The 144179-nt window shown below is 40.0% G+C and overlaps 2 protein-coding genes across 3 annotated transcripts; one reads left to right on the top strand and one right to left on the bottom strand.

Annotated features, from left to right (window-relative positions):
• The first annotated feature begins 34774 nt into the window (after positions 1 to 34774).
• LRRK2 (leucine rich repeat kinase 2) lies at positions 34775 to 111460 on the top strand. Of its 2 annotated transcripts, none has more exons than XM_054813956.1 (51): positions 34775 to 35185; positions 35283 to 35368; positions 39680 to 39786; positions 45379 to 45467; positions 47376 to 47510; positions 49190 to 49324; positions 51979 to 52110; positions 54990 to 55109; positions 56245 to 56369; positions 56923 to 57002; positions 57788 to 57894; positions 60651 to 60780; positions 61950 to 62074; positions 63729 to 63859; positions 65507 to 65651; positions 65956 to 66095; positions 67455 to 67583; positions 67670 to 67840; positions 69550 to 69805; positions 70032 to 70220; positions 72262 to 72383; positions 73154 to 73223; positions 73687 to 73907; positions 74419 to 74669; positions 75982 to 76130; positions 77817 to 77907; positions 79568 to 79754; positions 80140 to 80321; positions 81429 to 81658; positions 82674 to 82801; positions 84032 to 84250; positions 86353 to 86554; positions 87140 to 87228; positions 88207 to 88394; positions 89315 to 89469; positions 90464 to 90610; positions 90764 to 90955; positions 91716 to 91862; positions 92194 to 92294; positions 92481 to 92671; positions 93339 to 93499; positions 94312 to 94482; positions 96300 to 96400; positions 97067 to 97261; positions 98273 to 98466; positions 98760 to 98832; positions 99660 to 99844; positions 101272 to 101424; positions 102182 to 102390; positions 105634 to 105708; positions 107749 to 111460. In XM_054813956.1, the coding sequence occupies exons 1-51, from the start codon at positions 35026 to 35028 to the stop codon at positions 107868 to 107870; spliced, it is 7593 nt and encodes a 2530-aa protein (XP_054669931.1). In that variant the 5' UTR covers positions 34775 to 35025; the 3' UTR covers positions 107871 to 111460. The 2 variants fall into 2 exon arrangements, with proteins under 2 accessions (XP_054669931.1, XP_054669930.1); XM_054813955.1 differs by having other exon boundaries at positions 77814 to 77907.
• Positions 111461 to 111485: 25 nt separating this feature from the next.
• ERGIC2 (ERGIC and golgi 2) lies at positions 111486 to 143972 on the bottom strand. The gene is made up of 16 exons (XM_054813957.1): positions 143670 to 143972; positions 141475 to 141620; positions 138429 to 138537; positions 136410 to 136456; positions 135167 to 135237; positions 133523 to 133563; positions 132684 to 132785; positions 131124 to 131219; positions 129410 to 129465; positions 128326 to 128424; positions 127022 to 127119; positions 123258 to 123420; positions 122413 to 122492; positions 114290 to 121660; positions 112558 to 112671; positions 111486 to 111934 (listed from the first exon to the last, which is right to left on the bottom strand). The coding sequence occupies exons 2-14, from the start codon at positions 141578 to 141580 to the stop codon at positions 121595 to 121597; spliced, it is 1134 nt and encodes a 377-aa protein (XP_054669932.1). The 5' UTR covers positions 141581 to 141620; positions 143670 to 143972; the 3' UTR covers positions 111486 to 111934; positions 112558 to 112671; positions 114290 to 121594.
• Positions 143973 to 144179: the final 207 nt, after the last annotated feature.

The raw sequence follows: 144179 nt of genomic DNA, 5'->3' as shown, positions 1-144179 counted from the left end.
CATTATATTGCCACTAGTTAAGATATCAAAAGCCACATAATCACTGAATGGAGAAAGCTGTAATTTTCTAGCTTTATGGAAGCATTAGGAATCACATCCATTCAGCTGATTGTCATCCTTAACCAGCTATTAGCTCTGGAGAAAGTGCAATAAGCAGAACATATCCACATGAAGCCATTAGCAAACTGCAAAGCTACCACGTACCATTTATACTGTTCTTGCATAGGCAGGAAACTGGACACGCTAGGAGAAACTTTGAAAGTTTTCTATAAAAAACACTGATTCTCCTGGAAGCAAGGATCAAAAAAAGGCTGTGAGTGCTGAAATGCCCATTCTGAATTCAACCACAAATACGTTTCACTTTGTCAGAGATGGAAGCCTTGTACTGCTAGTACAAACATCAACCTTTTGTATTGATACACTTTTACACTTCTAACCCAGTGCATAGGTATCATTGATATTATTGGCATTTCCGATCAAAAAGGTGGTTTAGGCTTAGTCAGCTATGCTCTAAATATCTCCTCACTCCCTCAGATGAGTACAAGAGTGGGGAGTGACAGAGTCAATAAGCAAATGGCATGGGGTGATGTGAAAGGAAGGGACCACAAAATCAACAATATGGGACTTAAGCTGGGGGGATGACCTCCAGCATTTGTAGGTAAAGCAAGGAAATGCCTGCAAGGAACCATTATGGAGAAATTCCCAAAACTCTTTTTAGTAAGTCAACATGCTGGAATGCCTCACTGAAGTGCCTCTATGCTAATGCACAGAGCATGGGGAATAAATGTGATGAGTTCTAGATCTGTGTGCAGTTGCAGGGCTATGATCTTGTTGCAATCACAGCGATGTAGTGGGATGGCTCCCATAGTTGGAGCACTGCAATGGAGGGATGCAGGCTCTTCAGGAAGGACAGGCTGGGAAGACGAGGAGGGAGAGTTGCCCTTTATGTGAGAGAGTAGTCAGAGTGCATGGAGATAGATGATGAACCAATTGAGAGCTTATGGGTGAAGATTAAAGAGAAGACAGGTAAGGGTGGCATTGTAGCGGGTGTCTGCTATAGGCCACCCAACAAGGAAGAACAAGTGGACGAGGTCCTCAACAGACAGATAGGAGAAGCCTCAGATTCACAGGCCCTGGTCCTCATGGGAGACTTCAAGCACCTCCTGAAAGGACAACGCAGCAGGACATAAGCAATCCAGGAGGCTCGAGAGTGTATCAATGACTAATTCCTCACCCAAGTGATAGAGAAGTCAGTGAGGAGAGGTGGTCTCTCATAGTCACCAACAAAGAGGAGCTTGTTGAGGATGTTAAGGTCAAAGGCAGTCTTAGCTGTAGTGACTATGAGATGGTGGAGTTCAGTAACCTGAGGGCAGGGAGGAGGGTGAAAGGCAAGCTCACAGCCCTGGACTTCAGGAGAGCAGACTTTGGCCTCTTCAAAGATCTTCTAGGAAAAGTCCCCAGAGGGAAGAGGAGCTCAGGAAAGATGATTAAGAGCAGTTCATCCCAACAAATAGGAAGTAAGGCAAAAATGCCAGGAGGCCTGTGTGGAGCTTGTAGCCAAATTCGAACACAAAAAGGACACATACAGAGGGTGGAAGCAAGGATAGGTAACCTGGGAGAAATACAGAAACATTGTCTGAGCATGCAGGGATGTGGATATAAAAGGTAAAACCCAGCTGGAATTGAATCTGGCCATGTCAAAGATAAGAAGAAAGGCTTCTATAAGTACATAGGTGACAAAATGAGAGGGACTGTGACAGGCTGAAGAAATGGCCTGACAGAAACCTCATGAAGTTCCACAAAGAGAAGTGCAAAGTCTTGCAGGCCAAGCTTCAGCACTGCTTCCAGGAATTATCATCTCAGGGACTTCCTGAGCCAGAAGTGAATTTTTGTATTTAATAGTCATTGACATATTTTTCTTCTATGAATTAATCCAATCATTTTGGAACCCATGTAAATCTTTAGCATCCACAATGTCCTGTGATGAGCAGTTCCCACAGCTAAATAGCATGTTATGATGAATTATATTTTGCATTTGTTTTGAACCTACCACAGGCTAGGTGGTTTTGACACCCACATATTCTTGCACAGAAAGAGGACAGAAGTTTCCTATAGAGTTTGTGCCATTCACAGCTATATACGAGCATAACGCAGATCAGTTCTCTCTTTGAGACCAAAGAGTCCAGATGAGGATTCAGCAAACTGTTCCCCATACAGGAATCATTCCATTCCTTGATCAGAAAATCAGCCATTAGATAGAACATTTCCTGTGTTACTATATTCTTCTTGAGATGAGACGACCAATTAGAAAATGTTCAAGATGTCAGTATACCATAGATTTATACAGTAACATATCCATTCAGTGATGAACAGTTCAAGAAAGAAAAGAGCACAAGCAAAGGATGTTGCTGAGAGAGGATGATGTTAATTGCATCTACTGAGCTTCACAATGGAGCATGATGGCTTTAGAGCTGTGAATAAGCCTGGGAAATGCAACATTTCTACACAAGGCAGTGAAAAGGACTCTTGTGACAGAAACAGCAGCTGCAAAGAGAGGAACAAGTAGCATCCACAGAATTTGTTTTAACTGTTCGTGATAAGTCATGAGTGCTGATGTGCAAGACCATAGAAATAAAACTTACAGCTGCAATATTCAATGACTTTTCCACTGTGTGTACAATGAAATGTGAACATCGGAAGGCTGAACTAATTTTTGGTCCTCTATGCAGAAAAACCTGTACTATAGTCCTTTTTCATCAGCAGGTATATCAAACGAGATGAAGAAACTTTGTTTCTCAGTTACTTATTTTCATAAACAAGAAGGCAAAAAGCCTCCAGATTTTTAGGAAGACATTCATAAAGCCTCTTTGACTATACCACAGCACACAGACGTATGGCTTTTACAAAAATGCTGGCTACTCTGGTCTATAGCGTTATTAGGTTTACTGAAAATTTGACAATCACTCAAAATTTGCTTATCCTGACTTCACAAGAACGGCTCTTCTTATAAAATTTCCACATTTCTTGTATTTTCAGACTGCTACCTTCATCAGTTCTATGCTTTCTCTGTTAGCCAAAGCATCTGAAGCCTGAAAAATAGCATGGTAGCACGGAATAGCAGCAGTCACGAGATATTCATGGTAACTATCTCCAAAACAAGTTCATATTATTCAAAGATGTATTCATCAGCAGGAAATGCAGACCTGACAGCAAATATATGGTGCATGAAGCTCTTCCAAATAAACAATGATTTTAATTTGCTAAAGATAGCTCAATATATTATGGCAATATCAGGAAGAAATACCCACCCTGATTATTTTCAGCAACATCTGTAAGCAATGTGCATACTGAGCATTTTTGCCCTAATGAACACTTTCAGGTCTATATACAAGAAGCAGAATAGAAAATGAACTTCTCAAAACAGAATCATGCTTAAAACAAAACCTCAAGTTCACCTCTGATGTTTACAGAGGAAGTGAAAAACCAATGCAAGATTGAACAATAAATATAAGACTAAATGCAGTGATTATTGCAAGGAGTGTAGTAAGGCTGATGAATGAAAATTAATTGCATCAACTTTTTTGTTAGCCATCTGCACTAACAGGATAATGTGGATATGCTAACATGGAACATTTAAGTCTCACCTGGGAATTTTTCAATTAGCAAATAAAAAAGAAGGAACAATAATAATTTTGTCATCAAAAGCAGACTTCAGATATTTTTTAAATTCCTAAAGAGAAGGAATCTGACAGAAACAATGATAATGGCAAATTACTGTCATCATAAATATTCTATTAAACTCTTCTTGCAGCCCTAGCCTTTTAAAACCTTATACTTGATTTCTGAGCTTATTTTTTTTTGCATATGACTGAATTCACTAAGTATATGATTTATATATAGATTTAGACAACCTAGAGTGTTAGCCCACAGTCCACCAGTTGTGCACACAACTGGTGCTCTGCTAACTAGGTTTCATTTGCAGCAACAAAGAGATCTGTCATACATTGATTTAACCTTTACAAGTTAGGGTATATTTGTTTTCTGAGATTTCTGGCTTCACAAAGGGCAAATTGTGCCTGACTAAGCTGGTGGCCTTCTATGATGGAGTGACTAGATCAGTGGATAAGGGAAGAACAACTTATGTATCTGCCTTGACTTCTGTAAGGCCTTTGACACAGTCCCACACAAGATCCTTATCTCTAAATTTGAGATACAGACTCTTCTATGGATAAGGAATTGGCTGGATGGCCATGTCCAAAGAGTTGCAGTCAACAGCTCAATGTCCCAATGGAGATCAGTAAGCAGTGGTGTCCCTCAGGGGTCTGTGTCAGGACCAGTAGTGTTGAATACCTTCATTAATGACATAGACGTCATTAATTGGGATTGAGTGCACCCCCAGAAAGTCTGCAGATGACACTACGCTGAGTGGTGCAGTCAACACGCTGGAGGGAAGGGATGCCATCCAGAGGGACCTTGACAGGCTTGAGAGGTGGGCCCGTGTGAACCACATGAAGTTCAACAAGGCCAAGTGCAAAGTCCTGCACATGGGTCAGGGCCATCACCAGTATCAGTACAGGCTGGGGAATGAATGAATTGAGAGCAGCCCTGAGGAGAAGGAGGTGGGGCTACTGGTGGAGGAAAAGTTAAATATGACCTGGCAATGTGCGCTTGCAGCCCAGAAAGCCAACTGTATCCTGGGCTGCATCAAAAGAGGTGTGACCAGCAGGTCAAGGGAGGTGATCCTGCCCCTCTACTCCACTCTGGTGAGACCCCACCTGGAGTACTGCATCCAGCTCTGGGGGCCCCAGTACAAGAAAGACATGGAGCTGTTGGAGCAAGTCCAGAGGAGGCCACGAAGCTGATCAGAGGGCTGGAGCACCTCTCCTATTGAAGACAGTCTGAGAGAGTTGGGGTTGTTCAGCCTGAAGAAGAGAAGTCTTCAGGGAGACCTTATTGTAGCCTTGCAATAAATAAAGGGAGCTTATAGGAAAGATGAAGAGTCCCTTTTTACCAGGGCCTGTAGTGACAGTTCTAAACTAAAAGGTGGTAGATTTAGATTAGATATAAGGAATATATCTTTATATACTTTTACTTTGAGAGCAGCGAGACACCGGAACAGGTTTCCCAGAGAAGCTGTGGATGTCCCATCCCTGGAAGTGTTGAAGGCCAGGTTGGATGGGGCATTGGGCAACCTGGTCTAGTGGAGGGTGTCCCTGCCGACAGCAGGGGGGGTTGCACTAGATGATCTTTAGTGTCCAACCCAAACCATTCTATGATTCTAAGATAGAAGCAAATACTGAAGGACTGAAACAAGGACAGACTTCATGAGGCAATGAACATCTCACTGCTGCAGAATCTGTATCCTCTGGGCACAGAGCAACCAATAGGGTTAGATCTTTCTATGGGTCTGTGCAGAAGGTCACTTCTTGACTAGAGAGTATAAAAATCAGCATTCAGTCATGGGCTGGCCAAGCACAGAGATACCTGAAAGGGAGGCTCTGCTGTGCATATCATACCTAGTGGCAGCGTCATGTGCTTGTCCTCAGAGCAGAGCTGATAACAACTGAACCTCCAGCTCTTTTCAAGCTAAATCTGGGCTGGCCTTTGAAAACTTGAGCTTTGGGACAAAGAAGGGTAAACTCAATCCTGCAAGAGAAACTCTCCTTCCTTTTACCTAAGTGGTCCCTAACTGACCAAATAATTTTGGAATCGCTGTTCCCAGGGTCACAGGTCAGAACTCACACATCCACCACTGGCCACAATTCATCTCAGGATGTGTAGCTATGTGTGCATACAATGTTGCTATAAATATCTATACAATTACAAGTCACCACCCGCTATTCATATCCAGTTACTTCAGTGTTTTTGTCATCCTTTGGCCAGTGTCAAAGCAAATCACAGCCTGCAGTTAGTTTTGGATTATGAGGTACCTGAAATGAAGTACACTTCATCCAGCAGTGTTTGTGAGTAGTTTATCTAAGTCCTGTAAAATCAAGTTAGAATTCTAAGAAGTTACTGAAAACTTTGACAGGAAAATGGGCAAGATTTGCATGTTCTGTGATCCAGATCTGGATCTGTCTGTAGTCTATGTTCCACTACAAATATTCTGCAGTATATACTTAATTTTCAAAAAATTCCATTTGTGCCGGAACGATTAAAAAGATAGCTAATTACAGTTTCTTAAATTAAACTAGCTCCAAAACAGATATTTTGGAGGAGTTGGCTTTGTTACAAAATGCTTCACAGTCTCCCCTTATGACTCTGCCCGAAGCCAAAATCTGATAATTTGCACAGTAAAAACGTTGAACAATCTCCAGACAAACAGAAAATAGGATATGCCAAAATTGGTTGAATCCAAAATCGTCCAGTGCACACATTTCAAAATAGCTCAAAGCACAATTTTTTACCAATAAAAAGACTAAATCAAAGCATAATTGATGAAATAAGAACAAGACTTATCTACAGCCATTTCCAACCAATGTGATTAAAGGCAGAAAAGGAAAGCTATAATAGCAATAGGAAGAATTTTAACTTCAGTTCAGCGGGGCAAGCAATACAGTCACATGAAGAAATATTTTTCTAATAAAATAGGAGTGAAATAATTTCAGCTAGTGAGTATTAAAATTAACTTTCAGCTTCAAAGACTTCTTAGTCATGGCCAATCCATTGACATACAAAATTCTATCCACTATTTTGTGGGAAAAGATTATCAAAATACAACTGCAAGAAGCTGTACAAAAACTGCATAAAACAAGGTTTTAATTTGACACATGACAAAAAAATGAGCAAAACTGTCTTCTCACCAAAAATGACTAACCTAAAGACTGTGCAATATATTTGGAATCCTATAACAGATTGAAAAGCAATGCCATTCAGCAAGACCGGACCAAGAAATTGTTGCCTGGCTGCTGACTCCAAAATTCAGATGACTAGCACAAAACAACACCGAATTGAGATGCAATACTAAAACTTTGAGTATAACACAAGCAGCGATTAAGACTTACTGAAGTTTGTCAGCCACTAACACACACTAAGACTGTGTTAAAAGGGCGGGTTTTTTGTTAGGTGATTTTCATAAATATTTAATAGCTTATTAAACTTCAACTATTTTTGCTTCACTGATATTTTAAAAAGAGTTCTGACAATAATAATTTCTACTAATCACGTAGGTTCAAAAACTTTGCTCATGCTCATTTTGTCCCAGTTTTTGTCATGAAACAAGAGAATCCAAAAGCACATGGGCTGGGCATGAGCCCTACTGCGCATGAATGCTGAGAGATTGAAATGAAATGCAAATAATTACTGAAAGCCCAAGAATTTTTAATCTACAATTAAGGGATGAGATTATCCAACTGTGAGGTTAGGACTGACTTGCTTTAATAGAATAGATATATTTGAGATGTGGGCTTTGTAAATGAGCCATAACTGAGGAAAGGAAATTTTGGCTGAGAGAGGAATGTGGTGATGTGGCTGCTGTTCATGGGATGCTCTCCAGCACTGGACAAATTTTGTGGGGACTAAATTACTCTGGGAGGGAAAAATTAGGTATTATCTGAGAGTATCTATGAAGGTTTATCTCAAAGAAAGTACAACTGCTGACCAACATATTGACAACACAGGAACTTCTGGAATACTCTTGCAGTCCCACTTATTCAGTCCTCACTATACCCCAACTCATGCATCTAAATATGGACTAATTTTAGCTTGATAATAGACATGTGGGGACAGTATTCATTGAGAAGCTGAGGCCATACATCAACACCAATACGTCACACTTTACTGATTACAAAAAGCTAAAAAAGAAATTAAAAGTCTTATTATAGAGTATATTTGTATATTTTTTAGGAATCAAATCTCACTTTTGACCATGGAGGAAGGAGGATGTCAAACCTCCTGAAAGTGTTAAATGCAAGGTATCAGATACCCATCTACAAACTCTTCAGGGAAATCACCATGCTCTGAATAGTAACAGAAGTCTGTGAGTCTTTCATATAAGATTTTCTTACACTTGCGCAGCAGACAAAAACAGCTAATACTGTTAAACAGTACTTGTGACTGAGAAATTAAGTGCTACAATTTGTGTTGTGTGTGACTGCTGGCTGACCATCCAAGAGAGAGCAATGAAGCATTCTTGTATACCAACATGTGCCTTCTATAACCAGTGGTGTTTAAAGACACTGGCTGCATGTAAAGGGATGGCTGATTATTCAAGCAAGTTCAAAGAAACTTGCCAGGCAGCTTATAAATGGATTTCACAACCTAGATTTGTGCAGTAGAAAAGGAAGGAAAAAAAGGAAAAAAAAAATATCCCTGTTTCGGCAGGGGCGGGGGAATATCTCTGCTTTCCTCCTACTCTTTAGGGGGAGAAAAGAAAAATAAGTGCAAGGTGCTTTGTCACTCATAGCCTCATTCATGATGAGTCAGACACATGAAATTCTCACATGAACAGTTGCAAACTTTCTGACCCAGCAGCACTGAGCATAGCTTTGCATACAATTGCAAGACTCTGTATGTACTGCCAACTGATTAAAGCATTCTCACATAGGAAACAGAAAAATGTCACAGGCTGTGTCCATGTTACAAAACAGCCCTAAGAAGCAAGCCTGGGAGTAGCTAGCCTCCTCGTCTACATAATAATACTCCAGTGATTCAAGAGGCTCAGTCTAGACTGAAACCTTGGAGTGCCTGGGGTAAGATGATAGCAGGGATTGCTGTTCAGAGGTTGTATGCACCAGACTTTGCTAATATCACACCACCAAGCTTGCCCTGTCCCAATAGACTTCAGGCTTCCTAAGATCAGACACATCTCAACACCATACCCTAGGGCATTGATCCTTTCCATCTTGCCATATAAACACTAACCTAGCAAACTCCAAAATGGCTTTACCCATTATTTTGGGGCAGATCCTGTCTCTGCAAGCACAGTAGGGGAATACTAGAGCCCAGTGATACGGTCTGTACCTGCAGTGTACACTGGCATCACACAGAAGAAAATGCAAAGTGAGCTACTAACACACCAAGGAGGATTGTCGGATGCCTTTCCCTGCCATGATGAGCTGCTTCTACTGCAAGCACATGCAGCAGCACTTGATTGTGCCTGATCACTTGTCTAAGACCAAGTCTCTACTACTACCAAAGCTCAGGACAGGGAAGGATGACATGACCTTTGTGTCAGGCCCTCACTTGACCATGCTCCAGCCCTGTGAAAGGAATCCCATCTTCCCAGGCAAGCTGGCCTCCTGCTCTTCTGTGCAAACCATCTCAGCTTCCACAGTGCCAAACTTGTTTGATCCTCACATCTCCTTGCTGGCCAACCCCATATCATGTGGGCCAGGACTTGAGCAGTGGCTTGAGGACACTCAGTCCTGAGGCATCACAATGCTCAAGCACACAGGGCAATGACCAACCCATCTGAAGGCCTCCTTTTCCTTTCTGCTTAAGAACTCAGCTGAGACAAAGCTTATTTAAATTAATGTTTTTCCATAGTAAACATCTGGCTAAGAATTTTTTTCCTCTCCTTTAAAGACATGGCTACAAAAGGGCCACATGTGTATTCAAAATAAATATTTTCTTGCAGAGCCCATTGTGCACTCCTCCTTCAAGCAGGTCCTGCTGTGAGTCAGTGGACAGGTCCACTACTGCTGTAGGTAACCAGCTCTTGATATGACATAGAGCATTATTCAGTGACTGAAATGAATTCCAAGTCAATTCTGAGAGGCTTAATTACACTGGTAACACCAAGTAAAACAATAAGGACCTTGTACACAGTAGTCCTGTTAACAGGGTGCAAGGAAAAGAAGTAAAATTGTACCCTTTCATTTCCAGAGTTGGAATATCACCCACTGATGTGGTAGGAAGCCTGCCAGAAAGCCAACCACTGCCAGTATTGATCACACCAAGATAAATGCACATTACAGCAAGCAGCTGTGCTACTGGGAAGCACTCAATGTTGCACCCTTGGTGCCAAAGGCTCTGTTGTCTTTCTCCTGAGCACTTTGATACACATACCCTCTTTGGAAAGGGGCAAGAGCATGGAGCACTTGGCGCGCTCGGCGCACTCGCAGCGAACATTAACTGAGCTATTTGACTGACCTTCTTGTGGCTCGTGGTTTTTATCTTACTGCTAAGATAAGATCGGCCAGTGTAAATAGACTACAAAGTCTTCCATATCACCACCACAAGCAGTATAGGAACTGCATAAGCATGCTATGTTACATACTCAGTTTCAGTGACAGCACATTGAGTGTCACTGTATATTGCTCACAAAGCAATATAATACTGAAATGATTTAAGCAGTTTTCTGGTAACTGCAATGTAATTTCCACACTATCATCAGTTATACACAGTAGCTAGAAGTGTACCATAAGGAAGTTTATATACCATAACCCTTTTCAAATCAGTTTAATAATGCTCTATCACGGTACTTGACAGTGCCATTATAATTTTTTGTGTCAGTATTATGGAATATCCAAGACAATCACTACTGGGAGCAGCAACAGGGCCAAGCTGAAAGAAGGAGTGATGCTGCAGCAAGACATGACAGCAGGGCATGACCCTCTTGCCACATGGGCTCCCAGCACAAGTCCTGTCTTGGGGCAGGCACCACTCGTGCCTCTCCAGCAGTCTAGTGAAGAGCACAGAAAACAAACATGCCAAATTCAAGCCAGAGATGTCTTGGGGACTAAGAGTTCTCTGAGGGACAAGAGACAGGAGTAGGGAACATACCAACAAATTTCTGGTCTAATCCAAATTACACAGTGTGCAGAGTTGGAATCCTCTGGACTTGTTGCAGCACAACCCTCACTTATCTCCAGCAACTTTTGCAACATATCGAGCATCAGCTCACCTTGGAGTCAGCACAGATACAATACATATGACAGACTGCACAGGCCTTGAAGATGTTTAATTCACTAATGACAAAAAAATTAGCTTTTGCTATTGATAGATAAGGACTACTTCCAGAAGTTCCCACTGACTGGAAGAGGAGAAACATAACCTTCATTTTTAAAGAGAGGAAAAAAGGAAGACCCAAGGAATTACAGGCTGGTCAGTCTAACTTCTATGCCCAGCAAGATCATGGAGCAGATCCTCCTAGAGACTATGCTCAGGCACATGGAAAACAAGGAGATGACTGGTGACAGCCAACATGACTTCACTAAAGGCAAATTGTGCCTGACAAATTTGGTGGCCTTCTATGATGGGGTTACAGCCTTGGTGGATAAGGGAAGGGCAACTGATGTCATCTGCCTGGACTTGTGCAAAGCATTTCACACTGTCCCACATGACATCCTTGTCTCTAAATTGGAGACACATGGATTTGATGGATGGACCACTCGGTGGATAAGAAATTGGCTGGAGACCTTGACTCTGTGTAAGCACTGCTCAGCAGTAATGAAAACTTCTGTGTTATCCACACTGTTTTCAGCACAAATCCAAAACGCAGCCCCACTCTAGCTACTATGAAGAAAATTAACTCTATCCCAGCCAAAACCAGCACAATAAGCAACTAATCTTGGTAAACACAATGGGAAGTTTTATACTATTTCAGTGGTAAGCTAGGACCTGCTACATGATAGCTTAGCTACCTTTCAGTAACTTGAGATAGCTGCAGAATGCTTGGAAAGACATAGGAATCCTGATTATCTAATTGTCAATCATTTTAGCCACTTGCAAATCTGGTAAGTGCTTCTTAAGAGAATTTTTATATTTGTCCTGGTTTTGGCTGAAATAGAGTTAATTGTCTTTCTAGTAGCTGGTATAGTGCTGTGTTTTGGATTTAGTATGAGAATAATGTTGATATCACACTGATGTTTTTAGTTGTTACTAGGTAGCTGTAGTGTCTACACTAAGTCAAGGACTTTTCAGCTTCCCATGTCCTGCCAGGTGCACAAGAAGGTGGGAGAGCACAGCCAGGAGAGCTGACCCAAACTGGCCAAAGGGATATTCCCGACCACATAACACCATGCTCCGGATATAACTGGGGAGGCTAGCCGGGAGGCAGATTCACTGCTTGGAAACAGATTGGGCATTGGGTTGGACTTTTTTCTGCATGCAGTGAGCAGTTGCATTTGTGCATCACTTGTATTATTGCTATTACTATTATTTGCTTCTTTTGTTATCCTATTAAATTGTCTTTATCTCAACCCACAAGTTTTTTTTTTTCCATTCTCCTCCCCATCCCCTTGCAGGGGAGGAGTGAGCGAGCAGCTGCATGGTGCTGGGGTTAAACCACAACAATATTTTAACTAATGAAATAGGCTCTTGTAAAGAAAATGCTTTTGATTTATAACTAGTGGAAAAACATGTGTTGGACAGTGATGCATGCTCTGGAAGAACTAAAACCAGACCTACTGACACTAAAAAAAGATTTGTAAAAAGTGGAAAGTTTATATTTTATAATCATTGGCAAACACAATAAGATATTTTTTTCTATTAACTGCCAAATATATCTAGCATAAATACTGAACCCACATGAATAACTGCCTATGTAAGAGCCAAGAACCTTTTTCCTTACTAAAACCAGTGTATTCACCAATAAATGAAGAGGCAGAGAGGGGAAAAATTATGTTGCTGGATTATGACTTACCTTGGTGCTGCATTCTTAAATTATTCTTCTTCAGGGATTTACACTCATTTGCATCCCTGTCTTTATTTGTGCTCTTTATAAAAAGTCGATGACAGATAGACATTAAAGTACAATTAAAGAGACCCATAAAATTTAAATTGGAAAAGACAAAGCTCTAGACAGACAAAATGCATCATACCTGGCTCCGTAAACCCACTGGTGCTGTACAGTATTAGCTCCAGTTAAGAAAATACTTAAAAATTAAATAAGTGAAATAATCCCAAGATGAGCAGTGCTACCCACGTCAGAGTGCTGGCCTCTAGCTGGTGAGCAAAGCCATTTCTGTATGCATTGTAGTGTAGCTGGGATGGTCTAAGTGACAGGAAAGTAGCATAAGGAGAGGTAGTACTAGACATAGTACCTTCTAGTAGACCAAACATGAAGTAGACCATATTAAGTAAAACAATGTCCCACGTTTCCTATTATATCCAGGGTCGATATATTTCAGCCACTCTGAAAGTGTTAATTTTTCCTGGCTCTTGTTTTCATGCACTCAGTGCTGTTTGATCCTCACCCATCGGGACCTCCTTTTTAAACCTACATCCCCTTGCAAGTCCATCACAACTAAGTGCTACAAGGGCACAGATCAGCTGCTCCCTCTGGATCAGCTGGTCCTTAACCCTCCTCCTCCCAGCCCTCTTCAAGATAACCTTGAAGCCAGCACCCAGGAATTTAGGCTTTATGCTGCACCTCCTTAGAAACCAGCCACAAGTCCCACTTATTAATTGTTCAGTTGGGTTTCTTTCCTTAAAGGTCTGATCAAGTGAAAGCTTCACCTCTTACAGAAGCTGTTCAATCAGCTGGATACTGGCAGAAAACATCCTGAACGTCTCCTTTGTTTTCTAATTTAGGCACACAAAGTGCATCATCAGCTATTCAGGAGGAAAGAGCAGGAAAAAAATATTTGGGCTTTGAAGTACTACAGTAATCTTATCTGCTATGTTAAGATATAGACCTAGCTGTATATAGGAAAGGAGTGCACCCCAAAGGATGATGAGAGGGAAGAGCAGGCAGGAGGAAGACAGGAATTTCAGGAGAAGTGGAGGGCAGGAACTCCAGGGACAGCCCTTCTTGTGAGCAAATCCAGGTCTTCTCTGGCCTCTCCTGAGAAAAGCATAGTTTCAAGAAGCCTTAGTTCAACTTAAGGACACACAGGACCAAAGGATCCATAGACTGTATATTACTGTACTATAAGTATACCCACCACTAGGTGTCATCCCAATTTATTATATATACACATTTCTTTAAATAAAAATCTCACTCTCATTATATTTTAATCTTCTAACTATACTATAGAAATATTCATACATACCTATATGACATATACATACATAACACTCAAGCTGACTTTAAGGAACACATCTAATGACATTTGCAGAAAAGCATACTGTCAAATACCTAGCACCTTTTTGAAACTCAGGTAGGGCACCTGCTTTCACAAAGGTACATTTGAAGGCTGTGGATGATACCTCTTCATGTACAGAGAGCAGAGAACAAGCTCAGACCCATGGACAGTACTTTATCTTTTTGAAGTCCAAAGCCCTGACAGCTAAAACGAGAGCTGAAAAGCCCATCTCTTAGGTCGAGGTAGAATACCTGCCCTGGCACTCTTTTCTGAAGCAATGGATCCATTAACAGCAGAGAGCCCCTGCCAGCTATGAGATAAAAGCAGATGGACCATTTATCAGCATTTTGTCCAGAAGAGAATCAAGTAACTGTCATATCACTTCTGAACAGGCCCTGTCTGAGCACTTTCTGTCATTCAAATTAACACCATCCCCTTCCAATCACAGGGCTTAAAACACACAGAAGAGGAATATAACACAGGGAAAAAATATTTATTCAGAGTATTATGCCTTCAGTCATAAATATGCATGGGGCCTTCAAAGTAGGCTTCAGAAACAAAAAAGATGGTTATGAAGTCTCCTGTAATTAAATTTTCATTTCCCTCTCTAGGGGAACTATGATGAGACAAAACTGAGTATGGAAAAATGGACCCGATTGACATTGCACTCAGTCAGAAAGAGCTTGCAGAGGAGAGTCCTCAGGCAATACCTAACACAGCCTCTGCAGGACTACCAGTGATGTAAAGCACTGCAAATAAAATAACAGGAGCACAGGAAGGGGGAGGGAAAGACAGAAAGCAAAACAAACCAGAACTAGCCAAGGTCCAGGGAAAAGAACTGTTCCAGGAGACCACTTTCCTTTCCAGCAATGCAGAAAAACCAGCCTACAGTGTTTCCTTGCACACAGCCTCCCTCTTCTGTCAAAAAGATGAAGCTTCAGTTCTGGAATATGCGCATATTACACTGCAACATACAGTCCTTTCACAACTGACCCAGAGCCTCTCTGTGTTTCCTGATCTCTCACTGTCCTGGTTTCAGCTGGGATAGAGTCAAATTTTCTTCCTAGCAGCTGGTATAGTGCTGTTTTGGATTTAAGATGAGAATAACGTTGATAACACACTGATGTTTTTAGTTGTTGCCAAGCAGTTAAGGACTTTTCAGCTTCTCATACTGCCCTGTCAATGAGAAGGCAGGGGGTGCACAAGAAGCTGGGAGGGGACACAGCCAGGACAGCTGACCCAAACTGGCCAAAGGGCTATTCCATACCATATGACATAATGCTCTGCATATAACTGGGGGAGCTGGCCAGGAGGGGGGGCAGCTCAGGAACTAGCTGAGCATTGCTTCCAGGTGGTGAGCAGTTGTGTTGTGCATCCCCTGTTTTGTATATTCTTTTATCATTATTATTCTCTTCCTTTTCTGTCCTATTAAACTGTCTTTATCTCAATCCATGAGTTTTACCTTTTTCTTTTCAATTCTCTCCCCCCATCCCTCCACATGGAGTAAACAGCTGTGTGGTCGTTTCAGCTGCCTGCTGGGTTAAACCACAACACTCACACTATAAGCATCATAGAACACCCAAATCAGTGTCAACACCAAAGCTGAGAAGCATGGAGAAATGAGGGAACTACTACACAACCAATGGCAATAGCCAATAGAGATGGCTGATATCAAGGACAGACTGAATTCAAACACAAAGTGGGAAATTTTAATCCAAACGTGATAATGAACATAGCCAAGAGGGGGAAAAGGGCTCAAGATGGCAAAATGGTTATCAGAAGAGACATCAGAGATGACTGATAACAGAAGGCAAAAGTGGCCCCTTTACAAGCCAAATCAACCTGGAGCTGCAAGCTGGATTTCACTTCTAAACCTAATCCTAGAAATGGGATGAGCCTCAGATCCAGACCCTAGCCATAACCCAGACAAACAAGTTCTTGGAGGGGCATCTGGCATGTCTTCCAGCAGCCTGCCCCTTCCCTTGGAGTCCCCTTTGCAACCCTACTCTAACAGAAGGTCTAGGATTTACCTCTCTCCTAAGCCTAAGGATGGGCAAAGCCAGAGCATTAAGCCAAGAATCCCAGCAACAGCCTAAAACCAATGTTCTCTGGAGGAGATCTTTTGGCAGCCCAACCCTTCCCTTGGCAGCTCCCTTCAGCCCACACCAAGAAGAACTCAAGGCTTCACTCCTAACCCTTCTCTCAGCCCTCAGACTCCAGCCCTGACTTAGACCAAACAGGTATCAGGGGAGAGGTCTTTTGGCAGTCTAAACCTTCTCTTAGTTGTCCCCTTGCATTCATACTCTAAATGGAGTCCTAGACTTTGTCCCTCTCTTAATCCTGTGATGTGAGCAGCCATAAAGGTGGCCAGGTTAGAAGAAAAAAAATAATTACTGAATAAAAGAAAATGTCTGCTGAAAAATACTGACACAGAAATGCCAGCCAGCCTGGGAATGAGAAGTGTCCTTCCAAAGTGCACCTGGCCTCTGAAGTAGACAGCTGGGTACCTGGAAACACCCTAAGATACCATTGATAAGTTCAAACCCCAAGAAACTGTAACAGCAACTTATCTGAAAAAGTGCAAACAGTCTGGGAAAATAAAAATTGCTCTGAATGAACAAAGTCCATCATCTATTGACTGTTACAGGTGAAAAATAGAAGTTAACAGAATCTATTGGCTGCTCAAAGCAGTGGTGTCCTACACCCTCTTATGTCTCTATGATGCAAGGAAGACTTAATTTTTATCCAAAGTAGAGTTTTTCTGAGAACTTCCAGTGCCACATGTACTTTTTTTCTTAGACAGGTTGAACTCTCCACAAAAACTTTCAGTGAGATCTTGGACCACCACTAGGGACACCTGATTCCAAACTCCATGACACAGATCAGCTTTGCAGTGAGATTTATTTTATTGGTCCCCCTTTGGGATCAGTTCTGAGATGGTTGGGTGCCCTCTAGATCAACTTGTCTTCCCCTCTCAGATGGTTTGGCACCTTCTGGACTCTCTTTAACACACTGGGTACCATGTGCATACATAAACAATCTAGCATAAGTATATCTGCTGCTGTAGTGTTAGTAAGTTTTCTTGACTAGTGATAAGTTTATAGTAACCTGTAATAGTACATACCTATTTGGTTGTTGCTATTATGTTGATTGTTGCTATGCAATTGATTTCTGCCATACCACTGACTGTTGGTATATTATTGATTACTGATAGTAATTTGCAATGGCTTGATATTTATATTCAATTTATTAATCATAGGTATACTTGCTAGTGATGCTTTTTGCAGTATTTGTAATAATCTGTAATAAAGTTGAGAAATTCAGAGGATAAATGCCTCCATGCCCTCATGCATTACAGAATCCTACTAACCCACAGTCATGATCTCTGCACACCTGCAGGCCAGGTAACCCTTCAGGTTGTGATATGCAGTCATGAAGTAGCAAGAACCCGCTGCTCTGTAGGGAGAGCTATGTGTGAAGGCAGGCAGCAGTGACCTCCCCAGCACAGGCAAGGCAAGTCTGTGCCAGAATTGCATCCAGAGACATGGATCTGGGCAGATACTGTCCAGAGATCACCCAGCAAGTCCACAGTGATGAGGCAGATCCAAGGCTAAGCCAGGATGACAAGCCACAGGTCCAGGTCAGGATCAAGGAAGTTTGAGACTGGAAGCAGGCATAGCTGCTACACAGCCGTAACCTAGAAGATGCAGGGGCCAGCAGTAAAGCCTCAGCTTAAAAGCAGCTCCCAAGGGAAAGCTTCAAAGTGCTTTTCTGAGGGGGCACTGCAGATCTCAGATGCAGAACAGCTGGGCAGAACAAAATTGCTATCTGACAAATTGGGGTGGTCAGGAAAATAACAGTAAGTACTGCCTTCTTAGATAAGGGGCAGTCACATGTTAATACACACATACTCCTCCTGAGTAGAAAGGAGGCTGGGTGATTTTAAAGCCAAATATATATATATATATATATATATATATATAAAACCCAAGTCCCAATTCCTCCTTTTACATTATGAACATTACTACAGTGTTAAAGATGTCTGGAAGTTATGAGGCATAAACTTGTGAGCATTGTTTATATGTTGTACAGTCACATCCGCAGAATTATCGCCTGCTCTGCCTGTTGCAAGACTGCACAGTTAACACAGGCACATGGATGTGTGGTCTGGGCAATATTTAGAGGCACAAGGCTTTGGCCATTAGAAAACTGGGGCTTCTTCCACTACCATCAGTGCAAGGCCTATGTAGAAAAGCATCACAGGTTTAAAGGGTGTTAGTCTTGCCTATTATTCACACCTTCTAAACTACTATTGGTTAACTTTTTGCTCACTTCAATTTAAAGACACAGAACCTTCTAAATTCACTACACATGTTCAGTGAGTAGGGGTCTTTATCTGGGGAGGGGGTGTTTTTAACACTAGAGGTGTGGTTTTCATATTACAGTGAGAGAGTTCACTAAGGACACCAGTTAGAGGAATTTCGCTGACTTTTTACTTTTAAGGATGTACATCTTGTTAACAAGTGTTCCTCTGTCCAAGATTCCTTTGCTGCATCTTATCTAAGGATACCTCATTCTAATTACACTTGAAGGTTCCAAGGACAGTCCTCCTGTTCTCAAATCCCTAGTTACCTTATTCTCAAGCAATAAGCAATAATGAATACACAGCTCAGAATACACAGTCTAATTGTTAACTCCTTTCCTATTTCAGACAACAATTAGAACCCTATAAATTATCATACTATTTAAGAAAGTGGTTGCAATCACATTTGCTCCTAGAATTCATTGATTAACTCCTATTTTTTCCCTGCTCAGGAGGAATGAAAACAGAGATACCTCAGATATTTAAATGGAAATATTGAAACTGAAAGTAGAATCACCAAATTAAAAGTGGCTAAGACTGGAACAAGGTGTGAAAGGGGGAAGAGATGCATGCAAAAATATTACGAACTGTGCTGAGAAACCTCAAGATGAGAAGGCTCGGGGGAATCCTATCAATGATAGATAATATCTGATAGGGGACAGTAAAGAGAGTAAGGCTCTGCTCAATGGTGCCCAGTGACAGGATGAGCAGCAGTGCCAAACTAAAATACAGGAAATAACATTTAAGCACAAAAAAATTTACTGAGAGGTAGTCAAACACAGCAATAGGCTGCCCAGAAAGTCCTGGGTTTTGAACATCTCCGTGGACTGAGTTGGCATGGAGAGCAACCTGACCAAAGTGACCCTGCTCTGAGCAGGAGCTGGACTAGACAGTCTCCAGAACTCTCTGCCAACGTTAGCTCTTCTGTGATTCTGAGATTACTGTTGAATATTGACTTGGCAATGAAATAATAATGCTAAAGCCTGAAGTAAGCGCACAAAACTCAAAGGTCAAAAAGCAGCAGCTTCCAGGTCCATTTTACATACAGATAAAACTTAAGCTTAGTGAAAAAAACCAGCTGAAGTCACAATGCCATGTTGTCTGGTTAGATGTATGGGAATTAGTTGTCACAACTGGACAAATATCAATACAGTATCAGAGAAAGGTTAGTAAAAACACAACCTTCATAACAATTTCCTTCACCCTCCCCCATGTATGAAAGGTCAGGATCAGGTTATGTAAACTTAAAAAACAGAAGTAAAAGTAACAGTTCAACTGTCACAAAGAGGTCGGTCACAATATTCATAGTTCTGATAAATAAAACATGCCTTTACTTTGCCGGCTGCCCCACAAATTTCACAAAACCAAATTTAAAGTGAAGATTAGCAAGAGAGGCAGTCTACTCCTTCCCTCCCCACCTCCTAGCCCTGTCTGGACAAACAGAAAAGCAACCTGTGCTGACAACTGCATACAGGAGAAGTTCTGCTCTGTGTATTCCAAAATGACATGAAACAAGAGATGGAAATCTTGTCATTACAAGCTGGTTTCAGAAAGATAATCTAACTGGGAATTTTGCCCAGCCACTAGTCAGAGTCACATGCATTGTAGGTTTTTACTACCATTTATTCATGAGAAAAGCAAAACTGCCTATGATTAAATATTCTATTAGCTGTTCAGAAGCTCTGTGCCATCTAACATAACCACACTGACAGATGTCTGGAATCTCAGCACATTTAATTAAGACTTCCAACTTCAACAAAGCAACAGCTTATCATCTATGGTCTGCCACTGAACAGAAGGGGAAACATAGCATCATAGCATAACTCAGATTGGAAGGTATGTCTAAGTCTACACACCAAGCTCCTGCTCCAAGCAGTCAGCTCTGAGGTTAGGTCAGGTTGGTCAGGGCTTTATCCAGTCAAGTTTTCAAAGCATCCAAACATGCAGACCTAACAACCGCTCCAGGCAACCTGATGCCATGCCACTTGACCTGTCTCCTGGTGAAACAGTTTTTCCTTATATCCAGTCTGAACTTCCCATTTCAGTTTATGCCTGTTATCCCTCATCCTCCCACCATGCACCACCAAAGAGCCTGGCTCCATCTCCTCAAAAGTATTGGCTATTAGGTCCCCCCACAGCTGTCTTCTCTGGGCTGACAACATTCCTCCAGCCTGTCCTCACCGAGCAGGTCCTCCTAGTCCTTGACCACGTTGATGGCCAAATGCTGAAAAGAGATTCCACTTACATAGACATGCTCAGTAAGTTTCTATGTGTTCATAGACCTAGCTGTAAGACAAACTGAGAGAACTACTTCATACAGTGAAGTATAAGATAACCAAATAAGAGGATCCAAGCAAACATCACAATTTCTACTCCAGATGTTAAAGGCAGAGGAGAAATAGGTATGGGAGAACAGGTATATGCAATCAGCAGAAAATAAAGAATAGCTCATTTAGCCACATTTGTAAGGAGCAGGAGTAAAAATATCAAATTAGTCATATTATGCAGACAATAGCTTTTTGGCCTTATGTGCTTTTAAATCTTTGCTTCTGGACATCACAAAATAGGAGTTGAGGTTTTGGGGCTGCATTTTGCCATTTGGGACTTCTGGGGGTTATAGGTTAGGAATAATTACCCTGAATCTTCCTGAAGAGGGCATTTTGCCATGCTTCAACCAATTGTGTTGGTCACAAACAGTATATAATAGGAATTTTCTTTAGTACAAGTGTAGCCAAAAAGATAGGCCTGTAAGGAAGGCCTACTTGTATGTCATAAGAAATTATTCATTGTTACTTTAGGTAGAAGGCTAACGATTCTTAGAATGAGCACCTGTTACACATCATGATAAAAAGGAGGAGCTACAAGACACTTCAAGGCCCTTATGTATGTACTTTTCAGAAAGGGAGGACACTAATTGCCTCCAGCAGCATCCTTATCTTCCTGAGGCATATAGTGAACAATTACCAGGACCAAAACACTGAGAAACTAGGGAAAAGGTAACTTCCGCTAGGGTCCCCACGACCACCGACCCATAAGCCCCCTACCCAAATTATACCACCTACTCAAAAGATAGAGGCAGAAAAAGGAACTAAGCATGTGTTCTAGTTTGCATACTAGGCAAAGAAATATGAACCAATTATTGTAACGGGGAGTCTGCCACTTTGTAATCTTTGTAATATTTGTGTATAAATATGACAAGAGAACCAGCATTAGGTGTGCCTGATTAGAGGAACTATCCTCCTGACACCCAGCACTGCAATAAAAGGAAATGCCTGCTTCTTAATGCTAAATTGGTGTTAAGGAGTTTTCTTTTATTCCTGAATTTTGGTGACACAAGCAAGCCACCAGCTGAGAATGAGATTGAAACCATTGACTGCTTTGGTTGGATCTACCAGCCTGGTGTATGCATCATTTTCAAGAGGAAAACCAAGATTAGTCTAGGAAAAATTCCTCATGAATGTTAAGTGTATATATAAAGCTCAGTGGACACCTAGTGGTAATCTCCAGTAAGATTTTTAAAACAATGCTGCATTCTCGGTAGTTAAACCCAGGTATCAGCCTCATAAGAAATGTTATAGACAGTTAAAGTTATTGCCTCTTCGCAGAAGGTAAAATGAAAGAAAATCAAAGCTCAAGGAAGAATGGAATTGGCAGTAAGGCTCTGCTTGGTGAAATGGGAGAGGTCACTGGGAATAAAATAGCACAGCTTCCAGAAGGCTTAAGAGCAGCTCATCATGGCAATCTTCTATAGAAGAAAAGGAAGACACAGTACCACTTAGATTAAAATTTCTTGAGACTCCCACTTGCATAGGTACAGTCAGAATCAGAAGTGCTAGACCAAGTCCATATCATATGAATCAGCTTCATACAGGTCAAGTCACAATATAGGCAGGTTATTGAAGATTTCCAGCTACTCTACTACCGTAAGTGTACAGGTTAGCTCATGCAGACAGTTTAGTCAACGCTACTTCTCCTCTCCCAAAGAGGAATACAATAGGAAAACATGGGAACTATTACCACCACCCGTTCCCTCTAGGTCTGATAGCAAAGGACCAAGACCATATACAACTCTCCTGAAAATGCTAAGCCAAGGTAAAACAGTGGTCAAGGTCAATTCTATGAACTTGTTTGCACGATTATTAGGCTGGTTTTTATGAATATGCTGAGCAGATCCCATTGTTCCTGTCAGCACCTACATGTGAGGACAGTAAGAAGGCACAGTTCAGACCAGAAATCAGACAGTCTCATGATCTGCACTCCCTCATCCCACAGTCCATATATTGCCTCACTTCACCCCATGCTCTCATGTGCAGGCAGCACTGATGAACTTTTTTTACATGTTTCTGAATTCCTATCCCAATCAACTACTACATGGAGTTAAAACAAAATTCAGTTGCAGTAGACTCAAATCATTGCATTCACTTAGGAAGCTTCTATATGGTTCAATGCATCCTTAATTCATGCATAACATTACACTAATTCCAAGAAAGCATAACAACATTCATTATACACTGGATGAGGCTATGGAAATAGTTACATTAGATCAGAAGACCAGCTGATCTGGAGTTACAGCCTGTAGCCAACAAGAAATGCTTCAGAGAAAAGAGCAAAAAGCCTTGAGTGAGACTTAAGATTTATTCCACAAATCTTTAGACTCCAAAAGAAGCATAACTACTTTAGCTCTGGGAATTCTGAGGAGTATCCTGTGCTCCTTTAACTCTGCTACACATTTGCACTGTAAGGCAATGAGTCCTATAGCCCCACCAGGATATGGTGAAGTCATTTCCTTTTCATTCATGTCACATATCCTGCCTTTCAGTGTAGGGCTATAGTAATGGCTGTGCTTAAGCAAATGAAAATAGGTCACATGCAGAGAAACAGGAGAGTGTCCTGCAGGAGCCGTTGTGTGGAAACAGCACAGGCCACACTGTCGGAAAAAGTGACAGGAGATCAGAAAGACTCAGAGGACTTCTGAGTCACTGTGTGGGTAAGTACTGAGTTACAGAAACTTATGCAAAGAAAATAATTGTTCAATGTTCTGAATCAGGTAACAGTGGATACTATTACAATCTGGAGGAATAGACACATTTTTGCTTAGTAGATTCAAGATTGATTGCAAAAGTCTTTGTGTATCTTCATCTTTGCTAGCACTCATGGAGGTTTTTTTGCTCTACATTTTGACCACTCTGTGACAAGATTGCCCAAAAGTATGAGTCCAGTAAACATACCATCATGGTAAGAAGATTCCTTGCTGCTTTGCTGAGGCAGATGCTATGTTACTGCTTATGACACTGCTGCCATCAGTGCCTAAGCCACACCCCAGGCCACACTGACTCAGTGAACAAAATACACTGAAGATTCTGGCCACCATTTTAGCTTCAATTTAGATGTTTACATTATTATTCAGGTATCAGACTGCCCTTGGGAAATATGTTGTCCACTTCAGGGAGCCTCACCTCCAATTTCTTGGTTCTCCACCAGGTCACTGCAAAGTGCACATAAGTTTCCCAGAGTGCCTACTTGGGGCACTTTTATCAGCCCTCACTGAAAGGAAACAGCTCTGAGGATGAGATCATGCACACAGGTCACAGCCCCGACAAGCACTTTGCATGCAACCACATCAGAGGTGCAGCCACACTACGGCTTGCTCCAGACCTCCAAAGGGATCTTGGACTGCCTCAAGTCTCACCACACCTTCCTGACACATCACTGTGGCTAGGCACCACAGTTTTGCCACACAATTGCAAAACATCAATGACAATCCAGATGAAACAGCAACCAGAAATTATCTGCAGGAACCATAACTTCACATTGCTCTGTAGCAAGTGACCCATATAGACCTCTGCAGATTCATGACTGATGTATAAATAAGAATATTCTTGAAGGTGATTTCAGTGTCGCAGTCCAAAGCCAGTTAGCTGTTTTTCAGAGAAAATTTGTTGGGTTTTTTTTTTTAAATACTCTGCACAAAATTCAGGTCACACCAAAGCATAAGTGCTAAGAGTAACAAAAACCACTGGGATAATTGCTTGAAGCTAGTAAGCCTCACACCAACTATATCACACAAGCTGTAACACAATCCTAAAGCATCAAGCAGCAAAGCACTTCAACTACAGGAGTGCCTAGCTGTATAGTAAAGTATCAGAGCACACTAAACATTTATTCAAGAAAAAGGAGGTTTTAGATTAGACTAAGTCTATACCTAAGTCTGATCTTACACTCAAGTGAAAGCTAGCTTTGCTGGTCTTTAACCAGAGTTCATCTACTGTATTTGTGGTACCACTTCTACAAGCTTTTAACATCAGCCTGATGGTGGAAAAGTACTATTATATTCCAAACCAGACAGACAATTCCCATTTTAGGGAAATAATTATGTGGCCTTAGTGAGGCAATTTTCTTTTAGTCTGCTTTGGATGTCATGTTTTCCTGGTATGCCCTCTACTGACCCTCCCATTTATAGTTTCTGCAAGATGCCTCAAATTCATTCAATTATCAACTCCATCTTTCAAGACTTAGGATACAAAGCTGTTATCTTTGCTTCTGCTGACACCTATGAAATAATATCCAGGAAATCACAAGGTCTTTGAGCAGTTGCAATGAGGTGCAACGACTAGTCAGGCTACAATGAAAACCAATGCGCAGTGTACAGGTTACACAATGCTCTGCCTACACAAGCCCATAGCGTCTGGGAAGCTACATGACAAAGTCAAGAAGTTGCAACCACCACCACACAACGGCAGAAACATTACGCCAAGTACAAATAATACTTCCTGGTACTCCCATTCCCCACAGTCCTCTCTAAAGAGCGAGGAGGGCTAGAAACAAGGAGAGGGGCCACCAAGCCAAATACATATAAAGGATGGCTAAAATCAGCTACTTTAGATGTGTACATGGTGCCTCTCTGTTCAACCGAGGGGACAGAAACTCTTCACTGCTAAGCGTTACAAGCTGCACTGGCTGAGGAAGAAGTGCAGCAGGCTCCCGGAAGGTGTAGGTAAGACCTGGCATGGCATGCAGGTTGGAGTCATGGCCAAAGAACAGGACCAGAGGAACACAGGGAAGGCCCTGCAGAGGGACAAAACTTACCAGAAGTGGGCTGACACATCTTGAGCCTGGCTTAGTGGCTGAGCACTCAGGGGCAAACCTTTCCTGTCGCACAGAATGAGGAAAAAACAGAAACCAGAGTAGTACTTCATGTTATACATGTAACATCTTAAACTTAAGCAGTCCAGGGGTATGGCCCCAACATTAATAGTTACAGTTTGGTCCATGACAGCCCATTTTACAAGAAAAATTAAATTCAAGCTCACACAAAAAAATATCTCCACCAATCTAGGCTTCCCTAACTGTTTCAGTTCTGGCTTCATCTACAAAAATAGGGAAATGACTACTTGCTTCTTACAGGAAATTACCCATCCAAAGAAGAGACGACAAATATTTCTCAGGTTCTTCTGTTATAATTAGAAGCATTTACATCTGCAGTGGTTAAGGTCTTTTCAGCATCTAGCCAGCTGTACCTTAGGCATCCTGTTACACAGCCCCACTTCAAATTCTGGATTAGCCTTTCAGCCACATCCACGCATTCCCAAGAAGAGGAATCTGCCTGACAGACACCTGAATTCCAGCTGAACAAGCTCTCACCAGATGCACTACCAATGTGATTACTCCCACCCCTAAAGAGTTCCAGACTCCCAGAGGCAATCAGTCCAAAAAGGCAGGAGGAGGTCACCAGCCACAATGAAAGCTGTGGTGAGTCAGAGTAGAAAGAGTGGGGTTCAAACACCAGTTGGGAAATGCAGTCCCACAGCCTGAGACAGATTTGCTGAGCATGGCATGTGGTATGAATACAGCTGTCCCTCAGAACTTGACCTGATAACCCAGTCACCTTTCAGGAGGGACTCAACCTGGCAACCCCAGAAGCTACAAAAGGGCAGAGGCCAGAGGAATTTGTCTTGTTGCACATTGAGTCAAAACTTGCAAGATACCTTCAGGAAGCCCCAACTCACCAAGGATCCTTTGGCCCAGCCAGCCAAGCTCCTCAGGCTGGTATAAGAGAGACCACATATGTACATGCATACCTGACCATCTTCCCCTCGAGTACTATATCTTTTTCCCTTCTTCAATCAGCTCAACTGATCAATAAAGCTCAACTGAACATAGATTGTACCTAACTGTTACTACTTTGGGTAAGAATGCTAACAAAAGTCAAAGAGGATACATAACTGCAGCTGACCACTCCAAAAATTGAAAAGCACATCAATTCATAATTCAACATGCCAAAAAGCAGCACAACCCCCTACAGGTAGTGTTCATCAATTTGGTGAAGCCATCAACTCTGTTTCACTTCCTCTGGGTTCTTAGGCAAAAGAGGCTGGTTGACAACTAATTGAACTAATCCTGCATGCAGACAAAACTGTTACTCCTCATCTGGAATTGAGGGAACTCATTGAGTCAATTACTATTAAGATTGGATTTTAAATAAAAAACCAACATCACCACAGACTCATTACTCTGCCAGTTAGAGGCCATCAGCAGTGGATTCCTCCATGGACAAAATAGATCCATAAGCCTAGCATTTGCTGGCAGCCTAGTCTTGAGAAGCAACTCATGGGAACAGAAATGAGGAACATCTTTGATGGAAGTGTCCTGTGAAAATACTGGTTCACAAACCCAGAGGGAGAAATGTCATGAAGTCTTCCATCAAATCCAGCCATAATGCCCACACAGTCAATAACTGCAGTCCTTGGATGGTGTCCAACATACACAGTATAAGCATCCAGGCAACTTTAAAAAATATAACTAAAAATCAATCCGTAAGTAGCAACTGCTAAGCCAGAACTACTGACAGAACTGGAATCTCAACTTTCTAGTATCAGAAAAGCTCTCTTAAAGCCTCTTCAAAAGATCATGGTTTTATACCTCTTCACAATCCCAAGGCTGGTGTAACTAACAGATGTAAGGTCTATACCTTCAAATTCTGAATATTAACATCAAAAGTGCTGTTAAAGTATGGTTATACTTTCTGACCTTTACAGAAAACAGCTTACTTTAACAGCAGCACAAAGGACTGCAACTTAGGAGTTTCCCAGCTTGTAAGTTCACTGTGAATCTACAGGTACGCAGATTACACAGAATTTCATACACACAGGATACCACCATCCTGAGAAATAGTTGTGGAGAGATGCAGAGAAATAGACTGACAGATTACAGAGAGTCATTGGAGTTAGTGAAGACACAAAAATTACCAAAACAACCACCCTAAGAGTGGTAGCTACCATAGGCACTAATGGGATCAAGTGAACAATGTAACAGAAGACAGCCAGCCAAGTTATATTTCCAAATTTCTAGAAGGAGTTTAACAGATGAATCAGTTTGAAAGCTAAGGCTGTAAAGCACTTGAAGACCCTACCAGTAACAACTGACTAAAGAACCATCCATCAAGTCTGCCAGAGATGTCTGTTAACAGCTATTCAGCTTAAGGCAAATGGTTACTCAGAGGATTTGCAGGGAGAGGAAGATACAACACTAAGAACCACATACACCACACAGCCAAGAGACCTGGGCACATGTTGTGGGGACATGCTCTTTTCAAAACATGCATAACAAGCAACTATGGCTGAGAAATGGCAGAAGTGGACGAAACACACTGAGCCCCAACAGAGAGAAAGAGAACAAATTGTTTAAACCAGTTAAAGGTGAGGTGGCCTGTCATGGTTTAACCCCAGCCAGCAACTAAGCACCACACAGCCGCTCACTCACTCCACCCAACAGGATGAATGAAAGAATCTGAAGACTAAAAGTGAGAAAACTCATGGGCTGAGATAAAGACAATTTAACAGGTAAAGCAAAAGCTGTGCATACAAGCGAAGCAAGACAAGGAATTCATTCCCCACTTCCCAAGGGCAGGCAGGTGTTCAGCCATCTCCAGGAAAGCAGGGCTCCATCATGCATAATGGTGACTTGGGAAGACAAACAACATCAGGAACCTACAATTGCTACAAATTATTTACTCAAGGAGCTGCAAATGATCTGGGACAGTGTGCCAGCTGTACACAAGAGGACAGAACATGCAGGGAGACTGCAACTACCCAACATTTACTATAAAGGTGAGTAGAAGATACATACTGAAGATTTCAGACATCTGTGGTTTCAGGCAAGACTAATGTGGCAAGCACCAAAAAGATTGTGGTGGGTTGACCCTGGCTGGAGGCCATGTGTCCACCAAAGCTGCTCCATTACTCCCCTCTCCAGCTGGACAGGGGAGAGAAAATATAATGAAAGGCTCATGGGTCGAGATAAGGACACGGAGAGATCACTCACCAATTACCATCACAGGCAAAACAAACTTGACTTGGGGAAATTAACTTATTGCCATTCAAATCGAGTAATGAGAAAAAACTAAATCTTAAAACATCTTCCCCCCATTCCTCCCTTCTTCCTAGGCTCAACTTCACTCCCAATTTCTCTACCTCTTCCCCCCCCACACACACACAGAAGTGCAGAGGGATGTGGAATGGGGGTTGTGGTCAGGTCATCTGCCACAGAGAGTGATTTAGCATCCTGCTGACTACACCAATTTGTTGCAGATGGAGTCATGCACTTCACTCATAAGAAAAGCAACAATATACTTTATTGATATAAAGCAGTGAGTAAAAGTTCAATAAATGCAACAGTGGTTGAACAAGATTCTATGCCAGGGTACACTTGATTTACTGCATAGAGGACAGGGCCAGACAAAACTGTCAGGGAGACCTCCCTATTGACTCATGAGGTTCAGAAAGGACCCCCGTGCCTTCTAAGATCCTTCCCAGAGAGGAGTCTAGGTGCAGCTGGATCCAATCCTAGTCCCAGACTTGATCAACTGTTTAAGCCTAAAGGATTATATATGTGCAATCAATCCTTTATATCACTTAGATAGGATTTCAAAGTTTACCATGTTATTAGTCACTTACCAAGGATCTGCTGCAGCAAGGAATCTCTCAACCTCAAGAAGTAACACTGAGAGGTGTCCCTACTTCAAGGAGAGATCCCAGCATGCAGCCCATTGATGTGCAGGACATCTCAATGGGCTCTGGGCTGTCCAGTATGATGATTGACTTAGGCATATTTGTATACCAGCAAGACATCTGGGTCACTGTTCCAGACAGCCCTTGGCTACCGTGTTGCCATCCATCCCCCAAAGTCCAGCATAAGCTAGATGCAGCCATCATGACCCCCACAGGTAGTTACGGCTTAAGGGAGGGGGAGGAGCACACCACCACATCATCACACCTTGTCTCTGTCGCTCCTTCCTCCTCAGGGGGAGGACTCCTCACACTCTTCCCCTGCTCCAGCGTGGGGTCCCTCATGGGAGACAATCCTCCACCAACTTCTCCAATGTTAGTCCTTCCCACAGGCTTCAGTTCTTCACCAACTGTGAAGACCCAGTGTGGGTCCCTTCCATGGGGTGCAGCCCTTCAGGAACAGACTGCTCCAACATGGGTCCCCCACAGGGTCACAAGTCCTGCCAGCAAACCTGCTCCAGCATTGGTCCCCCACAGGGCCACAGGTCCTGCCAGGAGCCTGCTCCAGAATGCACTTCCCACAGGGTCACAGCCTCTTTAGCATGTATCCACCTGCTCTGGCATGGGGTCCTCCCACCTTCCAGGTGGTATCTCAACACTCCATCATCCTTCCTCCATGGGCTGCAGGGGGACAGCCTGCCTCACCATGGTCTTCACCACAGGCTGCAGGGGAATCTCTGCTCTGGTGCCCAGAGCATCTCCTCCCCCTCCTTCTGCACTGACCTTGGTGTCTGCAGAGTTGTTCCTCTCACATCTCACTCCTCTCTCTGGCTGTTGTTCCCCAGCAGTACTTTTTTTCCCCTTCTCAACTCTTATCCCAGAGGCACTATCACCATTGCTGATGGGCTCGGCCTTGGCCAGCAGTGGGTCCATCTTGGAGCCGGCTGGCATTAGCTCTGTTGGACATGGGGGAAGCTTCTAGCAGCTTCTCACAGAAGCCACCCCTGTAGCCCCTCCACTACCAAAACCTTGCCACACAAACCCAATACAAATGATCATGGGTTTTTGTTTACAGTACTGTCTAAGCTCATACAGGGACACCTGTTATCCATGTGAAAAACAAAAGATAAGATACCATCTTGGTACTGACTACCAGCCAAAAAAAGTTCAACAACTGAGGAACCTTGAAGTAGTAAATACAGATTTGACTCCTCAATTTTTATATTGCATAATGCTGCCAAAAGTCCTTTACATACATATGTGATAAAACCAGGCATAATGCAGAAGTGATTGCACCAAGTACATGTGGTCAGACATCAACATTCATACAATCACTACAATAAGCCAGTGAATCCTAACGATGTTCTCAACATTAAAATCCTGCTTTAACAAAGTGTGTTAAATAGTAGCCTCATTCCAAGAAAAACGCTCAGTGTGATCAGGCTGCTACTTTTTCACTGAAATTAGATGACAAATAAGTAAGACTTCCTAATGTATATGTGTTAAAATGACAACGATCAAGGTGAAACCCAAACATTCACTTGTTCTTTATTCTCTCTACAAGCCAAATCTCAGTCTTCAAATGATGTTTAATATTCCACATAGCTCCACGTTACCTCAAGGTGTTCATAAGATACAGCAGGAAAGAAAAAGCAGGGTGGCCTAAACCAGTAGGAATCCCATTAATAATGCCACCACCAAGCAGAAAGGACCCAGCTCATTTGAACAAGTATGTCATAACTCCAGGGATCTCTGATGTCATGCAATTTTCCAGTTGTGATACAGGAATGCAAAAGCTGGAGGTAGATATCTGTCATTATACATTACCAGACAGAACAATTAGCCTCTGCTATGTTAGCATGTTATATCTTTATATCTGTCTAGATGGTCACACAGAGATTATATATTACTTAATGAGCACTAGTAGTCCCATCTAAGAGGATAAATACAGAACAGTCCGAACTAGGTAGTTGCTACTGAGCTCATTAAAAATAAAAAGGGGAAATAACTCTTTTACACCCAAAGCACCCAGCCTCAAGAAAGAATCAGCTGCTACATAAAATCTGGCAGATTTCACAAAAACCATGAAAAGGAAACCTCAAGGGAACACAAATGCTTGGAAGTGAAAGTCATCTGAAATTTAAGGAGCAACAAGGGAGGTGGAGTGACAACTAAAGCCCTTGATGCCTAACTAGGACATGCTGAAGAAATTGCAGTTGAGATCTCTTAAGAGACTGAAAAGAAATCTTTTAAAGTATAAATTAAGGTTACATTTTAGCTCTAATCTTTGCTTTCTCTTTCCACTTACCTATCTAATACCCTGGCCTTAAGTTTGCTAAGCAGCTGACAATTGTTTGGGACAGAGCTGACCAGAAAAGAACTAACACAGAAGAGGCTCTAAAAGCAGCAAAACAAACTATCATATACACAGTCTCAATTGGTCTTCATCCATGTCGTGGTTTAGGCCCAGCCGGTAGCTGGGTGCCACACGGCCGCTCACTCACCCCTCCCCCAGCGGGATGGGAGAGGAGAAGTCTAACAAAAGGCTTGGGTCGAGATAAGGACAGGGGGAGATCACTCGCTAATTACCGTCACGAGCAAAACAGACTGAACGTAGAGAGGCGATTCATCTAATTTATTACTAGCCAAAACAGAGTAGAGCAATGAGAAAATACAATCAAGTCTTAAAACACCTCCCCCCACCCCTCCCATCTTCTCGGGCTCAACTTCACTCCCGGCTTCAACCTCCTCCCCCCTCAGCGGCACAAGAGGGCAGGGAATGGGGGTTGCGGTCAGTTCAGCACACATTGTCTCTGCCGCTTCTTTGTCCTCAGGGGGAGGACTCCTCTCAACATTCCCCCGCTCCAACATGGAGTCTCTCCCACGGGCTACAGTCCTTCACGAACCGCTCCAGCGTAGTCTCTCCCACAGGGTGCAGACCTTCAGGAGCAGACTGCTCCAGCGTGGGGTCTCTCCCACAGGGTCACAAGTCCTGCCAGCAAGCCTGCCCTGGCGTGGGCTCCCCTCTTCACGGGTCTACCGGTCCGGCCCGGACTTGCTCCAGCGTGGGCTTCCCACGGGCCACAGCCTCCTTCAGGTGCCTCCACCTGCTCCAGCGTGGGGTCCTCCACGGGCTGCAGGTGGAATCTCTACACCCCCTCATCCTTCCTCCATGGGCTGCAGGGGACAGCCTGCCTCACCATGGTTTTCACCACGGGCTGCAGGGGGATCTTTGCTCCGGCGCCTGGAGCGCCTCCTCCCCCTCCTTCCTCACTGACCTTGGTGTCTGCAGAGCTTCCTACATCTTCTCACTCCTCTCTCCGGTTGCAAAAGCTTTTTTTAACTCTTTTGTTTTCCTTCTTAAATATGTTATCACAGAGGCGCTGATTGGCTTGGCCTTGGCCAGGGGCGGATCCATCTTGGAGCCGGCTGGCATTGGCTCTATCAGGCACAGGGGAAGCTTCTCGCAACTTCTCACAGAAGCCACCCCTGTAGCCCCTCCAGCTACCAAAACCTTGCCACACAAAACCCAACACAATCCAGCACAGTTAGAGAACTCAACATATTTCAGGAGAAAGGCCTGGTCCCCAATTTTCCTTAAAGAAATCCACAACTTTTCCCCACTTACATTCACTGAAACTAATACATAACTCATACTTGTGCATTCTTATACAAACCACAATGCAAGGAAGCCCAGAGCAGCAGTACAGCTGCTCTGCTAAATGCAGAAAATAGCCACAAATTCAGTTTAAGATCAGGATTTGAAAGCTGTATTAATATGACTATCAACATCACTAGTTGTAACTTACAACTGGCATTTCCGATCTGTATAAACTACGAAGATTGACCTTTAAAAGTCTTTTGCTGAAGTCTAGTAACAGCTACAGCTTTGCAGATACTGGAGAACGCTGATTCCTGATATAACCTGAACGACTGTATTTGCATTCATTCCATTTGCAAGATAAAGAATCTCATCAAAACTGCAGGAAGTCAGCAATAAGGCTTTAAATCTAAAAAATAAATCTTTATTTTTTTTCTTTGTGCTTGAATTACTGCTTCTGCAGAAAGGAAAACTATCTTTCAAGTGAAACTACTCCATTTAATTCAACTAATTTTTGTTTCAGTCCAGATGTAATGCATTCCACACATCTCAGACTATGAGTCACTATTTCATAAAGCTATATCGCATTCATATTTGTTTTCCAGTACTTCAGAGAGGGAGAAACTAGCTCACTATTTAACAAGTGCAGTACTAGTTAACAGGCAGTAATTGGGATGCCAAGACAAGTTTCTTTGTGCACAAAAGCCTAAGAAACACTGAATGATGACAAGAGCAACATACAACCTTTAAGATCAATACACCAACAGTCCAGAGACAGTTGATCAGGACCATGTGGCTTCAGAGGCATTACTGAACACTGTTTCTTAAAGCTTATTTTGAGAAATAAACTAGTGACCTGTAAGTCAGCTATGTAATTAACATTATGCATCTTTATCAACCAAACATTGCAATCTAAGCAACAGCTTTGAATGAATCTATACTCCCACCATGATCCTCCAAAAACATATTTGTCTAACAAAAGTCCAGTTCAACTGAAGACTTTACTCCCTTAATATTTCTACATTTAAGAAATATATACAAATTCTTTAGGTATCATTCTACTGACACTACCTTTCTGATCAAGGATTATTTAAAAAGAGATTACTAGGCACCTACCCACACATCACTATCTTGGAATGGCAGCAGAGGTACCAGAAATACTGCCAGACCCCATGAAGATTGCATCAGCCACAAATGAAGCAATGCATGTACATAGCAAGAGAACCTTCTCATGTCCAAACAGCAACCTCTCACTGCCAAGGCTCAGAAGGAAATTTGACTTCTAAGTACAACAATGGTTTGTTTTAAACAGACCCACAGACCTGAACCCACAGGGCCAAAGCACTCAGGAGCACAGAACACATGCCTCCCTCAGGCAAGGCGAGCTACAGCTCCCCCTCCATCTTCCCCAGCCCCACCACATGGGGAAAGGTTGACAACCCCAAATACCACGAGGCAAGGAGGCACCTCACCTGCTCAGGAAGCTACACATTGGCTACAGCTGCTTCCCTTCCCTCCCCCCTTACCCAGTAAGGCACTCTATATGTATGTTTTTTCCCTCAATAACGCCGAAAAGGGAGGGCAGCTAGCCCCGCCCCCCCTTCGCTGCCATACCCCACCACGGTCACCTCAGGCAGCAGTGCTGCCTCCGGACCCTTTTATAGGGTGGAAGAGCTACGATGGGGCGGAACCTAGGCTACAGCTCTGCAAGCTATTGGACAGCTGTGTGGTCAATCACCGGAAACGGGAGAGCTGCCAGCGTGCCTGCCCCTCCGCTAGGCCCTTAAGCGAGTGACGTGGGCGCCCCCTAGGGACAATGGGGAGGGGAGGGCTGCCCGCCCGCGAGGGCCGATCCGTCGCCGCGTCCGTGGCCCGGGAGAGGCGCGTCGGGAGGGGCAGGAGGCAGCGGGAAGGGCGGCTCGAACGAGCCGGGTGACGCTGGCCGGGCGGACGGCACTGCGAGCGAGTCGGCGGCTGTGGTAGCGCAGCGCGGCGGGACGGGCCCGCGCCGCCCAGCCGTCGTCCCCGCGGGCCGCGGTGACCGGCGGATGGGGTGAGGCGGCCGCGGCGGAGGGCAGCGGGTCGGCCATGGCCAGCGCCGGCCCTGAGGAGGGGGAGGCGGCTGCGAGGGAGGAACAAGCCCTGAGGAAGCTGGTCGTCCGGCTCCAAAACGTCCAGGAGAGGAAGCGGCTGGAGACGCTGGTGCAGACCCTGAGCGACCTGCTGGAGCTGGCGGCCCGGCAAAGCGGTAAGGCGCGGGCGGCCCAGCTGCCCTGCCCAGCCCTGCCCTGCCCTTCCCCGCCCGCCGCGGGTCTCTAACGCGGCCTGTCTCTGTACCCCCACAGCTCCCCGGCTCTTCAGCGGCAAAAACGTCCATGTGCCTTTGCTGCTGGTGGTGGACCTGTACCCGGGAGCGGCGGGCGTGCAGCAGGTAAGGGCGGCGCGGCGCTGACGGGCCGGGTGCGGGCAGGGGCCGGGGCCGGGTTCTCGCCGCTCCGGCTTCGCTCCGTAGGATGAGCCGAGCACCGCAGTCCTTTGCCGGAATAAAAATTACCGCTCGGCTTGTTTATTTCTTGCTCTCTGCTGGGCCAATTTATGAAGTACTGTTGATCTGTAAAAGGGCGCTGTATCCGCTTGCTTTTAAATGGACAAGTATGCCAGCTTTTCGCGGATCCCGCTTGTTGCATCTCTATTTAAACGGTGAAAGAAGGTGAAGTAGAAAGTAAAAATCAAGCAATGTGAATACTACATGACAAAGGCTTCTAAATTACCAATAATTTTATGTAATATATTTTCGACATGTCAATATTGAATTTTTCCATGGTTAGACAAACTTCTGAAAAGCAGGATTTTATAATATGAATTCATACATATATAGCCCTATCCTAGAGAGTTGTACTAGCCCAGTTTTTTAAGGGGGGGGGAAACATCTTTTAGCTAAGAGGAGGTTCTGCAATGTAAGGCTCTGCTTGGCTGCTCCTGTAACTTTACATTGGCCCATTTAGATTAGGTGTGGCACTTGAACAATTTGATGCTGTACTTGTGGTACAGCTGCCAGACTTGTCATATGAAACAGCTCCTTCCTGGCAGGCATATATTAAATTTCTGACTGTGTTATGCTTAAAGGATGTTTATAAGATTCTGTGCAACTTGATTTATTTTTTTTTTTAAGCCCATTCGTATGGTTACAATATTTTTGGCATCCTTTTTTCAGTTCAGCTAGAAGGCAAAACATAAATTGTATCACAAATGCCTCTTAAATAATGGTATATTTTAAGGGTTTTTTTTTCTCTAGTAGAGCTTTGCTAGAGGTCAGTTCAGATTAAAATATGAAATTGGGCTTGTGTAGTTATTAATCTGGAATAACAGTGATCTCAGATTTCCTTTGAAGACTAAATATTTCTGCAGAGTCTGAAGTTTAACTTATTTTACTATTCAATTGTCAGGTCATTAAGAAATACAGAAGGATGAATCAGCAGTTATTTTCGGGATAAAGCATGTTATGTATATAACAATTTACAAAACCACTGCCCAGAAGTTTAGACTAGGAAGTAAAAAATAAGAAATCTAACCACAACCAGAAGCAGATCTGAAGTGACAGCACAAGACTCTGAGAAGTGCATAAGGAAGATAGTGATTGTTTAATTTTCATTTTAACCATATTAAGCCTCCCTGATTTCATATAGAATTTTAAAATCAGTTTTAATCTTCTCTCTGCCTACATTTGCAGTCATGCAGTGTTTCAGTTGAGAAGTTTTGGAGCTCCTTTGCATTACTACGTTGTGTTAAAGTGTGAAATTCATAGCCAGTGCAAAGCTCAAATCCTGTTCCTCATAAAATGTCTTAGGCAGTTCTTCCTTCACATTCAGTTATGATATTTACAAACATCCACAATATGTTAGTAGAGCTCTGTCTTCTTGCTTCATTCACTGTGATTCGTTTACAGTCTTTGTGAAAACACAATTCTCACTTTATAGCAGTGATGAAGTAATGTAGTTGTGATTTCAGCACAGTCTCTACACTACTAACAAATTTTCATTTGATAAATGGATTAAACAACCTCTTTTGCTTTTAGCATTGTAATAAAATTGATTCACATAAGAGAATAAACACAGTAAGAGGCATATGTGAAGTGAGGATTTTCTTTCCCTCTTCTCCTTAACTGGTTACAAAGCATCATGTTGTGCTGCTGTTCCATGGGCTTGTACAGAGTAAATTTGCTTAATAGATCAATATTGCAAGTACCAGTGCCTGTCGGACTACAGGTGTAAACTCTGCAAGCTTCTTTAGAAGTAGGAAGGTACTGAGCTGGAAAGTCAATAGTGCGTTAAAGTAACATAGATGTCTTTAAGTAGGCGTCTTTAAGTATGGTAGTTTCTTTCTGCAGTTACTCTGTCAATGATTGGAGCAGCTTAGAAACTCTAGAGCAAAATATGTTTACACTTGAGTAGAGAGCAGTCGGCAGAGCTTTATTGTCTCACGTAGAAGGTGTGACCTAATGTAATATAAATTCATTGCATGCTAGAAATGAAAAGGGTCTGATTTAAAAATAACAGAGTTTCAGTGCTGCCACCAACTGTTGCTGTGTATAGGGACCTGTTTAAGTGTTTATAAGAACATCTTTGTTTACTGGAGGTTTTTTTCTTTCCCTGTAACCTTTAGGATTTCTATTATTTAAAAGATCCTTACTTTCTTACGTAATTATTAAACAGATAATAAGCTTTCTGTCATCTCAGGTTGTGATTTTAATATTTTAATATTGTAAAATAGACCACACGTCAGCAGGTCAGATGTTTTCATTGGTCTTCTCTGGAGCCAGAGTTCTTACAAATGTTTGTTAATACTTGGAGTCATAACAATCCAAATAAAAATGTTTAATGCAAATATAAATTTCATAAGAAACAGTTTTAATACAAAAAGGAATTTTCTAAAGTCATTAAGCTAATTTTCATCAGCTTCTAAATTTTACAAGAACAGTTAGGATGGCATGAGGTGAGACTTTTAAAATAAAATCTTTTCTAAGCAATACACAATTAATTGTCACCTCCACAATGTCTTTGCCTTGGAGATTTGAATTTTGTACCTGATTGACTGTCACTGATAAACTCTGTTTTGCTTGGAATATGGAAAAGTAGGTAATTAAATATCTTCATCTTGGGGAGGACTGATGGTTGCTAAGACTATTCTTTGCACCTATGCCTAGTCAGGACTCAGTTACACAGACCAGCCTAATCTTCCTGAATGCCTGTAAGTAGTTGGTTTGCAGTCTCATGTAGAGCAAGCCAACTTGCTATCCACGCAAGAGAAGAGCATGGAAAATGGCTTGTGGTCAAGCTCAATCTGCAGGCATTAAGGTTGCAATTGGCTTAAAACATTTGGCTCTGCAAATCTGTACTGAAACAGAAACAAAACTACTGCAGATAGTGTGAACGTAGCCCACATAACCAAGTACGTGAAAGATGAAAGCAGAACTCCAGTTCCCAGGGAGCTACATCACCTTTTTCATACTCACCAAAGCTGTCGAGATTCAAGCCTGTGCTGTTCCTATGGGTGTCTGTACACTACGAGACTTGCAATTTCATGTCTCTAGTCTTGCAGACTTCAGGGTTAGAGATCATGAGCACTTCAACTTTCTGGAGGTAGCCATTTCCATTCCTGTTGTTGCCTGTCCTGTCTTGACCCCTTTGCTTTACGTAACTCTTCTGCCAAAAACTGATCCAGTTATGCATATAGTTTTTGAGCCATACTTAGATTATCTTCTGACTTGACCCTATTCTTAAAGCACAGAGGCCTACTTCCATGTTGGTTTTTTTCTTTTTATCTATATGGCCAAGGAAACTTTTATGCCTTGTTTTAATTCCTTTTTGCAAAATCTGCTTCATCTTGACTTTTGACATTTCTGAGTTCACTTCTCTTTCAATACAGTGGTGTTTTCTTGCTCATCGGTTCATCCTTTGTACAGATTTTGCCTACTGCATCCTCAGTAAAGCCCACTCAATCATATCGGCCTGCAGGCATTCTTAAGAGAGCAGATTTCTCCAATACAGAAGACTAAAGAGGAACATTTTGTGGTTTTGGCATTATTTGGATATGTTTGACAGTCAAAGAATTTGCATAGGATAGAGTAGGTAGTTATTAAGAACAAGTATATTGGTTTTAGTTCATCTTTCATTTCTTATGATCTCAAAACTTTCACTGCCTTCATTATGTTTTGAAAGCACACAGTATTGAGGACTGATGGCAAGAATATGAAATATATAGTATTGTTTAGGTATCTCATCCCCATTTAAATCAGTGGACACCCTTAAAAACCTAATGTTTCTCCTTATAATTTGCAATTAAATGGCAAATTCTTATGGAAACACCCATTCTTCAATAAAGCTGGATTACCTCTAATAGTGCAGTGGTCTTCCCTAGCCCATGATAACGTACTATGGATTACACCATATTTTTCTCTCTGTCAGTATCTCTTTTAACTATGTGTCTTTTATCCTCAAGCAGTGCTGAAGCACATTGAGAGTCATGTGTTCCTACAAGAAATGCGATCCAAATGATTAGCATATCTGTTTTACCTCCATCTTTTAACTTTTTATGTCATTTGTCTTGTGTTAATTTTCCCTTATTGATTTAGCTAAATAACTTTTCAGAACATCTGTCTTCCAAAAGCCAAGAATATTAGAAGACAACATTGAAGTTCCAAACCGAGTATCTGTTCTAAAATAGCTGCGTTTTTGTTTTACAGATGGGTTGGTCACTTCTCTGTAAATTAATAGAAATTTGTCCAAGTACTCTACAGAACATAGCTCCTAAGGATGTCGGGAAGGACTGGGAAGTACTGGGTGTTCACCAGTAAGTATTTTGTATGCAAAGAGTCTTCTGGAATGCTTGGTTATCATGGCAGCATATATATGCAATGAAATATATTTATATAAAGTTATTACATCAGCTTCTAAATGGTTGAAGATTTTTGTGGGTTTCTTCAGGCTCTTCTCAGTGGCACCCAGTGACAGGATGAGAAGCAATAGGCACAAATTGAAATATAGGAAATTCCACTTAAATGTTAAAAAAAAAACAAGCAAACTGTTATTGTTGTTCTTGTTGTGAGGTTGATCAAACACTGGAACAAGTTGCCCAGAGAGGTTGTGAAGTCTCAAGCCTTAGAGATATTCAGAACCTGACTGGACATGGCCCTGAGCAATCAGCTGTACTTGACCCTGCTTTGAGCAGGGGAGTTGAAATAGGAGCCCTCCAGAGGTCCCTGCCAATTTCAACGATGCTGGGATTCTGTGGTTATCAAGGTCTTCTATTGTAATAAACAGATGCAGTGTTACCTGGATAGTTGTGTCTGTGTGTTCTTTCCAGATGTGATGAATTATATCCATAAGCCTAAAGTAGTGCAAATCGAGAGGAGGGGTATTTGTCATATCTAATCTTAGTTGTCTAAAAATTCAGTAAACTGATCACTTCAACTACCTGTGAAGTCAGTGGACGCAGCTACTTTCAGAGCAGATGGTTCATTCTATCTTTTTACTAAGTTATCCTGGAGTTATCCTGTGGTTTGGACTTGCTCATGTCCATCCATTAACCATTGAGGGAGCCTAAGAAACTGGTTTCTGGATGTCTGTGGTTAGATGGGATGAAAACCCACGTAGGTTAGCTACATAGTTGTTCCTTACCACAAATGTAGTTGTAGATGTAGTTATAATACAAACAGGGGAGAAGGACTTGGTTTGGTGTTCTCACAGTTGGACAGATTGCCTCATTCAGGGCTGATGACAGCAAGAAGCTCCAGCCTTGCAACTGCCCTAGTGAATCTGTCTCTGCCTTTATAGTCTTCACCATACCCTTCCTTAGAAAGGTTGCTATTGTAAGATCATTTGCATGAAGGTGCAGTTTGGTTTTGTGCGTGTTTGTTTGTTTGTTTGTTTTACAGTGGCTAGAGTAAATGGTCAGTAGGGGAATAAACTCCCTTGAAAGAAGTGCTGCCAATTTTTGTTAGAAAGAGAAAGTGATTTTGATTGCTTTTCACAAGCAAGGAATAACTGAGCAGAAGCTGTACAAGCTAATTACAATTTCTTTGGCAGCTTAAAGTCTTGTTAATTGTCTGAGACTTATTCTGAGAGCTAGAGATACTGCTGTTCATTCTTGAGTCTGAGAAGAAATTATTCTTTTGGGCCTGATCTTTCCCATAGCCGCCTCAGAGGCCATACAGTGTGAGCGGTTGAACAAAGCATCCTTTTCAAACTCAAACTTTACTAAAGGTCTGATGATAACATTGCTGTACACGATTCCTTCCCAGTACCAATATTATAGCCAACTGTGTATCCCTGCCTGACATCTTGACAGTTTTCATTGCTGTGGAGAAACTTGTTAGTGGGAGAGTGGGCTCAGACATTTCTGTCAGTGCCAAAGGCAGAGCAAGCCATCTAAATTATATCTCAGGGTCCTTGTAGGTAGATTGGACTTGTACTGCAGTGCATCAACACCATATTGACTATGTGCTGTTGCAGCAAGGCAGGAAGTCAGTTATGGTAGAAAGAAAAGGTCTTTTTTTTTCCAAGAGATTTTCACTTCTGTGTGTGTAACTATTTTAGGAAAAAATAAATATTAAGCTCAAAAAATAGTTCGTTTCTTGTTTCTCAACCATGAGCCAACTTGACCACATTACGTTCATGTTTACAAACAGTAGTTTGGTATTGATTTAGGTGTTCTTGACAGTGTGATAAATAATTAAATAGGCACTGTCACTGTGAGCAGAAAGGAAAGAAATTCCTTCAATGTATTTGTATCTTTTCTACAAGCTCAAAGAGACTTCATGAGATGTTTTGTAATCTCTTACATTAAACTCTCATATAGTAGATGAGGTTCAGAATATTTTACATCCTCACTCTTGATTATACTTGAAATGGGAAGATAGATGCAGGGTTACAGCGTTGGTGGATAAGGGAAGAGCAGCTGACGTCATCTACCTGGACTTGTGCAAAGCATTTCACACTGTCCCACATGATGTTCTTTGTCTCTAAATTGGAGAGACATGGATTTGACGGGTGGACCACTCGGTGGATAAGGAATTGGCTGGATGGTTGCACTCAAAGAGTTGTGGTCAATGGCTTAATGTCCAAGTGGAAACCAGTGACGAATGGTGTTCCTCAGGGGTTGGTACTGGGACTGGCGCTGTTTAACATCTTTGTCGGCGACATGGACAGTGGGATCGAGTGCACCTGCAGCAAGTTTGCCGATGACACCAAACTGTGTGGTGTGGTCAACACACTGGAGGGAAGGGATGCCATCCAGAGGGGACCTTGACAGGCTTGAGAGGTGGGCCCATGAGAACCTTGTGAAGTTCAACAAGGCCAAGTGCAAGGTCCTGCACGTGGGTCAGGACAGTCCCAAGCACAACTACAGGCTGGGCAGAGAATGGGTTGAGAGCAGCCGTGAGGAGAAGGAGTTCGGGGTGTTGGTGGACAAGAAGCTTAACATGAGCCGGCAATGTGTGCTTGCAGCCCAGAAAGCCAACCATGTCCTGGGCTGCAACAAAAGAAACATGACCAGCAGGTCAAGGGAGGGGATTCTGCCCCTCTACTCCCCACTCTGCCCCACTCTCATGAGACCCCCACCTGGAGTACTGCATCCAGCTCTGGGACCCCCAGTACAAGAAGGACATGGAGCTGTTGGAGTGAGTCCAGAGGAGGGCCATGAAGATGCTCAGAGGGCTGGAGCACCTCTGCTATGAAGACAGGCTGAGAGAGTTGGGGTTGTTCAGCCTGCAGAAGAGCAGGCTCCGGGGGGACCTTATTGCAGCCTTCTGGTACCTAAAGGGGGCATATAAAAATGCTGGAGAGGGACTGTTTACTAGGGCATGCAGTGATAGGACAAGGGGTAATGGCCTTGAGCTGAAGGAGGGTCGATTTAGATTAGATATTAGGAAGAAATTCTTCCCTGTGGGGGTGGTGAGGCACTGGAACAGGTTGCCCAGAGAAGCTGTGGATGCCCCCTCCCTGGAAGTGTTCAAGGCCAGGTTGGACGGGGCTTTGGTCAACCCGGTCTAGTGGAGGGTGTCCCTGCCCATGGCAGGGGTGGTTGGAACTGGATGGTCTTTCAAGGTCCCTTCCAACCCAAACTATTCTGTGATGATTCCATGATTCTATGAATTTTCTCCTTGTATTAGACATGCTTTAGTGTGTGATTATTTTACCTTGCAGCATAATGAGTCAGGTAATGTCTTTATATCTCAGCACTTGCCTGAAAGAGATCACTCTCTATATAATACCCTCTTCCCAAAGCAGATGTCCTTCCTCACAGAAGAAATCATGAGTCATTGGTAGACATGGGAGAGACATTTAATGGCTTCAGAGTGTTTGATAACTCAGTGGGGTTTTTCAGTCCATGCAGAGTGTAAGGAGTAAGAAGGTCTAAGCCACTGTTACTTATGGAGCAAAGAAGTGAAGCAGTCTTCACCCCATGTACAGTTTCTACCCATGTATCCATGTACACGTATACCTGTAGCCACGCAATAAAATACATTAGCAATGTTTCAGATTAGAACGCTTTAATCAGGAGGTTAAAGCAGATTTAAAGGTGTCTGTTTATCTACTCTACCAGCTTAGTTAGAGTGGCTCTTTGTTTGCCTTGATTCATCACCCTACTACATAGTCTGTACATGTGGATTGTATGATGTTGCAAGAATTTGCATCAGGACTGAAAACCCAAATACCACCATCTATCCTTGTCTGTAGAGTTATAAGTCCAAAGTGTGCATACAGAAGTTTCAGTGAGGTGTCTATTCTCAGTTTAAGAAGAAAAAACCCTGCATTTAGCTGGATTTTATTTTCCATTCTTAAGATCATCCCACACAGTATTCTGACTAACCCTAGATTTCAGCAGCGGTTTTCTGAGAGTGTAAGGATGTAAGCAATGTATGGTTTATATGAACAAACAATACATCTTTTATTGGACTGATACTGTCATAATTTCCTGTCTTGCAAAGGGTGAAGGATACTCTCTCATCAGGCTTTGCCTCTTAAGTGTACTTTGATCATCATAGCTATGACACTAGTGCTACAGCAGAGGAGAGAGAAACTAGCAGCACCATAGTATGAAGGGAAAAGAAATAAACCAGTCATACATTCATTCTAACTTATAAAGTTAGACTTTAGCAACACAAACAACATCATTGGTAGAGCTTGTGAATGAAATTTGGATGAAACTTTAAATGCTGCTTTTTGTTTTTCAGGACAGATCAGGAATATCTATTAAAGTATCACAAACTATTAAGCAATCAATTTCTGTTAGATATTATATACAAAGACTCACATTTGAAGATTATTAAGATTGTAGAGTCAAGCTCTCCAAAATCATGAAAATAAAAAAATGAAGGTTTCTTGAGGCTTTTTTGTGTAAGCCTATTCATTTTTATTTAGTTTTTAATTACATAATCGGGGGTTTTTCCCCCCTTTTAAGATATGATTCATTCAATGCAAAATCAATGCTTATTTATTTTCTGTCATCATCATCATTCAATGTGTGGCCCACCACCTTATTTACTGTATATTAGTGATACTTTATGTGAAAACTGGCCTATTCATTTTCTCCTCAGCTTTTCTTAGTGCTCATCAGTATTGTCTAGAGCTTTTAAAATGTTTTTTATTGAGAACATGTTATGGATTTGTGGTCACTGATTTACAGATGGTAGTTTGAGCAAAATATGTTAAAAGTATCAACTGATTTTTGGGTGCCCAGTTTGATACAGGCACTGGATTTTTCAGAGCACTTAGCAGTTTGGCTCTCTCTCTGTTTAAATATTCAACTTTGGTTGACTCTGATGCAGCATTTCAGAGGTTAATATCCTTGGTTCTCAAGTTGGGCCACCCAGAAGGTAAGGAGTATACAACTGGTAGTCTATGAAATGTTTCTTTTTAGTGATTTGTCCAGCATCACATAAATGTTGTATGGTGGAAACTTAGAGTTCTTCTGGAGCTCTTCAAGATGCTGTTCAAGTTCTGTAGCTGGGAAACTGCTGCCTCTCTTCCAGCAAACCCTTGATCTGTAACTTAACTCTTGCAACAAGCAGTGCCATACTGTGCCTCAAACACAACGTACATCCATCTGGATCACTCTGTCTTGCACTGTCCCCTGTAGAATTAATATTTATATAATTAATTTTAAAATAAAGTAAAATTGATAAATTATACATCATTATTTTAACAAAGTATGAAAATAGTTAAAATGCCAACATTATTACTAACTTCAAAAAACATAAACTGAAATAAAAGGGTTTTTGAAAAAATAATCAGGAGCGTTTTAAGCTTTTGCTAATTTCTGTAATTGTTTTTGTTTTTAAAGTAAACATTTGATGAAATTTTGTGTATGTTAATATTTCTTTAGCCATAACTCTTTTTTCCTGGTTTTGTTTGTTTGTTTGTTTGATTTTTTAATTTTTAGGCAGATTCTTAAAATGCTTACAATCCACAAAGGAAATATGAATCTCTCAGTAATAGGACTGAAAGCATTAAATCTACTCCTGATGTCAGGTATTGTGTGTTTGACTTTCCTACTTTGTCTAAGCTTTTAAAACACGGAACTGTGGTAGAAAGTGTGTGACTCTACATGTCAGGCCTGATTTTTCTCTCTGCTTTACTCCATGAAGTCACTTGTCATTTGTACTTGTATACAAAATAAGAAGAGTACTGTTTTGCACCTTTTTACCCAGGTAGAAAGGATTCTCCAAATTGCAAGGCCATGAAGAACATGACTGATTAATTCTGCCAACTTATTATTAGCATAGACACAAATACTTACTGTTAAGTAGTTAAGTAAAATAAGAGCTTATTTTTTCTTACTAAAGTATAAATTTGGTGACATTCTGACTTGCTTTGTTTCGTACTGGTTAGTACTTTTGAAAACAGTAAATCATCTCTGACATTTCTGTTATTCTGCTCTGCAGAGACCAAATCCAGGTACAGAGGACTTTTCTCATGCTGCTGAGATTCTTGATATCATGTTGAAATTCAAGAGAGAACTTAAGGGAGAGATTCTGCTAGTTTTATTTGAACTAACATACAATATTAGCACAATTTATTATTAGAATAGGTATGTTTCCATTGATTTTAACAGCCTTTGGAATCAGCCATATTTACAAACTAAGGATTAGACTTGACTTTAGGTAGTTAAAGTTAATCCAGCTGTCCAAGCTTCTGCTGTAGGCAGTAGAGTGAGACAGGCAATTTCAGAGGATGGTTCATGCTATTCATTTGTCTAACACTAGTTACCCCTTGAACCTGTTTTCCTCTCCCTTTTGACTGTAGAGAGGTCTGGAGGACTAGGTTAGACAGGATGCCTAACTTTTTATCTGCTGAAGTTGGGTAATACAGGTCTCAATATAAGGCATTACACTGTGTGATTAATAATAATATTAATAATAATAATAATAGCAAAATCCGGCTATTAGTAACTGTAACCAACAGCTCCTTTCTTTTAATTGTGAGGTATCATAAAGGGTCCTAAACTGTTGACTATATGTTGCATAACAATTTATTCCTGACTGCTACTCTTTTTAGTGTTTGATTAACCAAATTTAAACTCTCATTTCAACTACCTTACTTCAGAAAAATATTTGAAATTGTACTTTGTCAGAAAAATCTCTTAGTATTCTTTATTTCTATATGTCTGTAAACTTGAATTGCACTATAGTTGGAGCTGACAGGCCAGTGCGAATGACATATAGAAAGATCTTATCTTTAAAAAAAAACAACACAAAAAAATCCAGCTGCAGCTGAAACACTGGAACAGGCATTAAGAATTCTATTGTTACTGCTGTAAGCTTGAAAAATTGTCATGAATAGGAATCTTCTTGCCTACACATGCTGTAGAGAGAGTAATATTTTTCTCAGATTATTTTTAATGTCATAAGAGCAACAGTGAGATTAGCTTTTTAGTTCGGTTTCAGACTGAATGAATGGCTGAGAGAGTGAGAATAGGATTCCATGATACAGATGATCTGATTTCAAATCCCCTCTTGCTTTCCTCAGGCAGTGTAGTCCTGCCTTCTTTCTTCCACCAGCCTTACTTCTTAGTGAAGTCAGCTTGCTGTGACTGCAAAAAAGGTTTTTTCAATGAGTTAATTTTCTCCCAGTTTAGTGAGCTGAACCAGCTCATTGAGAGGTCAGACAATTACCAAAGCAGTGCGAGGTGGGAGCAAGAGTGGAGAGGGGAAACTGTCATTTTTGGCAGTAATGTTTTAGAACATCTCGGTTTTATTTTATAATACTGCCTTAAGAGATAACATCCTCATGTGTTATGCAAAAACCTCAAATTTGAGCTATCAGAGTAAATTTTAAGGACAGTATTAAAGAATTTTGGATTTTAATGGTTAAGTACAGTGCTTCAATAGAAATGTTGAGAACTAACCAGTGCAACATGTAATCTCTTCTGCTCTTCAGACGCAATTACTTTCCTGCTCTTGGAGGAAGAGGTGGATGTCTTTTCCTTGGTATTTAATGCTATGCACACCTTCCCTAAAAATGAAGAGATCCAGCAACATGGATGTAAAGCATTACACAAACTTTTTGAGAAAGGTATTTATTTCTTGCAGTTTATTAGGTTAGAAAAATGCAAAGGTTGGGAGGGGACTGCAGATGTTTATTTAACTGCAATAAATGAATTCTTGCATTCCAAATTCTGTTTTGTGTATTATATGTGTTCTTTGAATGAGTTTGCACAAAACAGGTTTTCCAAGCAATGTCACAAATTTTCTAAATTAGAGCAATGAATATAAATTTTTAAAAAAATCAAAACGTCTCTTCATTTCTGACTCCAGAGTTAACTGAAAAAAATGGGATTCAACATTAGTTAGTAACACTGGAACAGAGACTAGTCACATTTGATTTTTAATTCTCGAAAAACAGGGTTGTTTATTTAAAGACTGGCAAATTTTAGTTACATGTGAACAATTCTAAAATAAAGCGAAATGTTTGCACTTTTGAAAAATATGCGATTCTGGTTTTGATCCTGACAATGCTGAAAGAAGAGTATGTATCTGTATGGTACTCCTGTGTTACTTTTGAGAAATGAAATCACCATGTATTGCATTTCTGCCAAATTTTCAGAAACTGCATGTGTAATGGCCAGAAATCCCATTGTTGTAGCAGCCTTGCTTTGCATTGAGTTTCTTGCTTCAAAATAAATATTGAGAAATAGTAGCACCCCTACCAAGTCTGCTGTACTCCTTTGCTTCAAAGATAGTCTCCAATTATTTAGATTTTTTCTTTCTGGCACCATTTTATATTGCTTTTTCTAAGTCTTCCTCCCTCACATGTGTGCCTGGAATTATCTTTTGTGTTCCTTCCCCTCTTCCACTGTCTCTAAATACTTTTGTCCTACTGTATTTTCTCTTCAGTCTCCACAAAGATCTGAGCTTCTTAGATTTTCTGTGCATGCTTTTTATAAGTTCCCGATTTTTACAGATCTACAGACTGCTCCGAGTACAGACCTGCATACCTTCTTGATGGCAGCGCTGATGTAACAAGTTCCTAGGCTTCCCCTGCCTATTTTTTCCTGCCTCTGAGCCACCTTGTCAGTTGTTGTAATGTGAATGTTTGCCTAGCCTTTAGCTTGAACCAAATTCAGAAAATGATTCTGCTTACAAAATCTAAAATGTGTCATTCTTTCTTGACCGGGATCAGTTTCCTTATCTGGTTCATTGCACAGCCACGCAGTTATGGCAGCACAAATGACAGGGGACAGGGAAGGAAAAACCTTAAGCCATTATTACAGTGAAGGTAAGGTATTATTAAAGCATGGCTGTAGTATTTATGGAAAAAACTCCATTGTCAAAAAAGGTTGAGAAGTGAAATAAAATCATGGGGTATGCAAAATGATATTCCATCAAATTGTTTTCACTGTATGCTTAGCCTTTCCTTCACTTATACACTGTCTTGGTGAGGAATATCTGAAGTTCATTCTGTGAAAAAGTCTGAAAGACTTTTTTTTTTTAAATACTGGTTCACAGGGAAGCATTTCAAAGTGTGAACTCAGTTACATAAAGTGTAGGCTAGACAAAGGTCTTTATAAAGTAGCTCAGTTTATAGTAAAAGGAGTCATAACTGTGGAAGATGATGTAAATGGAGAGTACCTTCTGTGAAACATAGAAACTAAGTATAAAGAAATGTGATTAAAAAATTGTCTTTTCTCATGTTGTACCAGGATATGAATTATTTCCTCAAAACATAGTGTATCTGTCTTACTTTCTATTTAGTTCCAGAAGAGCAGCTGACTGAATTTGTTGAAAGCAAAGATCATATGATCATACTGAAAGTATTTAAAGAGTTTCCAGAGAAAGAAGAGGTGATTCTTCCTGCACTTTATTCATTACATTCCTTAGCTGGTCCATGTAAGTGCATTATTGGAAGTTATTTTCAATTTCTTATCTCCCTTAGTGTGCATCAGCTCACCTCAGTTTGTGGTGGTCTTTCAGTAATTGTAAAAAATCAGTGAGAACTGGTTGAGAGTTGCCAGACAAATCACTTTTCTGTTTTCTTTGGGAAGTACTGATTTGTAATTTTTCATGGGAAATATTCGTATTCAGCCATTCTGATAAAACTGAAATCTCTCATAAAGAACAGAAAGAGACTCTTCTGCTTGGAGTAAGTGGTAACAAAGATGCTCATCATGGCTGTAGAGGTTAAACATCAAGACCCTTCCCTGTCTTTTTTTAATGCTTGAAAAATAAGATACACTTATTGACTAAACAAATCTTCAGTGAGTTTGGGTAGCTGGTAAAAAGCACTGTTGGCAGAGGCTGTTCCACAAGGGGAAAAGCGCCCACACAAATCCAATCACCAGGGCTGAGAAAAGGTCTCTGGGCTCAGACACCCCCCTCTGATCATTCGGTGGTGACCGCAATGAGGAACATTAATAGCACTGTGCACATTATAGAGTCTTACGGTGTCCTCGGTTGTTGTGCAATAAGACTGGAAGAAAATGTCTTTATTATGTCTTGTCTTCTGATAACAGCAGTCCTTGTTGTGGGCAAAATCAAGTCCTGAGAAATGTGCTTGATGATTTGTGTCAATTTGTTGACAGCGGTTTGATCCTGTTGACACAGAGGCGGCTCTGGTCAGCTTCCCGCTGGTAATCACAATTTTAGCAAGCATAGAGCAGGGTCCTGCTCTCCATGTCTTCCATGAGGTAAATGGTTTTGTACTCTTGCAGATGTGATTCCTTCCAAAGGCTTGCTCATACATCCTGTCTGGCTCTATAGGAACCATGCTGGCCTCATGTATGCCAGAAAACAAGAACTAGACTGGAGTGTCCCACATTTCATCAGACTGCAAGCTATTTAGTTTCCGTTTCTCAAACTTCTTGCTGTTCCAGTTTGTGTTTAAAAAATGAAGTATTCCTTGAGCCAGAAATAATTTTACCCTAACCCAGAAGTTACTGCCATTTTCTAAGGAAGAGTATGCCAGATTTTAAGTGCTTTTTAAAATAGTAAATGCTTGTACAAAGCATAACAGAAGGGTGTGACAAAGACCTGCTCTAAAGTTGGTATTTATTTTGGGGTTAGCAATCTCATTTCTGATACAAAAGATTGAAAATAGTCAGAGAAACAGAGATAGCTTGCACACGAATGTGTAAAGCTAGGCTACTTTTGCCAGCATTCATATTCTTGTGCTGTGACATCCCATAATACCTGCAAGAAAATGTATTCCTTTAAGGCCACCATGGAGAAAATCATTCACTCTTAAGTACACACTCTAGCTTATCCAGTAGTAAAATGTTTGTCTCCCCATACCCTGATTTCAAGTCTCTGTTCGATATGGGTTACATCAAGGATTTGTACCTCACTATGCCTTCCTTCACTAGTACCTATGTTGACTTTGTTCCAGCTTATATGTCATGAGAAACTGAAGGGTAAGAGTTTATTCCAATGCAGTACAAGAACTCTTTTAAAAAATCTCAGTAGTTTCAATAGAATGAGAAAATGTTTTGCTGCCAGCTGTCCTCCAAAGTCCATAGGGGGGTGATGGATCACAGCATGTTAGTCATCTAAAGGGTAGTCATAGGCAGCCATCCAGGATTCTCCTCTGTTTAACAGGAAGAAACAGGCACATCAAAAGGAAATTTACCTGACCCTAAGAGAGGTATCTGCTACAGGTGGGATGAATCACCATATGGAGTGCTCAGATCTCTTCAGTAATTGTGAGAACCTAGATGACCAAGTTTTGGTGGTTAAGATTAAATGAGATCCATTCCACCTCCTTTTCTCTAGTTTGTTCTGGGGAATGGTGGCTCCCTGGAAATGTACCTTTGCTTGATTCTTGCAGGACTTAAACATGCAATTAATTATGCTTTCTCTGTAGTAAACTATTTTAGAATCTTCTGAGTATTTTAATATGTTTATAATTGTCACCTATGAAATGATAACTTACTGTGAAGTGATGTGATACTATGTTGTGGAATGTACCTTTAAAAAGATGTTTTCAGTTGAGAATGACATGACTAAAATCACTGTCATCTAAAAGTCTTGTGAAGGGTACCTTCCTTCACTATCAAATGGAATGTTTCAGAAATGCTTCCCACTCGGAGCTTGCTTTTTCAACTTACAGAGTATCATTATTAAATATTCAGAGATATATTATTTTGAAGATCTCCTGCTGCTTTAAAAAGACTAATTATCTTTAATAATACAGTTGAGAATATTTTGAAAGAACGATTAAGAAACTATATAGACCTCAGCAGAGTAATGCTAATCCCCTTGGAGTCAGTGACAAGACTCCCTTTCGTTCACTGGGGCCAGGATTTTACCAAAGATTTTTTGGGTTCATATTCTGTCTCATACTGTGGATAGACATAGTACAAGGATACTTTCATACACTGTGTTTTAACTACCATGATGCTGTTTTGCCTTAAATTACTACAGGTGGGATTGCTTTGTCCTCAGTAGGAAAGGATGCATTCTGTCTTTTTACTCGCTCATGTGAATCCAGTCGACATGTTGGGTTTTTTTCTTAAAAAGCAATTTTTGTTTCTGTTTCTTTCTTTTAGCCAGCAATGTTGAAGTGCTCATGTCTGGAAATGTTCGCTGCTACAATGTTATAGTGGAAATGATGAAAAGTTTCCCCAATAGTGAAACAGTTCAGGAAGTGAGTTGCTGTTTGTTGCATAAGCTTTCATTGGGTAAGTTCACAAGGTTGTTTACAGTCAGCTTACTCTGACTCTGTAAGTTGGAGTTGCTGACAGCCAAGTGTTACATGCAACAGGAGAACTACTGTTCCAGTTAATCTTCAGGGTGGTGGTGTATAGCACCATGTCTCTAATGAAGTAAACCTACTGAGGTAAAACTGACTGCAGTCAATACAGTATCCTTTTGTGTTAAACATTAGTAACAAGGACAGAAGCTGCCATAAAATACTAGAGTGGGGAAAAAAATGACACAAAAGAAGGGAGAAGCACAAGATGAGAATGGGAGATCAATAGATCCCGTTCTACATAAAGTTACTATAGAAAGGAAGAAAATTCCTTTGAGATTTCTTTTTTGAAGTGGTAATGCTGAATGTGTGAGAAACAATTGGTGCTACTGAATTACCTGGGAGGTATTCTCCAAGACTGTTTTTCCTCCTTGCAGCGCATTTACCTTCAGAGACCTATGCTGCATTCCTGCCCGGCTATGGTGCCTGTCTTGGGGCCCTGTATGCTGCAGCAGTGAAAGAACCACTAGTTCCTGGACTTCCCCAAAGTACTTGGGCAAAAGTGCTTTGGTTGTCTGGGCTTACATGAGGTAGCGTCACATCAAGAGAAATGATGGCAAAGTCAAAAAGGGATTTGTTCTGCCTCTTAGCAGCTCTGTGCTCTCTCTTGCCACTATGATAAAGTGATCTGAGCAGTTGCCAGGGACCATGTAATAGGAAGTTCAAATGAAAATAAATATGGTTTTCCCCCTGCTACATACGAAAAGACTGTGAGTAGCTGCCTGAGCAGCCCACACTCCATGATAGGTTCTTCATCAGGGACTCAGCCAAGGTGTTTCGCATCAGTTAGACTTCCCAATTCTTGCAGGTGGTGGCCTGAAGCTACTGCAGATGTTGGTACCAGTGCATGACTCCCCTTAACCAAGTCGGTCCCATCCTTTCACCATGTGTTTCCACTTCTTCATGCAGATATTGTAGAAAATACAGATCAAATTTGCGTGCAACCCAGAGCAACTTCCAGTTCCTCTTCAGAAAGCCAAATAAAAATTTCAAGAAAATGCAGCCGCTGAGGTGATATTTGCAGTTTTTTGGCAAGAGGTGACGTTACCCTTGAGTGGTTTCCTGTGCAAGGCTAAGTGAAGATAGGCAGGGAAACCAAGCACTTGTGGGGACACAGCAACTCTGTTGACATGCATTGATCTTGCCCTAAGCACAACCAGCCTGGTTTCAGTTGCAAGTTTGTCATGCCTGTGTGCTGACCAGCAAGTAATAGTGGCAGTAAAGCAGCCACAAGATCCATTTCTTCTCTCAGTGTAACAGATGCCCTTCATCTTGATAAGGAGCCACTTCAAGAGAGTTATGGGAAGAGGTGTCCACAGCACCACATAGTTAGAGAAACAGATGTGAAATTGCTAGGTGCTCCTGGAAGTATTCTGGAAGATTTCCATATAGCCAGTGTGACTTCCCAAATTATTCTGATGGGCACTGTCTTCCTAAACTCATGTTAACTGGCAGTGAAATCATAAAGTCAGCATCTGCTAGCTTCCAAAATCATGATCATGTATTCTTGCTAATCTGGTAATGACTATCCTAGATTTGACTGTCATCAGAATTTTAACTGACTGATACCTGTTTGGCCAGCCACAAGTCCAACATAATTACTCGCACATAGCCTAAGATTATTAGTTTCTGTGAGGTAGGTAACGTATTCACACAAACATACTATTTCCATTAAAATATGACAAGAAACAGCAATGCTGATAAAACATGACCACACTGCTACAGGGTAAGAAGAAAAATACTGTCTCCAGTTGCACTTGCAATAGGCGTTAAGGCCAGGGTTTTAGAATGATGAATCTGGAAAGGACTTGCCTTCAAGTCTGTTCTTAAGCATTCTGTTAACTTGGTCTAATTGAACTAAATCCTAAAACACTGGGAGAGGTACTTACCTCCTGGTGAAAAATCTAGACATTGATTGGGACCAGAACTAAGGGAAAGAAATGAGGTTAGCTTTTCTTCTGTATGTCGTTATATTTTTGATGTTCAAATATGGGAGACTTATTCATTTCATACCTTATCTTTCATACCTTATCTGAAAGGTTTGAGAAACATTGATACAGATTTTAATTAGACCTTTCAAGTTGCTAGTGTGATTTTCATTTTTACTAATCAAGAATTAAACAAAATTGAATATTAAAATAAAAACCAAAGCTATCAAACTGTATTTTACAAAATGAGCATTGCTGAATTATTTTATACATAATACTTGTTTTTACAACAAACATGAAAGTCATTTTCATTTGCTTGCTTTTTGCAGAATTCCTTTTATTCAACCTATAATATAAAATACTGTACAGCCTATGATAAAAGTTATGCTTTAAATATATTTATCATCAGAGGTAATTCTTTCTGCTATTCCAGAATGTATGTATTCTGTATTTATAATGCTGGCCTTGATATATTTAATGAGGAAGGCAAGAACAGAGGGCAAAACAGGGATAAACCACTTGGTTGATAGGATAAATCAAATCATTGCAGTAATTCAAGGCCAGGACTGCATTTGCTTCCTGGCAGGAAGTCTGCAAGTGATAAACTGACTGTATTTTTTGTATTTTGATGACGATGTGCACTTCATTTTGCATTAAACCTCAGTCTTTTGTGAAAAACACAAAGAACCCAGATCCCAACTGTTTTTTATCCTTGACCTCTTCTTTCCACAAATAAAATTGTTGTGTCATGCCCTATAATAAGAAATCCGAAGTTTGCTACAGACAAAGTTTGTGCGTTGTGTGCTTAGAAATTTATGTTAAATACGTGTAAAGCTATAGATATCTGTTTATATTCATTTAATGCCTTGTTTATTTTCAGGAAATTTTTTCAATATCCTTGTATTACATAAGGTTCCAGAAGTCATTGTGAAGGCTGTTAAAACATATCCTGAAAATGCAAAGTTACAAGCTGCAGCTCTCAGTTGTTTAGCTCTTCTGAGTAAGTAAATTCCTTCCTAAATACGTAAATAAATTACTTCATTTATCTATCCACTTGTTTTTTTTTTTTTATACTGGTTATTTCCTGTAATCATTTCAAACTCCATTTCTTTAACATGAAAGCCTCAGGCAGGATAGCTTTGACAGAGCTAGATTTCCTACATGCTTACAATTTGTTTACTATGACATGGCTGTGTTCATACCATACGCCTAACTTCTTCACAGTGTTCAGAGCTGGTAAGTTATGTTGACAGATCTTAACAAAGCAACCTGTTTGTTCATAAGTGAATATTGGATAATCCCTGCTTAACATAAAACTTCTAGAGATAACACCACTATATTGATTCTGTGTTTGCCATGTATGACAATACTTGTTATATTGTGGCAGTTGATGGCAACACCACATCAGTGCTTGTACTTGAGTTCTGAGATCAATTAAAAGATTTAATCTTTTCCTTGAGTACATTCCAGATATTATTTTGAAACAGAAGTTAGTTAGCTAGTGGCTAAATGCTAAGGATCTGATCTTCTTAGTCTTTGAGTAATTGTTCCATACAAAATTCAGTAGAAATGCTGTTTAAGAGTCCCCAAAATAGCAAAGATTAGAAAACAGTACACACTCCAGTAAGCCTCTGACATTATGGTCAGTGTTGATACTTTTTTTTTCCTTAAATGCTGAAAAATATTTCTCTCTTAGCAACTGCAATTTGCATTTTGTTTTTTAGTGGCGCTGCTTCAGAGTGTAGATGGCCCTGTGATAAGTGGTTACGTGCAAATGAATCACAGTTATATTTTATGTCTGTGGTATTCTGTATGTAATTACACCCCCCAAAAAAAAAAAAAGTATGTGCAGGTCTTTTCAGAGTCTAAGCGTTGACTGATCTGTAGCTACGTACCAAATTTACCACACTATAATGAAGGTTTTTAGTCCCTTTATAACCTTAAAGACATTTTTCAAATCTGTCTTAGAATTTATGTCAAAAGACTTCTCCCTTTTCTCCCTTCCCAGAAAAGGCTAATCCTCTCACTGATTTTCACACATAGGCAGTGTGACAACCTCCATGACTACAGGAAAGTTAAGATATAAGTGTTTGTTTTCACAATAAGAATTTATTGTAAATATTTTATATTTCAAGCTGAAACAATATTCTTAAACCGAGACTTAGAGGAAAGAAAAGAAGAGGAGGAGGAAGAGAAATTATGCTGGTTGGAAGCATGTTACCGAGCATTAGAACTACACCGAAAAAACACAGATGTGCTGGTGAGAATTTTTGGATGATGGGGGTATGGAAAGACTGCATTATGCATTAAATAAAAAGTTCAGCAACATCATTTTCTCCAATATATCCTCGGGCAAATGAGACCTTAAGGACTAGATTAGATTTAGAATAAATCTTACCTTTCTTGCCTTTGTTGTCTTTGTTCACCTCAACTGGTTTCAGTTACTCCTTTGGATCAAATGTGGGTAGTTAAGACGAGACCTGTTACCTGAAACTTTTGCCATCCAAAGATTGTTGTTTACATAGCTCCTCTGTATACACCAGCAAAACACAGGCCCATCAACAGAAGAATTAATCTTGCCCTAAAACAGGTATCAAAATGCAAATCAAATAATGAGAATGTGGCACATGTTTGTAACCTGTCCCAGCTATGAAGAATGTGACAGTCCACACCTTGTTGTATTTCTACATAAAGCACCTTGTACCTTTGTCATGAACTGAGAAACATTCAAACTATTTAATTTCTTTCATATATTTTTATATTCTAAAAGAATATTTTCTTAATCATTTTGTCTCCTCTTGGTTTCTGTTTAGGAGGCTGCATGCTGGGCTTTGAAAAATCTGTTTCTGTATCAATGCAACCTTCATGAGAAGATTGGAGATGGAGATAATCAGTCAGTGTTAATATCTTGAACTGTATTGCTGGAAGTGAAAAAAATGAAAGCCTACTGTTAGGCCATTTGGGGTCTCATGTTTAAATTATTTTTATTTTTCTTTCTTGTTTTCTAATATGTCATGAAATACATGGTGATCAACAACACTTGGGAAAGTTTCTTTCTTGAAAAGTGTGCTAACTTGACTCGGGCAAAATTGTTAGTGTTTTAATAAAGGGTCAGAACACAGCCTAATAGAGCTAATTTCTACAGTTCACAAGGAATTTCTTCTTCAGTTGCAACAAGGATAGGGAGGATTAAAGAATGTAAAGGTAGGGAAAATAGAGAAAATTAAGATACCTAGTACGTAAGTAGTATGGAAAAGCAGTGCTCATTTTCCCATAAATCAGATGAAAGGGCATAGCAGAGGGGCTGCTGCCTCATCAAGAAAAACTTAGGCATGAGTAAGACACAGACTTTCATTTTCCTTAAACTATTTCTCAAAGCTGCTGAAAATTTTAATTATTCAGATTTTACTAAGCCTGTTTTGTACCTCTTTCTGGACCTCAAGCCACTTGGAAAGCATGGTTCCAAGTGAATTCAGTGAGATTCAGAGTAGGCTAATATGCATAGTTTGCAAAGGGCTTTCTGTCAGCTGTTGCTCTGGAAAAAAAATTAGAAGCCAAGTACAATCATCTGAAAGTTTAATTATGTCACTTAATATGTTTTTAGGAAACTGAACTATAGTTATGAAGTAACTGCTGTAATATGGTCAGTGTGCAGTGATTTGTTTCTCTCTGTGAAAGGTTCCCAGTAGACAGAGCAGTGATGCTCTCCATGCTGATGCACTCCTCTTCAAAAGAAGTATTTCAGGCAGCTGCTAGTACCTTGGCAATTTTGTCACAACAAAATGGTAAGGGATTTAATTGTCTTTACTTTCTAATTTGGCAGAAAGTTATGGCTGTAATATTAAAGAATATTTAGTGTGCTGTTGTATGAAGACAATATTCCCTGTGATTACAATATTGTGCAGTTGTATTTAGCAGGAAGTTTATTCCTTGCTTTGAAAAAGCTATTCTTGGCTAGTATCAAAGATAGTATGTGGAAGTAAAGAGCTCTTTGCCAGTTTATGTGTTGCAATTGCTATTTTTTGGTGCAGGAGACATGAATGTGTTCTCATGGTAAGCTTGTTTAAATATTTATCACGTATGAAATTCATCAAGAGCAGCATTTGTTGAAAATCACGTGGGTAAGGATTACAGCCCGACAAATACCATTTTCTTGCTTAACACAGGGGATTTGAGCAGTCCTGTTGACTTCAGTGAATCAAATCAAGTGTAGAAAGTTGAGCATGTGCATAACAGTTTTCAAGATTGCTTTAGTCCTGATTGTGTCCCTAACATGGTTTCCTAACTTTTTCCGATTTGCAGACCCCCTCAAAATTTTTCATTGGAGATGTGGACCCCTGGGTAGAGTATTTAAGCCTACTGACAGTTGGCCTGCTTTTATTAGATATCCTTCCCAGAACCCTTTGAAATGGTTGTGGACCTCAAGTGATTTGTAAACCACACATTGAAAACCACTGACTAGATAGGAAGATAAAGCCTAGCAGTTAATGCCCATTCTGTAGGTGAGAAAGCGTTGTTTTATCACTAGGTTACTGAGCCATCCAAGTAGATAAAACCTAGCAATGAAAAGGTTTTATAATTATTTATGAGATAAATATGTATCTATATCAAGACATAGATCTCATACACGTATGCATACTGTTGTAATATAACAGGTACTTTCATAACATGTTACTGACAAGTGGGCCTCTGATTCCCTTTGGAAATCTAAAGCAAATTTTTGTTTTTCTTCTTTTTTTCCCTCTAAATGAATGTGCTTACAGCAGAAATGATAGAAATAAAGAAGTTTAGTAAGACCCTCTGGCACAATGCAGTATTGCTTGAATTAACCATTTGAAATGTGGGTGTACTGAACTGGGAATTACAAGAATTGGTAGTAGTTACCATGATAAGGTAGAATATTTTTGTAGTATTCTGAGCTGTATTGGTTACAGTCATAGCTACAACATGTGCTTGGGTATTTGGATTTTTAAAAAATGAATTAACAAAGTAAATAGAGTGAATAAATATAGTTTCATTTTTGAAGCCTTATTTTGGAAGTTAGAAGTTTTTGAAAGTTTTAAATTCTAGCTTTCCTTGTCTCTAAATTGGAGAGACATGGATTTGACGGGTGGACCACTCGGTGGATAAGGAATTGGCTGGATGGTTGCACTCAAAGAGTTGTGGTCAATGGCTTAATGTCCAAGTGGAAACCAGTGACGAATGGTGTTCCTCAGGGGTTGGTACTGGGTCTGGCGCTGTTTAACATCTTTGTCGGCGACATGGACAGTGGGATCGAGTGCACCTGCAGCAAGTTTGCCGATGACACCAAACTGTGTGGTGTGGTCAACACACTGGAGGGAGGGGATGCCATCCAGAGGGGACCTTGACAGGCTTGAGAGGTGGGCCCATGAGAACCTTGTGAAGTTCAACAAGGCCAAGTGCAAGGTCCTGCACGTGGGTCAGGACAGTCCCAAGCACACCTACAGGCTGGGCAGAGAATGGGTTGAGAGCAGCCGTGAGGAGAAGGAGTTTGGGGTGTTGGTGGACAAGAAGCTTAACATGAGCCGGCAATGTGTGCTTGCAGCCCAGAAAGCCAACCATGTCCTGGGCTGCAACAAAAGAAACATGACCAGCAGGTCAAGGGAGGGGATTCTGCCCCTCTACTCCCCACTCTGCCCCACTCTCATGAGACCCCCACCTGGAGTACTGCATCCAGCTCTGGGACCCCCAGTACAAGAAGGACATGGAGCTGTTGGAGTGAGTCCAGAGGAGGGCCATGAAGATGCTCAGAGGGCTGGAGCACCTCTGCTATGAAGACAGGCTGAGAGAGTTGGGGTTGTTCAGCCTGCAGAAGAGCAGGCTCCGGGGGGACCTTATTGCAGCCTTCTGGTACCTAAAGGGGGCATATAAAAATGCTGGAGAGGGACTGTTTACTAGGGCATGCAGTGATAGGACAAGGGGTAATGGCCTTGAGCTGAAGGAGGGTCGATTTAGATTAGATATTAGGAAGAAATTCTTCCCTGTGGGGGTGGTGAGGCACTGGAACAGGTTGCCCAGAGAAGCTGTGGATGCCCCCTCCCTGGAAGTGTTGAAGGCCAGGTTGGACGGGGCTTTGGTCAACCCGGTCTAGTGGAGGGTGTCCCTGCCCATGGCAGGGGTGGTTGGAACTGGATGGTCTTTCAAGGTCCCTTCCAACCCAAACCTGATTCTATGATCACTGGATGCAATTAAGAGGAAAAATTGTTTAAGAATAAACATTTTTGAAAATAAAAGCCAAGCTGTACATTCTCCTTCCCTTAAGTTAACTTTATGTAAGTAAAAATAGCAGATGTATTTAAACTTATTATGGATTCAGGAATTATAATGCTGTTGATTAAGCTGTGCAAACAGAGGTCAGCTTCAGCTCAATTTATTTCCCATTCTAATTTATACTTCTATAACATGTGTGTTTGGTGAGGAAAAAGTCAAAAAAGGGGGAAAAAAATTAGCAGTTCTGTTGTATTTGAAAACTATACATAGAGAGATTTACTTATAGGATGCTTGCTATTTTGTCTTGTAGTAAATATCAGGAAGACACTTTTGGCTAAAGGAATACATATGAATGTTTTACATATAATGAGGAAACATCCACATTCTCCTGAAGTGGCTGAAAGTGCCTGCAGAATTCTGAATCATGTTTTCGAAGGAAGGTAATATACTTAGAAATATGAGGCCACTTCCAGAGTGAAGATTTGTGAGCTTCAGTGCTGTGATTGATTACATTTAAATTGTTGACTGTTTTACTGATTTTAAAATTGACCACAGGCTGACAGCGCTGTTCAAGACATTGAATTTTGTAACCCCTGTAGTGAGATGTCCAGGTGGATATATGTAGGGAACTGCACATTCTTCCCTTTGTGGTTCTTGAGCAGTGAGGTTTGAATAGACTATCGCTAGGTGGTGTACCCTGCTGTTAGCCACACCGAATTCCACTGAGAGCTAAGAAATTTTCCACAATATTAACTCTGATTGTTAAAATAACATTATGTTGATATTACTTCTGTGTTAGCTTTTGCAAATGCTCTAGAACGTGACTGGAAAACAAACTTGTGAGTCGTAAATACTGGTATACAGGGTGGGAACATTATTCCAAATGTCTTGCCAAGTTTTTCCAGCCTTCCCTGAAACCTTTATATATGCTAAGCTGTCCATGAAAAAATTACAGACTCAGGATGCAGTCACAGAATTTCTTATTAATAACTTCATTTTATAAAGAAGAAAATCTCAAAACTTCCATAAACATGTTCACGGGAATAAAAAGTATTATAAAATAAAAAAAAAAGAAAATAACTTTGAAAGTGAATTAGTGGCCTTTGGCAACTGCCATTTCCAGGAATGCTAATGACATTGAGATTTATTTTTTTTCTTCAAGATTAAAACCTATCATGAGTGATATTTTTCTGTTTATTCTACAAATATCTGATAATTCATCAGTACTTTAAGACAGTTGTGGAGCATTAAATTCACGAAGATGTATCTTTTCACATATCTGGACTGGAATCAAAGTGAAATATATGAATCCACCACCAACCCTGAATGAAATACTGTACTTTCTGTGTATCACTGTTCTGGACTGGATTGAAAATTACCTCTCGGTAGTCTCGAATGGAATTAGTTACATAGACTGAATTCATGAAATGGCATTAAAATAATATATTTGCTAAGATGAAGAAAAGTACCATAGTTTAATTTATATTTTGTAGTTCCAACCAGATTCACAGTGTTCTAAAGGGTTATTACACAGTGTTAATTAAGGAATAAATACATGTAAAATTTAGAAATGTGTTCCTTTTATTTATTTTATAAACAATATTTTCAGTTTCCCTCATCTGGATACAATGACAGTAGCTGCATCAGAAGTTGTAAAAGCCATGAGGAAACATGAAAAATCACTCTCTGTACAACTGGAAGCACTTCGAGTCCTTTTACACTTTATGATGCCCGGTAAGTCATCCAAAAATATAATTGATGTGGCATCATAAACCAAATTAGAGAACAGTGTTAGATAGCTGGGTTTTAGTCTTTCTTATCTAATGAGACAGCCTTTAATGGGACTTCAAAAAATTTACTGAGTTCTGTACATAGCAGAGAGCAGCTGTAATTCTTTAAGAACATACAAGATGGAGGAAAACTTTTGAGGTATTGAAGGTAACAAACCAATATTATCACTGCTGATTTCCCCTTGATTTTATCGGTGAAGAGTTAGCTCCATTACTTTTAAGGAATTCAGGGAATGAGTGTGGAGCTGTTGCTGTGATTCTGTATTTTCGTAATATATACCCTTTAAGTGAGAGCAAACAGTGATAATGACATCAACGTTGTTGTACCACAAAATGCCATTGTTGTAATAGTATCTCTTGGAAGGAACATAAAAATTGGACCTCTAACACCAAAAAATAAGACAGTGATTTAAAGAGAGGAAGTACATTATTATATACTATTTTCTACAGCAAAGGCGAAGCCAAACTGACCAGCTTAGAAATTCCTTTCCAATAAAAAACTCTTTAAAGGCAATCTATAGTGGGAAAAAAATGTTCTTTGTTAGTTTAGTACCTTTAATAGAATTTGGGGAACATTTTAACTCTTCTTAACTGTCTACTGCTGTATATCCTGGTTTTTTTCTCTGATATTAAGTGTGAGAGTACAAACATGGGGTGCTAATTTTTTTTTTTTGAACTTTTTGCAAGTATCTTTCGGCAGTTTTAGTTGAACATTTATGAAACCAATAACTCTGAAACTAGTAACTTGGCTAAATATGCAGACTGATTGCAGGTTTTTAGTTTCCTTCCATTCTTTGAATTATAATCCTAATACTTTCCCTTTTTTCCAATAAACAGCAGGATTAAGACTTGATATATATATTCTAACATGTAGGCAAGGCACTTTTTTTGCCAGTATCCTGGAAGTGAGGCCCTTCTAAAGCGTAATCAAAAAAAGAGAGTGCCAACTGGATGTTGAAACTTGCAGGTTAATTAGGGAATAAAAAGTAATTCATGGGGAAAATAGTAATCAGAACAAATATGAATGCTTGAAGTGACTTTTAAAGGATTTCCGAGTACTGTCTGTAGTGCCACTTGACTGCAAGTGCCAATAACTATAAGGAAGGTAAACTTTGAAAGACCTTTCTCTGTTCTTTTATTTGTACTCAGCTACCACCTACGTCCTCTGTGGGTAAAATTTGGCCTATGATGTGCTGCCAAACGAGAAAGAGCAACTAGTTTCTAGCTTCTCTACAGTGTCTCCTGTCCAGAAGAAAGAGGCATTCTGAAGTAGTTATCAGGAACACCAAGAAACCCCATGGCTCAAAAAAAGTAATACATTGCAATGTACCTTAGGCAAAATTCTTTGGCATGATTTTGCATTTTCACAGTAAGCAGTGAGCAAACATATGGTGAAATCATTTCAAACACAATGTACTAATGCTACAATATAAATCTGGAGGGACTCCAGCCTCTGTAACTACAGCGTCCTGAAAATGTCATAAGATCTGAGTCAGTTGTTAAAACCCGTGTGTTCAATTTGATTGTTATATTGGGTTATACTGAAGGGGGGATATTAAATCTGTTCTTCTAAGGAAGATTGTTTCCCATTGTTGCAGATACAAAGAATGACCAGAATGGTTCTTCCAGAGATGTGGGAGATGCTGCTTTTGCACTTACAGTAAAAGTCATTAAAAGCCAGTGTCTGTTGGAGGGAACTCATTCATTGGTGCTGAGTGCTTTGAACAAGGTATAGTTAAAGCTTTATTCTAATGAATTTTGTCTCTATCTTACACTTGCAATGGTGAATCATTTGTAAGTTTTAGTTCCACAATGATTTTCCTATTGATTTGATAGAATTAATCTTAATTCCTGCGTTTCATTTATCATTTGGAATTTCTTCTTTCTTTTGTTCTGTAGTGTGTTCAATGATCCTTTATACAGTAACTCTAAGGGATACTTATAAAAACAAGGTTAATTTTTTTTTTCAAGCATACAGTTTATTTGTGATATTGAATGGACTAGTTTATACGTTAAAAGTGTCCTCATACCTACACTTCAACTACACATAGAACTGAGTGGTTCTTTTAATATGGCTTTCATGGATACAGACTCCTCTGCTTTCAACAGAACGGAGTTCCTCAGTTGTGCCCATTCTTTTCACTATTCAATTCTATAACTTTTCCAGCTGCTGGAAAACAGAATGATCCCAGTGCCTTGAAGGGGAAGCTGAAAAGTGAAAGGCTGAAGCAGACCCAGCCTAAACAAAGGAAGAGGCACTGGGCATTTTTCACAGCAAATTAACCTTAAATCCTAGTGATATGAAAGGTTTAACTTCATGGCCTCCAGAAGAATCCCACCTCTACAAGGTTTACAAAGTTCACATGACCATAATCAAAATGGATGTAGCAATTCACAATTCTTTAGAAGTCTCTCACCAATTTTAGGCTTGCTGAACACCTTCAGTCAAGGAAATTTATGTCTCTTACATTTATGATAAAAGTCAGAGCAAATAATGTATCAGCAAAAGACTGTTAGAGTGTCTAAAGGACATTTCTTGACCTGAAGATACAGGATATAGGAGTTAACAAAGGAGGCAAAATGATTTTTACTTCAAAATGTATTACAGTCTCCAGTGCTTTGTGACCATTCTGATCGCTTTTTCTGACCCAGCTGGTTTGTATTTTGGGGTACTGCAATATCAACCAGAAGGGCTAGAAATTAACATATTTTAATGAAAAACTAGAGAAGGAATAAGGAGGAAGATGGGCATGACTCCACTGAAATAATTTTCCAGATTTGCAAGTCAATGTGACAGCTATGCAGACTTTCAGATTTAGGCCTCATCTAGGTTTCCTCCACCTAGAAGTGGGGGAAAATTGGGAAAATAATCAAAAATAACCTATTGAAAGGCTATATAACTAAGCCCAAAACTTTTAAAATCTTCATGGGGTGTAGTAAAAGATATGTTGCTTCACATCTTTTTCTTTTCATTTTTTTTTCAGTTGCCACCATGTTTATCACTTTTGCTGGTTCTCAAAGAACCGCATTTTTGTTCCTTTTTAACCACAAAGGAATTCCATTTTCTCACTCTCCTTGTCTTACAGCAAAATGGTGTGAACTTGTGAATGGTTGTACTGAAACTCTGAGGAAAAAAAAATTCAATTAGAAAAATAGTAGGGAGTATTTTCAGAATCAAAGGTGAACATCTGGGGAGGTTATGAGCAGCTGAAACTGATGGTTGAAAAGGAAACCTTTTTGAAATTGTGATTATTGTTATTTATTGTCACATCAGCCGTAATTTCACATACTTCTTAACTTTAAGAACAAGCAACTCTTCTGTTGCCACTGTAAGCAGAACAAACTTGATCTGATTTTATATTCATTTCTCCGTTAGTTTATTGGAAATCCTAGCATTCAGAAGTGTGGATTAAAACTACTTGCTTCTGTTGCTGAGTGCACTGGTGCACTAGAAATTTTAACCCAGCAAGGAGCTACTGACACTGTGCTTCATACCCTACAGATGTATCCAGACGAACAAGGTAGGGAAGGTATTTTGTTAGTTGAATGTGAATGATGTAGTAGGAGGGGCTGATTAGCCATAGAAGCTGTAACCTACCTATCACACTCTTTAGCAGTGGATGTGATGTAGGTAACGTGGCAAGAAAAGGCTGCTGTACTGCATAGTGCTCGAGTTCGTACACTTCGTAGTTATGCATGGCCCTGTAATAGCTTAGGCAAATAACTTTCTGGAATATTAGTAATATAACACGGGGGAGGTCATGGGGTTGTTCCACTCAGAATGTCTGAATAATCAACATTATTAATCTTTCTTTTTTTTTCTAGACATACAGTGTTTGGGTTTGAGTCTTCTATGCTCTTTGATTACAAGGAAGAGTTTGTGTATTGCAACCATGCATGTCCTGTCAACAGTTCTGGTTTCTACTCTCCGACGATTTAAAGAGGTCACTGAAATCCAGATGCATGTATGTGTTATTCCAGCGTACAAAGATGAAAGTGAAAGGCAAAACTTTAGAAAATTATCTCAATGTAGTTAAATTTGAAGTATAATTCCTTGTATTAATTACTTCATTTTGATTTTTTTTGCAATCACTAGATTGTATAAGCCTTTAAAATTAAACCAATATGTTTGCCAAAGAGATGGTTTTCTTGGAGACATATATTCAGTCCAGAATATGTAAGCGTAGGTTTAGGTGTTTATCTAAGACTTCTGAGATCTGCAAACTGGAACAAATTTCTCAGTCATGGTCCATCATTCAGTCAATCTACAACCATTTAATGAAGTAACTGTCATTATAGTATTGATTGCCCTCTTTTGAAAAGTAAAAGAAAACAACTTTGTTCCCAGCCCCATCACCAGCAATAAGCTTCATGTAGGACTGCTGTATTTAAGAAGGATATTACTGGAATACTATGTCAGACTTTGGATCTACTTCTGAATATGGAAGGAGAATTCTTATTCTGCCTGAAAACACGTGTTCAGTCCTCCTTGTGTGAAAGTTCCGTTTCCTCTGCTTCAGAAGCTTTCCCTGGTTTTTGTCAGCTTCATTTTTCTAGTGGAAGGGAGCTTCCCTGTGAAATCAGCTTCCTGTGAGAGTTTCTGTGTTTCTGTTTCAGATCAATATGGGAATATCACAAGTACAGGCTCCCTTCTTTACTGCTGGTTTTCTCCCAACCCTTCCAAGTTTAGCTTAGCAACCAGTGTAGAGAGAAATCAAAATAATGTGGTGGAATAAGGAAGTTACTTAAAGTGACTTAGTCTCAATTAGGTTTGGACAAAGAGTCCGTAATTTACCCAGTTCACTCTTCTAGGTGAACTTTACTTGCAGAATCACAGGATAATTTTGGATTTCTTTTTAGTTTTTAGATAGTCCTGTTAAGTTTTTCATTTAGCCTATGTATTTTTTTTAAATTCACGGTTTACAGAGCAGCACATTGGGACAGGGGATGCATCTTCATCCCTATCTTTAGAAGGAGATTGTTTCCTCTGCGCATTTTCAGGAAATCACGAGTACGTTTGTCACTGCCCAGCAGGATGTTGTCAGATATTATGGTGCATAATTTGGTTTTTCAAAGTGTCAGTTAATATCTAAGTGGGTCAGCTAAACAAGCATGAAATTACAGCTATATAAACACAGAGACACCAGATGTTTCTGCCTCTCTCCTGGTCTTCTCCAATTTGTGAATTATTGCATGTTTAAAAGCAAGACCAAAAAAATTAAGGCACATATCTTTTGGTTGAAATTTCATTTTGTTGCACAACCAGTTTTAAAATGACACTTTTTAACACTATACTTATTTCAGTCTTCTCATTGTATTCTTAGGGATTTCATGCAATCTTGTCAATTCTTGGTTTGTCACCTTGTTTTGCAAAGCTGCTGGTACATGAATCATTTGACACAGTCATTTTCTACCAGATGTCTATGTGTTTCACTGACCAGCGAGATCGACAGGTATCTTCTCTCTTTTGACAGTTCCGCAACTGAAAAATTTTGGTGCTTTTTCTGTCCTAACTTTGGTTGTTTGTCTTCCCATTCAGTTTCAAAGCCTGTGTTGTAAATGTTTTGCTAAAATAGCTGAAAATGATGATTTAAAAAATATGATGCTGGAAAAAGCATGTATTGAGTACAACAGTATTATGGCTGAATGTTTACTTCTACTGGGAGCTGATATTAATAAGAAGACAAAGACAAACTCTTTGATCTATCAGGTAATATATGGAAATGTATATAGTTTTATTGTTTTAAAATTTGTGCTTTTGGGTTCTTTTCTCTTTTCCTGTAAGCATATATTTGGCAGAACACAGCAGCAATACCCAGTGCAACCTGTGAGTTGAGTGGTGTTAAGCATTGCTACTCCCGGTGACTCCAGGCTCAGTCTGATTGAAACACCCTTCACTTTATTGAAGCTCACTGTCACCTAGAATGTGCCTACACTGCCAGTTCAGTTCTCATGCAAGTTCACTGTAAAGTCCATGCTTTCTGATTGTTTACCCTGTTCACATGCAAACCTGGGTTCAAACAAGTACTGACTTAGCCTTAGCTTTGGAGTATTTTTGAGGAAGAAAACTTAGGCTCAGGCTTTGCAAACTCCCGGTCATTTTTTCAGAACTAGCCAGGCATAGATGGCATCAAGCCCATAAGAGCCCCGTCCATGAACTGATGTTCCAAATTTAGCTCTTTCCAAGCTCTGTGAGGCCGAAGTAGAGATGAATCAGCAGGCAGCACTGTGCACAGATAGGTTTCAGCATACTTAGTCCCACTCTGTTTTAGACCTGCAAAGAAGACTTTGCCCAAAATGCCTGCCTTGGAATGGTAGAATTTTTTTTTACTTTGTATTGTACTTAAAGATGAATATAGTCATTGGTTTTTGTGCTGATTTAACTGTTCTGGTTAGAGTTCTGACTTTTTATCAGCAGAGCTAAAGTAACATCTTGGGAATGCTTCAGTCACAATAGCTGCAAAGAGCTTTATCCAGACAGTGGCCACATCCAGAGCATCAACTATTTGAAATATGTTGGTGTCTTAAATAAGGCCATAGGCAAACATCCCATCTGGATTCAGCCATGCCAACAGAGAGGCTGTTCCCACTTGCTTAGAAGTGCTCCTTGCTAAATGTGACTGCCTTTAAAAGTTTTTCTGAGAAACAGTGTGTATTAGCACTTCTTAATTTTGCTTCAGTGCCAAAGTTTTGAACGGTCTGAAATAAGCCCACTAGTACTGCCTGAAGTGAATTAGGAAGTGTTCACTTCTGCAGGCAGAGCTGGCTGGGTGATAAAGCACAGCTGAGTTTGGAACCAACCATCCATCCATGGAGTCTGAGGTAAGCAAATCAGTGTTAGTGAACCACAATGGAAATACTGAAGTAACTGGAAGTGTTTCTAAAAAAATATTTGTAATGTTCACTATCAACACTGCTCTGTGTAGCAATGCAGGCTGAGAGATTCGAAGGAGTAAAGCTGACTGAAGCCAGTGGTCCTGAGCTCCCGAGCACCAGACAAGGCTTGATGAGTCTCACCTTTGTTGCCTGTTCATCTGATATCCAGATAACATGGCAAAACAACCCCTAAGTGTCTTTTTTCCACTGAACAGATAAATAAATGGAGTTGCCACAGACCGCATGCAATAACCAAACTACATAAATTACCATTCATTTTTGCCTGGAAACCATGTGCAGTCATGGCAGAAATTAAAATTACAGAACTCAAGCATTTGTTATATTTTGGACAAAGACTTCAGGAAAATGGGAGTTGGTACTCAAATGCCTTAGGCAGGCACATGCTCTGAGGGGTAGGGAATTGTGTAATTGGAAAAGATCCTAAAAATACAGTGAATCTGAATTTGAGACAAGTCTTTTAATGCAGTCTGAGCTGTTGTTTGAGTGGACCGCATACATTTTTTAATTGCTTTTCTCTGTTAGGTTTGTGAGAAAGGAAATAATCCTAAATTGGTGGAATTGCTATTAGCCAATGGTGCTCGAGAGCAGGATGTTCGGAGTGCTTTAACCATCAGTATAAAGAAAGGAGATAGCCAAATTGTCAGCTTGCTTTTGAAGAAGCTTAGCCTTGATGTCGCCAACAGCAGTATATGTCTTGGAGGATTTGGTATTGGGAGACTAGAACCTTCCTGGCTCATTCCTTTGTTCCCAGATAAACTTACTCCATTAAGAAGACAAAGTGAGTACATACAGAATTTGCTATGTGAAATGTGTTAATACCTCTTGATGGTACTATATAAGTGTTTTAGATCAAGACCTTCAGTTGAGGATCTCTTCATAGCATTCAGCTGGTTATAGAAGGACCGCCAAACCTTGAAAATAAATCAAGTTATTTCTGTTATTTTTTTAAAGCTATTTGCATTTCTTGGAGAATGTGCTATCTTTTTGGTTTGTTATACATACAGATGCAGGTTCTGCACTGGCAAGAATGGTGCTTAAATTCCAGATGAAGAATATTTCTGAGGATAGATCAAGAGCCTCCTCTGATCTAAACTTCTCTGAAGATGGAGTGGATAAAAACTATGACTGGAATTTCATTTCTGACCCATTAGTGGACAGTGTTTTTCCTTTGAGTGATGATATTGATAGTGAAGGTAATTGTTTTTCTTTTTATAATCCCAATCTAGTGTACCAGGGCTAGACCATAGCCAGAAATCAGTTGCTTATTTGTATTAGAGATAAAACACTTACCATGAAAAAAATACTTTTATCTAGAATTTTGTTTGGGGTAACATTGGAAAATAGTTTATGGTAAGTATGTGTTTTATCTACAAAATTAGGACCTTAAAGCATTTTATTCAGTTATTCATTTAAAATTAGTTAATCATGCATTCAATTTCTTGTAGAGAGAAAGAGTGGGATTCATCCAACCAAATTTAGCTATTGACTATTTTGATGTCTGTTTCTGAGCTATTCTCTTATGCTGCCTTTATAGTCAAAAGCAAAAAACAAGTGCTTCAAGAGCATAATTTGTCTCATCGTGAAGGCAGGTGTATTGTGATCTGGAAACCCCTGTTCCCTGGGTGGTCTGTAAATAAAGTGAACACAACTAAGTCAGGTATAAAGGAGTATATTGTTAACAAATAAAGTAGGTGAAACAAGCCCTATCCCAAAGGTACCTAAATGATTAGAAAGTGTAAATGACAAGTCTGTGTTCAGTCAATCATTATTCTTGGTAACCATGTCAGGAAATCTGAACGCCTTCAACTTAAAAAAACAGCATTTCTGTCTCTAATATCAGTAACTTAATAATATTAACAGTAAGTGGCCTTACTTCACAACATACCTTTTGTTTCTTCAGATGTCAGTGTTGTTTTAGAACTGTTAGATACTTAAAATCATCACAGATGAAGAATTTGAATTTTGGAATCAGAGAATCCTAAGGAATTCTTTTGGTTCTGTTTTGTTCTTTTCCTTTAAATCATTCAGCACCATTTTTCATTTCTGTAGGACTGTAGCACAGACACATAATAGGTACTATTTGTTATCCCACATAGCAAAGTTGTTAAGTCATATGTAAATTATGGTAGAAAAAATACAGGCTTTGCTAACAGGAGTGATTTTAGGAGTTTTGAAAGTAGCTTTATGAAGAGGAACACCAAATGGATCCAGATAACCCTAAATCACCAAAGCTAGAGTGACATTTGATGTTTCATTCTCAATAAACGTGCGAGTGCAAATTTATCTATTAAAATACAACCTTTTTCTATTTGAAAAAGTAACTTACACAGCAGTAGCACAAAGATGTGTTATGAAACATGTATAATAATCCCAACCTGCTGGAAATTTTAAATGACAAAGCATCGATGTAACAGGCTGCAAGTCATATTTGGAGCATGTCAGGGTAGGGTGGCCTATTGTTGTAGTTTAACCCCAGCCAGTAACTGAGCACCACGCAGCCACTCGCTCATTCCTCCTCCTCAAAAAGGGGATGGGGAGGAGAATGGAAAAAAACCCCTTATGGGTTGAGATAAAGACAGTTTAATAGGATAACAAAGGAAGAGAAGAAGAATAGCAGTAGTAGTAGTAGTAGTAGTAGTAGTAGTATATTATAATAATAATGATAATGAAGTGATGCACAAATGCAATTGCTCACCATATGCAGAAGGAAAAAAAAAAACCAACCTGATGCCCAGTCTGTTTCCGAGCAGCAATCCTGCCTCCCAGCTAGCTTCCCAGTTACATATGGAGCATGAGGTTTTATGGTCAGGAATATCCCTCTGGCCAGTCTGGGTCAGCTCTCCTGGCTGTGCTCTCCCAGCTTCTTGTGCACCTGGCAGGGCGTGAGCAGCTGAAATGTCCTTGACTTAGTGTAGACACTACAACTACCCAGCAACAACTGAATACATCAGTGTGTTATCAACATTATTCTCATACTAAATCCAAACCACAGCACTATACTGGCTACTAGAAAGAGGATTAACTCTATCTCAGCTGAAACCAGAACACCCATGTACTCTAAAACACATTGGCAACATTCTTGGCCTTGTGCACACACAATTGACCAGTGAGATCCTGCCAATATTGATGCTTTTGGAATGTATCTCTCCTTTGTATATCAGCATCTATATTACACTTTCATTGTAAATACATTTTCTTACTTATCAGTCCTTCTGTGTTATTGCTTTGTACTAGGAAGCGAAGGTTCACTTTTTACAAAAAAGAAGTCCAATTCCATTACAGTTGCTGACTTATATTGTAGGGAAATGGCATTTCAAAGAGGTTCTCCTACTTTGCCGCGACATTCCTACTCTGTGGTAAGTCAGATCCTTATTCATTCCAGGCTTCTTACAAGTCCATCTGTGTTGCCTACAGCAAAATTGTTAATAATCAAGTGTTAGGAAAGGTCATGTAACCATATGGGCTCTTGTCACACTCTTGCCATTTAGTATTTCCTTCTGTTGCTGTGCAATTACTGTGCTCTGGATCACTGTACAGATGAGAGTTTATTTCAGCAAAAATTTATGATCAATAAAAAGTACATGTTCTTGTGAATTGCTCAGATTTCCAGTCTGATATTCGAGATACAGAAACTGTGGGCCTATTCACAAAGACTTAAGTACCTTTTAGTGAAGCTAATCTTCAGAATGCTACTGTGATTAATGAAGAGACCAATTCTGCAAGAAGACCTAAGAGGACAAATTGGTGGAAAGTCAGGTTCCTTTGAAAGGAGCTTGTCTCTTTCCATTGACTGTAAAGGGAAACTGGAGAGACTGGCTTCCCTAGAGAAAGTTATTTTTTGTAATATCCTGCTCCATCCTGTCACCCCACCTTAAAGAAAGTCATTTTAGGTTGCCAGAAAATGCACTACTTCCATTGCACTTTAAATCTACTGTTCTTTCATATTGCATGGATCAGTAAGTCTCATAAAGATGTGACCTATTGTTATTTTTTGTTGAAATGTACACTTTCTTTGTGTTCCCCTGGAAGTTGTGATAAAAAGAAACCACAATAAAAAGAAATTTACTGAATTCAGATATCTGCATATGTCCGTAACTGTTTTTTGTTTTTTTCTGGGATTTTCCAGGGACCTGGCTCAGATTATGAACCATTAATGAAACAAAGAAGAAAATTCTTGCCTTCAGATGAATCCCCCAGTAAGTAAACTATACATTTTAACATATATAACATATTTTTCGTCTGTAATGCTTTCACAAGTGTAGCATGCAAAGATTTCAGTCAGATTATATATTTATTTACAAAGACGAGGATATGTTTTGGAAATACTACAGTGGAGTACAAATAATGCATAAATAGAGATTATTTTTTTTCCCTTGGCTTCACAAATAATTTATGTAGAATTAAACAGGCAATGAAATTTCATGAGTGCCTTTGTTAGCTTTCAAAAGCTACGTCTGTTGTGCAGTGCATAAGCATCCATCTCTTCCCTACTGTCTTATAAATTTCTGTCTCTTAATAGAAGTCTTCATGGATTTGGATCTTAACCAATATCCAAACATTTGCTGTCTTCTGCACCTTTAGATCCCAAGTTGATTGATGTTAATTTAAATTACGTGATGAATGGAATCATGCTATTTTTCCATGTTTTTATTTTAATAGAAAGCATCTCAAAATTTTCACCACATATAAGACCATCAGACAGTCTTTCTTCATTGATCTCAGAGAAAGAATATATTAAATCATTAGATCTTTCATCAAATGAGCTGGAGAACATTGATGCCATCAGCCAGAATAGCTGCTTAATTAGTCATCTGGAACATCTTGAGAAACTGGAGCTCCACCAAAATGTTCTTACAAACATTCCAGAACAACTGTGTGAAGTAATTCTGCATAATTTTATGTAATACAAGTTGAGATTACTTACAATAAATTGTTTGTCTCTAACAATGTACCCATAACAATATTACTCTTGAATATGGGTGTATATTTTTGCATGCTTCATACATTCACTCAATTTTCATTCAGTGGATTTATGTTCAGCTAAAAATAAAACTATTTTCATGGAACTGTTTGAAGTCATTTACTGCAGAGAACTGCTTTAGGATGTGTTATATTGAGTAACATAATGTAAATGGAACCAAGAGCTGCAGGCAATTCCTGTCTCTTAAATTTTATGAAACTGAGCTAATTAATTTTGAAGAATGCTTTATATTTTATTCTGTAACAGTAATATTACAGGTTACATTGATAAGATTGCTATTTGCTGCTATTTCTCCTAGTGAGAGAAATATAAGGAAATTAATAAATTGTATAAAATATAACTCCATTTAAAACCCATGAATTCATGTTTTCATTTAACTTTTTAAAAAACAAATTATCCTTCTCTTTCAGAACTTGAAATGCTTGACTTACTTGGATTTGCACAGTAACCGATTTACTTCTTTTCCAACGTATTTACTGAAAATTAATTGTCTTGCAAATCTTGATATCTCTCGAAATGACATTGGACCTTCCTTTACTTTGGATCCATACCTCAGATGTCCAACTCTAAAGCAACTTAATCTTTCTTACAATCAGCTGGTGTGCACTCCTGAATTTCTTACAAACGTTGCTGAAAATCTGGAACAGCTACTGCTAGAAGGGTGAGTAGCATTAGTAAATGGACTGTAGCATAGCAAACATAACAGAAAATAATATATTTGTCATCCAGAATGATGACTGTTACAGAGCAGAAGGGATTGTTTAGTCAGCAGTGAAACACTGACATTATCTTCCAAATGTGTAAATTCCTAGAGATTTCAGTGTTGTAGTGCAAATGAAATCAGGACAACAAAGTACATGAGAATATCTGTGGGCCTTGATAGAATCTAATAGTATTGCAGTTTCAGTAACACACTAAAAATGTTGTAGTTCAGCGTTTTCCTACTGCCATACTATTCATCCACAGGACTGTCTGTGTTGTCTAACATACTCAAATAGGTTTTCTGTATACAGAATACAGTTTCCACTGTATTTCGAATTCACCAGAGGTTTTTTGGAAGTATGATTTGTGGAATCGCATTTATTGGTATGGATATGTTTTAAATGACAGAAGCAGAGAAAATACATAATTTTTTGTGTACCAAAACCATATTTTTATCATATTTGTTAGTGAATGAGATAATTCATACCTATACAAAATTCTTAAAAATGCTATTATTGATAGCTCTGTAAACTGCAGATACTATCTCATTCATCTCCCATAATTTATTTTAAATCAGATGATGATATTTTTTACACAGAAGTTCACACAGAATCAAGATAGCAACATATGTAACTAAAGCAAGCAGTATTAAATATGTGAATCAAATTTACAAAAGCAATGTTTTAAATTCAAAATCCTGTTGCATTTCTTCATTAGCTTTATTTTGAACTTCATTAGCAATATTGCCCTTGCAAAACAGTGCTGTGTGGTTCTTTTATCTCTGTGTTTTCAGGATCTTTGTCTCTTTCTGGTGCTTTTCTTCCCAGAATACATTGTTTGTAACATTATATACTCATCCTGAATTGTATCCCCTATATGGAATTCCATTCTTTCTTTTTTAGATTGGTAGTCATTCTGTGATTATAATCCTGCAAACACATATCTTTAGAAAACAGAACTATTCACAAATGCAGCAGTCCTCTGTGTGTGGAATTGAATTGCAGTATGTAATCAGGAAATGACACTTTGTAATACATTCTGAATTTTGTTCTACAAATTAATTAAAACAATCTTAATATCAGTCATGTTATTCCATGTTGCCACATGTACCAGTATTTTTGCTGACTGGTCAGTCTTTATATAGATAAAAGTCTTATTTTTGGTTTACCAGTGTAAGGATAGCATTGTCAGCTCAATACTCTTTACTCTCACTTTTGAGCTAATAGTTTCTGAATAAAACATGGAGTATTTTTTTCTTCTTGTTGTCACAGAAACAAAATTTCATGCTTATGTTCACCCATATGCTTGAAAGAACTGAAAATTTTAAACATTAGTAAGAACAATATTTCATCCCTTGCTGAGAATGTCTTCACGGGTTGTACAAAACTGGAGCAGTTCAACGCCAGGATGAATGCTCTTGGTAAGTATCTGTGAAAATAGGATCCACCTTCTAGAAACCATTCCAAGTCACAGAATCCCTCCGCCAACAGCATTTGGAGTCTTGGGAGAACAGATCCTCTACAGAGGAATCTGGACAGGCTGGATCCATGGGCCAAGGCCAACTGTACGAGGTTCAACAAGGCCAAGTGCCGCGTCCTACACTTGGGTCACAACAACCCCAGGCAACGCTACAGGCTTGGGCAAGAGTGGCTGGAAAGCTGCTCGGTGGAAAAGGACCTGGGGGTGTTGGTCGACAGCCAGCTGAATATGAGCCAGCAGTGTGCCCAGGTGGCCCAGAAGGCCAACAGCATCCTGGCTTGTATCAGACATAGTGTGGCCAGCAAGACTAGGGCAGTGATCGTGCCCCTGTACTCGGCCCTGGTGAGGCAGCACCTTGAGTACCGTGTTCAGTTTTGGGCCCCTCACTACAAGAAAGACATTGAGGTGCTGGAGCGTGTCCAAAGAAGGGCAACGAAGCTGGTGAAGGGTTTGGAATACAAGTCTGATGAGGAGCGGCTGAGGGAACTGGGACTCTCTACAACTACCTGAAAGGAGGTTGTAGTAAGGTGGGGGTCCGTCTCTTTTCCCAAGAAACAGGTGATAGGACAAGAGGAAATGGCCTCAAGTTGTGCCAAGGGAGGTTTAGTTTGGATATTAGGAAAAATTTCTTCACCAACAGGGTTGTCGAGCACTGGAACAGGCTGCCCAGGGAAGTGGTGGAGTCACCATCCCTGCAGGTATTTAAAAGAGGTGTAGGTGTGGTGCTTAGGGACATGGTTTAGTGGTGGACTTGGCAGTGGCTAGGTTTACAGTTGGACTCAATGATCTTAAGGGTCTTTTCCAACCTAAATGATTCTAAGTATTACCACACTATATCCAGCGTTGTCTTCTGAATAAGATAGAATGATTCATTTGCCTGAACACAGGTGTCATTTGAGATGCCCTGAAGTATCTCACTTGGCTTACAGCTTCTGGTCCAGAAAAAGCAGGTCTTCCATAGCTCCTATGTTGTATCTCCAAGCCATGTGTAGATAGCTCAGGTACCACAGGGCAGATCACCTTCACTAGAACCCAGTGTTTAAGCAGTTGAGTTCAGAGTGCTTCAGTGGCTTAACATATTTTATGCAAAGGTGTCAAAATTACATACATGAGATTTATGAATCCTGATGAAACTGCAGGAGTTCATAAGTTACTGTCAGAATTTATGTCTGTCTTCAAGACATAAAATCCTCTATTTTGAAATTATTGTCACAGTATTTCAGAATTAAATGCAGCTGAACCATCAGAGTCATTTTTATATGCATAAGACCCACCACTCACTGGGTGAGTTATGGGAATGTTATGTATACTGGCAATACAGTAAAATGTAAGTAAGATTATTTCAGTGTTTAATACCAATATGAGATGAAGTATAGTAGTATGTCATGTGATAAAAGCCAATACATTAACTCGGTTCTAAACTTCTTTCATTTTGGGAGTTTAGTTTTAAATAAGCTTTTAAAAAAAAGATTCAGATTCTGCCTTTGATAGCTTGTACAAAGACCTGTGTATAGAAGATGATAGACTGACCTTTTAGTCTGTCTTTGATTTTAGAAAATTCCAGTCTAAAAATAATTTAAACAGTTCTGAAAAGTAATAGGATTATCCTCTTTTTCTGCTCTAGAAGTAATACCTGACTTGTCATCCAGCATAACAAGCTTAAAATTATCCCAAAATCGTTTTATTAATGTTCCAGAAGCAATTCTTCTATTACCACAGTAAGTTATTATTTTATTTATCAAAGTTAATGTCAAGTTCTTGATGAAGAAAATCTGTTGGCAAGACCTTTGTTAAGCAGAAAATTCTTCATGTTTTACTGATTGTAAGGAAATCTTCTCTAACAGGTTAAATCCAAAAGTTAGTAGCTTTTAACTGAAGACAAATCAGTCACATTTTCTTCATTATTTTGAGAAATTCTGTTCCTCAGATTCAAATTATTATTATTATTATTATTATATTGAAAATATGTTGTTTGACTGCTGAAGCTGACAATTCTTGCTGAGAAGATCAGAATGAATTTATTTTCTTGACACCAACAGTAAAAAGATATTGGCATTTTTTCCTTTTTAATAAGTTTTGCAGACTTTTGCACAAAGCTACTGAGATTAGTTTTTCACTTCCCAATTATCACAAGATATTTATTCTCAAAGAATGAAACTTCCTCTAGATGGTATTGTGATAAAGATGCATGTGACATTTATTTTGCTATACCTTCAAAGCATTACTCATGTGAAAATCAGACTTCTGCTTTTTTTTAATAGAAGTTACTGACCTTAACAGGTCACTAGAATCAGATTGTGGAAGGAGTGCTTGGTAGGGATGATCAAATCAGTTATCTGATAAATGTGGGTAGATGTGAGTGCTGATGGCACCACGGGGAGGGCAGATCCACAGATTTGTGAGCTTACATTAATCAAATTTACATAGAGCATGTCATTATTAACATGATATTACACTGTTTCAGCATGCTAACGTAATGGATGTGCTGAAAAAGGTGCAGCTTTCAGTTTCTACATCTCCCAGCCCAGACAAATCAATAAGGAGTTGCATGGATTTTTTGCATGCTTCATGTTCTGCAGTAACATGAACAGCATATATGTCCAACAGCTGACTTACAGAAATGAAATGTTCTTTTTTATGTAGTTCTTAAATACATGTGTAGTTGAACTATATAATTGATGCACATACATGAATTTACAAACATATATTCTTAGAAACATTCTGATAAAAGAGTGAGGTATCCATACCATCTGATGTTAGTCTCCTACGTTAGGAGCAAGAAAGAGAGCAGTTCAGATCACATAGTGACACTCCATAGTTTGTAAGTGGAGTCTTGGATTCTAGAAAGTCAGTAATACCAGGAAGTTTTCCATTGTTTTTTTTTAATTTGAAATTTATAAAAAAGCATATGAAAACACATATTAGTATTAAGTTAGATTGCAATTAACTTTTTAAATATATTTATTCTAGTAAGATAGACATTGCATATAACAGTGTACTCCATGGTCCTGCACTCAACTTGTAACTGGAATTCTGAGCTAAACTCTATTCTCTGTTACCTGGCTATAAATGTATATTAACTACTTTTTACAGCTGAGTTACTGAATATTTGCACTACAGGAGTGTGAACTGTATTTATCTGTGTCTTCTACTAATCTAAACAGAGGTAATGAAGACCTACTTATAATATCTTAATTGCTTTTGCTTATAGTAGTAATTCTCTATCTTCTTCTATCTACATTCCTGTCAGAAAACTGTCTGTTCTGATCGCTAATCCATTTGTTTATTTATTAAAAAGTTAATACAGTTCCAGTAAATCTCAGTTGGTTTTTTTTTTTCATTTGCTAACGTTTCTCTTTTTTATTTTCATGTTTTTAGTTTGCGATCAGTAGATTTAAGCCAAAACAAGATCATAAGCCTGCCTGGACCAATGCATTGGAAATCATTAAACTTAAGGGAGCTGTTATTTAATCATAATCAGATAGACATCTTGGACTTGAGTGAAAAGGCATGTGCGTGGTCTAGGCTAGAAAAGCTACACCTGTCCCACAACAAGTTAAAGGAGGTAAAGTGTAAGATTCTACCTAAAGAAAATGAAATCGCTTTTCAATTGAATGCAATTTTTCAAAGTTCATTTGATTTTTGTGTCACCTCTCATATCATTGTAAATTCTATTAGTAAACTGTAAGTGCACATAGTACTCCCTGTGAATGAAAATCACCATATTCTGTTAAGCTTTTCTGTCTGGAATGTGTCATATAATCAGTTTGTATAATGAATTAATTATGAGGTCCTTTGCCTATTAGTGTGGGATATTAGGCCTGTTTATTAAAAAAAGTTGAACTACAGCAGTAAAAATAATGCCTAGTTTTGTTAAATATTTAATGTAGTCATGCTCGTACTTTTTTTTTTTTAATGTTTAATTGCCCATTAAATGTTCATTTATTTAGATTCCTCCTCAGATTGGCTTCCTAGAGAACTTGACTTCTCTGGATGTAAGTCATAATCCCGATTTGAGATTCTTTCCAGATGAAATGGGAAGACTGTCCAAAATCTGGGATCTTCCTTTGGAAGGACTCCATCTTAATTTAGACTTCAAACATGTGGGATGCAAAGCCAGAGACATTATCAGGTTTGTTGCCCTGTTGTCCTTTAATATTCTTGTTTTGCTTTCTGGGGATACGCAGTAAGCATTAAGAAAACAACATATCCCTTTGAACAGATGTGATGGTTTTTTGTATGAAATCCAGCATGCTACTCTATGGAAGGTATCATAACATATCATATCATATCAACACATAGACATAAAATAGATTATAGTGATTTAGACTATAATAGAATGTCATGGTTTAACCCCAGCCAGCAACTAAGCCTCATGCAGCCGCTCGCTCGCTCCCCCTTGCAGCAGGATGGGAGAGAGAATCAAAAGGCTAAAAGTTGGGTTGAGATAAGAACAGTTTAATAGGTAAAGTCACGCACGCAGGCAAAGCAAGACAAGGAATTCATTCCCCACTTCCCATGGGCAGGCAGGTGTTCAGCCGTCTCCAGGAAAGCAGGGTTCCGTCATGTGTCATGGTGACTTGGGAAGACAAACACCATCACTCTGAACATCCCCCTTTCCTTCTTCTTTTCCAACTTTATATGCTGAGCATGACGTCATATGGTATGGGATATCCCTTGGGTCAGTTGGGGTCAGCTGTCCCGGCTGTGTCCCCTCCCACCTCCTTGTGCACCCCCAGCCTCCTCGCTGGTGGGGTGGTGTGAGAGGCAGAAAAGGCCTTGGCTCTGTGTAAGCACTGCTCAGCAGTAACAAAACCATCCCTGTGTTACCAGCACTGTTTTCAGCACAAATCCCAAACCTATCCCTACACCAGCTACTGTGAAAAAAATTAACCCTGTCCCAGCCAAAGCCAGCATATAGTGTTACTTCTTGAACTTTGTGCTTCTATAAACCATGCAAAAGTGGTGCTTACCAATTACTTCTGTTTCTTGTGTTCCCAATGCATTGCACAGAGCACATTTTTGGGTAATTACAAAACAAAAAAAAAAGACATTCTGAATTAAGCTTTGACTTTCAAATCAGAAATTAGAATAGACTGTTAAAATCCTAGTAATATCAAACAGATACTGAAAATTTGTGGAAAATGTTATGGTTTTAGATTTTTTCCTTGGTCTTGTGTTCTGTTGATATTTTTCTTTATTATACACTTCTGTGAATTCTGCAATTTTTTTATGCCAGATTTCTTCAACAAAGACTGAAGAAGGCTGTACCTTATAACAGAATGAAGCTCATGATTGTTGGGAACACTGGCAGTGGGAAAACTACCCTGCTACAACAACTAATGAAATGCAAACGAACAGAATTGGGCTGTCCAAAAGCTACAGTAGGCATTGATGTAAAAGACTGGATCATTCAAGGAAAAGGCAAAATGAAGAAAGAGCTTATATTAAATGTGTGGGATTTTGGAGGTATTTCAAGAGCTTATTGTCCTGTAATATTGTCTTTTCTAACACATTAATGCATTACTTACTTATTCTTAGAGTCATCATGTGAAATTTCAAATTGTGGACAGTGGAATCATACACGCTTATATCAAAAGTCAAGTGACCACTTACAAATTCATGAATTCTGTAAATTGGCAGCTAATCCCTCAAATTTAATATAAAGCTTCAGGAATTTCTCATCACCAAATGTAGTCTGACCACTCATTTCAACCATAGTACTCTAGAACTGTCATTTCAGAATAGTAAGAGACAGCTTGTAATCTCTAGAAGAATAATCTTCCACTCAAGTCTGTTTCTCCCTTTTATAGTCTGGGTCTCTAGGCTCTCCATTATCACTGTTTTGTAAGGTCACAGAAAACAAAGCGCTTAAGAGGAGTCTTCAAACTTTGGGCTTTCGGAAAACTTTCTAAGCTTGGGGACTCCAGGAGCACTTCTAAAATTCAAGGGTATTTTAGGCTTCAAACATTGGTCCATGGTCATTTAAATACGTCACATATATCACAGTGGATAGGCACAGAAGAACAGCGTTCAAGCTGGATGTCCAGCTTCAATTATGAATTCAAGTGCTTAATCACATGAACTTGGGAGTCTTATTTTGAAGTTGCTGAAAGGATAGGAAAAAGGGAGGGAAGAAAGAAGGAAGGGAAGGAAGAGGTGAGGGAAAAATTAAATACTGGAGTTTTAAAAGAATCACAACCTTTCAAGTTGCCTTTGCAGCAATGATATTTATCCATTTGTTAAATCTTACACTTCTTGATTAAAACTAGCTTACATATTTTAACACTACACTTCAGTCAATGAGCTACCACAGAGTACCCATCTAAAATTCATAGTTATTACAGGTTTCCTGCCAATTTAGATAATTTTCTGTAAGCATGAATTTCATTTGTGGATTAGTGATCTGAGAATAAGTGTTCTGCTGCCTTTTTGTGATCTAAAGATGTTCAGTGAGAGAACAGTGGAAATTTTTTATCATTAGGACAAGAAGAGTTCTACAGTACCCATCCTCATTTTATGACCCAAAGAGCTTTATATCTTGCTGTTTATGATCTCAGCAAAGGACAAGCAGAGGTGGATGCTATGAAGCCATGGCTTTTTAACATCAAGGTAAGCCATAGATATGTACAAGGTGGCATTTCACTTCCCAGGGAGCTGTTGGTGAACAGCAAATTAACCACAAATATTTGTAGAGAGGGGAGGAGAGAAACTCTTAGATGAAACAAGAGCTGAAATATATCATATATAGGATATGAAAATATTTGTAGACATACAAAGACATGATCAGCACCATTTTGTACTTAAAATGGTACAGAGTGATGTGCAAAAGAATAGTTTGTATGTTCTGGTATGTATCAGTTCAATATTTTGAACTGATAAGAAAGGGGTAGTGTTAAAGGGATGACAAGTTAAACCTGCTTTTTATTTAACAGCATTGCAAATTCTAGGGAAATCAGAATATGACTAATTTAAAACTGACTAGATGCAGGTTTGAAATTGTGCTGTTAAGTGTATGCTTAGCATCCTATTGTTAATAGGAATTATTCCAAGACTATGGTAGGGAAATTGGTCTGAGAATCTGCCTATATATTTTTCTTTTACTCTAAGTGTTTTATTTTCATTTGATGGAATCACACCATGGTGAGAATTACTTGCCTTTTCCTTTTGTATGATGGTTACCCATGGCTGGACAATGCAATTAGATCAAGATTGTGTATATTGATCCTGTTCGTTAAACTTTTTCACTCTTCACCTTGAGCAGTGATACAGGACAGAGAGTTACAGTCAGTTTAGTGTTGATGAAGACCGTTTCTGATGTGTTCTCCTTTGCTGTGCAATACTTGCTGGTGTTTCATTGCTGCACTGTTCTGATGACAACTAGCAGAGTACCCTTTGCTCTTCCATTTTGTTGGGTGTTTTTAATGAAAACTGCAGGTGTCCGTCTATTTTACTGACAATGTTACTAATCTGCAAAGTATGAGATCCAGATCTACACTACTTCCTTTTAGAAAAAGCTGTCTTTTTAGTATTTCTATTTCAAAATAGACTGCTCTATTTTAAAAAATATGTTTTGTATTTATAGGCCGATGCATTTTTACTTCCTTATCCAGTCAAGGCTGTTACATGGCATTGCGATTTAAACTTACTCTGAATAAAGACATGGAATAGTATTTCAGATTTCAAACTTATTTAAAAGAGATATGTTTAAAGAGGGATAAACAGTTGCTTTTTTGATTGTGCAGATTATTTTGACTAAAGTGATCACATTTTTTGTGGATATAAAACAATAACATCAACATTCACTATTGAGTTAATCGACTATATGGCTCTTACTAACAGGCTCGAGCTTCAACATCCCCCGTCATTCTTGTTGGCACTCATTTAGATGTTTCTGGTGAAATGCAACGTAAGGCCTGCATGAGTAAAATTACTAGAGAGCTGTTGAATAAGCGAGGCTTCCCAGCAATCCAAGATTATCACTTTGTGAATGCTACAGAAGAATCTGATTCCATTATCAGACTTCGGAAAATCATAATAAAGGAGAGTCTTCATTTCAAGGTGAGCTGCATACAGTTTGTAATGTTGAAAATGTTCTAGTTTTAGTTAAATAAATACATTTTTAAACATTAATTAAACACACAATTAAATACATTTTAGTGTGATACCTTCTATAAAATGCAAAATAATGAAGGAGAATCACCAGTTTTATTTTCATTTCATTTTCTACCAAAAAAAATCAACGTATTAAAAATCTCAGCTAAGGCTTGTTTTCAAACACTAAGGCCATAAATAGAATATTTAATTAAAAACAGACCAACTTTTTCTTACAAAGAAATCTGATCAAAAACTGTTTTTTGTTGGATGGCAACATTTAATTGCAACAATAATTACTGCAAGATTTCAGGGGACCAGGAAATAAGATTTTGTGATTTCTGAAAGCCAACTAATTCTCCATTTACTGATTTCCTTTTACATAGTGTGAAAATATTCCTAGAAAGAGGAATAGTGAATTAAAGCAGGAAAAGAAGACCACTAAGACTGAGTGATCCTCCTAAACAGGACAATCTGCACTGGTAGTTTTGTGGTCTCCAAAGTCATCCCTGCCACTCACTCCATGCTGTCTCCTTAGCCACAGCATGAAGCTCTCTAAGCTGTCTAAGTGAGAATGACCAGTATGAGGAGACTAGCCCAGGCATGGAGCTTACAGGAAGACAAGATCCAATCTGTAACAAAAAGAATATACATTATCAATCATGTTATCTTAGGAGAAGAGTCACAGATCACTCAAACAAACAGACCTGATATAGTAGTTAGTTTATGGAGTTCTAATCCATAAATTTAGATATGCTAAATATTTAATAACTACAGGTAGATTGGTGGTCAATACTATTTACTACACTTAAAGTTACTATGGAATACAAAAATTATCATATAAGCTTATTATATGTTACCTTAAATGTTACATGCATGCAAAAAATGTCACTTACCAACCCATCAATGTCTGGTGTCAGGTAAGGGATCTCTCAGCCTCGAGAGGTAACCTTGAGAGGCGTCTCTACTCAAAGGGAGATCCACGCAGCCAGCTGCTATGGAGGGAGAGCTCAACGGACCCGGATGGCTGCAGATATTTAGTCGTTGGTTTGTAGTTAGATTTTCTGCTGTGTTAATGCAGTTTCAGACACTTACCAGCCCAGTCTCCAGTCAAACTGGTTTTTTTTTTTTTTTTGTTTTGGTGCCATGTTCTCACCGATAGCCTCACACAATGGGATTAACTTCAGTTAGGCTTACTTCCTGGGCATCTGCCCAGACCAAAGTTCAGTTATTTCAAACAGGAGTGCATTCGTCACACCTTTATAGTGTCATAACATGTTAAAGAGAAAAGGTGATGTCCTGTGCTACTGAAGTCAATGGCAGAACTTGTTGTTTGATGTTTAACTTTTTTGAGAGGAAAATTACACACTAAGAAGACAATTTGGAAATGTTGGGAAAATTGTTTCCCATTTCCTCAAAAATAATGACTATGTCAGCACCCATGGAGAATGAAAAACCTGGTCGGGTGCTAGCTAATACCAAAGGTCAAAGGATGTTTCCAGGAAGGAGCTCAGCCTCAGGGAACAGAGGCAGAGCACCCCACGGTGTTTCCCTTAAGTGTCACTAACCTGGCCAAATTTATTTCTTCCTCTCCTCTTGTCCACTGACTATCAGCAGTGGAGACTTTGAATTGAGCTACTGACCTTTTCCTCCCAGTTTATCTAAAGACATATCTAGAGATATTACAGATTACATGAGGTATAATTTTTTTATTCAGTTGCCTATTGTCTTGTGTTAACCTGAGACCTATGACATCATCTGTTCACACAGTGAATATTTTCCTTTTACTTCAAATCAAAGCTTCTCTTTGAACTTCTCAGACATCCCTTATTTTATGTACATGTAATATGGAAATATTTTCTTCTTTGAGTATTCATCTATAGAAAGACATTCATATTATAATTCTGAAAGAAGAATTAGTTACATCTACCTTTCAGAAGCTATGTTAGTCAATAAATGAGTGTTCTTGTTCCTTCTTGCTGGTACTGTTGAGTCGCATCTTAGTTTTATTGTCTACATTTCACATGAATAAATTAATATGTTTAAGATTATTATTCTTAATTATACAGATCAGAGATCAACCAGTGGTTGGTCAGCTAATTCCTGACAGCTACCTGGAGCTGGAGAAGAGAATTTTGCTGGAACGTGAAAATGTCCCAGTTGAATTTCCTGTGATTGATCAGAAACGCTTACTGGAACTGGTACAAGAAAGCCAGTTACAGTTGGATGAAAATGAACTCCCTCACGCAATTCACTTTCTGAATGAATCGGGTAAAATATTACCTTCAATCTATATTTGTTAGTGCTTTGTTGCAAATCTGCAGCAGACAGACTTGTATGCATTTTCAAATCTCACACAAGGTTGCCACAAAGTGCTTAAGCTTGGGTAACGTTAGTTTGATAATTCAGGTTATTGGGTCATAAAGGAATTCCATGATATAAAGGATCACTACTGTAACAATTTATATGTCTTACCCCTTGATAACATCATACCTGCTGGTTTGACAGCACAGTCTCTGAAGAAAGATGCAATTGCTATAATAGCTTGAATAGCGGTTAGGTGAATATATGTAACAGCTTATCTTAGTGCCATACAGATAATAAACCACACAGCATAGCTGCTTGGCAAAAACCCAAGTCAGATTACAAATCTAACAAAACATCTGAAAATAAAGCTGAACAAACCATGATTTTATTCTATTCTCCTGAGATATTGAGATAAATTCAATAGCTGTATTTATTATTCAAATTGCTTATGTCAAGTAATGTAAGAAAAACTGCTCAGACTTGGGGGGTTTATTCTGCTTAATATGGAGCTTCAGAAATGCATTGCTAATTATAACATTCTTTGCACAGGTGTACTCCTTCATTTTCAAGACCCAGCACTACAGCTAAGAGATCTGTATTTTGTAGATCCTAAGTGGCTATGTAAAATCATGGCACAGGTTAGACTCCAATTACTTTTTTTATCTACATTCATGGAACTTCTTCCCCTCTCTGCAACCGCTGTAACTTATTAGTGATTCTTCTTCACCATTTCTTTCCTGTTTCATGATCTAGAATTTTCTCAGTGCCCAGACTGGTTTACCTGGCTCTTTCTGTTTTCTTTGTTTTCTAGACAACTTTCTGTCTCAGTAGTTCTATGTTCTTAAGCAGTAATGTCCAATATCATTTAAACTACACCAGACACAAAAATACACGTAGAATAGAAAAACCCCAGGGATGCAAAGTAATCCTGCAACATGTTTGAGAGGTTGAAGTGAAAGCTGGAACTTCAGATTAAAGTAGTAAGAATGGGGGAAGAAGGGTCATTGTGTGCTTGGTACTGATTGCAGAGGAAAGTGAGTGATAGGGATTCACATGCTGGGGCAGGAGAGTAGAAGACTGACTGCTTAAGTGAAACCATCATTGATATGTTGATCTAGAAACACTCTAAACTTTTTTTTATGTATTCAGATTTCCTAACCTCAAACTTTATCTTCCATTCAGTGCAGGAAATGGGATGGCAAAAATCTAAGTTTGAGCCCTTAAAGATGGTGGGATTAAGAGTGAGAAAAGACCGAGGAGATCGTGTTGTCAGTACCAGTATGCCTGTGTGAAGTGCTGATATGAAAAATTACTGTACATAGGCTCCTTTCAGAGAACACTTTCACTCATTAACTTGTAGAATAAATTTCCATGTAACATGGAACAGTGAAAGCTACTGAAGAATAGTAACACACTAGTGGCTTGGACAGGTTAAATTTTTTCACTGCTGTCTTCTTGCTGGCTAGCATTATAGAAATGTTTGGTTTCACTGTGAAATGGAATCCATTTTTTCCCATAAACAATATGCTACCAAATATTTCAGGGAACAAAGTTTGTCAGGAAAATGCAATCTAATGATGACTGTACACCTGAAATTGTTTTACTTTTTTTGAAAGATTCTGACGGTGAAAGTGGAAGGCTTTTCTAAATATCCTAAGGGAATTATAAAGCGTTCAGATGTGGAAAAGTTCCTTTTAAAGAAGAGCAAGTTTCCTAAGATTTACATGTCACAATACTTTAAGCTTCTGGAAAAGTTTCAGATTGCTTTGCCATTAGGAGAGGATCAACTACTAATCCCAAGCAGGTAAGCAAAGGGCTAAACCCACAAATGAGAGCCATAGAGATCAATCAAAACAGAAACCTCCTATCAGGCTAGCTAGTTTAACTGACCATCAAAGCAATTTGGTATATGAAAGCATGATATATACTTAGTACGCTACATTTTAGTAAATGCTTTCACAGACATGTTAAGCAGATCTTGTAGCAGATAAAGTTTACATCATATTAGCGTGGTGGGTAAATGGAATCTATAAATGATAGAATGCTTTATGAGGATAATATTTCTTTTACAGTTGGCCATGCTTTGAGACTACAGCAGGAAGGTCATAATTTAGCTTTACATTGCAGTGTGCCATCATTACAGATATTTATTGCAATATAATAGATAACCATGAATTTCTATAGCCTATTTGCTTGGAATGAGAATCAGTCAAGTTACTGAGAGACAGTATTTCTTCCAAACAGTCTAGTTATTAAATGTGGTGACAAAAAAGTGTTTAGAATTCGAATGCAGTCTTTTTGCTTTATCTGAAGCAGGTATAACACAGTTTCTCTGCCTCAGTTATAGATTTCCCTAATGTGTTTAATAATGCTTATTATGCTTAATGAAGAGAGTGGTGCATGGTTGCATTGATTAGAGTTTCTACGTTCTTCAAGTCCTGGAAGATTTTACCTGAATGTCTTACCTGCCTTATATGTGTCTCAGGTTTTTCTCACGTTTACAATGACTAATGATTGTTAGTGAGGTTCTGTTGGGTTTAAATTACAGCAGAATTTCACTTTAGCACAAGCAAGCAGAATAAGCATATACACTGTCTGCTCCCTGATAATTTGAATCATTCATTCATTAATAAATAATACATTTTACATAATAAATAATGTATGTCATCAGTCAATTTGGATAAAGTACATCATTAAATACTGTCTAAATTTTTTTTCTTTCAGTTTGTCTGATCACAGACCTGTTATAGAGCTTCCTCACAGTGAAAATTCAGAAATTATCATCAGGCTTTATGAGATGCCGTACTTTCCTATGGGATTTTGGTCCAGGTTGATCAACAGGTTGCTTGAAATATCACCTTACATGCTGTCAGGAAGAGGTACAAATCTTTATCGTCAAAAGCAATAGTGTGCATGTTTGCTTTGAATGCCAACACCTGCACATTAAAGCCCTAATCCCCAATATTGTTTTGCTTTAGCTAATTTCTGGCCACTTCACAAATGTGAAATAAACAACAGTGGTCATTTTAGTAACTTCGAAATATCCAGATTGTGCCGGATCTTTACAGTGATGTGCAAAAGACAGTGAAGGTGTAAGCAGTCTATTTCTCTCCTTCACATGCTGGAGAGGGGGGAAGTCCTTCTATTTATACAATATTGCCATTCACGTTTACGAGGAATACAGGAAAGGAACCAAATTGCTTTTCTTCAGGTTCATCGATTCTCCCTTTATGAAAGTCTAAAAACTTTGCTTTTATCAGAAGAGGGGGTGTCTTTAATTTTTTTCTAATACTGTACTTTAGCATGAGATCTTTCTGCTGAACTTGGCAATTTCATTCATCTTTGGTTTTTTAATGTGTGATTTATGAATACTAGTGACAAGTAAAGTATGAAAAATATGCATTGCTAATGGTCTACAAATATGATTTATAACTGCTGCTCTCCTGGCATTCAATTTCCTCCTGAGCATAGGATTCCAGTCGCATCTTGCTATTTCATGTGTGTGCAATAGAGGGAAAATTTAAATCACTGACTTTTTTTCATATGTTGCCTAAGATATTCTGTATTGGAACCTGAATGTACCTCAGCATTTCTGTAATCTGTACATGCATCACCGGCTACATGACTTACTATCTTAATTAAATGTTTAGTTTGTGGATATGCCTTATAGAACTGAACACTAGTTGACGTATATTCAGCTTTTGTGGGGCTATTCTGTCTGCAAAGTTGCAGCCTTTATTCTGTTTGTTATTTGGGTAGGCATAAACCTACAATCATAATTAAATATTTAAAGTACCATTAATTATTCTGCATATTTTAAAATATTACATTCTTATTGGAGAACAGATTTTAACCTAATTTTGTATTTTCTAGAACGAGCTCTTCGTCCTAATAGAATGTATTGGAGACAAGGCATCTACTTGAACTGGTCTCCTGAAGCTTATTGTCTAGTGGAATCAGCAGTATTTGACAACAACCCAGACAGTTTTTTGAAAATCACATCACCTTCTTGCAGAAAAGGTTAATTATTCCTGAGCCTGATTTTTGCTCCGGTTTCATTGCAGCTTGGCATTTTGGTTTGTTGTGCTTTTGCCTTTGGAATGTAGAGTTTAGCTTTGTAATTACAAGTGTGGCAGATTGAGGCTGTAATTTCCCTCCTTTGGTTTTTTAAAGGGTGCATCCTTTTGGGGCAAGTTGTGGATCACATAGATTCTCTTATGGAAGAATGGTTTCCTGGTTTGCTGGATATAGATGTATGTGGTGAAGGGGAAACACTGTTGAAGAAATGGGCTCTGTACAGCTTTCAGGATGGTGAAGAACACCAAAAAATACTACTTGATGACTTACTTAAAAAAGCTGAAGAAGGTATATATATATATATATACACACACACACGTTTGTGCCATTTGAGGCATATAGAGGTATACCTGTATGTAGATAAATATTATACAACATCCCTTTTATAACATTTGGGTACTTCATGTTATTTAAAAATGTTTCATTTCTGTAAGACATAATTATGGTATGAGTCAAAAGTCTTTTTTTATGTAGGAGCCGTCAGTATAAGTGCAGAATATGGGACAGATCGCTGCTACTCTGTATATTCGTGTATACGTGGCAACAATGGAAAGAATCATTTTGCATGATACCGATAATGTGACTTCATTCATGGAATTGAATCCAGCACATAGTAAAGCTGATACTAGATCTTTTGGTTGGACCATGTACACCAGTAATTTAAAAAGCAATATTCATGATGACATTCTACATACTAAGAGAATTCTTCCTTTTTATAGACAGAAAAATAATCTGTTGGTTAGTTTGGTATTGTTACATAGCAACAGTTGCTATCATTTTTGATTGGTACATATACAGAACCTTGAAAATACTTAAACATGTAAGATACATTAAGTAGAATGGCAAACTTAATTAGTGTTCTGTTCCATATATATACATATGAATGTTTGTTTGTGTGTGTGCACGCTTATATATATATACACACACATGAGAATTAAATTTTAGGTACATTGAGCATATGTACTCAAAGAGATCCATGTACCTTTCAGTGCCTTTTGGATGATGACTACCCTTTTTTTTTTTTTTTGGTCTCATTTATTTTTCTTAGGTGACCTTTTGGTAAATCCAGATCAACCGAGACATACCATTCCAATAGCTCAGATTGCTCCTGATCTGATACTGGCTGATTTGCCAAGAAATATTATGTTGAACAACGATGATCTGGAATTTGACGAAGCTCCTGAATTTCTCTTGGGTAAGCATTATTTGGTAGGGGTTTTTTTTACAGAGCTTGTGTAAACAAATCTTTTGGAGTCAGTTCTGCAACATATGGAAAACATTTTAGAGAATTCTTTTCTGTAGAAATGTATTTTTTAAGGTATTCTATATGTCAAGTTATTGAGGTTTGATTTTCCATTAACTTGTACACTAGGACACTGGTTTTTATGTATTTAGATTACTGATCATGAAGCTTAACACAGTAGATGATCCACATGTTTCAGCTATTTTTTTTTTTTTTTTTTTTTTTGAGAAATGGTTGATATCCCTTTGGTTTTAATATTCTTTTCAATTTTATCTTTGAAAAGGTGATGGTGGGTTTGGATCTGTGTACCGTGCATCTTACGGTGGCGAAGAGGTTGCTGTAAAGATTTTCAATAAACATACTTCCCTCCGGCTCCTGAGACAAGTAAGAAATACTGCCTTTTTTTTTTTTTTTTGTTTTGTTTTGTAGTGCTGCTCTTGGAATACCAAACCTATTGAAGACCTTAAAAAGCTTCAGTAAAGTGCAAGACTCCAAAACATTTCTGAGTTTACTTCGAAGCTACAGAGGTTATGCTATTTGCAGTATTTAATCTGATTTTCCAATTTACAGGAGCTTGCAGTGCTTTGTCACCTCCATCACCCCAGTTTAGTGTCTCTGCTGGCTGCTGCAATCCGTCCCCGGATGCTGGTGATGGAATTAGCCCTTAAAGGATCTCTCGATCGTTTGCTTCAACAAGACAATGCAAGTTTAACTAGAACACTTCAGCACAGGATAGCTCTACATGTAGCTGATGGCTTAAGGTAAATGTGACTTCTACATTGCTGTAAAAACAGGATACAGCTGCAAGTAGGATATACCGCAAATGAAAAGCTTATATTTTCATATACCTCAAGCAGAGTATTCCTTGAGTCAGACAAATGCTTGTATTTTTATGATTGATTGGCTGATATATAACACAGATTTTTGTTACCTCTTTCTGCTAACTAGTGGTGCTCATGTACGTAGAGAAATAGTGAGAGCTCTGGGTAGAATTTCTATGTGGCTGTTGATTTCTTATTAAAATGTCAAAGGAATTAATTTAGTGCATTTTTAAAGTTCTGAAAGTCCATGAATGTCCTCGGGAGCTATTGAAGTGTGACTGTAAAACCACAAAACCTGCAAAGGAGCTCAGGAACCAATGAAGCTTAAACTTCTGAGATTCAGTTCTCAAACTGCCAATGACACTTCCAATAAGACTTGGTACTAAAATACCGCAATGTTTATGTGCCAGTATATACTATTTCAGAACAATTCTAAAGTCAATATCCGGTAAGACGATGTCATGTTGGTGACGTTTGACATTTTTTAACACATTTAACATTTGAAAGTATGATTTACTGTTGTGGGAATCCTGCATTCAGTGTGTGTGTGTACAGATGCATCCCTGAATTATGAATGCTTTCAATAAATACTTTTTTTGATTAACAGGTACCTGCATTCAGCAATGATCATCTACCGTGATTTAAAGCCTCACAATGTGTTGCTCTTTACCCTATATCCCAATTCAGCTGTTATTGCAAAAATAGCTGACTATGGCATTGCCCAGTATTGTTGCCGAATGGGAATAAAAACCTCCGAAGGCACGCCAGGTATGGAAAAATGCTTTGGTTTACAGTGCATTATGTCAAAAAATAGCTAATATGTTTTTTATTTAGTCTATAAGAAGTAACTCAAATCTATACTCTAGTCAAAATCACAAAATGTAGTCCTAATCGTATTACAAGTTATGATGCCAGATTTATACCTCTGGGCCTTTCTTCCTATTCATGTTTTAACCCGTTTTTGAAGAATCAATGAATATAGTCTTTAGAATCAAGGCGTTCTCTGTCAAAAGACAGCAAATTAAATTACATGTATTAATTATGGGGGTTTTCTGTCTTGTTTCAGCATGGTTATTGTGATATTGAAGTTATACCACTAAAATTATTTGTTGTTTTAATTTTCAGTAATGCATAGGTAGGTCTTAAATTTTTTTAAAGGAAATAAATACCAGCACTGTTCCCTGACTTTAGAGACTTTAGAGACTGAACAATTCAACAACATTGAAAAGTGCCTTTAGGTCTTGGAAACCGTGCATGAGGGTGTGACTTCAAGTGTTAAATGTTATGCCTTCACTAAAGACCGCAGACTTGCCCTTCATTTTCAATATTCATTGCTAAATGAATTATTTTATGTGTGATAGTGCAGGAGCTCTGTAACTGAGGTACTGACCCTTCCTTTCTACTGATCGTTGATATTTTTGGAGGTCTGCCGCATGCAAACTACTGCCAGCCCAGAAATAGTGCGCCATTTTTGGTTTACTTCCTGTGACATTTTCATCAATAAGTGTTTGCTCTTAAAAGGATAAAGATGGCTTCAGCTTGATATGAATCATAACTATTAATGAATGATTTATTTGCAGGATTTCGAGCACCAGAGGTTGCCAGAGGAAATGTTATTTACAATCAGCAAGCTGATGTTTATTCATTTGGCTTGCTGCTCTATGACATTTTAACAGGAGGAGGTAGAATAATGGAAGGCTTAAAGTTTCCAAATGAATTTGATGAATTAGCAATACAAGGAAAGTTACCAGGTATGCCTTTTTCTAAAATTTTTAACATGACAGCGGACCACTTGTCCTGCCTCCTCCAAAAATAACGCCTCTCATCTTTTATGTTGTATCTGACAGTGATCAGAGGAGGAGACTAAATAATAGCAGTTTTTAGAAGCTTCTCCTAATTTCACACAGTCTGGAAATAGTGAGAAATAGACATCTATTCAACTTCACGTTGGTTATAATTTCATTACCATTTCAAGGGGTCTAGCTGGTTTACTTTTTAAAGAAACAGAGGGTTTGTATACTTGGGACTTTATCCAGACCTAGCTAAAATGGATGTTGCTGAAGGTACCTTCTAATACCGTGTCTGGACTTGACCCTTACATATTACTGTGATAATGCATATCATGTACTAAGATAAACACAATTCCACTTCTGTTCTTTGATCATGATACATTATGTTAAAAAATCCACTGTAAAGAAGATGCATATCTTAAAAAACACATTGAAATCTTATTTTTTTTAAAAATAAGCCACCACTAAAGGTTTTAAATAGGAATTCCCTTTTAACTTATCCAGAATGTGAAGTCCCTGCCTAGCTACCTAACATTCTTCATATTCCATCTGCATTACAATATGTAATTGTTGGCTGCTGGAAGGAAGATTGAACAGGCTCTGATGCTGGACGTGATGTAGTCAGCTGGACAGTGTAACTCAGTATTTGGCAACTTCTGTGTAAACAGCTGTTGAAGTTTTATAGTACTACAAGCTTAATGTGTGGCCTTCCTATTTATTGCCCTGCAATAGTGGATATACTCATGAAACATTCTTTAAGATTGAAAAGTCACTCCATCTAGGAAAGGGCAGCAACTGTACTGTTTCATCTGGTATGGCTTCTCCATTAGGAGAGACAGAGTTCATACATTTTCTGCTCCTTAAGGAGAATAGTTCAATTCACAACTCAGGCGGTTTAAAGCCCCTCCCTAAAGACGCCATCCCAAGAACTGATGACTAAGTATCTCTTGAGTGCAGCTGTCGATTTGGCTGTTTTCTGTATTATAAGCCCTATGAAATAATCAGAGGTATTAGTTTCTGGAGATAGCACAGTTCCATCTGTGCACATACTCATCATTTATATATTTCCACCAAAAAAGGGGCTGGCTGAGCTCAGAGGTAAAGAGTGCCTATCATTTGCTGAACAGGGTATGTTCATTTGCAGGTATTTATCATTAATGTTACCTCTGTCTAATGCAGGACTGGAATATCTGCTGCAGATTATGATGAACTAAAAGGAAAAGCAGTACAGGCAGCATTATTCATGAGTAATTTGTTCTTAGAGAGATCAGCACCTGTATTCGTAAGATACATATTCAAAGCACTGAGTGGGAATTTAAACTTCCATATCTCATAAATACTATATGGATTTGTTTATCTAAATTGCTATACATTTTATTGGAAGTTCATCTGTATTCCATATACTCTGCCCAAACACAGAAGAATAAATGTGGATTAAAACGTTCACAGGAATTGAAAAGCCTGCAGACATGCCCTCAAATGGTCAACGTTAATCAAAACACAACTCGCACATATCTGTGATTCAGTGCCAGGTATAGGGACATTTTTAAAAAGTTAAAGCAAAATCCATTTCTGCTTTTAATGAGAAGGACTCTAGCTCTAGCATTTCATGCTCTAGCATTTAATGGCAGACGAGCAATTCCAAGCTGCTCATGCTGACATTTTACCTGAGTGTGATATTTCTTAGTGCAGCTCTGTAAGAAGTTAGATGAATTCTTAAAATGTTATTCAGAACTCTCATTTCTGAACTAAGGAAGTTATCTAATTTTACATTTTAGATCCTGTCAAAGAATATGGGTGTGCCCCCTGGCCTAAAGTTGAAAATTTAATTAAAAAGTGTTTGAAGGAAAACCCTCAGGAGCGACCAACATCTTCCCAGGTATTACTTAGTGTATTTATTTGTATTTTTGAGGTAGATAACACCATGAAGTTGTTGTGCTTTCTAAAAAAAGAGTGGGACATTTAAGTTAGTAAGAGGCACGAGTTTTTTCTGTTCTTCTTTTCTGGAACTGAAACAGCCGTGGAATATTGCCTGCTCTTGCCGTCCAGGATAAACTGTTCCATTCAAATCTACCAACCATTTATTCTAGCCTGCTGTTTTTCCCTGTGTTACTGTATGATGATTGTAACGAAACAGGATTCAGATTACCGCATGGTCTTTACCAGAGCTGTGCAAAAAGGACTTTGTTTTATAGTATCAGTGTGGTTATCCTACACTGTTCCACGCATGTGAGAGGAGGAACAGCGGTGTGGATCTGAAACCTGCTGTCTGTTATCACACATCACGTTGCTCTTTGAAATGGGTGAAATTTTCAAACATGCCTTTACCCCATTGACTTCCTGAAATTTTAACAGAAAAATAAGAGTCAACGTAAAATTGCTCAGTGCACAAAAATTGCTCATTGATAGCGGTAATACAAATGAGCAGACCTGCTGAGATACCATGTCCATATTCCATAAAACATTGTTACCCATTACTTGTTATTTATTTATCCCTTTACAAGCCATTGTTATTACCATGTGCATGCTGTTGCTTTCTTTGTAGGTTTATGAGATCTTGAATTCTGCAGAGCTTATCTGTTTGATGAGGTATGTTTCAATACCCAGCACATCCACAGCAGAGTGCATGGTAGCTGCCAATCAAAGCTGCAAGAAGGCAGGAGTCTGGATAGGCAATGGGAACACAGAGAAAGCACAGCTCTCATTTGTTAACCTAAATACAGATGGACATACATGTGAGGTACGTGGGAAAGTTGCCATTTATTCTATTTTTTTAGCACCCAGATGTATTTCCGAAGAATTAATTGCATTTTAACAGCAGGATGTTGCTTCTGAACAGCTAAGCTTTGAGAGAACAAAGATTGCTCATAAGTGAGTCGTCATTGTATCCATGAAATGAAGCAAAAACACAGTTGCTATTTCCTCTCTCCCTGCCATCCGGCCTGAACTTTCTCATAATACTGTCTTTCTGCTACTGGGTTTCTTTCTTATACTCAGATGGAAGCCATTTCTAGCACAGAGGCTAGAACAAAGAGTAATAGTTATACAACCCTTCGTATCTCTACCTCCCCTAACAATCCAGCTAGTCTCTTAATGATTCCTCTCTTCCCATGGATGCCACCTTCTTCTGCCACTTTGGGTGACACCCTCCAGCTCTTTTCATTTGCTTTTTGTGCATCTCAGACCTGTGCCATCAGAAAAGGGAAAAGGTTTTACCCAGGCTCAATATGCTGTGATGAACATGTGTGCCAGAACTGAGAGTGACTCATCATCAAAGTTGTTTAAGTTACATTTCCATCTGCCATCTGTTGACTGTGATATATTTTAATTGGTAGCTTTGGTATAAATTATATGACTTATTTTTCTAAAATTAACATGAGAAAAAGAAGTATCAGACCAATAGTTACATTGTTAGGAATTAAACTGAACATATACTGCAGTGTAGTTCCATTTGCTTAATACTCTGATGGCTTTGGGACCTTCATTAGAATAGAGAGAGAGAATATTTTTTTCAGCATAGAGATTTTCCTGGGTACTGTTTGAGGGGTCCTTCCCAGCAGTTTGAAGATAGATGGCACAGCTGAAGATATATTCTGCTAATAGGGAATTAGATTTCTTAATGGGGAGGTTAGGCCTTAGGTCTGTCCAGGGTCTGAGAAGATTGTACTTTATTTTTATTACCAACAATTTACTAGCATCTACCCTTACTGAAATCATAACCAGGTTTGTCTTTCTTTTTTTTCTGACTCAGGATATTGCAGATAGTAAAATTTTAAGTTTGGCTTTAGTGACCCTTCCTACTGAGAAAGAAAACTGGATTGTAGCAGGAACCCAGTCTGGTTCTCTGTGGGCACTTAACACAGAAGATGAAGCAAGAAGGCATCGTTTGCAGAAAATGTCAGATTCCATCACTTGTTTATACTGCAATTCTCTTTCAAAACAAAGGTATAAATTAATTTTAAATATTTGGGGTTACATTTGGAAAATGTGACTAAACAGAGATGATCAGAAAATGACATCTGTACATTCATGCAGTTTTGTTCAGACAACTGTTTATTTTGCCTGTATTTTCACTTTAATTTTGCACCCAGTGTAACTGGAGACTACATTCCTGACCGTAGGTGGTTGTATTTGCTTTTAGCGTTCAGTGAAACTCTTGAAATACCAGAGGCTACTCATTTAAATTTTTCTTACCTGATTAAGGCATTTCTAGAATTCATTATTTTATTTTATTTCAGCAAACAGAAGAATTTCTTCTTGGCAGGCACAGCTGATGGCAGACTGGCAGTTTTTGAAGACAGAGCAGTAAAGGTAGGCTTGTTCTTTGCTGTCTGTTCTACAAAATATTATCAATAATATGTAAAGCAGCTACCAATAGTAGCTTTATTTAATGCAGCTTATTTTTTAATTGCTTCTCTAAAACTAAAAATAATTTTCTACTGCAGTCTTAGAGAAACTGCATGTTTTACAATATCTGTTTTAACCAACAGAGTTAAGAGGGGGAAATTATTTCTTATTATAGGACTTTGAAAGGCCTGGCAAACTGACTAGAGAGTGACATTAATGGTTGCTATTAAGAATATTCTAATGGTTTCAATCTCCTTTATTTATTGCTGTTCTAGCTCCTTTTTCTTTTCATTCACACTAAATTTTGATAGAATAGATATCTTCAAAAAGACAATATTGTTTAGATTGTAGGTCAGAGTTCTGCTCACAGAACAGATAAAGAAATGCTGGGACCTGTTTATAGCAGCTGGTTCCTGAGAGTTAGCTCCTGACCATAGGCAGCTTAGAGCAGTTATGGAGTTGCAATGCATCGCAGAACTAGAATGTAGTCCAGTGTGGGATTTCTCCAAGGTATGGATGTGACTTTCCAACCAGCTCTTGAACTGCACCAGGGGTTGCAGAAATATCAGTCCCAGCTCTGTCCTGTTTTCTCTCACACAGACTGTGTCTGTGGGACACCTACGATGAGACTATGGTGCTTTTCAGTCTCTAACATTTGGGAAAGATGCCATAATGGTTTAGAAAATCTGGCTGTGTAAATTTAATTCAGCAGGCTGTGTGGCCTTGTTTTAACAGTTTCTGAGTGTCTGTATATTCCTTGTTTCTAATGGAGAGTATATTCTTTTTTGCAGTGTAAGGGTGCCACACCTTTGAAGATACTAACTATAGGAAATGTTAGCACACCACTGATGTGCTTAAACGAATCCTCATACTTACCTGAAAAAAATATAATCTGGGGAAGCTGTGGAACAAAGATCATTGCCTTAACTAATGATTTCTCTGTTCAAAAGCTCATTGAAACCAAGACAAGTCAACTGTAAGTTTTTTTAATGAGTGATATTACTTGGCTCTTTTGTTGGTTTCCTTAAAGATTTCTGGCAGTACTTTGATGTCATGTCTTGTTCTAGAGCTCGTTCTTTGAGTTCTCTTGTTTACATTCTTTTCCTTCCATAATACAGATGGAATACAATGTGCATTAAATAAGACCAGTGAGTAGTGTTTAAAGTATTCAGTGCTGCTTTTAAGCAAGGGATACGCATTTTTACTACATAGATTTATGAAGTCAATATCTCTTCAGAAAATGTATAAATGCACCTGATCGGTTTTTCTCCCCCAGTTGCATTTGTCCAGGCCCTGGTTACTTTACTTAGAATTATACACACATACTTAGCGTAGTATTTGTCCTTACATGTTTGTCAGCATGATATGTGTGCATATCTTTGCCCTGTATAGTTAAATCATGTGTGATTGCTGACTTCTCATTATTTAGAAATTAGAGACTGAAGTTTTTGGAGTGTTTGATACAGTTCTCACATGGGCAAATCCTGCTCTGAAGTTGAGGGGAGTTTTTCCTGAGCAGAGAAAACCGTGTTTGATTTTACGTTAGTAGAGATCATTAATCTGGGAATAATTGTTTTGCTTTAGAAAATAATGTGTTAATATAAAGCAAGAAACTAAATCATCAGTAAAATGCAGTTCAAGATGCAAATATGCAAGATGCAAAATATGTCACAGGAATAATTTGAGCTTTGTAGAGGCAAAACTGTATATGGTTTTGAAAATAAAGCTGTCAAAAACAAGTAGCATTAGGGAAAGTATCAGTGTTACTGAATGTCTGCTATCAGGGGCCTATGATTTTGAGCTGTTCTTCAAGGTGAATTGAAGAGTCAGTGAAATAAGCTAATGCTGTTAAACTGCAGAGCCAATAATATTTTGATACGTGCAGACACAGATCTGGCATGAGAGACAAATTCATACATAGAGGAAAACAGTCAAAAGGGCTGTCAGCTGAAGTGAAACAAGAGCAGAGCAAGGTGAACTAAATCCCACTGCTGATTTTTAGGCTTTGTCATCTTTGTGTTGAGTGACCCCTTTTGGTCTTGTGGGCCCTGTAAGAACTATCCAGTGTCTCCAAACACTGAAAGAGTGGCAGGAGAAAGGTAGAGTTTGCGCTGCTGTGATGTGAGCATATGTGGTTTGAGCAGATAGATAGGAAAGGTTTATTAATAGGTTTTGGGCATTAATGCACCTCCAGGGATATTGTCAGCATAACTCGATTACTGTGAGAATTTATGTCAAACTGTAGGAAGATGATAGCAAACCCTTTCAGTTGTATCGTAGTCCCAGTTTGGTTTTAAGGCTTAATGATTCTGTAAGAGTTAGAGGGAAGCTACCACTTGTAATAGTCAAGGTTTTCTACTAGATATTTTCTGTGTATCTAACTGGAGTTCTTCTCTCTTCTAGGTTCTGTCATAATGCTTACAGTGATGCAAATATTATTTCATTAGCAATAGACAAATCTATCTACTTGGCAAAGAAAAACAGCCATTTTGTGGAAATCTGGGACAAGAAGACAGAAAAACTTTCAGAACTAATTGACTGTGCACATTTTCTTAAGTAAGTGTTTTATTTCAGATTGATGCATAGAAAGCTGAATATCAGATTGCCTTCTCTAGCATAGTGCCTTAACCTCCTGGAGGTAAGGGATTTGCCCAGTTCTTTGGGCAAATGTGCAATTCCTTTCCTCTCTTTTGGCCCAGAACTTCAGAATATCCCATGCAAAATGTCAATTTTTTAAGACCCTTATTATATTTCACAATTTGTCTATGATGACAAGAAGATTCATTTAATTCTGCTCAAGAAAGAAGAAAGTCTTTTGCTGTCCTTCAGGTACTAATGCTGTTGCATCCAGTTACTTCCTGCATCTCCTGAATAAGAATGTCTTCTCTCTCCAGTGCACAGATTCAGTAGGGGATCAGAGTTTTATTAACAGTGGCAATGATTTCCATTTGCATTTAAATCATTGCTCTCCCTTAATGTGCCATGTCCATTTGATTTTCATGGTGAGATTAGGAGCAGCTCTAGGTGTGCTCCTCCCACTTGGCAGTGGCATTATTCTTCTGCAGACTGGGAGAGCACAGAGAAGGATACCTGCCTCCTATTTAAAGGTCTTTTGAAGCAGCCCAGCTGGGCCTTAGAAGTCCAGTAGTTTTCATCCCAGTTTGTTTCAAGTCATTCAACTGATTAGCATGAGATTTTTTGCAGCTTCTCTTGATGAATGATTGTTTAAAAGGCTGGTATTGAGAGAGTCATTTTAGCAGTTGTGGAATAGTGTGCCATGAGATTTTAATACAAATTCTCTCCATACATGTAGGGACAAAGAGGAAAAATTAAATAAGGAATCAAAACATAAACTGGCTTATTCTGGAAGAGTGAAGACAATTTGCCTGCAGAAAAATACTGCGTTGTGGATAGGGACAGGAGGAGGGCATATCTTGCTGCTTGATTTATCAACACGTCGTCCTGTACGAGTTATAGACAACTTTTGTGACTCTGTTAGAGTCATGATAACAGCTCAGCTAGGTAAGTAAAACCATCAAATGACGACTGCTTTGGAATCAGTGCCAGGTTTAGGATTGCTGTCTCCTGTTTGGCATGCTGTTCCAGGAACAGATTAGCATTTTCCACATTTTGTTCATTCATTCTATTCCACTGCTGTCATCTTCAGTCAATGACAGACACTCCGGTGTTAACTGAACACGAGGAGGCTGTCATACCTGTGCCCACATCAAACAACAACTCTTCCCTGGCTTGTCACGGATCAGTGCGTGAACACAGCCCACCTTCGCTGCGTCCTTGTGCCATGCGTCAGCACAGCCCTCGCTGTCTTCTGTCCGATAGACTTGGTCTTGATCTGTGTGTGCCTGTGTTCTTTCTCCATCTTAAGTTTTACACTTCTGGCTTCTCTCTGTGGAGCTTGTTAGGTTTTAATAATTTTTCCTTCATTGCTTATTGCCTGGTTTTCTTCTCCCATCCGTATTCAGGAATGGTTCTTTTAGGTTTGGGTCGCAAGCAGATCACAGCAAAGCTGGGAAAGCGCTACACACTTGGACTCAGGGTGCAGACTTGTACAATATGTGCTGTTCCTGTCACCAGGGCCAGTTGTTTCAAGCTGCTGTGGCAGACAGTAGTTGTGGGTCTTCAGTGGTAATTACAAGCAGCCAGAGAAGTGTAGTTAGTTGAGTATGAGGCATTTCTTGGCTGTTGTAACTTCCTTCACCTGTACACGTTCCTGCATCTCTCCCAAAAGTAATAACGGCCATACCAGCTCGAGAGTTCATTGTACTGCAGTGGTGGGTATGCTTAAAATACGCATTACTTCAAAAAGTACTCTGTGATGCAACTTCTGGATTCCCATTGCCTTCCACTGTATTTTGAAAAAAACTTTGGAGTTCCCTTGTCAGTGTGATTTAAAGTGTGTTTGCTGTCAAAAAAAGACTCTGAAGCTGTTTTTGCGTACTCAGAAGCGCACTGTAATCCTGCTACTAAACATCATAGTTGCAGGCTGTGGATGTTTTCCCATTACCATCAGGAACTTAATTTGAGGGCTGGTTTTTTCTTTCTGGCACCAGAAGTATCCGTAGACTACAGTTATAGTGCTTATAGTGCTGATGGTGTTGTACGAGTCAAAATACTCCATCTTCCTCTGACTTGCCTTTGCCTGAGACAGCAGGTTTGTAGAGTCTGTGCAGTCCTCAGCTGTTAAGAGTGCCAGCTATAGTGTCCAGATTCACTAGCTCAGCATTTTCAGTCCTTCTCGTCCTGATAGCTACAATATTAGTACTGTAAAGGTATTATTTTTTTTTAGCATTTCATAAAGAATGCTTACTATGAAAACAAAATTTCTGCCTCACTTATTATTGTCATTGATAGGGAAAGTATATTGTATATAATAATACAGCGTGGTTTAAAAAGCCTTGAGTCTCCTATTCTTTGTCTCTAGTCACCTCAACATTTTTAATCAAAATTTTATATATAGAAAAGTTAATACTTCAGGAGAGAGAGTTTAGCTATGTTTGCACAAATCTCAGGAATGGCAGGTAAGATTGATACACGCGGTTTGATGTGTACCTTTTTCTTTTGATCATTTTTTCCCAGCAATTATTTATAAGGGTTGGGTTTTTTCCTAAATTCAAAGACTTTTCTTTTACTGGGATATTCACAGAATCAGTGAAAATGGCACTGAGGTTGCTGAGCAATTCTTCAATAGCAACGCATTGCTTGTGTGAAATGGGAGAAGATAGAGGGAAATATCTTTGTATTAAAGTTTCCTTTAAGATTAAAATACATGTCAATCAGATGTAAATATTTCAGGGAAAAGAGATTGCCAGACTTTGAGACATCAATTTTATTAAGTTCATCTATGAATATGGAAATATAAGGTCTTTTTCTAATTCTGTCATCTAACACATTGACATATAATAGACATGAGACTTACAGAGAATGATTTGTATGTAAATCTGTAGTTCATTTTACAAGTGAAAATTTAGACTTCTCTATAGTAAGAAAGGACCCTAGTCTGAATAAGAAAGTTCCAATCACTTTTGTAAGGAGTATGGATGGGACTGGTTGCAGAAAAAATTCAAGTGATGGAAAATCTTGAGCATGGAAGATGTGTATGATTCCCACCAGCCCTCATCTACCATAAGCAGATTTACATCACTATCAAAGGAGAATATACTGCAGGTCTCCACAGGGCAGGAAAAATCTCTCTCTGCCTTGCAGAGGTCCTGAGGGACACACTAGAAACGTTTGCTGATTCAGAAGGAACGTGTTGGGGGGGGGACGGGACACTGAGGTGTGGTCACACAAAACTTCCAAGACTGTGGCTTTCACAGTAATCCATACTCCAGTCTATTTATACCCCAGAAACTGACCCCCTCCTCATCTTCTCCCTGGGGGACTCTGTAAGACTTCATGTATGAAGAGGTGTGGGGAGGTGTGGGGCGCAGTGCTGCAGCTGGAGTGTCTGCACACGGAGGACTGGTCCTTCCCTGGTACGTAGGCTGGGTCCTGTATTTCTCTAGTAGAGTTCAGCCAAGGGCTCACTGCCGTCCTTGTGCTGCCAGCAGGACAGGGAGCTGCTGTGGCAGGAGAACACCTAACAGCTTCCATCTGTCTTGCAGGACATCTCTAAACATGTCTTGTTGGGAATAAGCGAGAAGATACTGAAACACCAGCACATTCAACTTAGCCCTCTGTGATCCAACCACTCCTGTCTTCCTAGTCTGTTTTTTGCGTTATTCAGCAGGCACCTTCCTATGATCCATCCCTTACTTCTACGTCCCTGCTAACTCCCCTTTCCTACCTAAGTGCCATCATTAGTTCACAACACAATTAATTTGTATCATATTTGGTTGATTTGTTTTTTTCATAACCAAACTGATTACTGGCACTTTCTGTTTCTGCTGTGCACTGGGACTTCATTTGCAGCCTATCCCTTCGCTGTGACATCTCTTTCCTCTGTGACTTTACTACCTCTGCTTGTGGCAAATAATGGGGTGCTTTGTTCTTGGCCTTGTTCGACAGGCTGGCCAGCTGATGCAGTGCTTATGCCTTTGAACCCTGATAAACCTCTACATTAAATGGAGACATGAGCTATATTGTTTTCGTGTCTGGGTTTTTCATGGTTAATGATTTTGAATAAAGGGTCCAGTCGACTGAATTCTGCTTTCTGTCCTCTTAGTGGTATGATGTCATCTACTCCTTCTGTCCTTAAAGTACAAAGTTTCCATTAAAATTTGACGTTTTATTTCTTTGAAAAAGGGACTCTCAAGAATGCAGTCCTGGTTTTGGGATATTGTTATAAAGGTGACACCGAAGACAACAAATATCACAAAGGTACCTGAACTGTGTTTTATTAATTCGTATTATTAGTGGAGTAGACACTATTATGCTTGACCGCCCACTGAGAGTGGAAAGTTGATGATCATCATTTAATATAATTTTATTGAAACACCATTATTAGGTTTTGTTGTCTTTTGCATTTCTGGGCTCCATACAAACTAACAGTAACTTCCAAAAATGCATTGGAGGAAGGTACTACTTGAAATATGCAATATAATTTGCTGGAAAATTGTATTTGGACAGTAAATGTCATTGTCTAATTGGAGAATGTATCAAATGGATTTCCAGAGGGGTCTGTGCTAGGCCAGGAATCCTCAGTGTTTTCATGAATGATGTGGATGAAGGAATAGTGAATGTGCTTTTCAGATTTGCAGACAAGTCTCGTCTAAGACAAAGCCACAAGCACACTGGAGGGCAGGATTAGAATTCAAAATGACCTCGACAAATAGAACAAATGGTCTGGAAGGAAACAGAATACAATTCAGTAAGGACAAATGCAAGATCTTTTACTTAATTAGGAGCGATCCGTTGTACCAACATGAGGAAATGATCAGCTTAAACAGCAGTGCTGCAGAAAAAGGGTTATAATTGATCGCGGGCTGAACACGAGTCAGCCATGTCACGTTGCCACAGAAGAGGCGAACACCATTCTCACACCAATCGAAAAGTGGTCTCTGTAAGACATGAGCTAATTCTTGTGCTCTGCTGGGTGCTGATATGGCCTCTGATGGAGCAGCATATCCATGTGGGACATTGCTGAATGATCTGGACTATCGGGAATCAGTATTCCTTACTGAATTGTATTCTGTTTCCTTCCAGACCATTTGTTCTATTTGTTGAGGTCATTTTGAATTCTAATCCTATTGGGAATAGTCCAGAGGAGAAAAATGCAACCTGTGATGAAATGCTGCAGCAATTTAAATTGGTTAATATAAATAAAGCTTAGAGAGCACATGATAATAAGCTTCAAATATGTAAATAAAGAGGAAGGGAATAAAGACTTCTACACATTCCCTGTGAGTAGGATAAGGACTAACCAGTTTCTGCTGCAGCAAGGGAGATTTAGGTCAGACCTCAGGAAAAGCTTCCTGACAATTTAGTGAAGTGCTGGAATAGGAAGATAGAAAATCTCCATATTTGTTTTTTTCTAAGAACAGTTACAGTTGCTGCTGTGATCAACACCCTTCTTCACCTTTATCTCATCCCTGTTTCAGTGACTCCTAAAAATGTGGCAATGCCAGTATAAAGTTAAGGGTGACAAGTGTAGATGAGCTCACTGTTTGGAGTAAAATAAGAATCAAACTTACAGCAGTGGTTTTTATATTCTGATATTCCCTGATTATTACCATAAGAACACCTATTGTCTTTTTAGCCTTTTTATTGTATTTAAGAGTGCCACTAATTGTACAGAGAGGAATCAGAGACTCCCAGAAACCTTGGGGGCTTAGTTTGAGCCCCTGCTCATGCAAGTATTCTCAATTATCCTTATGCCACTAAAAGCAATGTGACTTAGCAATAAAGCTTAGCTAAAGCTAAAGCAATAAAGCGTTGCTTGCATGAAGGGAGATTGAAGAAATGACCTTTTCCCAGTATAGTCACTACCTTATGAAATCTGTATTCATTTTTAGTTTACAGTGAAGTTTTGAGTCTTGTAAGCATTTAGGGTATATCTGCTCAGGAAAATAGAGATGAAATTTTATGTAGGCGCCTCAGTACTAAGCATTAGCTGTAGCTCAGACCTTATGGCCCACAGGTACCAGGAATGGTTTTTCAAGTGCTTTTAAATGGTATACTCTACTCTTAAGTTTAGGAACTGGAATCCAAATCATTGCGCAAGTATAAACAGCTCATAACCCGTAACTGCATTACCTCACACAAAAAGTGTCACGTACCTTGTCTTCCAGGTCCTAAGCATCATGCTTCATTAGGGCAATTTACAAGTAATTAAAAAATGAGCAGATAAGTAAAACCACTTCTAATTATGCAATAATTCTTCCCTCCTGCGGTTTTCAATTTTTATGTTTTTTCTTTCAGAATTACAATCCTGTGTGTCAGTGTGGGACATTAACCTGCCCCATGAAGTACAAAACCTGAAAAAACATGTAGAAATGAGACAGGAACTAGCAGAAAAAATGAAGAGCGTTTCTTTGGACTGAAAAGTCACCCTGCAAGTGCCATTCCCTTTTCTAGTCTTCCATCCTAACATACTGTGCAATATTTACAACTCCTTGTTGCTGAGGTTTTTAACTGAAAACCAGGAAGAAAACTGCCACGAGAGAAGCAGTTGGTATCCACAGGATACCAAGAAAAAAGAAGGATAAGTTATTTGTAATATTTGAAAGGACAGAAGACTATTGAGACGTTCTGAATCTAAAGTGTTATCATGCGTCTGTTTACTTGTGAAGTTCTGCTCTCAGCAACTATGGCTCAACGTCAGGATAAAATTGTTCATCTGGTTTTTGAGCCCAGTTAAATTGGGAGTAAGCCAGGAGACTGTAAATAGTTCCTATTTACTTCATTATCTCTACTGAGTTGACACTGTAGTAAGAAGCAAAATGTAAGCCTCTATGTGTTTATTGCAGTTTGCATGCATGAGTTTGCTCTGATGCTTCGTGTTTTAGTAAGAAGTCAGAGCTCATGACCCTGAGTATATGAAAGAAAACATTGTATTTTATATAATAGCAGTGTTTAAAGGAATATCTAATGACTACATTACTCCTTGAAAATAACAGGCAGAATAGTCTTTATTTCTTCCACAAATAATTGACTTTTTATTTTGTTACGATCAGAAAAAAACATTGTGCTACAATAATAAAATAGCTTAGAATTCAGAATTTAAATATACCAACAGACTTCTGCAAGTCGCTGTCCTCTTGCAGTTCTGCAGTCTGCCTTGTTCTAGGAGATGCAGTCACAACTTTATGAACATTACCATTCACATACGTCTCTTGTACAGTTCACTTTGAAAAGCCAAGAGAAAAGAGAGGGTGAAAGCTCTGATCTAAATGCTGCTACAACTTGTACCACAAAGAAAGAAGCGTGCTGCTGTAGCCAGACTGCTAGTTCTTAGTCCAACTTGCTTGTTTGCTTATGTCAATCTAAAAAAAAAAAAAAAAAAAGGAACTTTCACTTTGATATTGATAACATACAAAGTTTCCACTTGTTTTGATATATATTGAAATTTTGGGGATAAGCAGGGAAACCTTGAGGAATACAAGAATTGGCTACTTCTTGTGTGTAACTACCAGAATTTGTTGCCACACATCTTCAGTCAAATGATGCCTTTTACTGCTCTCTGGCTATAAGTCCAAGCTGCTTCTTACAGCCTGCACTGACATGCTCCCAGTGCGTGCCTTATTTCTGTCCGTCAGAAGACAGATGTCATTTTCTTTTTTTTGATACCAAAAAATCTCTAGGGTGCTCCTGAAATCTCCAGGAGTGGAGTGTCCAGAGCCATTCTTGAGTTTATTTCTATGGAGCTGAACAAGGTTGAGAAACCAAGAAGTTCTCAGTTCCATTTTTACAGTTTTGGAGAAATCATATACTAGGACAGCAGCATTTATTGTGTCCAACTCTATCATTGTTCTGTTTTCTGCCATTTTTTGAGTGTGTACTCAGGATTCCTTTCAGATATGCACCCTGGTTTTTATGTATTCTTGTATTCTGCATACTTAGAATAATTTGCTATTTATATGGGATTTTATAACTCAGAAAATATATATTATCTTATAATGAATACTTTTTTAAAAAATAGAATATATGTATTGTGATTATGTTTATTTATAAGTCATTTTAAGATGTAAGCCTTAAATCTTTTTATTAAAACTGTGCTTTGTTAATAACATAGTCTACTGTGTCATTGCTGGCTTTCCAAGGAGGAGCTTTTGTGTGTGGTTTTTGTGGAGCTGAATCCCTTACATCAGGATGATGCAAGATCCCAGTTCTGTGGGTTGTGTTGACAGAGCTGCGTTCCCACTTGTTCTCTGTTTCATAGTGCACGTCTGGAGCCCTTCTCCTTCCCCCAGTTTGTCTTCTGCTTTGTGTTCATTGCAGCCTTTCCCAGAGATGAGAGGTGACCTGTAAGCACTGCTGTCCTTGCAGCCCTTAGTCACCTCTAGCTGGCGGTGTGCCCCAAGGGTCAGTGCTTGGGCCAGTCTTGTTCAACATATTCGTCAATGACCTGGCTGAGGGGACAGAGTGTGCCCTCAGCAAATTCGCTGATGATACTGAGCTGGGAGGAGTGGCTGACACACCAGAAGGCTGCACTGCCATTCAGTGAGACCTGACAGGCTGGGCGGCGAGGAATCAAATGAAACTCAGTAAGGGCAAGTGTAGGGTCCTGCACCTCCTGCATAGAGGAATAACCCCAGGCACCAGTAAAGGTTAAGGGTTGACCTGCTGGGAAGCAGCTCTGCAGAGAAGGACCTGGGAGTCCTGCTGGATGACAAGCTCTCCATGAGCCAGCAATGTGCCCCCGTGGCCAAGAAGGCCAATGGTATCCTGGGGTGCATTAAGAAGAGCGTGGCCAGCAGGTCGAGGGAGGTTATCCTCCCCCTCTACTCTGCCCTGGTGAGGCCACATCTGGAATATTGTGTCCAGTTCTGGGCTCCCCAGTTCAAGAAAGACAGGGGACTACTGGGGAGAGTCCAGCAGAGGACTATGAAGATGATGAGGGGACTGGAGCATCTCTCTGATGAGGAAAGGCTGAGAGAGCTGGGTCTGTTTAGTCTGGAGAAGAGAAGACTGAGAGGGCATCTCAGCAATGCTTATGAATATCTAAAGGGTGGGTGTCAAGAGGAAGGGGCCAGACTCTTTTCAGTGGTGCCCAGTGACAGGACAAGGGGCAATGGGCACAAACTGGAACACAGGAAGTTCCATCTCAACGTGAGGAAAAACTTCTTCACTCTGAGGGTGACCGAGCACTGGGACAGGCTGCCCAGAGAGGTTGTGGAGTCTCCTCTGGAGATATTCAAAACCCACCTGGACTCAGTCCCGTGCAACCTGCTCTAGGTGATCCTGCTTTAGCAGGGGGGGATGGACTAGATGATCTGCAGAGGTCCCTTCCAGCCCCTGCTGTTCTGCGATTCTTCCATGATTTTCCAAAAAATGACGATCCATAGACTGAATCTGCACAGCTGCCTGTCTGCCAAGCATGGTGTTTCTTGGAGAGAATAGTGACAGGGTGCACCCTGTCAAACAAAGTGGACAGCCCTCAGCCTCCGTCTCTTTCCTGAGTGTGGAAAGCTGTGGAAGGAGGTGGCTGCAAAACTGCCTGGCCAGGAGTGGGCAGGCAGCAAGTGCAGGGCCAACTGAGAAGCGCCCAGGGACTGGCCTCCCCTTCCCGGCTGAGACGTGCCACCAAGGGGAAGATCAATACTTCTGTGCAACAGCCCTTGAAACCCGCGCGATAAGGAACCCTTTTCCTAGAAACACCTCTACTGACAAACTATATGGAAAGAGGGGGAAAAAAAAATCCATGACACTATGTTCCCTCTGGTTTTAGTGGAGCTGTTTGGAAACCAGTAAGATGTGATCACCTGAAGAGTATAAGCTCTACCAGCTGTAACACTCCCTGTGTACTTAGGATAACATCCAGCACCTGAGAACAGAAGGATGCCCCTTCCTGAACTGCTGAAACAAGCAGCATGGTGTGGCTGTGATTTAACCCATGAGCTGGGACACGATTAACCCGTGCGCCTCAGAACTGCAGCCAAAGGATACCGAGGTTTAGACCTAAAGACAAGGAGACAAACTGTATGGAGTGAGCTGAATGCTTGACTAGATACCAATTTTATTTTAAGTATCTCTCCCCTCCTGTGTTATTGACTTTAATCAGCATCATTCTTTTTAGTGGTTGCTTGCTTTGACATAGAGCTGGTTCATCTGTGCATTAATTTTATCTCTTTTACAAGCAGTTCCTGGTTAATCCCACTGTGTAATTTGTTTACAGACTGATTTCACGTACTTTCTATGTTAGATCCTGGCATTCCTCTTACTCCAAAATCTCGTACTTCCTCTTGTGTCCCTTATTATCTTCCTGTTACTTCTTTATCTACCACTTGGGGGCAAAAGGGGGAGGTGCAATGGAGGATGGAGAGCAAGGCCGCCTCGTGTGATCCCCAACCATGGGCAGTTGTCATTACCACCACTCAACAACCAAACCCATCTGCCTGCAGCGAGCACGACACATGATGCATTTTATGATGAACTCTTCAGATACCTGAGACATGAGAAAGTAGGAAGGGAAAAGAACGAGGCTCAGCAAATGAGGAAAAGACAATGACATTCATATTTTTCTATCAGTCTTTCAGGTAGAAAAATGTATGGACAATTCCTCTTCTCATTTATTTCCTGGCCCTTAAGTCATTCACTGAAAAATCTGAGAGCAGCTCCCAGTGCCTGTCTTAAGAGAACAAATTTTCTGATCAGAACTAGCAGTTATTCTGGTTTTTCTGTCTGAATTAGCTCTTCATCCCTACAGAACTCATGCCAGGGCTGTACTGACCTGCACATTCTCTTATATAAAAATTTCTTCAAGGCCTTTGAACAAGTATAAATAAAAATTACATGTATTGGCTGGCCAGGGCACCACTTTGAAAGTGTTAACAAATCTTTTTTTTTTTTTAAGTAGGCACATATATTTATAACAATTTTATTAGTTTCTAAATACAGAGTGGCATAATCACATGAGAACTCATAATTATTGCATATCTGTATTTCAAAAATAATTATTTTAAGAGGAAAAAACCCAACCCACAAGATGGATTATTGTTGTATCAGCAAAGGGAAACCTAGTTTAGCAAAAATCTAGAAGCGAATGCGAGTGAAATTTCCAGTGTTCACCTTGAAGAACGTTCTTCGGCGGTTTGGTGAGCTGTGCAGGTTCTGTATGAAGACGGCAGCGCCTGTGGCTGTAGCCACCGCAGTAACACTCCTCGCTCCTCACAGCGATTCCTCCTGTGCAATTCAGTAACAAAATTACAAGAATAATCAAACTGTCAAAAACTTTTTCCCCTGCAGTGACCTTATGCTGCCTGGTACCTACTGTTTACATGATTTGGACTGAGCAGTAAACTGGAATTATTTTTAAAATTATGATATACTCATAGGTCAACAAAAAAAAAATTCCACTAAAACCAAACTGAAATTGAAAGGAAGTGAAGGCCTTTTCTTTTTTTCCCTTGTCTGCGTTGCTTTGATTTTCCTGCTGCCTGAGAAGGGTTCGTTAAGCCCTGCTGACAGTGCCTACAAAGGCTGTCACTAATTAGTGAGAAGAGACTTAAAAATCAATGTTATGTCTCTGGCTTATGTAATTATTTACTTCACTTCCACCACAGCCCATTAGCGTCAATGACCTGAAAAGTTAAAAGTCGATAGCAAGGGGGAAAGAAATTAAAATCATTTTCTATGACAATCCCAGTGTTTTGCCTTTTCTGCACCATTTATTTCCCTGCCTTTTGCCATGTTTTTCCCGTGCCGCCCCGCTCCCTTCCAGCTGAATGGCACAAATTTCCAGTCTGGGGCGGGAGGGGTGGGGGGGTGAAGGAAAGGGGGGGGGGAACCAAAAAAGGAAGGGAAGAAAAGCTGACAGTGCGACAGTGCTCAACAGCACAGGGTGCTGTGCCCCCAGCCCGGCATCCTTCCCGCCATGGGGGCCAGGTACCGCGCTTTGGTGCTGCCATTGAGAGCCCAGGACTGCCCCCGCTGTGGGGCTGTCCCAGCAGGGAGGACAGGGCAGAAAACCCACCAAGGAGGGCAGGCGAGCGGGCTGGCGGCAGCGCAGGGCTGCCCAGCAAACATCCTTTCCAGGGCACTGCCCTGCCCTCACGCACGATCACGGTGGTGATGGGGGCTGCACCGGGTGAGGCAGCTCTCGCATCTCCTGCGCCATCACTTGCCCAGCCTTCCTCAGCGGGGAAGAAACAGGGAGAGAAAAGCAAACCTCACCCCCTTCATCTGCTCAGCACGCTGCTAAAAGGCGGCCACTGCCCCTTCCGCCCCAAGCCCCACGTGGTCCCTCCAAACTCAACATCTAAACAGCGGCCGTGGGGCCGGTGCTGGGGTGACATCCCAGTGGCAGGGAGTGCCTGGGCAGCGCTGGGCTCCCTCAGCTCAGTCACCCCACCTGCGGCAGGCACCCCGCCAGGGGATGTTTCCCCCCTAAAACCATAAATCACAAATGCTTTGGTTCCCCACCGAGCAGCAGACCGCCAACGCTCACGCCGTGGGAGGTAGTTTGTTTATTGAAGCGCTCCAGAGTAAAACCATCCAACCCTGGGAGGAAGGGGCAGGGACCGGCACCCGCCGGGTGCTGGTGTGGGGCAGAGGGAAGGGGTGCCAGGGGAAGCTCCGCAGAGGGACCAGGCCAGGACTCCTGCTAAGGAGCACCTCGAGGGCAGGCTGGCTCTCTGCACCGTCTCTGTCCTGCATAGGCCGGGTTAGTCATGAGGCTGCAAAAGGGAAAAGGAAATATTTCCTGACAAGCTCCTGTTTTGAATCCTTTCTCAAGGGAAGGACAACCCAGAACTAGTCACAGAGGGAGAGGCCTTGGGCCCCCCTGCAGACCCTGGCTCACCCCGACATGGTGACAGGAGTGCAGTGACTCAGCTCAGGGTCACACACCTCCGGCATCGCCTCCTCTGCCCCTGCTCCAAGTTTTGTCAGCTCCTGCAGAGCCCAGCCCACGCAGGACCGTCAGCCAAGAGAGAACAGCACGGCAGGACAAGCCGTTATGTTGTAGAGAGAAAATCATAGTGTGGCAACAGAAGTACCCAGCTCTTTGCGCAGCAATTACATTAACTTTAGTTCATCGATGCTCAGTTCTGCTTTTTCTTGCCTTGACGCCTCAGCGGTTGCCTTGACGCCTCAGCGGTTGCCTTGAAAACATCTGTTCTCTGGGACGCAGCAAGAACCATCCGTCCCTGCCTCCACCCACTGCGCTCCTGGGCTCTGCAATTTGGACTTTAAACCTACTGAGCTAAGGCTGAGGCTCAGAAACCTTGGCTTTGCACCGTTACCATCAGAGGTCACAGTAAATAAATTTAAAAAAAAGCCGCAGAGCTGCTTGCCCTTGGAAGAGCAGCAGCAATGTTTGCAGAGGCCGGGTCACTTTGCTGTGGCAATGGCTGCTCCCCCAGGGCCATCCCTAGCACCGCCTGGCCCCCAGCACCGCTCCCCTCCTTCACTGCTGCTCACTGACCAAGTCCGCAGCAGCCCAGAGAGGAGCTGTAAAGGCCGCGCAGGGCCGAGGGACATCAAACCCAGCCGCCCGCCCTGGTGCAATAACGTTTCTGGGGGCTGGCAAGACACAGGGCAGCCAAAACCAGCAGCTTCTGCCAGCGTCCGTCCCCCTGGCGCCTTCCTCCCGAGGAGGCGCACCAGCCCATGAAATGAGCCCATCCTGCCCATGGCTGCCCCCACGCCTCTCATCAGGGCCGGGAGGCAACAGGCCTGCGAACGTCGGCCGGGGAGATGCCACTGAACCCCACTGGGTTGGGGTGAGACCTCACACAAACGTACAGGAAAGCCAGTTCTACGCACTAGTGATTTTCTTACGTTATCATATGCATTTCCTGATGAACACTCACATAAAAATCAGGTGAATTTTGCCATTTTGAAGCCCCCTGCTCTGAAACCTAGTACTGTGCCGAGCTATGTCCACGGGTCGGCAAAGCAAGAAGAGCTGGGCTGATGCCCTGGGGCTTGACTAAGTGGATGCTAACCCTAGTGTGCTCCATTTGCACCCATGGTTCATCTTCCAGGACCAAGGGAGACCACCTCAGATGTTGGGACAAGCTCCCCCAGCCCTCCTCTCTGCGGGGAAACCACGCACGCAATGGGGCTGACCCCTTCTCCACCCCGGCCAGGCTCTCTGGGTGCTGCTGCGAGAGGACCAAAAGCCCATCCACTCCCCCTGTGGCAATAAAGACGTTCCCCTCTCCACGTGCCTCCGCAGACTGCTATGGCAACAACTCTTTCACATTAATCTAACATTTCTAGCTTTAGGCAAAACTCAAAAGATGCTGTTAAATCGCATGCGCACAAGTAAAGGTTTAATGAGTTTCCTATTAGCCCAAAGAAGTTCAACATTCGAAAAGTGAATTTCTAAACTCTGAAGAAGCGTCCCCCGCTAGAGCCCACGTTCCTGGCTGAAGCGGAGCAACAGCAGCCCCTAACGGGCAGAGAGCCGGAGGCCTGGGCTGCTCAGTTCAAATGCCACAGTTGTAGATACTCACTTTTAATTATTACCAGCCAGTAATTCAGCTTCAGTAAACAGTAATTTTCAAATATTATCCGAGTGTCAAAACTTGCCTCCCCCCTGCCCATTTTTTTTGTTCACCTCCAAAATAGCAGTATGTGCTGAGCACTCTGCAACTGGAAAATCTCATGGCAAAACATGCTCCCACCTTGTTAGTTGTGATTACAGGAAAGCTTGCAAGGAAAAAAAACCACAAACCAACAAAACAGTCAATTCCCAGTTTTGCAGCTATTACAGCTAAACCCAGGAAGGGACACAAACACCTGGGCTCTGCTGGGGCTTAGAAGCAGCTGGTGCAGAGCAATGAGTCCTGCTGGAAGAGTCTGAAATACCCATTGCTGGACCTGGGGGGAAAAAAAAATAAAAGAAAGAAGAAAGCCCCATTCAGTGCCTGCAGTTCCAAGGTCCTGCAAGTTCCCAGCACGTGTGTGCCCAGGCTGGGCAGCCCTGCAAGACACCCCATCACTCCGTGGTGCAACTTGCACCACGGGGAGCACGTGGCAGAGCGGCACGCAGATGGGTGCAGGGGGAGGCTCCTGCTGAGAGGATGCTGGTGGCCTGGGACTGGGAGAGGAGCAGGGACAGACCCTCCTGGGGGAGGTCAGAAAGACACCAGCTTGCCTAAATCCAGGCCTGGAGCTGGGAGCCTGCAGGCAGGGAACCCTTTTTAGTTCTGCTCCATCTCAGCTAACCATTTTTCTCCAGTCAAAGGCTTTATCCTGGATGAACTTTGCTTTTTAGTTTAAAAGCCCTTTGGGCTTTGACCAGCACCGCTCCCCCCTTCCACACAGCCATCTCCAAGACATCAGGAGAGCAAAGTGCAAAATTGCTGTTGCTACTCATTGCTCCATCGCCACTGAAAGACAAATACCAGTGTCCTGGTTTCACCCGAGGACTCATCGTTCTCCACCCTGGAGAAGTGACAGGACGAAGGCAGGGAGCTCCCCGGCTCCAGCAGAAGCTCTGGCAAACCCATGTGCCATGGGGCAGTGTGTTCCCACAGCAACATGCAGCCACCCGCCGGCTCGCTTTGCCCACAGTGAGGGTCCCAGGAACGGCTTTTGGGCTTGGTACGGGCAGGGGAGCACATGGCCCTCGCTCAGAGAAGTGCTCCATGATAGTGCAGGTGGAGACATGTCCCGGCAGCCTGGAGGAACTCTGCTCACCCTCAGCCACCCGTCATTGTCTGCAATCACCTCCTGCCCACAGGCCACACCAGCATCCTGAACACAACCCAGCCTGGCTGCCTGCTTTTCATATCTCAAGCTGCTGGTCTCAGGACTCTGAACATTTCTATTTATATACACAAAATAAAAAAAATAAAACAAACAAGCCGCAATGAGATTTTGCTTGAATTCTGGTACATCAAAGCCAGGGAGAGGCTTGTGTTCGCGTGCCTTCGCCTCTCCCGCACAGAAAGCCTGCTGCACCACCCAGCCTTAAAGGTTTCTGCTTTAATGAATTTATGGACCAGCTCTCAGAAAACTCTTCTGTAAGACAGAAAAGGTGACACTGCCTTGCTCCTGGGCCAGCAGCAACCAGAGATGCTTTGGAAAGGACACTAAGCCATGGCAGAAGGACAAGATGAAGCACTTCACATCATTTTAACTAAAACAGCTGAAATGCACGCCAGCGCTCTAGCGAGGTGTGCAAGGGCAGAAGGTGCACAGATGTACAACACGAAACCTTTGCCAGGGACCGAAGGCGGCAGGCAGAATACTTTAAGGCTTCTTGAAGCATTAACTACTATACATTAACTATATGTGCAGGCAAGGATATTTTCTCTAAACAACAGACCACCACCAAGGCCAAATGCTAGACATGATTTGCATTAACTGAGTTGATATACAAAAAAAGTGTCTTTACAAGAAGTAACTTTGCAACTAAGCACCAATCTGAGTAAGTGATGTGTATAGTGGATGTATCCTCTGACACCCCCACCTTCTGGGGTGCCTTTTAAAGAACAGATGGAGATCTTTGCAAGTATCCCCAAACAAGCTGTTCTCATTTCCCATCTTCCCAGAAAAAAGCTGTGGCACTTGGTTACCTCTGAAGAAATAGAGAGCAGAGAATTTTAGTATCATCAATGTCACTGGAGATGTGACCAAGGTGACCACATCCCTCCTGCTTCAAGTAGCATCAGTAACACGTAATACAAGACGTGCTTAGTGCTGGAGCTTCTTACCGCAGAACTAGGTAACACAATGACAAGTCCACAGCTGCCTCCCTGACCTTGGTTTTGTCTGAACAGTTAATCGCAGCTACATTTATACCAAAGATATATCTGCCTCTGTTCCTAAGCAACTGCGCTGACTGCTTAGGGCCCAGTTTGTCACACCAGTCCCTGAAAAGGAGCATCCTGGGCAGCGCAGGGCAGAGGAGGGAGAGCCCTTGCCCAGCTCCGGGCAGGACTGACTCCACAAGCACAGCACATGTCCCTGTCCTGCCATGGGCCACCCCATGGACTCAGACAGGTACCCAGGGCAGAGCCGGCAGCTGCAGAGAAAGGCTGGGCACCGCAGCAACAGCGCTGGTCCCCTCCGAGGTGCTTTTGGGATAAAAAGAGCTGAATTTTCTTTCAAATTCAAATTACCCACCTATTTCTAGGATGAGAATTTCAGGGGCGGGAAGAGCAGCTTGGTTTTGCTTTTTTAAAGAGAGTCTGCTACACTGGTTAACCCAACCCCTCTCCTGCTACAGACACACGTGCATTTCTTCCTCACCTCCCTGCCAGCAAGAGCCCCAAAACCTGACGATGCTCTGCACCGCCTCCCCTACCCACCAAAACACCTCATCCCATCTTCCGCTGTACCGTAAAGCGAGCGAGCACCCTTACTGCTGGGGTACAGCTCAAGGGACCTGGGGCAGCCACATCCAGGCACAGCACTCCAGTTCTCGGCGGCAGTCAAGGTGACTGCTCCTGCCAACACAGCTTACAGCCCGTGGGAGCGTGGCGGCAGTGGAGCGAAGGCCAAACCATGACAGCTGGAAACCGGGAACATTTTTTGTCCAGAGAGACAGCTGAGGGGGACAGGGGAGCCAGAGTCATCTGCAAGTGGCCTGCTAGGAACGTACCATACAAAGGTGAAAAATGTCTCTGTTCTTTCTTCAACATTGTGTAAAAGCCAAAGATAAAAATACATAATTTTGACCATCTTTCTTGACCTAGAAAATGGTATTTTTCACCTGCTATACTCCTTTCAAAAAACACACATCACATCAGCATCAAGGTTTCTATTTCCCTTGGGACGCCTGCTCCTTTCATGTTTCCATACTACACATTAACTTTTTGCCCACAACATAAGTAAATGTGGCCAAAAAAAAATCATTGCAATAAACTACTATTTTCTCTGGAACACTCTTGCAGTGCTGGTTAAGCTAAATACGACGTGTGGTACAAGGCTGAAGTGGTATTACCTGTAACAACCAAACCCTCTCACAGAAACACACGTTCAACTGACCCCGTATTCACTGCACAGTGCGGCATCTCACATCTGGAAGTTGATCCTCAATTTTCTTCCATTAGCAACCAGCCATCACACAAGCTTTGCTCTAGGCAGAACACAAATGCACCACACAAGGATTTAAGACACACCAAGCTGCTTGGCTCTTTTATGTGAGAATAGAAAATAACATTTAAGTTCTGGTACAGAAAGTCAATGGAGATCAGTATCTCCCACAAGTACAGTCTGTTCCAGGCAGATAAGAAACAAATGGCAGGACAAAGCCCAAAGCAGAACCCGTCCGAGCAGAAGTAGGGAAGAAACCTCAGAGGGCAGTGCCAAAGAAAAATGGGAACCAAAAATTTACAGCTTTTGATTTTCTTGCTCACTGAGGACAAGAGTTTCTCAAGTTGCTGGAGTTTAAATCAGTGTTAAAAAAACCAAAACAAAAAACAAACACAAAAGAGAACACCCCAAACCTGTCTGTCAACCCCAAGGACCTGGCTTCCTTGAACTTCTGTCTTTCTCAACAGTTGAAGTGAACAGAAGTCTTTCCGTGTGCCCCACACTTCATTTACTATTTCATATAATTTCTGTTTCAGAAGCCCTCTGCTTTGCATAGCAAATCAGTTGTATTATTTACACTGTGCTCACCACAAAGATCCAAGTGTCCTGTCACGTTCATTAACAGAAGTCAGCAAAATCTGACACCACCACAGAGATTTTTATTTTTCCATAGTTAGTCCTCTCAATAATAATATTCATTCCATTGGAAGGCCAAGGTCAGCATCATCTCCTAATAAATCATTAAATCAGTTTTGCTGAAAAGGAATCATATTACTAATTTTTTTACCCTGGTGGAGTAACTGTTTAACCACAGGTGCAAGCCAGTAGTTCAGCAGTAAGAGGATGTTGTTTCTCAAAGCACCACCTGCATTAATAACATTCATTCTCAGTAGCATATTTACAATATAAAACTGACACTGCTCTCCATTTATTTTACAAAAATCTTCATGAACAATAAGGATTAATTCTGCAGATCCCTTATCATCTGTCTGCAGCAAAATGATTCAGATTCCCCGAAGTCACCTGCTACCACCAACTCCACCAGTCACTGCCCGGGCTCACAGACCTGCCAGCTGCCCCGAATTTCACATCTCTGCAGTATTTAGCTGAACCAAAGCAAAGCAGCTTCTTCCTCTTCTTCCTCCTCATCTCCACGATGGATTTACATACCACGGCTTACATACTAGCAGCAGGGGTACAACAAAGGTTGCATCAAAGCAATTTCTTTACCAAGAAAGAGGCGTACAAAGAGATTTTCTGATCTTTTGGTAGGGAGTCTTGCATTATTATCAAAACTACAGTCAAATGCCTTATTCAAAAGGCAAGTTCCTATTCCAGCTCAAAAAACTGTGCACATTGGAGCCTGTTCTCAGAGTCCTTGGGCACTTCCACACCAGAAGTGATTCTCACTGTTGGTGAACCAGCTGCATGAAAACACAGAAGAACCCCCCTGCTCCACATTATGTTTCTTCCACTAAGGAACGGTGGGACTACAGAGAGGCAGCAGCTATGACCAACATTATGGCTTGGGCTCCACCTTACTCCCTGAGTTCTCTCTCATCTCCCGTCTTCTTCAGGATTTTCTAGGCTTGCTCCCCACCAGTAAGAATAGCATCTTACCCCCAGCCCCACCATTACAAAAGAACAAGAAAACCCAAACCCCAGTTTGTACACCCAAGAGAAGCTCAAGCTCCAGCTCCAGCGCTGTCGCTCTTTGCCTGCTGCCCGGCCCTTCCATACATCCCAGTTGTACTCTTTTCTCCTTGGAGTCTGCTGGCCTTCCCAGGTACGGAACTAAGATCATGAAGACGCTTCAGTGGTCAGTGGCAGTCATCACAAAGATGTTCAGCTCGACCATGAACACTGTACTGACAGCAATGCTTCTTGAATCTCCAGAAGATGGTCCATCTCACTGGCCTCACAACCTCCTATGACTCCGTGTGCACACAGAAAGACAAAAAAATTACACAAATTGTTTTGTGGGGCTTTTTTTTTTTTGTAAAGGCTTCATTTTTTGCTGCCCGTCAGCACTGTCTCAGCATATTGCACAACGTTTTCTTTATTATAAAAAAATGTCTTCTGTATCAGGCAGGAAGAAAGTTTTCTCAGGAGGCTAATGCGTACTATTGTCTGTAATTAGAGGTAAGTGGTTGCTTGTGTGGCCATCAGGAAGTGGGACCTAGTCAAACAAAACCAAAATATTATTAATGGCTTGTCCAGAAACAGAATCTTCCCCCAACGCACTTTTTTTTATTACTGGGCATTTCTTGTATGCCTTTTGCCTGGTCTCCCTAACAAAAATTGTACAAATCTGCTTGCCTTTCCTCCTCTCCCCACATTCACAGAGCCTCACCAGTTGGCAAACTTCAACCAAATTTGAGAGAAAGGCAGAAGTCTTTCTGTAGGCTACCTACAGGCTTAAATGGGAAAAATAAAGGTAAAATAAAATCAAGCAGTTGCTAGAGGAGCAATCCTATTGATGCCCAATGAAGGGAAAGGTAGACTGCTCAGCTCTTTCACACTGTTTGGCAGTAGCCTGCAGACTAATTGGGAGCAATACTGAACCCCTGCAGCGCGCAGTGCCTCTTCTTCGGTCAGCAGGTCAAGCAGAAGAATATGTGAGGGAGACTGAGGAGGCCTGGGAAAGCATGTAATTTTTGTAGCAATATGAAAAGAAAACGTAGCAGAGAAATCTCTAAGAGGCCTGGTTTCATTAATTCAGCTTCTTAGAAAACCACTTGCTTCCTTATGCGTTAGGTTTTCCAACTATTTCTAAAAGCTGTTGAATGTATGCTCATATGCATGTCAAGGGGAGGGTTTATTGGAAGCATCTTAAATTCTGCTGGGACCGAGCCCCAAAGTTGTCCTTATTATCATCCATCCTCACATAGCTGTACCACTTATTTAATACTTAGAGAAAGTTCTTCTTACCGATGTGGATCTGTAAGAGCCCAGTCTGAAACGGCAAAAAATAACTTCTGCTATATATCTTCCAAAGCCATGTAAAACTCCTGCAATGTCAAACAAGATTTAAATTGTCACAATTAGTAAAACTGTAGTATTTATGGAAGCATTACATAAAACTCTGCACAATACTTCAATGGGATACAGTGTAGTAAAACACTGAAAAATTAACTTAAAAAAGGAAACATCAAGGGCAGGGGAAATTCTAACATTCTGAAAAGCATCCATAAAAGCAAACCCAAAGCTATCCAAGCAAATGTAATTCCCTCTGCCCAGATTTCATGGGTGAAAATACATTCTGTGGGACAGAAACATCTACTTTGAAAGAGAGCTCTTAGCTCAAGGTCTCTTTACTGTGCTCTCTTCAAGTGAAAGCCAAGAAAAGAAGTAACTTGTTATCAAGATATCCTATTATGTCTTGACTAATAAGTGAATCGTACCTTTTCAACTTAGTTGATTGATGAAATTTTATCTCAATTTTTGGCATTGATTTAGCACTGGATCCCAATTACAGGAAATACACAGAATATCAGAAGTCAGTGTGTGCGTGTGTGTATCTATATATCTATCTCCTTGCTCTTCTAGAAGTAAACAAACTATGCTATAGTTACCAAAAAGGAAACAACAAGCCCTTAGAACACCAGAAATGCCATACTGGGACACCAAAAATTACCAGCTTTCACTGCACATAAATCAGTGCTTTGTCTTACACCTGCTAGAGGTTCAAGACTGCTCTGTTATTTATCTGTAACATAATCACGGTGACCAAAAAAAAAATAAACCAACTTAGGAGGGAAAGCACTGATAGTTACCTGTAGTTGAAAAAATTCCCCCAATAATGCCACAGAGCCTCACTAAGAACTGCCAAAAAGGCATGTGTTCTTCTGTCACCGTCACCATAAGTGAACTGATGTCATATTTCATGAATATTCCTGACACCCCATGGCTGCCAGCTGCGTGGTTAATTACTCTTTCCTGAAAGACAGAAACACAAGTTACTTCTTTTTAGTCACAAGAAAACAATCTTAATATATGTGATGACAAAGAGCTACTTAATCAGAGCTATCAATTGACACAAGACCAAGGAACATCAAGACAACTTTGGCCTGTACCTTCTGAAAGTCAAACATCATGAAATAACTTATTTTCCTGGTCACTGGTGCTCTGTGCTGCATATCAGTGTTCACTATCATGCTACTATCCTCTCAAGATTTGCTTACACAGTCCTTTAAACAAGGATGTTTATAAGTAGGTTGTTTTGGTACCTATGAGGATAAGTATCACAGTCCTGGTCTAGCCCATGAACTCAAATGAGTGCCCTGGTGTAATACAGTGCCCCAACTCCTCCTACTTTATGCACTACTAAATCACTTAAATCAGGATGAGACCTTCAGGAGACATTTAAGCTGTTGAACAACCTTAGCTATGGGAGTTTTCCCAGCTGGTGTATATAAATCTACATACTGCACCTAAGCCTCATCAGGCTTCATCCTCCTTCTTCCTTCTCCTCTAGCTTCATGTGCCACAAAGGACTTAATTGCTGGTTCTTAAAAGTATCAGGGAAGACCCTAAACTAGAGTATACCATAACGGAAATTGAAAAGCTTAAGTCAATTAGATCAATGCTATTTTTTTCGCTCAGTGCATACTTACACATATGCCATAATCCACTACTTTGATGAAAAAAAAAAAAGAAAAAAACATCAGATGCCTAAGTTTCAAAAATTCTGAGGTCTGAAAAGAGCACGCCAGTATCAAGCCTCTTTTCAAAGTTTTTGTCAGTCAGGTCATTTCAGACAACAGTCACACAGCAAGAAATACACCTAGATAAAAAATAACAACTAACTCACCATGACTACTCTAAACAGATCAGACTCCTTAGTTTTAATCCAAGAACTTCTACAGTTTCTTCTCATTTGCCCAAATTCTTAAACCAAAAGACCCCAAAGAGGAGAGCGTGGCTGCTATAAGTCTCTACTTTTAAAAAAAGGTTTCAGGAGAAAAAAAATGCCTCAACACAATCTTATGTTTCTTTCAAAAGTTTGCTATCATTTTGTTGTTAGTGAAAGGTGCTGATAAATGCACTGCCAGGTAAGCCTGGCTGAAAATATACAAGGGCAGCAGAAAAGAATCTAATTGACTGAAGACAAACTCAGCCCCGTCTAGGCTAATAAGAGTAGAGAAGACAGACAAGCAAGACTGAATAGAAAAACAGCATATCACAGCTCCCTTTCACCTGTAGATTTAACAGTCTGTGCTCAAAAAACATGCAGAATACTGTACAAAATCAAAAGCTGACTATGACTTTGGAAAATACAGAAACTAGGCAACTTCTACAGTCAGCTAACATTGACATAAAACATATTGCTGCTTTTGATACCAAAACAAGTAAAAAGGATGCCAAAATAACATATCAGTTATGATGCCAGGTCACAGAAACCTTGCAATGGTTAAAAAAAAAGTACAGAATGCTTTCTATATTTCAAGAGCATGACAACACTCAGCATTAGAAGATGAATGATCAGGCATATTAAGAAGGAAAAGACTGAAAGTAGTTAAACAGAACCTTGGCATTGCCTAGGAACAAAATATGATTTTTTTGTTTGTTTTTCCTCTATTGTTTCCCTAAGCATTATTTGTCTTCTGAGGCCAAATGGTGAAAAAAGAATACAAAGTTAAACAAGACACCCAAAACTCCACCCTCAAAAGATACATAATTCTTTCTCCACAGACCATTTTGGTCTGCTTCTGGCTTCTACTGCTGCAGACGATTTAATTGTCAGTTGCTAAAGGCTGCTGAAAATAACAACCCTGTATCAGCGATCTCAGATATCAGTGAAGCCTTGCTAGGATTAGATCTTTTTACATAAACACAGTATTTCAAACATCAACAATGGCAGAGGTGATTCTGCCCACACCTCTCAAACTCTGCTTCCCAGTCTGTTCACCACTGGCAATTAAACCTCACTGTGTTCAAGTTTCAGCCATGGCTAGCTGACCACCTTTTTCCAGGTCTGAATATGTGCCTCGTCTTATAAAATAAATGCACTATGTTGTTCGGTGTTAACTGTTCTTAATAGCCTTTTCCAGCTTATCTGCCAGGGGTATTTGGTTTCCAAAGGTAAACACAAACAAGCTTTACAGGCAACAGGGCTACCTACTGAGACAGCAAGAGCAAGCGAATATGTAATGCCGCTTTACCTCCACTATCCACAAGCTTTTCTCCTAAGCAACCTGTGACTATGCTGCAACTTTCATAATAAATACATCACCACAAAAAAAAATTAAAGAGCTAACTAAGACTGCACAGGTAATTGACAGAAAGGAGAGAAAAATTTAATAGCAGATGAAAAAAATGCAATAAGGAGGAAGATAAACAGTTCACTGATGTGCGGAAGTTTAAGGAGTGCCTTAGTTGTTGCAGAGAAAACATGGAGTAGATTGCTAGACCAGCAGGAGATGGGAGGATATTGCATTATGAAATTCCTCTTCATTCCTCTCTTTATTCCAGCTTTTCTGAGTTTTAGAGCAAACCCTTCCCTTCAGCAGTCTGCATGTCCCACATTGAACACCAAGACATCACCCTCTACCCTGCTTCCCCTAGCTATGTATTTTTCAGAAGCACAGTATGGAATTGTGAGGAAATAAAGATTTTCTCCTTTAGAGAACACCACAAACGGTATTACCATGAATTGCAATCCTCATCTCTGAATTTCCTTTCAATCCATGGCTTCCTTCTTGCCTCTTGCTTTATCTGTCAGTTTTAATTAAACTTTTCACAAAGACTTTTTTTTCTTTGGCTGTTAAATAACAGATCAAGACAGAATTTGGTGTCTGGAAATGAGACATGTAACTGGTACACATAAGGCCTTTTTCTTATTTACAGCAGTCTTTAAAATTAGTATCTTATGATTTACCTGTATATTATACTGCAATAAATACTTTCTTTATGGATTTAGAATTAAAAGCCTCTCCAAGGCCAGAAGTGGAAGCTCTCTAGTCTGGAGAATAATTAAAGTTGGTGGTTCAACAAAGGTTAAACAAGACAGCTGAGAGACAGAGATGCTTTCTGTGTGATTAGTTTTTCATACAAACTACCTCTGTTTCCATTTCTAACACTCCACAACCAAGTTCATGACCTTCAAGTGAGCTCATTTTTTGGTTTGCTTCCCATGTGGATAAAAAGCTAAAGGTGAATTAAATATTTGTAAAGCCACACACAGGATCACAGACCTAAAACTTACAGGATTTCACCACCACCACCACTTTTAGCACCCAATGACGTGGAAATGACTGGATATCTATCATTAATTCTAATATCAGACTCCAGATCTATGGAAGCAAAACACTAATGCAAGAATTAGTATGTGTCAACCAAGCATATATTTTTTACCATCAGTATGACATTATTTACAGATAAATCTAGTGCATTGGAACATTCTACAAAGAGTCTCTTCATGTTAGAGGAGTTTTCGAAACCACAGCACAACTAAGTCTCCGTTTTCACATTTGAGTTTTTGTTAAGAACAATTACTGTTAGATTTTTCTCCACGTGGTTTTCTCTTACTTCTACTTACCCTTTCTGTCACTGAAAATTGATGAGTTTCTGCTGAAATTTTGTATGTATGGAGTTTGGTTGGCACAACTGTGATAAAATATTGGAACATCTGGTTGTCTAGGAGAAAACAAACCTCACTGTTAAATTAAGTAGAGAGTCAAAGACCATCTGAGACATTCATAAATAAATCAAATAATATTTAAAATAGTTAATCAGCCAAGGCGTTTACACTAGGGACATTCTTCAAGGAGTCCCAGCACTGCCAAGACTACTTCAGCACCATCCGCATGAACAAAGTTAGTTTCCATGGGCAAGGCTTACGTCACACTTGTACTCAGAGAAATTTACGTTTTACCCATGTAATGAAAAGATTCATTAAGGTGAGGCCACTCAAAGCTTCAAATGAAATGCATAGATAGCATTTTCCAGGACACCGGAACTGAACAAGTTTCATGATACATCCATCTCAACAGTGGTTTGAATAGATTTTAGGCACTGAATTGTCCATACAATGCTGGAAGCCCTTCTAAACTGGTTATGGTTTTACTCTTGATTAGACAGACTTCTAGAGATTCCTTCTAGAGCAATCAGCATTCTTACACATTTATGATTGCTCTGTCTTCATGCAATTCCCTAAGAGAACAAACATTGATAGACTGAAGAAATTTGTTTCAACTACCCTAAACCATTCTGACTGGAGCAGCCAATGGACTGACTAACGTTGAGACAACAGCAGCTTTAGAAGGTGCTGGGGATCACTCTCATGAGGAATGCAAATCAGACAATGAGGTGTAGGTAGCTCTCTAGAGTAGGTTACCACACTCCTTTATTTATACATGAGGAAACAAAGTGATACGCAAACCTTTCCTGCAGCAGCCTCACAAAACACACTGTGGAAGTGACAAACCAAATACAGGAATAGAATCCAAGATTCCTGATGCTTTTTTTTTTTTTTTAAAATAAACTAAATCAGACTTATTTTTCCCCGTTAATGCAACAATGAGATTTATGAATCTCCACTGTAGCGTACTGCTGCGAAATTCTTTGCAGTATGCTCAGACATACTGTAACTTCAACACAACACAAACCCAGAAGAAACTGCAAATCAACTTCAGTGAAACAGCAAAGTCCAGTGATACAGATATTAAAAAGAAATTGTCCATTTAAGATGTCATGTAGATAACTGAGCAGTGCATTGCTTGCTACCAAATTTAGCAGGACATGCTGTTTGTAAATCACAACATTCATGAAATGTGATATTTTAAATGTAATTATTGGAAAAATATAGAAAACAAGATGCTTTTTTAAACACACAATACTTACGATCTGATGCTATTTTTTCTGTTCCATCCAAAGGATTAATAATTCCTGGAATAAGCTCTCCAAATGACAAATGATCTATTCTATGAGAGAAGTTATAGGCTGAAAGAGAATGCAAAGGAATGAAACAACATTTTTAAACTATGAGATTCTGTACTCTTCTCAGAGAAAGATGCACCCATTTCTCACACTTGAAAATGCACTAGTTAGAATACTTCAAACACTGGTGTGCATTTCATCAGATTTGTGCCTGTGACTATACCAATACACCTCCATACATGTTTCAAACAAAATTAAAATCCAAAATATTTAACAAAGAAATTCGATTTCTCTAGAAGAGAACTTCTAAATCAAATTATAACTCTATCTGAATTAACTGTGGAGATGAAGAGAGTTTACATGGCATGACAGAAAAATTCTAGTTGGCCAAATACTGAAGTTATTCTAGCAAGTCAGGTTCTTGTATGTAATGGTACTAAAAAGACTAAAATTTCATAAATGTACAGCGGAAGCATAAGGCAACTACCAAGTTACCACATTGCCTGATTTTGTGAAGGTATTTAAGGTCTGCAATATTGTACACTTGTGTTGACATAAATTCACGGGTAGACATTTGGAGGTTTAATCAACACCAAGTTCATTTTTCACAGTAAGTCACTCTTGCCTCACATTAAGTATGGTAGTAACATACATTTAGCATCTAAACTCATAACCTAAAAATGAAGGTTCTAAGGACAGAGGTCAGAAATTAACAACCTTATAAAAACAGATTTTGCAGGAAATAGGTAGTTTGGACTGAAATACAGGAATTTTGTACGGTATCTGTGTTACAACAAAATACATCTGAGACTCCTGTATTACCATTACTGTAGAAGCAATCTAAAGGTAATACTAACAGTGTTAAACATTTGAAAGTAAGCCAATACCGAATTGTAACATTGCAAAGAATACTCTTCACTTTCTTCTACAATGCAATTGCCCAGCAAGAACATCTTTACAACAGCAACCTAAGTTAACACATGAATTAGGAGACAGCAGTCTGAAAGAAATGATACTTGTTCGTACAGAGATGTTAGAAAGAACTTACACTCGTGGCTTACAAGGGCTGCCAAGTGCGCGTGGCCTCGAGGGTGTGGTATTGCCCTAAAGAAAGCAAGATATGTTTTATGAAAAATTTGTTTAATGAATCCATACAAGACTCAGTTTTCTTAAACAGGACTACATAGAAAAAATACCTCTCCCCCTCTATTTCAATAAATACTTTATATATATTAAAAATGTGCATATATATAACATATATATTTAAAATATATGTATGTTTTACAAACATATATATATATATAAAAATTGCATCTATCTATATTACAAAAAAAGATATTTTTATTACCGTTGAGTACAGACAGCCTGAATGACAAGATACAGGAACACTGGACTCATCAAAACGCTCTTACACAGAATTAGTGTCTTGCATTTTTAGAAATGTCAAAACCACATCATGTCACTAAGCTACTAGAAGAGCCACCACAGCCTGCCACATGAAAAGCTGCATAACTGCTCACATGACTAATGAAAACTTTATCGTACTTGTTCTATGACTAAGCAAGTTAACTATGCTCTGTATTTGCTCCCTGACTAAGCAAGTTAACTTCAGGTCTGGACACTTTGTAGACCTGTAAAGAAAGAACAACGCAGAGGCTGGAAACAGTGCAAAGAAGAGGGGAAAAAAGTGCAACTCTGGAAAGTAAAATGGTCTCAGCCACACTTCATCCCTACCAGTCCAGCCACTAATGCAGGAAGCTTTCCCTACTTAGATTAAGTTAAATTGTCACCAAATGCATGTAAGCTTTGGACAAACAGAAGATGGAGAAAAGCAATGAGATCAGTCAAGATAGGAATACAATAAATAACCAGGCAATAAGGTACAAAGGCAGCCAGCGAGAAAAGACATTAAAAAAACCTACAAGAAGAGAAAGAGCAACATAGCAGAAGTACAAACGTAATGATGAGCAAAAGGAAGCAAAGGAAAGCAAGAGACTACTCAGGGTTGCAGAACTAGAGACAGGAAGAGAGAAGTGATGGCAGTACAGATGAAAGGCTGAAATGATCAGCTCTGAAAAGGGCTTAAGGAGTGGGAATTCCAGGGGCAAATCGGAGAGGTGGTACAAGACCAGACAGAAGTGACATTTGGAGAAATATCCGCACAAAGACAGCGGCTGGAATTACATGCAGATAAATTAGAGAGTACAGATTGCATGCTAAGAGCTCTGGTGACAGAGGTGGCAGGAAGACAAGTGAGGACAGCAGAGCTGGAGAGCACAGAGAAAAGTTAACACAAGTTGGTATGCAGCGTATACAAACTAATACCATTGCCAAAGCTATCAGAAAGTCTCTCCTCAAATCAAGATGAGCTGGCATTTAGCTCACTAACTATGGTATCTCAGCACTGAAATGGCACATATCCATGTTAGGGAACTGTGTACTAACAGAAAGGAGAAGTCTGCATAGGCCCAAAGAATGGAGGCAAGCACAAGCAGTCCACTGTCCACTCCATGTCATACACTTACAGAGGACCCATTTTCAAGAGTTTTCATCCTGTAAGACACTGGAATTCGTAATCACTACACTGCATGCAACAATGCACTGCACTGCATTGTTTTAGTAACTTAAGATGACATTTGTTTTTAACTGTGCAAGAAAAGATGCTACATGGAAAATAATACCAAGCATGTGTATGCATGCACTATATATAATGTAGAAGTCAATTCTATTTTTTTTATTTTCAGGAATTGAACAGAACATACTTGCCCACAGTTATGTGAAAGTTCCCTGCCACTTTATTGACATAGAGATGACCATGAATTCTGCATGCATCTGGAGACTGTAATGAATTATCTTCCCTGTTTAAACAAAAACAACATAAGGAATACTTGAGAATATTGACCAACAGAAACAACAGCAGTACACTTAGATTTATTTTTCCTAGCATAAAGATAGAGCATTATCATCTACCTCTGCTTATCGTATTCTTCTGGAATTATAGCAAGGATGGTGGAAGGGAAGGAAACTAATAAAGGTCAGTTTGATTAAACCAATAAGCTTTCATTCGTACTTGTATTCAGAGATCTGGCCTACAAAGCTAACTTACAATACTTGAACATTTGTACAGAAAACATAAGACTGTAAGTACATCTTGCAACCCTGGGATTTTTTTTTCCCCAATTACTTCTACCAAAAATGGTTTGTTGGGAAAGTTTTAATGCTACAATGAACATAACAAAATATATTAGTCATGTTAACAACACTGTAGCAAGAACAGCTTTCAACATTCATTTTTTATGAAACTTTCCTCTTCCCACACTTGTTGGGATGTCCACAACTCAGAACAGATTTCCAAATGGGCTCCTTAGAGGGAGATGAAAAAAGGGGTTTTTTTTAAACACATCTCAAGCATAAATACCTTCTCAAATACTGCGCTAACAAGTATCATAGAGGCACAGAAGGACATAATGAATCTGAAGACACAAACTAAATGAGAAAAAAAGATTTCTGAGCCCTCTTTAGCTTTGCCTTAAGAAGAAAGGATGTATTTAGTCCTCAAACAGGGAGATTACAACATGGAAAGTGCATACAGCATTTTTGGTGTTTGTTTTATTTATGGCTTGCTTGTGTGTGGGTTTTTTGTTTGTTTTTAAGGCAAAAAGAATCTCAGCTTTCATGTAGAAAGTGTTTTCCCTGGGGGGAAAACAAAATCACGTAGCATCTAGATTCAAGCAGACCAAGCCTTCCATGCATTAGTCTCTCAGCATTTTGTGGGTAGCTGGAATAAAGTGTAAACAGCAAAGTTTCTCCACACAAGTTTAACCATGCTATCTTAGACCAGAGCATTTATAAGAAAACACATTTTTATTCAAAGGTTGAATCTTTTAAAATCATGAATTATTAAGTCACAGCTAAGAGGACTTTTTTGACGAGTTGCTGGACAGAAAGATATTCTTTACTCTTCCTTTGACATTACTAATTCACATTAAAAAGGAAGCATCAGGTAACATGGACTAAAAAGACATGTGTATCTATTTATGTGTGTGTCCATATTATGTATACATATATACGTATAAATACACATGCAAAACCTAGAAACCTTCTCCAGGTTGGAAATCCCAGAGGTTTTCATAAAACAACAGCTCTCCAAAGCAAGTATCAGGTATACTATTTTAAAATGCAGTAAAAAGCCATGAGGTCTTCTTTTCTTACAATCTTATCTTCTGGAAAAAAAATAAATATCACAACCATAATAAAATGTGAAGTCTAATTAAATAGTGCAGGAGAGGGGAATGACAACACAACATCCCAATTTTTCTTACCGTGGTGGCAGTGCTGTAGAAGCACTTTTAAAAGCACTTTTGAATATCACATCTTGAAGAGAGTGTTCTTCCTGCAGCCTACTCTGAATTAGCTGCAGCATCCTAAAGATTACACAGACAAGTGTGAAAGAATGCAACAATAAACCAAAAAATAACTTCACAATTAATTCTCAGCTTCATTTGCAGGTTATAAATAGAGATGTTAGCAAGGTTCGTGTCAGTATTAAAGTGTTACAATAAACTTTGAGAATGGTATTTTATACCGAGCTTAAAGCTCTGGTGGTCACAGCAGTGTGTTACCAAAATACCAAAACTAGTCAGACTCCCAAATAAGCTTCAGGTTTCTTACAAGACTATCAGTACAGCAATCACACACATAACCAAGCTATTCCAGTTTAAATGATAAACAGTGCATCAATTCAGTTATATGAAAGGCTCAAACTCACTTGCTATCGCAAGAATGTGCCAACTTGTTACTATAGTTCAGCTTTGACATTTAGATATCAAGCTATCTTGTCTACCACATCTGAACTCATAATTAAAACTCATGCTACCAAGTATTCGTTTGGAAATGTAAGTTGAGTGTGTTCATACGTCTTGGCTTGCAACTGCATGACCCAATTCTACAAGTAAGTCCAAAGCCAATTTTTTCCATAACAGAGATCTCAAATCATGAGAAAGGCAAACTAAATTACTATCTTTTCATGGAGCTGCACTCTTAAATTACAAGCAGGAGCTGTTAGACCCAGGACATAGTTCTGTCACGCGACCCTGGTGTACCTCAAAGTCACTTCCAGTACAAATAATATGAACCATAGGCAAGCATCTCAGTACTTTACCTTTGCCATTCTTTTTGTTGTGGGCTGAGATCAAATACTACCTGAAACAAAAGTAACACATCTAATAAAACATGCAGGAAGCATTGAAGTCCCATCCATGAAACCCATAAGAGAATCCGACTGTGGGAAGGGGTGGGGAGTTACAATCAAATTCACACTTGGTACCACATACTGGAGTTTATGAAAGGACTGTGTTAAATAATACATTTATTCTTCATGTATGGAAATTTCTGTCCCTTCCTGCCCAGAATTATTCACTTGTTTGCACTGATAACTTCAGCATCTTTTCCTAAAGCTCTTGTAACTTGAGTCAGCAGTCTCTGCCCTTCTAGCCTTTGACTAACGTGGGCTAGAAGCAGCAGTGAGTGGCACTTTAATTCCAAATGATATAACTGACATGCATGGTTTTGATGCAAACAGCAATGAAACAAGCAGAGAAGCAATCTTTGAAAGACAAGGGTCCGGGTGCGGATTGCTTATTTCTAGGGTCATCCCACACTGTGCACTTTTTTAAGACAAGTTATCAGACTTGCTGTACTTCAACACAAGAATAACACCAGTAACATCTGCGCACCAAATTAAAAACTATGGATTGTTAACACTGATGTACTCCAGACAGTAAATTCAATTGCAATTAATGCTCAAACCTACCCAGAGCTATAGCCAAAAGAGGTCAAGTACAAGAAATTTCCTCTAAGATTATAATACAAGCATAACTGGTGAGGCACTGGAACAGGTTGCCCAGAGCAGTTGTGGATGCCCCCTCCCTGGAAGTGTTCAAAGCCAGGCTGGATGAGGCTTTGGGCAACCTGGTCTAGTGGAGGGTGTCCCTGCCCATGGCAGGGGGTTGGAACGGGATGATCTTTGAGGTCCTTTCCAACCCAAACCATTCCATGATTCTACAATCACTGGGGCAACTGCTAGCATGCAGCAGCTACAGCAGTGTCAAGACTAGGGTCCAGACAAAAAGAGACAATGTTCCAAGGAGAAAAAACAAACAAAAACAGGCTCCTTCCCAAGCATGTCCTTCCATTCAGCCACCTCCTCCTGCTCACATACACAAGTAGGAATTTGGACAAAACTGTTACAATTTGCAATATGTTTCAGTTAAAAGAGCATAGGCTTACACAGTTCGAGAGCCTTCAGTTCACAATACAAAAATAAAATGGATACTAACCTAATTTACAATCTTTAATGACATTCCACATTATAAGAATATCATGGTGACTTTCTACCACTTTTTAGAATCACAGTATTCTTCTAGTTAAAAAGCAGTTACATCAATTCTCTTTTTATGACAGCTCTGAAAGTTTTCCTTCCATCTCAAATACTGTTAGCATTTATCCTTAGGATTGCACATATAAAAATAACAAGCTAAAAAAATCACTAGCTTGTTAAGAAGCACTGATCTGGGAGTCTGCTGTATTTGCAGAGTGAGCACACAGAAATCCCAATGCTAGCCTTTTTCCACAGCAGATTCCTGGGGTAAGCGCTGCAGCCCTAACTCAAGGATCAAACAATACTTGGGGAGGTTCTGTGCAGCCCAACTGTGGGGAAAAAAATACAAGCAACCCAGCCCAGCAGTGCTTTGCATCGAATAAAGAGCAATTTCCTTTTTTAAATAAAAAGGTAAGAATAACTTACTGGTTCATAGATTAGCCCATCTGCAGAGGCGACCATTGTTTCTGCTAAATCCAGAACATCAGCCCCCACATCTATTTTAAACAGGGATAAAAATATTAAGAGTCATACAGATGATCATAAACAACAAAAATGTTCAAGTTGAAATTTGGTTTCACAGTACAGCAGTAAACTTTCAGTATAAGTTACTATTCCTCGTTAAAGTCAAAAACAAAAGAAAAACAAATCAGGCAAGAAGCAGATTACTGGGAGATAGGGGGAAAACACAGAATCTTACTTTTCAACCTATCATATCAGAGTATCATCAACTGATGCATAGTGACCAGAAATAAACTTTTCAGATTTGTAATATTTTCTCACTGATGTAACACGTTCAGAAACGTTGTATGAACCACATACCCAAGCCTTCTAGGATCTGCTATGCGGAACTATTTTTTCCTGTTTCATAAGTGCTGAATCCAAACCAAGACTAATCAAAGCAGAGGAAGTTTTGTTTATTTCTCAAATTAAAAAAAAATAATCAGAGTTGTATTTTTTTTTTTATGCTGACTGGAAAATAAGTGAAAAAGATTAAAATAAATTTTAAGAGTAAGAAGGGATGACTTATAAATTAATACTTTGGAGACAAACACAAATTGTATGGTGCTGATGTACGATACAATCAACGCAAGGTTTAACCTAGCCAAAAAAGTGAGTCTTGAAGATTTGCTTGCATTCCTGGTAGTAGTATTCTCTCTCTCTCAATCCAGGACAACCAAAACTAGTCCATAGAAATAATGGCTCATTACCTAAATGATGTCAAAAGAATAGTAAATATTGCCTTTAAATGGGAAGGCATCCATACGTTCATCAGGAGGATGAAATTACCTGATGGTTGCAGTATTGTTAAACAATAGACCAGGTTAATATTTGCCAAGTTCATAAATAAATAAAAGTTGCAATAAATTCCTGCTGCTGAGTTGTGTCTCACAATGAGCTTTTAGAATATTCCAGCTAGAGATAGACTGGAACAACAGATCCTTTTTTTGCTGACAGACAAAACAAAGTTCCTCAAAATGTGAATGAGATGACATAAATACTTTTCTTCACATCTCCTACCAATTCTTTCAGTGAGTCATATGCCATCAAGATCAGAAGAAATGCCACTGTTAAAATATTTTGAACAATATCCAACTACATTGCAAGCAAATGCATACTCTGAAGAGCCTTTAAAGTGTTTCATAACTTTTACTGATGGAATACTTACATTGACACCTCATGGCAACTGTAATATCAATATTGATTCTTAACTTACTGGAAAGAAAAAAAGGCAAAAAGCTAGTAAGTAGCATTGAGGACAAGTATCAATAGATATATTACTAAAATACTCAGATTACTTGCAGCAACACAGTCAAACAACAAAATTTACACCAATAAATCTAAATTTAAGCTGTTTAAAATTTGGGTGAACCAAGATGGACTTTAATAATTAAAGCACTGATGACCACTCATAACTTAGAGATAAAAGCATCAGATTTCCCTGTTGCATTTTACTATGAATCTCCTAACAGATTTTTTGGAAATATTACAGGCCCAAGAGTTTGTCATACTCTTATTAAGAATATATAGTTTTCAATATTTTACACATTTTTTCACACAACTACAACAGTGCAATAAATTCCACAGAATGCAATGGATCAGGACAATGTAGGAGTTACAAATCTAAAACTGAGTAAGTATTTGAGCACCTTTCTCCTGTCTTGTCTTTAAGACAGGCCATTGTATTTCCAATCCTAATCAGAATTCCTCAGGACAGCGACATTCAGGATCAGGCCAAGAAGTTGCTAAAACCAGTTCCCAGAAAATGTTTGCCATGTCATAAAGATCATTGGTTTTGCTAGGACTGCTTCTGGAAAAAAGTTCTTTTCTCAAAAATGCTTCCATATTATAATAGCAAAACGCCTTGTATGCTAAGATCTTTATCCTGAATCTTTCCATAATGACGGGAGGTGCAACAGTTCTTCCCATGAGGGGGAAAAAAACCCCAAACAAAACCAACATCCCAAAAAACTCCATCACACCAAAAGTCTGATGGTGTGGCATTCCCCAATATTCTGGGCATTTCCTATTGGTTTTCATGCTAGTTTCACAAAAGTAATTTAAACTAGAATGAATAAATCCTCTCACTATAGTCATATGGTCCTATCACACCCAGGAAGCTTCTTCTGGGAACTAATCACATAAGCAAGGCATTCAACATTGGCTCAACTTGGGATCAGACATGGTCAGTAGATAGGAGAAAAGCAGTTAAAGTGATACCAATCTCCGTTGGTTTCAATTGCCAAGAACCGCCAGCTGAGTGATTAGCCTGCAATCAAACTGGAAAATCTCCAGCAGGACGTCTCGTAATAGTCTCTTAACCACTCGACTATCTTTCCTGTGTGATAGCTTCACTAGGGAAAGAACCTACTTTAGCAGAGACCTAAATGTGAAACTCCCATCTGTCTGAATGGATTTACTCTAAACTTGAGGTTTTGATGCATCTCCCTTGAAATTTCTCACTTTTTTTTTCATTACAGAAACCTTTGGTATTTCCAATATACAAGACATCCAATTAATATACATATATTTAGTGTGTTACCACAGCAACTAGTCAAACAGCTTTTAAAGTTATTTCAGTTCCAGACGCGTGATATTTAAAGGTGTTCAGTGCACAAAACCTCCATTAACTTCACATGGACTCATGGGTGCCTGACCACCTGAGGAAGAAAGGCTAACCCAGTCCAGACAAGCACATGAAACCAACAGCAAATGTATCTTCAGCTGGTCTTGCAGGCCATAACTGGAGACAAGATCAGCAGCAATCTCTAAATAATGCAAAGTTCTGAGTGCTTAAGGTTCATCTCCAGCAGCACAAAGTATAATGGCAATATACTAACTGTAGAAACCAGAGTAAGCGTCATGTGAATCTGGTAGGTTTACCTAGCTGATGTGGAGTTACACATTACAGCATCCTCTGAATTTTTAGCAAATAATTCCTCAGGGGACTCCACCGACAAACCTACACTATTTTGACTTCTTCATTGCAGAAATCTCAATTTCTCTTCTTCGTAGATTCCAGAAAAGAAAAAATCAAAATCAATCAACAGAAGAAAAATCAAGTCCCTTTAGTATTTCATTTTTAATTTCAATCATAAATTGCTTGCAAGTCACATGAACGTTTTAAATCTATTCTTTCCTGAAATGCAAACAAATTTTAAAAGGAATTATAATGAATACAAAATACCTAGTAAAATCCTTGTCTACTTCATATTCATATTTCATCCACGTGTCCTGATACACCGTGAACTCCATTATAGTCAGGAAAGCTATCGTTGTAAATGCTATCAGGGAAACTGAATGGTCAAAAGGAAAAATAAAAAGAGGAAGAAGTTTAGACTGTGAGAAACATTATTCAGAAACACAAGCAGAACAAAATTCTAACATTCCAGAATCTGTGCATTACCAGTACAATACTGGTATCTTTGATTTATAAATCCATAAGCTGCTCTTTGAAAATTTTTTTCATATCTACAGTATTTGTTTTTACATAGAAGGGGAAAAGAACAAGTCCTACCTTTGCACCAAGAAAGAACTTTTTAACGTTAGGTACAGTAAAATAGTAAAATGATGGGGAGGTTGTGAAATCCCTATATGGAAGATTTAAGAACAGGCCAGATGCTCCTCCGCATGTAAGACAAAATGCCCACAAATCGCTGTTGGGGATGGTCTAGGCAAACTCAATCCTAAATTCAAGCATGAAATTAGGAAAATGTGCGGCTTAAAGTCCCTTCAAGCCTCCACTTGTCTACAACCTACATTTTTATAACAATTTTTTTATATCTAGTTTTAAAGCCAAGAAGCTAGCAGACAACAGAAACAATATGCATTAGATGCACTGTCCAGTCAGAAAAAGGTGCCATTATTATATTACTTGTGTATAGCTGCACAGTCAGGACACCCATCCCAATATTTCAAACAATTCACCCTCTGGTGATAAGCAACACATAACCATCCATTCTACCAACAGCTAAAGTGAAGAACTGATTTGAAATTATTTTTAGGAAGAAAATAAACAGGTGTATTTTAATGGTCTATGTGCCTCACTTATCTCCAAAGCAGCCTATTCATCACACTTGCAAAGTTGTACAACGCAGAGGAAAGATCATCCTGCTTCAAGTAGTCAGAAACACAGTAACACATGCACAGAGACACCTGCTATGTCCCTTTTATTAAATCATGGCTTTTATTATATCATTAAGTTGAAAAAAAACTTTGATTATGGAGCACAGTAGTGATCTGTACAGCTTATTGATGGTATACGTTTTCCATCTGCATTCTGTGGAGTATTTCTATGGAGTCTGTGAAGGGCAACCTGAGAAAAAAACAAGCCCGTTGTTGACAGGCTTCAATCCACTACACAGTGGCCTACAGCCCAGAGGTGGCAGCAGGGGAATAAAGCCACTCTCCTACGGGATCAGAAAATAAACCATCGGCTGAAGCATTGACTGTTGCATTGATCAACAACATTTCAAGTTCTAGCTTTCAGCTGAAGCTATGTAACCATCATACATATGAAAATCTCCACGTCAATGCATACTGTGAAAGCAGATGTACTAATCAGTTAATTATTCAGGCTATCCATTTCCTTTTGGAGCCCAGTAAGTCAGACTCGCCCCAGCTATGCAATAGGAAAGCTGGAGCCATACTGTCTATCCAAAGCCACAAGGAAACAATTAGAGCCGTAGCTGCTTTCTGGGTAAGCCTGAGCAAAGGTATTTGTGGATCTGAACAAGAAAATAAAGTCTTGTAAAATTTCCAAAGACATATCCTCTTTTCTGAAGGCTTCCCCAGCCCCAGAGCTGGGGTCTCAGCCTGTTTCAGAGACTGGTACTTCTTTTGCAATGGGTTTTAAGGCACTGAAAGTCTAAGAATAGAGTCTTTGTATGTTTTGCATCCATTATCACACCAGAAAGTAAGCCTGGCACTTTAATCCTGAATGAAACAGGAATACTATACTAAAATGTTATAATGGCATAGAGCAAGACAATTCTGTATTGCCATTTATAAGGTTACGAGGATAAATCAAAGAATGCTAAAGTAACTTCTGGTGTTGAGAAATCTTTAAGGCACTCTTTACACCAAAGTGAAGTTCTCATGAAGGATGGTGCTATACTACAAAAAAGGAATTTTTAAACATTTATGGTTTTTCTAAGAATTACAACATAAAAACAACTCACTTGCCTTCTCAGGAACTGGGACTAACATTAACAAAGAGTTATTTAATCAGCTCTTAGAGATGATTTTATATACAATAATCCTTTAATTATTAACATTGCAATTCAGGAAACATAGCAAAGTAATACAGATACTTGTGATATTTACTTCTACAGCACAAGTGGCGTAATGACTTCAAAGGCTTATCTGTAGATTGCAATTGCTTCTTGTACTTTTTGTACAACAGAGTTTCAGACAATCACACGAGACAGATTTTTGACCTCCATTTCAAATTAATTGCTAGCAGTTTCCTATCTAACTGCAAACAATTCCAATAGCCCAATAGACGAAGTTACTATTTCCAGATCAGGCCACCTCTAACCCAACCCAACTTGCAGGCACAATTTTCTGTTCAGATACATATAGAAAAGGCACTTCTTACAGCTACAGCTTTTTGAGAGAAGCTCGAGTGACCAATAAGGACAATACAAGCACGTGCCCTGGTGTAAAGGAAGGGCTTTCCTTACTCTTAAAATCAACTACACCTTCAAGACAAGCTTTAGAAAGCTGCTCTTCATCCTGATGCTTAACTTAACGATCTCTCAGACACTGCTGGAGAATGTTTTTCCTCTTTTATGAAAGCATAGGGCTGAATCCAACCTGCGTTTCAGCTCATGCTGACACAGTCTCACCCAGAAATCTGACACAGAAAAAAGGGCTCAGTGAGACAATAAATGAGAAAAAAGTTTTATTACGGCCTTGACGCAGTGCACTTCCAGTTGTAATTGGTTAGAAGTTTCTACAGCGAACCTTTACATTGGTTTGAGTCTCACCAGTTTTACACAAAAGTCTCCCTTGAGATGAGTGATGAATGCATCTATTTGGATAAGATACTATGTCTTTACTTGAAGGAGATGAACTCTGTCAGTCCACAAAAGGAATCAAGAAACTAATTTTGGCTAGTTTCAAATGAACACAGATGCCTGTCTTCCTCCTGTTGAAGTTTCTGTTCTCAGAGCATGCTAGATTGAGCTAACAGCCAACATGAATCATGTCAGCATTTCAATAAGGCCTACCTGTGCCTCCACTCGCTGAAGTTTCCACATAGCTTTCAGGAACCTTTGGAAATGCATCCAATTCTTTCATCAAATTCAAGGTCTTCTTCCGATTCAGTCGCCTCATCTTCAGCAGACTCCTCCACCTCCTCCTTCATATATTCCCTCTGATTTGAGAATAAATTGTTGTGATTAAAAGACACAAGCAATATTGCTCAAATTGACTGGCTATAACTATAAAGCAATAATAAGGCAATTAAAACCTAAAAAATAAGTTTTCAAGAAACACATTCTAGACAACTGGACAGTCATTCTTGCTTCAAGAAAACTGTTAAAATTGGCCTGCACACTGCTGCTTATGCTTCAGCACATTCACCATTTAATTACTATGAATAATTTCTTTCTCAGTTAAATTCCTTTTGTTATTGGATATATTGAATTTTAAACTAAAACAAACAAACAAAAAACTCCACAACAAACTCAGTTCTGAAGTAAGTTTGCTAAACAGACCTGACAATGCTGACTTAGCAGCAAATATCTAATAGGCTGCATAAACTCGGAAGGATGTCAGACTGCTGTGGGGTCCTATATTCAGCCAACGTAGGCACATGCTATATGCTAAAGGGGGAAAAAAGTGCATTTTGCATTTTTACAGCTGTAGAATTCTATGGTCATTAAAAAAAAAAAATCAGTGTTTTTTTCCTCTATAAAAATGCCCCCCCAATGCAAATTAAGTATCAGTCCTAGCTCCATCCCTCAGAATCCTTTTTGTCCGTGACACGATCTCTGCTCCACTTGGAGTTGTTGGTATGTTAAGCAGCAGGATGCTGAGAGAAGCAGGCTGCCCAGGAAATACTGTCTTAAACAGTTTCCAAATCATGCAAACATGCTCACAACCCAGTCCCACCAATATACTGCATGTTTTAACAAGTTGGCACTGCTGTTTCCCTTCTGAGGAAATACTGCACTTTGCGCAGAATTTCTGAAGCTATGAAAACCATCATGCGTTTACTGTATTCCGAGAATACGTCATATTATTATCCCCTATTTAAAGACACCAAGGCAGGCAAGCTAACCTACACTGCCAACATGTGACACACTCCACATCATCGTCTTGTAGAAAAATCTGTTAACTCATCTCCCCTGTTTCAAGAGCACATTAAGTCTCCAGCATGTCCTAGCGAAATTACTCAAGAGCTATTCCCTGCTCTGCCCTTCCCTGGTCCTGAGCAGGCTTCATACGGTGCATTAACAAAGGAATAGGCTTTACTGGAAATGGAAGTTCACACGTGAAGAACCAGTATTTACGCCTGCAATTTCCTCCCCACACAAAGTTGTTTCAGACCTCAGTGAGAAGACACAGACTCTGCACTTGGCGGGAGCACCAGTCAAGTCAGCCTGCAGGGACCAACAAAATAATACTGTGTGTGTTGCAGAGGATTCACAGTTAAAGTGGGCAGAGAAGATGGGTGATGGAACAGAAGTTTGGTTATAGAGCATCAAAAAAAAAAAAAAAATCAGGGAAGCAAGGTTCTGTGCTTACTACACTACATAATTGTGTTTTAAAGAATTATCTCAACTGCACCCGGAGTAGCTTAAGCAAAAGTTGGAAAACTTAGGAGCACAGATATAGCAAAGCAGCTGCTCCAATGACTGGAGCCATAACATTCCTTAGCACAGAGCAAACACCAGTTTCGGGGCTGCCTGCTATCCTACACAGACAGCACTGAAATCAACTTAGCACCGTTTTCATTGTCTTCTCTGCTATCACATGTGTAGGAGCACATGTAAAGGGGTATAAGATAAGCCTAGAGAATTTGAAAGCACTTTATTAAGAAACTTTGTAAATCATCCTGCATCAGTGAGTATGACGATTTTTGTAATCTAGCTAGCGATATCCAATTTCACAGAATCATAGAATTTGTTCATTTCTTTAACGCCACATATACAAACTCACTTTCCGTTACAAACCAAGACAGACATCTGACACTATCCCCCCTACCCATCTCAACACAGCTACCTCAGAAACACCAAGTATAAAATTCGGAATTTACTGCTACAAAAGTAACATATTATGAATCCAAGAGCCAACTGCGTTTAAAAAAAAATACTGTTATTACAAGCTAAAAAAAAAGAAAGAAAAAAGAAAAGAAGTACAGTGCAAACACCGCTCGAGACCAGAGCTCCACTCGAAGCAACCCACAACCCAGACCCACCTGAGCGGCTCCGGTAGTTTTTGCTTACTCGGAGAACTTGGAAGCGAAGCCGTTACCGCCGCCAGCGCACGCCTGAACATCCACGTCCACACTCGCGGAGCGGCCCCACGCCTGAATCCCCTCCCGGGGGCCTCGGCTGCCCACCGCTCAGCTGCCCACGCTGAGGGAGGCCCCGGTAGGCGGCCGTCTGCTTGTGCGGGCCGCGGGCGCTCCCGGCCGCGGCCGCCACACTGAGGCGGACGCAAGCCCGCAGCCAGGCACCGGGCAGCCGCGGGACGGGACAGGACAGAACAGGCCGCGCCGGCGGCCGCGCCGCCACTCTCCCCTCGCCCTCCCCTACCTCTTGCTTCTCTCGCCGTTACCCAGTGCCGCGGACAAGGCCGGAGAGAGGAGGGCAGCTGCAACGCCCTGCTCGGTGCCCACCTCGCTGACCATGGCAGCGCGCGTGGCCCGGGGCGGGCTCGCTCCGCCACCGACGCCCGGCGGGAGGCACAGGCCGACGGGAGCGGT

Source organism: Grus americana, chromosome 1 (assembly GCF_028858705.1).
Source record: "Grus americana isolate bGruAme1 chromosome 1, bGruAme1.mat, whole genome shotgun sequence".
Lineage (NCBI taxonomy): Eukaryota > Metazoa > Chordata > Aves > Gruiformes > Gruidae > Grus > Grus americana.
Note: the sequence above shows the minus strand (reverse complement) of the source record. Positions and strands in the feature narration are given on the sequence as shown.

Excerpts from the sequence above, each read along its gene's own strand:
- LRRK2 (XM_054813955.1), top strand. The coding sequence starts at position 35,026 with ATGGCCAGCGCCGGCCCTGAGGAGGGGGAGGCGGCTGCGAGGGAGGAA. Across the intron at positions 39,787-45,378 it reads GAAGTACTGGGTGTTCACCA|GCAGATTCTTAAAATGCTTA; the intron begins GTAAGTATTTTG and ends TTTAATTTTTAG. Across the intron at positions 62,075-63,728 it reads TTTACACTTTATGATGCCCG|ATACAAAGAATGACCAGAAT; the intron begins GTAAGTCATCCA and ends CCATTGTTGCAG.
- ERGIC2 (XM_054813957.1), bottom strand. The coding sequence starts at position 141,580 with ATGAGGCGACTGAATCGGAAGAAGACCTTGAATTTGATGAAAGAATTG. Across the intron at positions 131,220-132,683 it reads TCTACAGCACTGCCACCACG|GGAAGATAATTCATTACAGT; the intron begins GTAAGAAAAATT and ends TTGTTTAAACAG. Across the intron at positions 128,425-129,409 it reads AGCCCTTGTAAGCCACGAGT|CCTATAACTTCTCTCATAGA; the intron begins GTAAGTTCTTTC and ends ATTCTCTTTCAG.